This window comes from Microcaecilia unicolor, chromosome 6 (genome assembly GCF_901765095.1).
Source record: "Microcaecilia unicolor chromosome 6, aMicUni1.1, whole genome shotgun sequence".
NCBI lineage: Eukaryota > Metazoa > Chordata > Amphibia > Gymnophiona > Siphonopidae > Microcaecilia > Microcaecilia unicolor.
The window spans coordinates 324,610,544-324,754,722 of record NC_044036.1 but is presented as its reverse complement, the minus strand read 5'-3'; the positions used below and the strand labels follow the sequence as shown (position 1 = coordinate 324,754,722).

Below are 144,179 nucleotides of genomic sequence, written 5' to 3'. Positions count from 1 at the left end.
GGAATCGGGAACGGAGCACTTTTTTTTTGAAAGGGATCAGGAACTGGGGTGTCTGTGGAGGGATACTCATTCTTAAAAGGGACAGGGAGCAGCTCTATTGCTAAACATTCACCCATCTCTTTATACTCACATCTTTTTATTGTTAAATACATTATTTTCTTTTAGTTTCTTTTCTTTTTTTTTTCTACTTAATAGCTTTGTGGTTTATATTTCTGGTTGAGATAGATACTTGTATTTAAGTTTGTGTAATGAATAAAAATAACATAAAATTTTTAAAAAAGACAACAGCTGGCACATAATATTTTTGTTACATAACAACCAATTTTTCCAAATAGAATAGTATGATTTTTTTTTCTCCCCTGAACTCTCTCCTTCAACTCAATCACTCACCCTTAGATTCCATAAGGATACTGCAGATTCAGAGATGCCAAGAGTGAATCATCCCAAAGAGTGAGCTCTATCATCTCAAACACTGAGCGCTATCATCCCAAAGAGTGAGCTCTATCATCCCAAAGAGTGAGATTTTTCAGAAGATGTATCAAGAGAATACATCTAGAATAACTTAAGTGTAGTATTGTTCAGGTTTCTCTTCCTACTGGTGGGCTCACTTCTCTTAGGTTTCCCACTTCTGTCACTGAGGGTCTGATGAGTGACAGAAGAAGCTCATTGAGGGTAAGAGCTAGAGAGCCTTCAGAAGCGTGACACACTCCTACCAAGTAAGAGAAGAGACTCATAGAGAGTGAAAGAGCTACAAACAAGTGTGACACATTCCTAATTTCTTTATTTTTTTTTTATTTCTTTATTAGGATTTATTTACCACCTTTTAGAAGGAATTCACTCAAGGTGGTGCACAGCAAGAATAAGTCAAAGATAAGCAGTAGATAAATATAGCAGTAAAAATATTCAAGTAACAATATAAAGTATGGCATAGAGGGGCATAATCGAACGCAAACACCCATCTCCATGGGCGCCTATCTCCGAGGACGGGTACGCGAAGGGGCGGGACAGACCGTATTTTCAAAAAAGATGGGCGTCCATCTTTTGTTTTGATCATACGGTTTGTGCCGGGCAAATGCATCGCATTTGGGCGGATTTGAGGTGGGCGTTATCGGTTTTCAGCGATAATGGAAACCAAAGGCGCCCAGCTCAAAAACGAACAAATCCAAGGCATTTGGTCGTGGGAGGGGCCAGGATTCGTAGTGCACTGGTCCCCCTCACATGCCAGGACACCAACCGGGCACCCTAAGGGGCACTTGTAAAAAGTAAAAAAAAATAAATTAAAATACCTCCCAAGTCCATAGCTCCCTTCCCTTGGGTGCTGAGCCCCCCAAATCCCCCCACAAAACCCACTGCCCACAACTCTACACCATTACCATAGCACTTATGGCTGAAGGGGGGCACCTAGATGTGGGAACAGTGGGTTTTGGGGGCGGTTTGGAGCGCTCCCATTTAGCAGCACAAGTGTAACAAGTAGGGGGGATGGGCCTGGGTCCACCTGCTTGAAGTCCACTGCACCCACTGCTCCAGGGACCTGCATGCTGCTGTGATGGAGCTGGGTATGACATTATAGGCTGGCATACAGGCTGGGGAAAAAAGTTTTTAAAGTTCTTTATTTTTGGTGGGAGGGGGTTAGTGACCACTTGGGGAGTCAGGGGAAGTCATCCCCGATTCCCTCTGGTGGTCATCTGGGCAGTTGGGGCACTTTTGGGGGACTTGTTCGTGACAAAAAAGGGTCAAAAAAAGTGACCCAAATTTTCGCTTCTGGTGCCCTTTTTTTCCCCATTATCGGCCAAGCACGCCCATCTCTCCTGGGCCGATAAACACGCCCCAGTCCCGCCTTCACCACATCTCCGACACGCCCCCATCAACTTTGTTCATTCCCGCAACAGACTGGAGTTGGAGGCGCCCAAAATCGGCTTTCGATTATACCGATTTGGGCGCCCATGAGAGAAAGGCGCCCATCTCCCGATTTGGGTCGAAATATGGGCGTCTTTCTCTTTCGAAAATAAGCTGGATAGTATACTACATGACTATTGATACACTCAAGCTTACCAATAATTAATTTGAAACTCCAAAACCACAGCTTCACACTCACTGTGTATAACAATGGATTTAGGAACCAGTATCACTCCGAATTGAGTAAGAAACAATCAACATGTAAAGTGGAGAAAAAAGGGAATTCAGTAACGCCACCCAGCCAGCCCAAGATCATCGGACTATAAGGCATGGGACCGACGCAGCATCATATGGCCCAAAAAAACTCCACACTTAGTTGAATGTCCAAAAACATCAAAGTTAAACCAATGCCTATATCCAAAATAATGAGATCACAGAATCAATCGATCTCTCAAAATATATCTCTATTGTGTGTTTTACTATTCACACGTTACAAGTTAGTGCTCTAATGACGCTACCAATCACTTATCTTAATCCCACCACACTGGTGTTGCACTCTCGGTCTGTAGCTTCAGTCATAACCCAACAGGGAGTCCCCGTTTCGATGTTGCTGCCTCAGGGGTTTCACTCGCTTGTAAAATTGTAATTCCAATAGTCTCGTCTGCTGCCGTTACAAGACCTCTACATATTTCTGTGTCTCGTTTGCTGCACTCCAAATACTACATTACAATTCAACACAACACACAATAAAAGATTTTAATAATGATCCACTTGTTGCGTACTGAAAGAACAAGATTGGGAGCTCGAAGGCCGCAGATTATGAAAACATTCTGGCATTGCTGGACTCCTTTCTGGCTGACTTTGACACCCCAAGCCAGAGGGCAGATAATGAACATGTGATGGGGAGGTGGAAGCTAAGCACTCACAGCGTGGGGATGCGGACTATAACTGAGATAGGGAAGAAGGGAAGGGAGGGGAGGGGGGTAAAGGGAGGGAGGGAGGGAAGGAGGGGGAGAAAATTGTAAAAAGTTGTTGGAAAGCGAGTAGTAATGCAGATCAGGGTGAACAATGACCTAGATGCTAGAGTGTATGTGTTAGATATGTAATCTGTTCAAATCCTATTGGAAATGTTGTGCTGAGGTTTTTCAACAATAAAAATCATTGACTCATAAAAGATTTTAATAGACAGCACATAGGCTGTAAGCAAAGATGGAGCATAGAGTAACAGGAGTAAGAAAATAAGGGAACTAATTTAAAGAAAGTTGCACATGAGGTCAGAAAGGTGCTTGAATGTTATCTTAGCAAGGGTAGGAGTGGATCAACATGTCCTGCTGCAGTATGTGCAGCCAGTGTCGCTCCGTGTGTGTGTGTGACTAGCAAGTTAGTTACTTCTTCCATTAAAGGCCTGGTTGAAGAGCCAAGCTTATATCTGTGTCCTGAAGTTGAGATAGTCTTGTGTTAAGCAAAGCATTTTTGGAAGTGCCTTCCAGAGTATGGGGGCTACTCCAGAGAAGGCTCTCAGGTGGGTGATGTCCTTTGGAGAGGGTGTGGTTAGGGAAACTCTTTGGAAGGACCAGAGTGACCTCGGAGGTGTGTAGAGGGAGATCCTGTTCTTCAACTACTCAGGGCCATTTCTTTTAAGGGCTTTGAAGGTCAAACATAAGAGGTTTAAATTTGGCCCTGTACTGTGCTGGTAGCCAGTGAAGTTTTTGCAAACAGTGTGTGTGTGTGGTCACATTGCTTACAACCTTCTATTAATCTTGCTGCTGCATTCTGAGTCAACTGGAGCTGGTGCAGACCCTTTGTAGTCAGACCAGCGTGGAGTGCATTACAATAATCCAGTCTTGATATTATCATGGCATGAACCACTGTGACAAGACTTGTCTTCTCAATGTAAGGAGAGAGGCAGCGTAGTTGTCAGAAATGATAAAAGCAGTTCTTGAAGGTTGCTTGAATTTGGGGGATCAGAGTAAGTGTTGAATCTAGCTGTATTCCCAGGTGGCTGACTGGTGTTTTGAGAATGAGTTTGTATTTCCCAAGAGAGATTTTGATGTCAGATACCTCCCTGCTTGTGTTAGAGGCCCATAGGAGCTGGATTTTACTTGAGTTCAGGCAACATTCCCCCCCCCCCCCCCCGATATTCAAAGTTATTTAACCAGCCAGACATGGCCGCTGACCAGTTAAATAGCATATCAATGCCGAACCACAGATATTCAGTGGGCGATATCCGGTTACCTCCAACTAAAATACCCACAGTTAGTGGCTAGCCAATAATCAGCTATATCGCTTGACACAGCCGGTTAAGCACGGATACTCAGCGCTTAACCGGCTATGCTCAGCGGTTAAAATAGGCTGCATAAATAGCAGACTTTTCTTTAACTGCTAAAAAGTTAGTGCATGTCTTGTTGCGTATTTGTATTTTCTTTGAGTTTGTTTCCATGCATTAAGCGTTTGTGCATCTTTTGCTTTTTTCCATGCTCGCTCGAGTTTCATGGATTGAGTTTTTAGTTTTTTCAGTTCTTCATTGTACCATGGTATCGAGTTGTGTCTATCCAGTTTATGTTCAAAAGAGAAAGACACCCATATTTCGACCCAAATCGGGAGATGGGCGCCTTTCTCTCATGGGTGCCCAAATCGGTATAATCGAAAGCCGATTTTGGGCATCTCCAACTGCAGTCTGTCGCGGGAACGGACAAAGTTGACGGGGGGGGGGCGTGTCGGAGGCATGGTGAAGGCGGGATTGGGGCGTGTTTATCGGCCGAGGAGAGATGGGCAAGTTCAGCCGATAATGGAAAAAAAGAAGGGCGGCTGTAGCGAGAATTTGGGCTGCTTTTTTTGGACCCTTTTTTTTCACGAACAAGTCCCCAAAAAGTGCCCCAACTGCCCAGATAACCACCGGAGGGAATCGGGGATGACCTCCCCTGACTCCCCCGGTGGTCACTAACCCCCTCCCACCAAAAAAAAAGAACTTTAAAAACTTTTTTTTTCCAGCCTCAAATGCCATACCCAGCTCCATCACAGCAGTATGCAGGTCCCTGGAGCAGTTGTTAGTGGGTGCAGTGGACTTCAGGCAGGTGGACCCAGGCCCAACCCCCCCTTACCTGTTACACTTGTGGTGGTAAATGGGAGCCCTCCAAACCACCCCCAAAACCCACTGTACCCACATCTAGGTGCCCCCTTTCACCCATAAGTGCTATGGTAATGGCGTAGAGTTGTGGGGAGTGGCCTCTTGTGCTGTAAGTTGTGCGTTCTTTTGGATGGTGTGAGCCCTTTTTTCTCCATAGTAGGGATAGGTTTAGTTTATAGTGGTCTGACCATGGTGTGTTTGTCCATTTGATCTCTGATATTATTAGATTCTGGTCTGAGGATAGTTTGTGGGAGATAAGGTCTAGTGTGTGCCCTTTGATATGGGTTGCCTGAGTGTGTGGGCATTTGAGGTCCCGTTGATGGAGGAATTCCTTGCATTCACGTGCGTTGGTAGAGGTTGGGTCTTCTAGGTGGAGGTTGATGTCTCCCAGTACTGGGATGGGCAACACAGGTATTTGATATGAAGTCCATGAAGTGTGATTGGCATTCGTTCCAGTTGCCTGGTGGTATGTAAAACAAGACACAGTTTAGGTGGTCCTGCAGGGTAGTGTGGTTGATTCTATTGGAGGCAATTTCAAGTTGTGGTGATATGGACTCGGCAGTGGTTTCGGTAGCGAAGTGTGATTGGTGGATCATTGCTATGCCTCCGCCTCTCTTTTCCTTTCTGGTCCAGTGAGTGATTTTGTAACCCGGGGGGCAAAAGTCTAGAATTATAGGGTCCTTTTGGTCATGGATCCAGGTTTCATTGATGAAAAGCAGGTTGAGATTTTCTGACCCATCTATATGTTACAACTTTGCCTTACCCTTCACTACCAATTATAATGTTCTATTACGTATTGTGTTGACATTGCTAGTATACCATGCCATACTGCAGAGAATACCTTCTCCTGCTTCCACCCACCCTACCCCTCTACCCACCCACCCCTAGAGTGACATGTCTTATATAACCTCCCTATCAACCCACTCATTACTTTACCTCACCCATTTCTATTCTTCTATCACCTTCTCCCACTACTCCAACCAGAGTTACACCTAATCACACTGACCACCCTTCAACATCTTCTGTCCTTCTGTGACTGTTCTCTTGTGCTTGACTGCTTAAATATTTTAAATTTAAATGCTTTACTTTTTGTCTATTAGATTGTAAGCTCTTTGAGCAGGGACTGTCTTTCTTCTGTGTTTGTACAGCGCTGCGTACACTTTGTAGCGCTCTAGAAATGTTAAATAGTAGTAGTAGTAGTAGTACTTTGTATTGTTTTCAAATATTTTTACTGCTGTAATTGCTTATTGCTCATGTTTGATCTATTCTTACTGTACACCGCCTTGAGTGAACTCCTTCAAAAAGGTGGCAAATAAATCCTAATAATAAATGATAATAAATAATAAATATTTAACTATACTATCACCTTGTAATTGTTTACACCGGAGTCTGTAATCACCTCTCTGGAACTATGTGAGCCTACAAATAGGTGGGAAAATGTGGGATACAAATGTAATAAATAAATAAATAAATAAATAAATATGCATGAACAGAGCATGGAGGGGGGGGGGGGGGGTGCTAGCTTCAGCAGCTGGAAGCACACCGCCATCTTCCCCTTTGTTCAGACTGCCCGGGGGCTCTGCAAAGGATGTCTTCAGCTGGCAAGATTTTGGAATCCCCACCAACCTAGGTATGTATTTTAAATGCAGTTGGGGGGGGGGGGGGAATGCATGGGCACACCTACAGGCTTATTTTCGAAAGAGAAGGACGCCCATCTTTTGACACAAATCGGAAGATGGGCGTCCTTCTCACAGGGTCATCCAAATCGGCATAATCGAAAGCCAATTTTGAGCGTCCCCAACTGCTTTCCATTGCGGAGATGACCAAAGTTCCCATGGGCATGTCGGAGGCGTAGCGAAGGCAGGACTTGGGCGTGTCTAACACATGTGCATCCTCGACCCATAATGGAAAAAAAGGGCATCCCTGACGAGCATTTCGACGACTTTACCTGGTCCAGTTTTTGCTCCGACCAAGGCACAAAAAGGTGCCAGAACTGACCAGATGACCACCAGAGGGAATCGGGGATGACCTCCTCTTACTTCCCCAGTGGTCACTAACCCCCCTCCCACCCTCAAAAAACATCTTTAAAAATATTTTGTGCCAGCCTCTATGTCAGCCTCAAATGTCATACTCAGGTCCATCGCAGCAGTATGCAGGTCCCTGGAGCAGTTTTAGTGGGTGCAGTGCACTTCAGGCAGGCGGACCCAGGCCCATCCCCCCCCCTACCTTTTACACTTGTGCTGGTAAATGTGAGCCCTCCAAAACCCACCAGAAACCCACTGTACCCACATGTAGGTGCCCCCCTTCACCCGCAAGGGCTATGGTAGTGGTGTACAGTTGTGGGTAGTGGGTTTTGGGGGGCTCAGCACACAAGGTAAGGGAGCTATGTACCTGGGAGCCTTTTCTGAAGTCCACTGCAGTGCTCCCTAGGGTGCCCGGTTGGTGTCCTGGCATGTCAGGGGGACTAGTGCACTACAAATACTGGCTCCTCCCATGACAAAGGGCTTGCATTTGGTTGTTTCTGAGATGGGCGTCCTTAGTTTCCATTATCGCCAAAAATCAGAAACAACCAAGTCTAAGGACGACCATCTCTAGGGATGACCTAAACTCAGACTAAATATTCTTCGGAGTCTTGTTGGTTTGGGTTTTCGGTAGTTTTACAATTTTCCACCAGGTGGCATAAGAGTAAACCAAGAGGCCCATTTAGACAGGCTTGGAGAGAAAAGTGCTTTAGAAACACTATCAAAATGCATAAATAATGTTTGAACTGAACTTAAGGGTCCGATATTCAAAGTGATTTAGCCAGCTGCTGACCGGTTAGATCTCTTGATCAGGGCTAGCTGCTAATATTCAGCAGCACTTAACCGCCTAAGTGTCGCTAAATATCGCAGTTGGCACCGAATACAAAGTCAGCTATGTTGGGGGTGATTTGGGGGCGGAGTCAGCACAATACTTGGCCACTTTAGTACTGATTTTCAGCCCTTAACCTCCAGATTCTATATAGCGCACCTAGTATTCCATGCCAAAAGATGGCTGAGGGGAGATATAATAGAGGTATATAAAATACTGAGTGGTGTGGAACGGGTAGACGTGAATCGCCTGTTTACTCTTTCCACAAATACTAGAACTAGGGGGCACGCGATGAAGCTCCAAAGTAGTAAATTTAAAACAAATCGGAGAAAATATTTCTTCACTCAATGTGTAATTAAACTCTGGAATTCGTTGCCAGAGAATGTGGTAAAAGCAATTAGCTTAGCGGGGTTTTAAAAAAGGTTTGAATAGCTTCCTAAAAGAAAAGTCCATAAGCCAGTATTAAAATGGACTTGGGAAAATCCACTGCTTATTTCTGGCATAAGCAGCATAAAATGTATTGTACTATTTTGGGATCTTGTCAAGTACTTCAGACCTGGAATGGCGACTTTTGAAAACAGGATACTGTGCTTGATGGACCTTTGGTGTGTCCCAGTATGGCAACACTTATGTACTTATGAACACGCATAATTTTATTTATTTATTTATTTATTTATTTATTGCATTTGTATCCCACATTTTCCCACCTATTTGCAGGCTCAATGTGGCTTACAATGTTCCGCCATAGCAATCGCCACTCCAGAGTAAAAGATACAATTGGTATTATATAAAGAACATGGATAATATAATAGAATTAAGCAATCAGGTATAGAGAGATCATATTCGGAATATCAGGTAAGCGGTGCTGTGTTACAGTTCCTATGATGGTTCATTGTGGTATGCCTTGTTGAAGAGGTAAGTCTTCAGTGATTTCCGAAAGTTGATTAGGCTATACATTGTTTCACGACAAATGGCAAAGCATTCCACAGTTGTGTACTCACGTAGGAAAAGCTGGATGCATGTGTTAATCTGTATTTTAGTCCTTTACAGTTAACAAGCCAATCAGCACTGTTAACAGCACTTAAGCGATAATGAGCACTAATTGACAATAATTAACATTTGCACGTGCAGATTGCTACATGTATTCTGTAACGCACAGCGTCTACATTTTAATGCGTGCAGGCAAAAAGGGGCGTGGTTATAGGCAGGGAAATGGGCATTTTGTGGGCATTCCAAAATTTACAGGCAGTGTTAAGGAATATGGCCCTCTCGCCGAAATCTATGTGCCAGGATTTACACCATATTTTCATGTTTTCATGTTTTAGGTGCTAGGATATCAATTAAGCATCTTCTATATACCATGCCTAAATCTAGGTGCTGCTTATAGAATATGCTTAGGTGAAAATGTTTCCCACGTGGATTTTTTAGGCACCATATATAGAATTCCCCCTAAGTGGCCAGGTTTATTGTATAAACTGGACCATATAAAAGTCTGTCCTGTTTTTATGTAGTATCCCATGGATATCAACTTAATCAATATGTGTTAGTCGACTTGAATTTCCAGGAGTAACACTGTCATAAGAACATAAGAACATAAGCACCGCCATACTGGGAAAAGACCAAGGGTCCATCAAGCCCAGCATCCTGTCTCCGACAGTGGCCAATCCAAGCTTCAAGAACCCAGCAAAACCCATTAAAAAATTTTAATTTTTAATAATGTTTAATGGACTTTTCCCTCAGGAATCTGTCCAAACCCCCTTTAAACTCCGTAAGGGCCAGCTGCTGTCACTACATTGTCCGGCAACGAGTTCCAGAGTCCAACTACACACTGAGTAAAGAAAAACGTTCTCCTCTTTGTTTTAAATCTGCCATATTCTAGCTTCATCTTGTGTCCCCTGGTTCTATTGTTGTTTGAAAGTGTAAACAAACGCTTCACGTCTGTCCGCTCTACTCCGCTCATTATCTTGTAGACTTCTATCATATCACCCCTCAGCCGCCTTTTCTCCAAGCTGAAGAGCCCTAACCTTCTCAGCCTTTCCTCATAGGGAAGTCGTTCCATCCCTTTTTATAATTTTCATCGCCCTTCTCTGCACCTTCTCCAATTCCTTTATATCTTTTTTGAGATGTGGCGACCAGAATTGGACACAATATTCGAGGTGCAGTCGCACCATGGAGCGATACAACAGCATTATAACATCCTTGTGTTTGTTTTCCATCCCTTTCCTAATAATACCCAACATTCTGTGCGCTTTCTTAGCCGCTGCAGCACACTGAGCAGAACTTTTTAATGTCTTATTAACGATGACTCCCAGATCCCTTTCTAGGTGTGTGACTCACCACTGGCGGCTGAATATTGAGCCCTAAATAGCAATGAATTACTCAACCTTGAGCCTCTGGGGTGAAAATGCTGCCCTTCAGTTTCTGAGTGTTTTCAGCAGTGTCCTAACTTTATGCAAATAATTATCTGTAGAGGTTTGAATATCACCACTAATCAGATAACCTATCACCCTAGAGCTATTTCGGTAGATATGTTTCTAACTTCTGTTATTATTTCTATATGGGAATTATTGATTTATTTATATATGGGTTTTAGCTATGTTGTTTATATTATATATGTATTCATTTCTCATTATCATTTGTAGACTCCTGACACAGCCCTCGTCACCGAAACACGGTCCATGTCAAGTCATTTAGGAACTGCTTAGTAAAGACATTCTGCCATTCTCGTCAGCACCACTGTCTGTTTGTTGCTTGTTTTTTGTGTGTGGAGTATGGACTGTTGATTGCGTTATCTAAGGGAGTCTTTTATTTAAACGCATTGGCGTTTTTAGTGCACATTAAAAACAGGCACGTGCTAAACGCTAAAGATGCCCATAGGAATACATTATCTTCAAATTCATCCCAAGCACAAAACCACTTTTAAGGCAACAAGACTGCTTAACACACAGTTTTCTGGCAGCCACTTGCAAATCGTCATTGATCCTGTGATGTATATTTTTTTTGTTGTATTTTTTAAGTTGTCTAATTTTTTGGTGCACTACTCTTCAAACATTTCCTGTTTTAATTCCCAACCCATTTCTTAATTGCAACGATAGCAGATTTGTTTACTTAACTGGCAGCAAAGCAAAAAGCGTCAGGAACTTCTACCGACTTGGCCAGGTTCCGCAACTTCGTCAGAGCGGAGGTTCTCTGCAAATACCAATGGTCGAGTTACTTACAGTTTAAATTGTGCACAACTCAAAAACCATCTTATAAGTCATTTCCTTCACAACGTACTTCTTTCTCTTCCACTTCGATCTTCTTAATAAGAAAAATGGCTGTGGTGTCTTACTGACACGCTAACCTGGCATCTTTAGCGTTTAGCGTGTGCCTATTTTTAACACATGCTAAAAACACCAGTGTGCCTAAGTAAAAGACCCCCTAACTTTAGAAGCCACTATTTTTATAAGTATATAAGTACATAAGTGTTGCCATACTGGGACAGACCAAAGGTCCATCAAGCCCAGCATCCTGTTTCCAACAGTGGCCAATCCAGGTCACAAATACCTGGCAGAAATGCAAATAGTAGCAACATTCCATGTAGAACCCCAAAGAATAGCAAGATTATTAATATTATTATTATTAACATTTGTATAGCGCTACCAGATGCACGCAGCACTGAACACCTGACACAGAGAGACAGTCCCTGCTCGATAGAGCTTACAATCTAAAAATATACAGACAGACAAGACAATTAAGGGCGAGGAAAGTACTGGGTGAGAAGGAACAAGGATAGGGGAATTGAGTAGTGGTTAGGAGCCAAAAGCAGTGGTGAAAAGGTGGGTTTTCAGCATAGATTTGAAAACAGGTAGTGATGGAGCTAGGCGTACAGGCTCAGGAAGTCCATTCCAGGCATAAGGTCGGCACCTTATGGGAAAAGGGAAAAGGAACGAAGCCTGGAATTAGCAGTGGAGGAGAAGGGGGACGACAAGAGAGATTTGTCCAGCGAGCGGAGATTACAGGGAGGAATGTACGGAGAGATGAGAGAGGAGAGGAAATGGGGGGCTGCAGAATAGATGCATTTAGAGGTCAGTAAGAGAAGTTTGAACTGTACGCGGAAGCGGACAGGGAGCCAGTGAAGTGACTTGAGGAGTGGGCTAGTGTGGGTAAAACGATTTTGGCAGAAAATAAGTCGTGCCGCAGAATTATGGACAGACTGGAGATGGCTGAGCGGAAGACCAGTGAGAAGCAAATTGCAATAATCCAAGCGAGAGGTGACAAGGATTTGGATAAGAGTTCTGGTAGCGTATTCAGAGAGGAAGGGGCGAATTTTGCTAATGTTGTAGATAAAGAAGCACTCATACAAATCGGCAAATCTTCTTTTCTAAAGATCTTTTGGATACAAGCTACTAATCCAAATACTTATGTTGTATCCCACTATAAACCTTAATAGACACCTCAATTCATACAGCAAGAAATTTTTTGAATTTTTTTAAATTTCTTAATTTTTATGGCCTCAGCAATGTCCATTGCCATCCAAAATTATCATAATGGCAATGCTACACGACATCCATCATCTTCATAAGCCCACTTAAGTTGCTCTTTATTTATTAATTCAAAAACTATTATTAATATAATGTCAACTTAGCTTCTTTGTCTTAGAAGTTCATCTAACTCAGGGGGGAATGCCCGACATATGTTTCGCCCGAGACCGAGCTGTCTCAAGGACCACCCCTATAAATATAGAACCTCTTATTATTCAAAGAACCCAAGCATCTTCTTGTTAAAACATTTTTATCCATTGCAAACATCCCGACTCCTACTTTAATAGGACATAAACATGGAACATAAACTTTTAAAACTGACTTACCCTAAGAATTTTTAGCGCCAGCTCTGCCCTGAATTAGTTTGAACAAAGATGGCGACAGCGTCTTTTCTCCAAATTTAAATACCCTCCATTGACGTATATAGCCCCTCCCCCTCAGCTCCGATTGGACAGAGCCTAAATCAGCGATGTCCAATCAAGCTCCGCATTTAATCCTGCCGGAAAAACAGGCTTTAGAGAAAAAATATACCACTGTTCTCTAAAATTTAAAACCCTATCGATGGTTCCCCCCTCTTTCCTCTCCTCAATATGCCACCGGGCCCCCTGCATTAAAATCGGCAGCAACTCAGCTGAGCTTCGTTTGGAAAGGCAGATCGCCTCCCTTTGGGCCCTCCCTCACAGTGTCCCGCCCTCGTCTGATGTAACTTCCAGTTTCTGCGAGGGCGGGACACAGGGAGAGCCCGAAGGGAGGCGATCTGCCTTTCCAAACAGAGCTCAACTGAGGCGCTGCCAATTTTAATGCAGGGGCTCGGTGGCGGATGGAGCCGAGGGCAGGCAGGTGAGACCGGGGACTGCAGCAGCAGTGGCGAGGGCGACGGCAGGGGGACAAGGCGGGCGGCCTTGTCCCAGGCCCGGCTTAGTCTCTCAGCGGCCCTGGGGCACACACCCAAATTTCAGTGCGTAGTTTTAGACACTATATATAGAATCCAGGGGATTGGGGTATTTCTCTCTAGGTTGTCTAAAATTAGGTGCTGGAATTCTATCATGGTAATTGCACACAGAATTGCTGTCATGGGTGGCCCAAGACAATCTGCCGCCCAAGGCAAGGATGAGAAATGCCGCCCCCACCCCTGCCCAGCATGGTCTCGCATCTCCCCCCCTTCCCTCATCAGCTCTCCCCGTTTACCTTATTTTTTTTCATTTACAAAAGGCGGCAGTAGCAGCGACAGCGATTCCCATAGGCTGCCCTGCCGCCAGCACCAGCCTCTTTGCTCTACTGCATCCCGCCTCTGAGGAAACAGGAAAATATGGGCACTGAAAAAAATCATCACCCAGTGCTATTCTCCAGGATGAGCGCACTTTATAGAACAGCATTGGGTCCCTAATTGTACGCCCAACTTTGCGTACGAGGACTTAAACCAACTGAAACCAGGTGTCAATCCTGGCATGCAAGTTAGGCACATATCTGCGGTATTGTATAATACTGGGTGCAATTTTCTGGAATTCCCCTGGCCCGCTTATGCCCCTCCCAGATGCATAGCCAGTCCTCAATGTTTGGTAGGTCTGGAGCCCAAAGTGGGGGGCATAGTAGCAACATTCCATGTAGAACCCCAAAGAGTAGCAAGGTTCCATTCAGAATCCCAAATAGTAGCAACATTCCATGCTAGCAATCCCAGGGCAAGCAGTGGCTTTCCCCATGTCTATCTCAATAGCAGACTATGGACTTTTCCTCCAAGAACTTGTACAAACCTTTTTTAAGCCCAGATACACTAACTGCGTTATCACATCCTCCTCATTTTTGGTTTCTGGAGACTTTAGCTACCTTTGTCCAGAGATGGTCACATTTTGCCAACAGCACACACTGAAATGTTTGAGCGCAACAGAAACAATAATTCATTAGTTTGCTTTTTTTTTGCTTCATTTTGAACAAAGTAGCGTGGTAGGTCATGTGAGTCCACTTTAAAGGTAATAAATAGAATTTTTAAAAAGCAAGATAAGATGATAGCTTTCTGTTGGACTAACAATACACTTTTTAACAAGTTTTAAAAGGCAGATCCCTCTTCATTCGGTCGGTTAGGAAGAAGGTTCTGCTTTTAAAAGCTTGTCAAAAAAATGTGCAAAATTAGTCCAATTAAAAAAAAAGAGGTATCACGTTGTTTTCCTTTGTTTTATTTCTGTTTATTGCCTCACTTTGGAAAGGAGACATCACAAAATGAAACTAAAAAATATCTCCCTTGTTTCAAGTTCCTATCAAATGACAGCACGTCCCCTGCACCAGCTGTAGTGGGGTCATGGAAACAATCTGCTTACATAGGATCTGGTAATAGATCTTCCCAGGAAGAGCTTTAGCTAATTTTTCAATGAAAGTTACTAATCCCAGTTTAAGTAGGGCAGAAGGCAGTGGTACTATAAATAGGGTAAACCCAGGTCACATGCTGAATAGCAGACCTCTGACACAGAGTCAGGAAAATGCAAAGAGAAAAGCCGGGCAGCCCTCAGTTTTACAATATTCTTTTCACAATTAAGAGCCAGGCAAAATTAACATACTGGTCCCAATATTCAGAAAACGCTGAGCTCTTAAATTTATGCTCCTAAATTTGGCTGAAAATAGCGTTGTTATAGTATTGTCTCCAGATGTATAGCACAAGCTCCCCCTCTATATTTTGAAAACAGGAAAACATGTTGCTTGTTAAACAGCCAACGGCAACCATGTTATCCGGTTTTCATGGTGAAATACATCTTCTGTATTTTAATAAATCATTCCAGTGTAGCTGCTGCTTTAGCAACTCGGTATAAAATGAAAATGCTTAAGTTATTATCCTGATCAGCTTCAATCATGCAGATCAGAGACATCCACTGGTAAATAGAGGATTAAAGGTATTTTTTTACCAGACAGCTGTTCCCATCAGCTGGCCAGTTCTCAGTGCTTTTCCTAAGAATGCAATAAACTTGGTCTCTACCGTTCAGCTAAATGGGACCAGATGGAGTTGTATTTGGAAATCGATCCTGTGACATTGAACCTGATCATTCTTATTGCCAGTTACGTTATACTGCTCCTGGTTTTCCTCGTTTCTTGTGCATTGTATGACCGCAGAGGGAAAGACCCCAGTAAGGAGGACGTCCCTGAGGTTACTGAGGTCACCAGGGTGGGGCATTTTTGAAAGAAATGTCTGTCGGAATTTGGACGTTTTACAAAGACGTCCAAATTCAGAGGCGGGGAGAAGGTCGTTTTCGAGAAAAGATGGGGCTGTGACAGGGGGCGGGGCAGGCAGGGATGTGCTGGGGCAGGGTGGCGTGTGACGGGTGTGGGCAAGGTGTGACAGGGGGCAGAGCAGGTAATATTTTGTGTCCTCATTTTTCTTATGGCAAATATGGTAACCCTAAGCAAACTACCCACTGATATTCACCCAGAGGAGACAGGGAACATGTCTACAGGTGCAGCCAAGGCACTAAATCTTAGGTACTGAAGGAAACCTTTATTAGATAAGGAACCTTACCATTATGCCAGGGACAGACCTCTCGACACCCATGTGAAAAACACAACCAAAAAGATACATCTTCCGTACCCTGGTACAGTCAATGGTAATAAGTCATCTGGACTACTGCAATGCACTGTACGCCAGGTGCAAAGAACAGACAATCAACAAACTCCAAACTGCCCAGAATATGGCCGCCAGACTCATATTTGGAAAAACTAAATATGAAAGTGCAAAACCACTGAGAGAGAAACTTCACTGGCTTCCACTGAAGGAACGCATCGCGTTCAAGATCTGCACAATTGTACACAAAATCATTCATGCAGACGCCCCAATCTACATGGTAAACCTCGTGGACCTACCGGCCAGAAACGCCACAAGATCATCTCACATATTTCTTAACTTGCACTACCCCAGCTGCAAAGGACTGAAGTACAAACTGATGCATGCCACTACCTTCTCGTACATGAGCACGCTGTTATGGAATGCATTACCCACAGACTTGAAAGCAATCAACGAAACAACTATCTTTCAAAAACTGCTGAAAACATTCCTCTTCAATAGGGCCTACAATGAGCACCCACAACCTCATTAACTCTACTACTACTACTACTACTACTTAACATTTCTAAAGTGCTACTAGGGTTGCGCAACGCTGTACAATTTAACATGGAAGGACAGTCCCTGCTCAAGGAGCTTACAATCTAAAAGACAAATGTAGAGTCAATTTGATAGGTCAGACAGATTGGGGCAGTCACCAACCCTCTCAACTATGAAAGCTTACCTTATACAGCTATCCTATTCACTCGCTCCCTTCTTCCCTCTTCCCTTTCTTGATCGCTATGCACTACTAACTGTATCTGATATCCTGATATGACAATGTCAACAAATCTATGTAAGCCACATTGAGCCTGCAAATAGGTGGGGGGAATGTGAGATACAAATGCAATAAATAAATAAATACCAGAAAAGAACAGAGGAGACCCCAAGTGAGGGAACATAAATGAACAGACTTTAATTTTAGTTTGCATCATGGATGTAACTGGATATTTGCAAGAAAGAAATGAACACAGTGCCAAATTATTCCTGCTGATGAAGTACTTAATTAAAGTTGTGCATGCCAACACCGCTTCTGAGTATTGACTATTTACTGGTATACAATTAGAAGAGACGAATTGTCCAGAAGGTTAATTCTACGCACCAATAGAGAATGTACAAGAGGGAGCAGAGAAAAGAGTCAAGGATTCAGTCCTGGTACTGAGTATAAGAAGCTCCTCACCTTAAGGACAAGCACAGGGACGGGTTTCATATTCATTTATATTGTATATTATATAACCAGTTCATCCATCAACTCATCTAGCAGCCCTTGTCATCTGACTCCTGTTCCATCTTGTCTTGTTTTTACTTTCCCAGTAATAACTCTAAAAACAAGAGCCGAAGAATTCAAGCCAGCACGTAAAGGGAGCTTGAAAAGATGCCAGGCAGTGAATTACATAGGAAATGAAGAAAGCCTCTCTGTGCTAATGCATAACCCTGTAGCAAACGGGCTAAATCTGAAGTGGACTGCCATGTTTGGCATAATGTGAAGGAGACGCTTTTAGCAGCCATCCCAAGGGTTAGGTGAGGTTCCCTTGAGAGAGCTGGCAGCGAGGCTCTCACATGCCTTGTAAAAGTCCAAGAGAGTTTCTGAGGTCACTGAAAGCAAAGACAACAGATTGTTCCCAGGTGGATCTTGATGGGTCTTGGCTCGGTAGCTCTTGCTGAGTGCTTGTCAGAAGTCAGAGCACTATATTGAGCATCAGCCTTTCTGTAAAACTGTTCCAGTCCTTTAATGATGGCACACGGCTAGAGTTTTCTTTTTAAGAGGTGAAAGCAGAAGAACATTCTAGAAACCCTGTTGGGTTTTTTTTTAACACAATACAAGGGCACTTCTATAACCGGCCCACATTTATTCGCCTCTTTCACGTGTAAATGTACGTAGTACTACCACTTCCATGTAGAAATGTTCATTTGCATGTGAAAGTGCTATACTGTAACAGCCTGAATAAAAGGCAGAGGGGGAATGCAATAAATAGCCCCCCAAAGTTAGGCAGTGGAATTCTGCAAAGGGTCCTCAACGGCCCTCGCTGGCAGGTTTGCTGTAGGGGGGAATGGGGGCCTCCCCAGCATTCAAATGCATGCTGGACAGGGCTCACCATTCCTCCCCAGTGATCTGCAAACCCTAACGCCAGCTCAGAGCTGGCATAGGGTTTGTCGTGGCCAGCAACCCAATCTTTGGCACGCTGGTTGCTGATCATTGAGGATGAATGCGTCAAGCACTGATTAGCATGCATTTGCATGCTACTTGCGCTAAGAGCCCTCGAGTGCATTGTTTCACGCGCTTGAGGGCTCTGATCTTGGGGTGGTAGCAAACGCCGGCGCTAATATGGCGCTAACAGCCTCTAGCGCCTGTGTTTGCTTTTGATCATCTGCCTGAGAATGACCTTTACAGAATACTAGCTTAGCATGCATTTCGCACCTAACTTTGGGCTCAAGTATTTACGTCTGCCAAAAGCTGGTACCGGTGTGCAAATACAGCTATTCTATAACATCACACCTAAGTTCTGGGTACACTCCTGACCTGACCATGCCCCTCCCCTCCTTTGCAGCTTCGCACTATGAAATTTAGTGCACACATGTTACATAGAATGGGGCAGATCCTACTGTTCCTCATCATTTCTATAGTGTTACTAGATGTACACAGCACTGTACACTTTATATGCAGGTACTTTCTCTGTCCCTAGAGGGCTCCCAATCTAAGTTTTTGTACATAGGGCAATGGAGGGTTAAGTGATTTGCCCAAGCTCACAAGGAGCTGCAGTGGGAATTGAACCCAAGTCACCAGGATCAAAGTCCACTGCACCTAGCATTAGGCTACTCCTCCAATACTACCAATCAAATGTTTGCTAACATCTACTACTACTACTTATCATTTCTCTAGTGCTACTAGACTTATGCAGCGCTGTACACTTGAACATGAAGAGACAGTCCCTGCTCAACAGAGCTTACAATCTATTTAGGACAGACAAACAGGACAAACAAGAGATAAGGGAATATTAAAGTGAGGATGATAAAATAAGGGTTCCGAACAAGTGAATAAGGGCTAGGAGTTAAAAGTAGCATCAAAAAGGTGGGCTTTTAGCTTAGATTTGAAGACGGCCAGAGATGGAGCTTGACGTACCGGCTCAGGAAGTCTATTCCAGGCATATGGTGCAGCAAGATAAAAGGAACAGAGTCTGGAGTTAGCAGTGGAGGAGAAGGGTGCAAATAAGAGAGATTTACCCAGTGAACAGAGTTCCTGGGGAGGAATGTAGGGAGAGACAAGAGTGGAGAGGTACTGAGGAGCTGCAGAGTGAATGCACTTATAGGTCAATAAGAGGAGTTTGAACTGTATGCGGAAACGGATAGGAAGCCAGTGAAGTGACTTGAGGAGAGGGCTAATATGAGCATAACGTCACTGGCAGAATATTAGTCGTGCAGCAGAATTTTGAACAGATTGAAGAGGAGAGAGATGGCTAAGTGGGGGACCTGTGAGAAGCAAGTTGCAATAGTCTAAGCGAGAGGTGATAAGAGTGTGGTTCAGGGTTCTAGTAGTGCGCTCAGAAAGGAAAGGGCAAATTTTGGTGATATTATAGAGAAAGAAACGACAGGTTTTAGCAGTCTGCTGAATATGTGCAGAGAAGGAGAGGGAGGAGTTGAAGATGACCCCAAGGTTATGAGCTGATGAGACAGGAAGGATGAGAGTGTTATCCAGAGAAATAGAGAATGGGGGAAGAGGAGAGGTTGGCTTAATTCTCACCTAATTAGCTAATTAGTTTACATGTGGATCTGCAATCTATGCCCAACCTTGCATGCCCAGCCTTGGGTGACCTATACAGAATCCAGCAGATATCGTATAAATGCAAGAGTGGCACACACATAGAAGGAGCAAAGGTGTGGGGGGGAGGGGGGAACGGATTCACAGTTACACACGTAATTTACAGATTGTCAGTTGGCTGGTGCCTGTCAGTTACGCCAGGTTTATTCATGTAGGTGCAATACTGGGTTATTCTAATATTCTTTTTTTTTCTTTTAAATTCTTTTTATTGTTTTATCATGAAGTTTAACAGATCAGTACAAAACTTAGTAACATAACAGCTGCAATAACGGGGCTACTGTGGGTATGCATAGCCATAAATTAAGAAACCTTTGAAGATAAAAAAAAAAGAGTCCAAAGTATTCCATTTTTTAAATTCTGGCTGGTAGATCATTTTGATGAAATTAAAGAGCTTGTTCATATTTTTTTTTTTACATAAAAGAGTCCAGTTCCACCAAATATAGATGTTGAGTATTGTCTTTCCAATGGGAAATGATCAGTTTCAGAACTATGGTGATTAAGAAGTCAAAAAGTTATCTGTCTTCATCTGATAGCGTAAAGGGAATGGATATAGATTTCCATGTTACATGCTTGGGTAATAATGGCGACGGAAACTGAAAAATATCCTGTAGTTTAGAGCAGACATCTTGCCAAAAAATGAAAGTATTAGGACATTCATAAAGTAAATGCATCAAAGTTCCTTTCTGTGATTTACATGACCAACATAAGTCTGAGTTTGATGGATCAATTGCTTTACATAAAGCTCTTTAGACTGTAAGCTCCTTTGACATTTCGTCCTTTAGATTGTAAGCTCCTTTGAGCAGGGACTGTCCTTCTTTGTTAAACTGTACAGCGCTGCGTAACCCTAGTAGCGCTCTAGAAATGTCAAGTAGTAGTAGTAGATACAGAAAAAACATAGATTGAGTAATAGCAGCTGATAATGAGGCTCTAGGACCCTTAGACCGTATCTGAGACCATTGAGCATATGACAGTGAGACATCAAGATCTTTCTCCCATATCTGCTGAATACTTTCAGAAATATTTATTAGAAGTTTGAAATGTTTTATAAAAGAAAGAGGCACCATGAGGCAATGTACATGGACCTTCAATAAATGAAGCCACATTGGAAATTGGATTTACAGTGATACCTCGGTTTTCGTCGATAATCTGTCCGAAAACAATTGGCAAAGTCCGAAACCGACGAAAACCGAGGCAATTATTTCCATATGGAATTGTTTGGCTAGACGCGCAGGGTGATGCTCACACAACGAGAAACAACGCCACACTGAGCAGGAGAACGCGTGGGTCACCCTTTGTTTTCGCAAAATTAGCAGCGAGGTCATGTGGGCATGCTGACGAAATCCAAGACAAATCTTTTACGGAAAAAATCGATGAAAACCGAAACCGACGATAACCAAAGTCAACGAAAACCGAGGTATTACTGTATATATGAAAACTCCCAATTGTTTGATTTAATGAGACCTTTGTAACTGGTACCAGTGTAAAAATTGAGAATCAGGAATGACATGATCCAGTTTCAGTTGTGCAAATGATTTCAATTTGCCGTTTGATAGCAATTGACTTAAAAAGCAAATTTTACAATTTTGTCAAATTGGCCAATTAAGTGTTTGATTGTATTGTCTTAGTTTATTCTACAATAGAATCTGGACACCCAAATGTAGGTATATAATAGCCCATCACCTCACACTATTGGGGCATTTCAATGGAGCCGTCCACTTATAGAATCTCCCTTCACATGACCAAGGACATAAAGGGCCATGTTCCGTAAATGAGGCTCAAATTTAGGCACCGGGAAAAAACTCTGCGCTAAGCACTGTTCCATAAAGGATGTTCTGGGCTAAATAGCACTTAGGACAGATTCCTGTGCCCAGCTTTGGGTGCGAGGATTTACGCCTGTTGAAACCTGATGTAAATCCTGGCATGCAAGTTGGGCACATAACCCCGTATTCTGTAACACTGTACCTAAATTCTGGGAACGCTCTTGACCTGCCCATGCCTCTCCAATGACCCAGCCCCTTTTTGGTTGTATTGTATGCCAAACAATTTAGATGTGTGGTGATATAGAAAGTGCCAAATAACATCAGTGGTTGATTGTTGACACTTCGTTAACTCATTAATTTGTGCACCTACCCTTGGGCGACCTATATAGCATCCACTGGAAAATGTCCTAATAAATCAGTGCATCGCTTCAATTATTTGCTCACTGGTGGAATCATGTGTTTTTCCGCTGCAGGAATTTCACTTCCCATAGTAGCTGTATAGCACATATTACAGAGGAGTGAGTATTCAAGGGGAAATTGTCTTTTTCCTCTTTTTTTGCCACTTCGAAGTAAACAGGAAGCAGCAGCCTGCAGTCTGGGGCCTTGTGAGGGCTGGGCTCTGAAGCAGTAAACATGCCTAGAGAAAAAAGAGGAGCATTGATCTGTTTTCTGCCTGTTTTTCCAGAAAGGCTGGGTCTTGGGTTCTTGTCTAGTCCCTGTGATTCTAAGGGGCAGATGCTCAGAACCAACCAAACCCCGGTGCTAGAGGCAATTAGCACAAAACTAGCACCTGCATTAATGAGCACAGAATGTCCAGAGGCTCTAGCAGGGCCAGGGAGACAATGTTTGTGCCATCGATTAACGATTAACGCAAATACCATGCTAACATAGTCAAACGGATGTTAATTAGGTCATTTCCTATTCCCTCTGAATGCTCAGAGACCAGCACACCAAAAAAAGCAGCCTTACCGCTGAAAAAATAACACCAGAGTGTTTGAAGAGAGGATTTCTCATGATTCTTTCTTTCAAATCTGCCAATTTTTATTTAATTAGGAAGCAGAAGAAAGTCCGTGCAAGCCCCTAAGTACCGGTAGTGAGAGACGAATGAGTGCGAGTCAGAGCAAACCCAAAAGTGAAAGCACAGGTTGGCTACTGTTTCCTGCAACACCCCCACCCTGCTAGACTGTCATTGTAATGCTTGAATGTTTTCACTTATATACACTGTCAGCTAGCACATTTGCTTATTTCCGATCTGAGGAAGAAGGGCAACCTTCGAAAGCCAATCAAGAAATGTATTAAGTTATGTCCAATAAAAAAGGTATCATCTTATTTTCTTTTCCATGTTTTATTTTGTTTGATTTCTATAGATTCTACATGGAATGTTGCTATTCCACTAGCAACATTCCATGTAGAAGTCGGCCCTTGTAGATCACCATTGTGGCCGCGCAGGTTTCTGCTTCTGTGAGTCTGACGTCCTGCACGTACGTGCAGGACGTCAGACTCACAGAAACAGAAGCCTGCACAGCCTTCTACATGGAATGTTGCTAGTGGAATAGCAACATTCCATGTAGAATCTCCAATAGTAGCAACATTCCATGTAGAATCTCCAATGGTATCTATTTTACTGTCATAGTAATGCTTGAATGTTTTCACTTATATACACTGTCAGCTAGCACATTTGCTTATTTCCGATCTGACGAAGAAGGGCAACCTTCGAAAGCCAATCAAGAAATGTATTAAGTTATGTCCAATAAAAAAGGTATCATCTTATTTTCTTTTCCATGTTTTATTTTGTTTGATTTCTATTGATAAAAAAATGGAAACACTTATATTTAAAGGCGCAGAAAACAGAAGCCAACGTGTGCGTCACTTTCGTGTTTGCCTGGCGCATGCACACAAGAGCTGAGCTTCTGCACATGCGCCAATCACGTTCCTCCCTTGCTTTCGCTTTACAGCGTGCATATCATTTGAATACCATTTCCTTTGAGCACTGGTGAGCTAGATTTCTGCGCAGTTCCAGCAGTATGGTTTCTGCACTTACCGCGGGAGTTCTGAGCCTCGGCCCGTGGGAGTTCTGAACATCATCGGCCCATAAGAAAGGTATCTGTCTGTTTAATTTTATTATGACATCCATGTGTTTGTATGTAACACCAATTGCTATCCTCTAATCTGGAATGGCGAATGCCATAACGGTACATTGTAAGCCACATTGAGCCTGCAAATAGGTGGGAAAATGTGGGATACAAATGCAACAAATAAATAAGAATGCAGAGCTGCAGGCCTTGAAAGACTGGGCCCTGGAAACTGACCTGGTTGGGGTCAACAAAAAAAAAGAGAGAGAAGAGAACTCCTTCATCTGTGGTGCTGAGGTCTAGAGGGAAGAATCACAGGCATTAGGAAGTCAAAATTAATAGAAAAAAAGGAACATAAGAATTAAAAAAAAAAATAGCCATATTGAATCAAACCAATGGTCCATCTAGCCCAGTATCCTGCTTCCAAAAGTGGCCAATCCAGGTCACAAGTACCTGGCAGATACCCAAATACTAGCAACATTCCAAACAGAACCCCAAAGAGTAGCAAGATTCCCTTCAGAATCTCAAAAAGTAGCAACATTCCATGTAGAACCCCAAAGAGTAGCAAGATTCCATTCAGAATCTCAAATAGTAGCAACATTCCATGTAGAACCCCAAAGAGAAGCAAGACTCCATTCAGAATCTCAAAAAGTAGCAACATTCCATGTAGAACCCCAAAGAGTAGCAAGATTCCATTCAGAATCCCAAATAGCAGCAACATTTTTTAAAACCCAGGTACACTAACCACTGTTACCAGAGCTTATTCGTTGAGTGAAAAAAATATTTCCTCCTATTTGTTTTAAAAATATTCCCATGTAATTTCATTGAGTGTCCCCTAGCCTTTGTAATTTTTAAAAGAGTACAAAATTGATTCACTTCTACTCGTTCTACACCCCTGCTGCACACAAGGAAGTCCCGTATATGCCATGCTGATTTCCTAGCGCTCTTCAGTAGGCATACCTCTAAGTTTGTACCTGAAGCAATGGAGGATTAAGTGACTTGCCCAAGGTCACAAGCAGGATTTGAACCCTGGCTTCCCTAGTTCTTAGCCTACTGCTCTAACTACTAGGATACTCTTCCACTCCATGTACAATGTAAATACGCTCATGTCAACACATATACTTCACTCATGCATTCACCTATGCATTTTTGTAAAAGCCATTTACCTAGGGTAAAACATGCTTGTGAAACATATGTAAAGCGCTGTATAAAAGGAAGCCCATTGTGTATTATGTTTTTTTTTTATATATTTATATTTATTAGTTAAACAATATATACAAGAAACATCTTGTGTTGGAAAAGTGTATTATGTTTTAAGTCCTCATGGACACAAATAGAATTGGTTGTATTTTCCTTAACCCCTGTTCATTTATCAGGATTTCGTGTATCATGCGAAAACTGATGAATAATTAAAAAAATGAAATTGTAAGGTTGCATGCTGTACTCTGGGAGATGATTTAAGAACACTTTGTCCTTTCAGAAAGATCGCCTTGCCAAGATTTGGATCTTTCAAGATGGATGATCCATTAGCACAATTAAAAAATTTCTAAATTAAGTACCAACCACAGCCCTGATTTTCCTCATGAGCTGTTCATTTTGCTGGTGGATGTTTATTTATTTCAACATTTTGTTTTTTGTACCCCAAGTACCCATTAAAAAAATTGCAAACATAATGAATCCCCTCCCTAGAGTACTCAAAAGCCAAGTGAGCATCTAAAGCATTGGAAGATAAATGGCTGCCATATTAAAGGGTTTTTCCAATTGGAGAAGAATTATCAAGCTGCATTATGACTGTAATGCACCATATTTACCCTTTATGTGACTTAAAGGGCACTAATGCAGGTTATGTAGCCATAACAGAGTGAAATTTAAGTCACCGTGGGTACATGTTAATGAGATGCAAGACATGCAAATGCATGTAAAACAGCTCATTAGTATGTAGAAACCAGAACACCACATGCTGTGTTATGCCAGCAAAGAGCTGGGGTTAGTTTTCCATCCCAGAAGCAGAAACGACAGCAAGGGGTTGTCAGTGGCATTTAAACCTGGTGCCAGGAAAGACAGGGATTCACTCCCCTGCCAGGACCCCACTAGACCACCAGAAATGTTAGAGTAGTCCTGAGGAGAGTCCTGGGGGCCTTCCAGGGGGGACCATCACATTTCGGGGTATTTCTGGGTAGTAAGGTGCAAGAAAAGCCCAACTGCAAACGAGGAGTTCATGTGACAGGGACATGGGAAGGTCACCAAGCAATGTGCGCAACTTACAGAATCCTGTCAGTTGTGCATGCAGGATAGCATTTATAGGTGCATCACGTGTGTGCATTTACGATTGCTATTGACATAGTGAAAGTGGTTGTGCCTAAATACTGGTGCATAGCTGCCAACTTACACTAGTAGTGTATAACAAATTTAGCGTGTAAATTTGCCATTATAGAATATTAGCTTTAATGCTCAGATTTTGGCACCTATATTTTAGCGCCCTTTATAGAATTGTACTCTGTTCCCCGAATTCTCTATATGGTGCCCAGATTTGGGCATCCAAGATATGCACACTCGTTAATTGAGTAAAGAGCACTTAACTACCAGTAATTGACTGCTATCAATTTTTGAGGTTAATTGTCCGCAGTTAGGATTTGCACACATCTGGCAGCGTGTTATTCTAGAAGACATGGTGCTTAACTCTACTAGTGTGTAACTCAAGAGGGGGCGTGGCCAAGAGCGTGTCAGGGACATTCTGAAAAGCATGTAGTTAAAGAATACTGCCTCAGTGTGCTTAACTTGGGTGCCAGCACTTACAGCAGGTTTCAGCAGGCATAAGTCTGGCACCTACAGTTAGGCAGTGGCATTCCTAGGTCGACTGCCACCTGGGGTGGATTGTGCACCCCCCCCCCCCCCCCCCCGGGTGCATCATCCTGTCTCCCAGTGATTCAACCCCCTGGCACATCACCCTCCCCGGTGCATCACCTTCCCCCCCCCCTAGCGCATCACCTCCACCCCCACCGGTGCATCATCTCCACCCCTCCCGGAGCATCATCATCCACTCCCCCCCCCCATGCGCATCGGGGTCAGGGGGTGCAGGGAGCAGGAAGTAACATCAGAGGGAGCAGGGAACCGGCGAAATGTCATTACCAGCCTGAAATGTCATACCCAGCTCCTTGACAGCAGTATGCAGGTCCCTGGAGCAGTTTTTAGTGGGTGCAGTGCACTTCAGGCAGGTGGACCCAGGCCCATCCCCCCCTATCTGTTCCACTTGTGGTGGTTAATGTAGAACCCTCCAAAAAAACCCAAACCCTCTGTACCCACATGTAGGTGCCCTCCTTCACCCCATAGCTGTCAAGGAGCTGGGTATGACATTTCAGGCTGGCATACAGGCTGGCAAAAAAAGTTTTATTTTTTATTTTTTGGGTGGGAGGGGGTTGGTGACCACTGGGGGAGTAAGGGGAGGTGATCCCCGCTTCCCTCCGGTGGTCATCTGGTCAGTTGAAGCACTTTTTCCAAACTGGCCTCTTTTTTTCCATTATAAGGTGAAGCCGGCCATCTCGTACCCACACCCCCGTCCCCATCCCGCCTTCTCTGCCCTACCAACACGCCCCCTTGAAGGTTGGCTGGCGTTGCGACGAAACAGCAGTTAAAGCCGGCCAAAATCTGCTTTCGATAATACCGATTTGGCCGGGATCGGGAGATCGCCGGTGATCTCCCGATTTGTGTCGGAAGATCGCTGGCGATCCCTTTCGAAAATAAGCCTGTATGTTACTATATGCAAGCCTATCTCATGCATATTCATTGTGGTAATCTGAAAACCCAACTGGCTAGGGTTGAGAAGCAGTGTTGTAACATACAGTAACTGAACAGGTTCCGATGAGTAACGATATAATATTAACATCTTCCTGGAATACCTCATGAAACCTTTAGAAGCTGGTAGATAAGATAAGGAGCCATTCATGTTTAATCTAGACCTTAACCACAGTCCACAAGTGCACTGTAGGAGAATGTGTACTGTTCCGTTCTACAGAATTGCTTATTTATTTTAAGAACAATCTCACTGATTATTTGACAGGCTGATCTATGACCTGATACACAGCTGACAGTTAGCCATGTGAAACTTTCAGTTGTTAGGGATGTTTCTCATAACAGAGCCAGACAACCTGAATTCAAAGCCATCTTCTCGTACAAGAAAACAGTGCAGGAGGGGCAGAAGACTCTAAGAATCGTTCCTGCTCATGAAAACCTACAGACAGGATCTGGGAAGGGAAGGGGTTGTCATAAGACTGGGTGGCTTTTTTGAAAATTGAGAATACCCTGTTTATTTCTTTTGTTCTTGTTTTTTTCAGTCAGGAGGGGCCCGTACCTAACAGTTTGTTTTTCTTTTATTTTCCATTTTGTTTTTCATTTTAAATAAATGAAACTAACAAGATACAGTATGTAATTCACAAAAAATAAAATGAAAAACAAACAAAACAAAAAAAAAATCGGTTCATTAGTCGGCGGTGTGTTCTACAGTACAATGTTCTGGTACCTGCATTAGTCTTGGAGAAAAGAGACGGGCTGATACTGAGCCCATGGAAGTCAGTATTTACAAAAGCACTGACAGCTGCAGGCAGAAAATGACCCGGATATTCAAACCAGACCTGGGCAAGTTCCTGGAGGAAAACTCCATATTGAGACAGGCATGGGGAAGCCACTGCTTGCCCTGGGGTCATTAGCATGGAATGTTGCTGCTAATTGGGTGTCTGCCAGGCAGAGGCATAGCTAGGTGGGGCCACGGGGGCCTGGGCCCCCACAGATTTAGTCCAGGCCCCTGGTTTTGCTGGCAGGAGTCCCCAACCCTGGCCAGCCGAATCCTTCTTCAGCGCCGGTATCCAGCGCGCTGCGCACCGCACTCGCTGATCTGTGCTTTCTTGAGTCCTGACGTCCTGCACATTCTTTCCTTTAAGTGAAACTGAGCATGCTCAGTTTCACTTAAAGGGACGTGCAGGCCCGCCGCGTTTGCTGATCTGTGCTTTCTTGCTCCTGACGTCCTGACTGAGTTTCACTTAAAGGAACGTGCAGGACGTCAGGAGGAAGAAAGCACAGATCAGCGAACGCGGAGCGCCTGCACGTTCCTTTAAGTATGGCACTACTTATGTACTTATGTACTACACTCTATTCTGTATAAGGCGCACACCCTTAATAGAAATAAACCTGGTTAAAGACTTAACAACTTTAACCAGACTGCACCAATTTCATTATCCAGGGCAACCAGATAAATTCTTGTTGTGCGGGCAAACTTTAACTGGTCTTTGGGGGAGAGAGTATGGAATTTCCAAAATCAAGCACATTGTTTGAAAATTGGCCTCTAAGACATCACATTTCAGCATTGTCTTAGAGACTGATATTTCAACATCGTCTTAGCGATCGTTATCAATGCCACGCTCTGACATAATTACAAAGATTACGATAACAGACAGATGCACTAACCATCAGATGAACGATGATGGTGCAGAAGTTCCCCTTTCTTGCAGAATGAAACCTGCATATGCACCAACTAATAAGGATTTCCTTTTTGGCAAAAGACAGGTTTGAAGTTTACGAGAGCATTAGTGTTTCAGATTTGTGGAGCTAGGCAATCCTATAATCTAATTACAGTAATCTCTCTGCTGCTAAAAAGATGTTGACATTCTCTAGACTTTGAACCCAACATGTGGCACTAGCGGCTTTGAAACTTATTTTTCATTGACCTCATGCAGCACAGGAAACAGAGGACTCGACTGATGCAAAGCACTGAACTGTTTGCTCTGTAAGATAAGAGACAGTGTCAGTGATAGGGATAACATCTCACAAAAAAAATTTTCTGGTATCCAGTCAGTATATTTCTACACTTATTCTCAACAAGTATGCATACGTCTACATTTTCTCAACAATCTCTTCAACGAGTGCATAAATATAAGAGCATTGACCTCCGTGACCTCTTTACTGAGGAAATATTCTGTAGAGCTGGTGCTAATAAGATTATGGGGGGGGGGGGGGGGGGGGGTAGGTCCTTGAGACAGCTCGCTGGGTCAAGCGAAACATGCATGTCGGACAGTAATACCCCCCGAGTCCGACATAATAAGCAAGATAATTAATTAGTCTAAAGATAAAAATTAATTAAAAAATGTTTAAAAGTTTATAAAAGTAACAGTGTACCTAGGAAGAGGTTGATGTTTGTATAGACTGCTACATAAAACCTGCAAGGGTGGTGGGCGGTGAACATCACTGAGGTCACTGTAGAAGAATATATGAATGCTCTTATATTTATGCACTCGTTGAAGAGATTGTTGAGAATAAGTGTAGAAATATACTGACTTGCTATTGATTGAGTGATAGGGATAAAAAAAATACTCATCTGCATATGCCCCTAGTCTTCACTCTCAGTTAGAGAGCTGCACGGAGGCAGTTCATGCGGGGTTCCCGCGGGGATGGAAGCAGTTCTGCGGGGTTCCTGCGGGGACGGAGGCAGTTCATGCAGGGTTCCCACGGGGATGGAAGCAGTTCTGCGGGGTTCCCACGGGGACGGAGGCAGTTCATGTGGGGTTCCCGCGGGGATGGAAGCAGTTCTGCGGGGTTCCCGCGGGGACGGAGGCAGTTCATGCGGGGTTCCCGCGGGGATGGAAGCAGTTCTGCGGGGTTCCTGCGGGGACGGAGGCAGTTCATGCGGGGTTCCCACGGGGATGGAAGCAGTTCTGCGGGGTTCCCACGGGGACGGAGGCAGTTCATGTGGGGTTCCCGCGGGGATGGAAGCAGTTCTGCGGGGTTCCCGCGGGGACGGAGGCAGTTCATACTGACTTGCTATTGATTGAGTGATAGGGATAAAAAAAATACTCATCTGCATATGCCCCTAGTCTTCACTCTCAGTTAGAGAGCTGCACGGAGGCAGTTCATGCGGGGTTCCCACGGGGATGGAAGCAGTTCTGCGGGGTTCCTGCGGGGACGGAGGCAGTTCATGCGGGGTTCCCACGGGGATGGAAGCAGTTCTGCGGGGTTCCCACGGGGACGGAGGCAGTTCATGTGGGGTTCCCGCGGGGATGGAAGCAGTTCTGCGGGGTTCCCGCGGGGACGGAGGCAGTTCATGCGGGGTTCCCGCGGGGATGGAAGCAGTTCTGCGGGGTTCCTGCGGGGACGGAGGCAGTTCATGCGGGGTTCCCACGGGGATGGAAGCAGTTCTGCGGGGTTCCTGCGGGGACGGAGGCAGTTCATGCGGGGTTCCCGCGGGGATGGAAGCAGTTCTGCGGGGTTCCTGCGGGGACGGAGGCAGTTCATGCGGGGGTTCCCACGGGGATGGAAGCAGTTCTGCGGGGTTCCCACGGGGACGGAGGCAGTTCATGTGGGGTTCCCGCGGGGATGGAAGCAGTTCTGCGGGGTTCCCGCGGGGACGGAGGCAGTTCATACTGACTTGCTATTGATTGAGTGATAGGGATAAAAAAAATACTCATCTGCATATGCCCCTAGTCTTCATTCTCAGTTAGAGAGCTGCACGGAGGCAGTTCATGCGGGGTTCCCGCGGGGATGGAAGCAGTTCTGCGGGGTTCCTGCGGGGACGGAGGCAGTTCATGCGGGGTTCCCACGGGGATGGAAGCAGTTCTGCGGGGTTCCCACGGGGACGGAGGCAGTTCATGTGGGGTTCCCGCGGGATGGAAGCAGTTCTGCGGGGTTCCCGCGGGGACGGAGGCAGTTCATACTGACTTGCTATTGATTGAGTGATAGGGATAAAAAAAATACTCATCTGCATATGCCCCTAGTCTTCACTCTCAGTTAGAGAGCTGCACGGAGGCAGTTCATGCGGGGTTCCCGCGGGGATGGAAGCAGTTCTGCGGGGTTCCTGCGGGGACGGAGGCAGTTCATGCGGGGTTCCCACGGGGATGGAAGCAGTTCTGCGGGGTTCCCACGGGGGCGGAGGCAGTTCATGTGGGGTTCCCGCGGGGATGGAAGCAGTTCTGCGGGGTTCCCGCGGGGACGGAGGCAGTTCATGCGGGGTTCCCGCGGGGATGGAAGCAGTTCTGCGGGGTTCCTGCGGGGACGGAGGCAGTTCATGCGGGGTTCCCACGGGGATGGAAGCAGTTCTGCAGGGTTCCCGCGGGGACGGAGGCAGTTCATGTGGGGTTCCTGCGGGGATGGAAGCAGTTCTGCGGGGTTCCCACGGGGATGGAGGCAGTTCATGCGGGGTTCCCGCGGGGACGGAAGCAGTTCTGCGGGGTTCCCACGGGGATGGAAGCAGTTCTGCGGGGTTCCCACGGGGACGGAGGCAGTTCATGCGGGGTTCCCGCGGGGATGGAAGCAGTTCTGCGGGGTTCCCGCGGGGATGGAAGCAGTTCTGCGGGGTTCCCGCGGGGACGGAGGCAGTTCGTGCGGGGTTCCCGCGGGGATGGAAGCAGTTCTGCGGGGTTCCCACGGGGATGGAAGCAGTTCTGCAGGGTTCCCACATGGACGGAGGCAGTTCATGCGGGGTTCCCGCGGGGATGGAAGCAGTTCTGCGGGGTTCCCGCGGGGATGGAAGCAGTTCTGCGGGGTTCCCGCGGGGACGGAGGCAGTTCATGCGGGGTTCCCGCGGGGATGGAAGCAGTTCTGTGGGCTTCCCGTGGAAGTGTAAGCTGCACCTGCACCAGCCTCTCATCTACCGAATACCAATTTATTTGAGTGCTGTCTCCTCCTCCTCTTCTTCCTTGCTTTAACAGCATAAATGTGGAAAGTCTTCCATTAAGGAGGTGGTAGAGTCACAAATGATGACGGAATTCAAAAAGGAGTGGGATGAACACAGAGGATCTCTAATTAGAAAATGGAAGTTATATAAAAGCTAACCTTAAATGGCTGCATGTGTGTGGATGTGTCAAGTGACGCTTAGATGGCGACTCTGGCTGTGATGAACTAGAGCTGATACCTGGCAGACTTGTATGTTCTGTGTCTCATACATGGCAATCTGGTGTAGGATGGGCTGGAAAGGGCTTAGACAGCAACTTCAGTGGCTGGAACATGAGGACAGTGCTGGACAGACTTTTACAGTCTGTGTCCCACAAATGAGAACATGAATAGGCTGGAGTGGGCTTCGATGGCAACTCCAGCAGTTAGAACATAAGGATGGGGCCAGATAGACTCCTGTGGTCTTTGTTCCAGAAACACGAAAGAAAGACCATAATCAAGTATATAATATCACACTCGTTGATTTAATGATGAATTGATCATGAGTGTGACTATTGGGCAGAGTGAATGGACCATTCAGGTCTATTTGCCGTCACTTACTTTGTTACTATTAATCCTCTTTGCTCCCAGGCTGGTGCACAGACCTCAGCTCTGACACAGGCACGAGAATCAGATGTCACCTGACCTACTGGCGCGTGCATGTGGCGGCCTCTCAGCACACAATCCCAGTGAATCAGAGACAAATCTTACATGTGCGCACCAGAGTGTTCCAAGTTCCAACTTCCGGTCCGTCCTTGCCTACAGTGCTGTGGCTCAAATCCAGAAAGGGAGCTGACTGGAACTTTCTTTTATGTACTATTAAATTCTTACGGGGATGGGTGGGGATGGATTAAATTCTTGCGGGGACGGGTGGGGACGGGTTGGGATGGTTTAAATTTTTGCGGGGATGGGTGGGTACGGGTAAGATTCCAGCGGGGATGGGTGGGGACGGGTAAGATTCCAGCAGGGACGGGCGGGGATGGGTAGGATTTCTGTCCCCGTGCAACTCTCTACTCTCAGTCTTTAACAGCCACCAATGAATCGGGTTTTCAGGATAGTCCTCATGAATATGCATGAGAGAGCTCTCTTAAACCTCCGCGGCTGCCATTATGTTGCGGACCACGGTGAAAAGCCAATGATGGTTGTCTAGGGGAGGGGTAACCTGGTCATAACAATGAGTGTGAGTGAGAACGTGTGTAGAAGTATTCTGTACTGTCTGCATTTAATTAAGTGAAGAAGCAGGAAGGCATGAATAAATGATGTTAGAACAGTGGCGTAGCTAGGTGGGGCCACAGGGGCCTGCCCCCCCCCTCCCCAAATTTGCTCTGGGCCCCTGGTTGAGCATGCAATTTCACTAAAAGGAGCATGCCTGACGTGAGGGGGAAAGAGAGCAGGGCAGGCAATGCGGCGGTGCCGGAGAGCAGTGCTGGACGAAGTCTTCAGCTGGCGGGCGTTGGGGACCCCAACCACCCAAGATGTACAGTGGCAGCAGTGGGTGGTGGAGGGGGGACGGCAAGGCGGCAGAGAGGGGCGGCGGCGTGGCAGTGACCAAAATGTGCCCCCCCCCCCACCCACCTCGGGCTCTGGCTCCCTCCCACCTCGAGGTCTGGCTACGTAATGAAGGCACAATGTCACAAGGACACAAGGAAGAGTAGCACAAGCTGTGTCATCGATGGAATGGTGGAAGAGAGAAGAAGCAGGATCATACAATTGAGGATATATGGGAGTGAAATGAAAGCTGTGGATCTAATGACACTCCAAGGCATTTCATGGGTTCTCAAACCTGATCGGCTGGAGTTTGAGGTGGGTAGTTTCCTCAGGAAGGAAGGAGATTGAGGCAGGAAAGTCTGTTGGTCACAGATTTGAATTTTGGAGGGAAAGGTTGTTGGTCTGAATTTTAAATTCTGGCGGGAATGTGGCTGGAAATTCATTGGGACGGTCTGCCTCTGAACCTATAGAAATTCCCCTCTCCACTCACCCCTGCAGAAGCAGACCGTCCCAATGAATTTTCAGCCTCATTCCTGCCAGAATTTAAAATGATGACAAATGCCAGGAGGATTTCCGTGGTCTGTGTCCCAAAATGACAAAGACAAAATCATGATCAAGTATGTGTGTGGTTTGATCATGAATTTATTTATTTATTTAATACATTTATACCCCACATTTTCCCACTAGTTGTAGGCTCAATGTGGCTTACACATAACCGTAGGGTAGGCTACAGTTCAGAAAGTATAAATGAACAATGCAATAGTAGGTTATTGAGCGTTTAGGTATCATATAAAACAACAGAGATAACAAAAGATAGTACAGGGTAATACAAGATAATAAGGTCCATGGATTTTGCTGATAACAGGAAAAATTAAGATTAGGTTGAGTCTGGAAGGTATGCCTTTTTGAACATGGTGATCGTCAATAATTTTCTGAAATTTAAATAATTCTGAGTTGATTTTAAGGTTCTGGGTAGTGCATTCCATAGTTGTGTGCCTATGAAGGAGAAGTTGGATGCGTAGGTAGATTTGTATTTAAGGCCACTGCAATCTGGATAATGTAAATTTAGGTTGGATCAGGAGAAACTGGAACTGTTTCTGGATGGTAGATCCACCAGATCTAACATGTATTCGGGAATTAATAATGAGTGTGACTGTTGGGCAGACTGAATAGGCATTTAGGTCTTTATCTGATATCATCTACTGTTTTACTATGGCACTTATATTTTAAGCATCATTTCTCAAAAGGACGTCCATGTGCTTGAAACATCCAAATCCCGATGCTGTAAAAGCAGAATATGAGCATTCAACAGTGCAGTACGTCCAAGTAGCAAGGGGGGTATGTACAAGTTTTGAATTTTCATGAAGCCAACAGGAGTGGCCTGCTGGTTAGAGCACCGGTCTTGCAATCCAGAGGTGGCCGGGTTTTTTTTTTGTTTTTGTTACATTTGTACCCCGTGCTTTCCCACTCATGGCAGGCTCAATGCGGCTTACATGGGGCAATGGAGGGTTAAGTGACTTGCCCTGAGTCACAAGGAGCTGCCTGTGCCTGAAGTGGGAATCCAACTCAGTTCCTCAGGACCAAAGTCCACACCACCCTAACCACTAGGCCACTCCTCCACTGTTGCTACTATTTGAGATTCTACATGGAATGTTGCTATTCCACTAGCAACATTCCATGTAGAAGTCGGCCCTTGCAGATCACCAATGTGGCCGCGCAGGCTTCTGCTTCTGTGAGTCTGACGTCCTGCACATACGTGCAGGACGTCAGACTCACAGAAACAGAAGCCTGCGCAGCCTTCTACATGGAATGTTGCTAGTGGAATAGCAACATTCCATGTAGAATCTCCAATAGTAGCAACATTCCATGTAGAATCTCCAATAGTATCTATTTTATTTTTGTTACATTTGTACCCTGCGCTTTCCCACTCATGGAAGGCTCAATGCGGCTTACATGGGGCAATGGAGGGTTAAGTGACTTGCCCAGAGTCACAAGGAGCTGCCTGTGCCTGAGGTGGGAATCAAACTCAGTTCCTCAGTTCCCCAGGACCAAAGTCCACCACCCTAACCACTAGGCCACTCCTCCCACTGCTGCTCCTTGTGATCTTGGGCAAGTCACTTAACCCTCCATTGCCTCAGGTACAAACTTAGATTGTGAGCCCTCCCGGGGCAGAGAAATATCCAGAGTACCTGAATGAAACTCACCTTAAGCTACTACTGAAAAAGGTGTGAGCAAAATATAAATAAAGAAGAATGTTGTTATGAAGTTTTAACATAAGTATTATTGCTGGATAGCTCAGAAACATCAATACTGGTGTTTCAGTGATCAAGAGATAAAGGGCTTATTATTTTCAGATGTGGCTGCCAGTCTAGAGAGATACTGCGGTGTTTTGTTTGGATCCCTGCCATTGAGTCCATTAGACAAGTCATTTTAAAAAATATTTTTATTAAGTATAATTTTTATATTTGTTATGTCACAATCTGAAATATAATAATGTCATGCTTTTTATTATTTTACTACTTTTCTTCACACAAATGTTACCGCATGAGCCAATATTAAAGCAACCACAGTAATGGACTTGTTTCTATCAAGTATAACAAATCAATTTTCTGTGCACTGAACGTTCCCACCAAGTATAACAAATCAATTTTGTGTGCACTAAACCCCGGATTCTATAAAGGTCGCCAAATTGGGCAAGATCCTGATTGCGCACAACTAAATTAGTTAATGAGCCGTTGACATGCAGTAACTGGCTGCTAACAATCAATTATTATATACCTCTAAATACTCAGCTTCATAGGTAATACATCAGTAGCGTTTTAACAGGATCGTCAGATCAGCGTGCCTACCTCTATAATGGCTGATGATTGTATGAGCCAAGCATATTTAAGAGACAGTACCGCAATCCTCACTGATCCCAATTTTGATTTTTACTTAGATTCTCATTTTTCTTAAGTTTTCCGTATTTATTATTATATTTAAATTCCAGAGTAATACTTAGCTTTCCAGCCTCAGCAAGCAGTATATAATGGAGACCCAATGTCACCGACATAGATCCATGTTTCGCAATATGCTGTTTCAAGGTAGTCTCCAAACCTATTTTTTTAACGCGGTTTTCTGACAAAATAATAGCAATTGGAGATTTCACACAGGGATTCAGGATTGCGAATCCATAAAATTAAACAATTAATTTATTGTTACCAAGGGTTCCAGAATACCTACCCCAGAATTTGCAGGCACAATGAAAGGCACAAGAAAGGTATTTGAAGAAGGAGAAAAGTAGTCAATTGATTTCATCAGAAAAAAATAATCCAGGGAGGGCTTCCCATGGGGCTCAAGACCAGACAGGAAAACTTTGGTATGCAAACTGCGTGTGGATTAGCAGTCAGGCATCCAGGATTGCTAGCTGTGCAGAGAGAAAGGGAGAAAATGAAAACCCCAGGCAGCTTGAACACCGTACCCTTTTAAGACAGAGCTTCCAAGTTACTTAGTTCTGAGATGAAGGTTCCAGGCCAGTCCTGGATTTTTCACAGCCTCATCAAGTTTATCAAGAAGCAAGGCAAAATGGGAAACACATACAGGGCCTCAAGGCACAACAGAACCGGTGGTGGGAAGCGGGGCTGGTGGTTGGGAGGCGGGGATAGTGCTGGGCAGACTTACACGGTCTGTGCCCTGAAAAGGACAGGTACAAATCAAGGTAAGGTATACACAAAAAGTAGCACATATATCTTGTTGGGCAGACTGGATGGACCATACAGGTCCTTTTCTGCCGTCATCTACTATGTTACTATGTTATGTCAAGGCACAAGACAGCAGGACAGGAACACTGAACCAGTATAGAAGAACCCCCGTGGGACAGGCTGGGGAGGGGGGATAGACTACCAAAGCCTGCCTTGGGTCAATCAGAAAAGAGGAACTGTGATTACTATCACACTTCCATGTTCAGCTAAATCACACATGGTGTTCCTACTTTCATGTAACTGCCCTCATTTTTTGAACCATCTCCGCACTGATATTTGTCTAGAAACTTCCTTCACAACATTTAAAGCTATGCTACAGACATACTATTTTGTCCAGGCTTTTCCTACCCTACTTTTCCTGTAGTGTTCCCTAACCTGTCCTTTGCCCAGTTCCAGTGGAACCTACTAGCGGCACGCGGCTGCCCTCCATCCCAAACTCTTGTCTGTATTCACATCCTCCCTTCCTCCTGTACCTTATTAACATAATTATTGATTGCACTCAATAATCTACCTCTTGTCTCTCTTTTATATTTTCTTACTCCAAATATTTATTATAAACCATTTAGATATTCAGTCAAGATAGGCGGTATACGAAATAAAGTTGAATTATGAACTACGACCAGGAAATTGCACTTTGGGTCTCAACCTTACACAAACTTTTTACAGCAGGAATTTACAGTAAACCCTGAGTAGCTGATCGAAGGTTATGCATAGGATTATGTAGGGCTAATGTTGCTTAAAAATGTGGTGGTGGCCAGTCCATATAAAACTACTACTACTACTACTACTTATCATTTCTATATTTTCTTGAACTCTGCTCTGCAACCAATGGGTGTCCAGAGGTGTGTCAATAAATTAATTAATTAGCAAACAAATTAATTAATATCATTCTTTTAACTTTTATCCTAATCAGTATTTCTTTTGTTCTTATGTTTTAAAAATGCACTGCCGGATGAAAGGACCCAGATTTGATTCCTAAGTCAGGTTGGGTTAGTCAAGGCTGGCTATGCCACAGAGGAAGAATTGAGGCTCTTGAAGGTAGGAATCATAACCAAGACCCAATGGCAACACCTACCAGTTACATTTTGGACCTAAATTTTTAGGGCTCTGGAAGGATATAAAATATGGGGGGGGGGGGGGGGGGAGAAATCCCTTATAGTTAAAAGTTAAGACTCCTAGCACCTGGCCCAAACCTTGGTTCCAACTGCACTGGAGATCCAGAAGAGCAGAAGGAAACTGGTTGATTACAACTGCTTCTTTGTTATCCATCAATGAGCAATGTTAGGTAGACTTTTGTAAGTAAACATGCGTCAGAGTCTGCTAGTTGGGCCTCAGGCACTCTAGGTGAGCTATTTTTTGAATATCCTGAGCCTGAAGGACCAGTCCCCTGTGTGCTATTTTCTATCCTTGTGTATGCATTCACACAGCATCAACACTATAATTGTGGCTGGTAATTAACTTAGAGGGAGTCTTGAGATATGTGCGTGTGTGTGTGTGTGCGTGTGTGTATGAGATCAGTCAGCTGGCATACCTCCGCTCTATTTCATGTATTTATTTATTTTTCTAAACTCTCGTCTACTGGTTCATCAGTGGTGGATCCTGTTGTTGCCTTGTAATCTTACAGATTCAAACTTGAGGTTCAAATGTACACAATAGTTCAATCAGTAGGAAACGGAATGCAATAATTCTACTAGCTCTTCTGATAATTATTCTCCAATTGGCAATAGATAAGAAAATCAAATCAATACCAGTTTGCTATTGTTTCTTGGAGAAGCATTTTCCGATAATGGTTTGTTGCATAACACTGATGGAAGCTGATGTGTTTTTCATCCTATACTGCCTTGTGCTCCTGTGAGCCGAGTGTGCACTGGGAATTCACCTTAGTAAAACTTTTTTTAAAACCGGAGGGGCCCTTTTACAAAGGCATGCTGGAAAATGGCCTGCGGTAGTGTAGACGCGTGTTTTGGGTGTGCACAGAATCGTTTTTCAGCGCACTTGTAAAAAATGCCTTTTTTTCAGTTTTGCCGAAAATGGATGTTTTTATTGCACAATAAATATGTATTTATTTTCCCGCTATGAAAATAAAACTGACACAGAAGAAAATAATAATTTATATAGAAGCTGCTGCAGGAGCAGACTTTCCTTACAGGCTGTGGTACCTTTTATGGTAGAATATGCTCATCTCCGTCATTAATACGATTAGGAAAAACTTGCTGCAATACAGTTATTTCCACAATACCAGACTTTATCAGCGTCACTGGATAAACTGTGGCATTCAGTCTGCACCAATAAGTAAATCATTTTTATCTTGTGTACACACAGATTAATAGGCAAACAAAAACAGCTGAAGTGCAGTGGAAAGACTGGAGCTGAGTCTTTTCCTCCTCATCACGATGTCCAGTACTCTGTATACAGAGCAGTCAGCTGTGACAGAAGCTGATGGATTCCTTGCAATCATGACTCGCTGTAAACAAACAACTTATGTATCACTAACACGCAAGATCAGGTAATTTGATATCCCGAAAGGCAACTCCAGAAGCGAAAAAAAATCAACCTCTTGTTCTGCAAGATTCCTGAGCTGTAGAAACACGTGAATACCTGAAGCTCGGCAATTTTTCCCATGTACTTGTGGAAAAGATATTCGGGCTCGTTAGTGATTGAGGTCAGGGATATGGAGGAAGCAGAAATAATTTGGATTTGCCCTACTGACTTTTAGAGCCTGAAGCACAAAGCTTACTGTGCTAACAAGGTGTGATTTACACTGGTTCTAGGCAGCTTTTAGCATTCATGTTTTTCAGCGAGTAATGCACAAAGGGATCCTGCCTCGATCTTACCATTCGCAGTAGCAGCCAATGATAATCCTATGCAAATTTATTACAAAGAGCTGATTAGTATAAAAATGAGCATTCAGCCATTTCCGAACGATGCACTGAAAGGAGCGCCTACCTTTAAAGTGCAAAATTTTCCGGGAGGTCTGGAACTGTCGTAGCATAATGGCAACGTCTCAACAAAGCAGCCTGCTGTCATATTTTAATAGTATTTGCCCGTGTGTGTTAAATATGCCATGTGCATATGTCCTGCACATAACAGCACTCTGAAAATGTTGTCATAGAACACAAAAAAAAAACAAACTGAAGCACATTGTGGAGGTATGTGCACGGTACCAGCAGCTGGAAAAAAAGCTACATACAGCTTTCATGCATGCATATATAAAAAATACCCCCCCCCCCCCTCCACCCCAGGGGTGTGAAAGTTCTCGTGGAACCCTACAAAAAGAAACTGTAAAAAAGTTGTCATGGAACTAAAAAAGGCTGAAACACGTTGTGGAGGCATATACACGGCACACACACTGTAGTTTTTTTTTCTTGGGTGTGCATATAGCATCAATGCTTAGCGAGTGACTGTTCTACACATTCGCTAGACGCTTTCCCTACCGAGCTGCTTGCTGAAATTGCATACAGCTCATTTGCATGCAATTTCCATTAAGCATTGCTCGCTATTTTGAAATCAATCCCATCTAGGGACAGAAAAGTACCTGCAAATACCCCCAAATTCTATATATAGCACCTTAACTTCTGTGTGGAAATCAAAGCATATCCTATATAATAAAACTCACCCTCAACGTTCTGAGGACACTGACGTCACTGTCAGGTCCTCCGGGCACTTCCTTCCGGTTCGAAGCCTTCGTGGTGGTGAAGCCACCGAAAACACTGTGTTGGGGCCCCACCCTCGCGTCAAACGTGATGACGTCGAGGGCGGAGCAATGGCATCAGTGGCTTCACAACCAACGAATCAGCCGATTGAAGGTGGCGTGCCAAGGTCCGCAACAATGGCGGACAGTGCCTTCAGGACGCCGATGGGGTGAGTAGGGAGGGGGGGAGGTTCGGAAGGAAACCGTGCTAGCACCCGTTTCATTTGCGTAAGAAACGGGCATGTTTTACTAGTTGTATAATAATGCACATAACTTAATTGGTAAACTAGCCAATTGGATGTTAATAAGCAATTATCAGCACTAATTGACATTAATTACAATTTATGCACACAGTTCGCTAAGTGTATTCTGTAATGTGGTGCATATACATTCAAAATCACACAGTTGATAGGGGACATGGAATGGGCATTTCTAAAGTCTATGCATATTTTATGGGGTGTCAGGATTTATAGCCAAGCACAATCCAAAGGGTTGTGTAGGATGATCATAAAGAAATGAAATGAAGAGAGTGGGAAATACCCTCAGAAACCAAGGCTCCCGCCGAGGTCTGATCAACAAGACACTTATATCTACAAGAACTTTTGTGTCCGTGACCTAGTCTCTTTCATGGGGGTAAACTTTCCCTACATTCTTCAATCACAACTGCCCATATTAGAGCACAGATTTCAAGAATAACTGATAGAAATCAAACAAAATAAAACATGGAAAAGAAAATAAGATGATACCTTTTTTATTGGACATAACTTAATACATTTCTTGATTGGCTTTCGAAGGTTGCCCTTCTTCCTCAGATCGGAAATAAGCAAATGTGGTAGCTGACAGTGTATATAAGTGAAAACATTCAAGCATTACTATGACAGTAAAATAGATACCATTGGAGATTCTACATGGAATGTTGCTATTCCACTAGCAACATTCCATGTAGAAGGCTGCGCAGGCTTCTGTTTCTGTGAGTCTGACGTCCTGCACATACGTGCAGGACGTCAGACTCACAGAAGCAGAAGCCTGCGCGGCCACATTGGTGATCTACAAGGGCCGACTTCTACATGGAATGTTGCTAGTGGAATAGCAACATTCCATATAGAATCTATAGAAATCAAACAAAATAAAACATGGAAAAGAAAATAAGATGATACCTTTTTTATTGGACATAACTTAATACATTTCTTGATTGGCTTTCGAAGGTTGCCCTTCTTCCTCAGATTGGAAATAAGCAAATGTGCTAGCTGACAGTGTATATAAGTGAAAACATTCAAGCATTACTATGACAGTAAAATAGATACCATTGGAGATTCTACATTGAATGTTGCTACTATTGGAGATTCTACATGGAATGTTGCTATTCCACTAGCAACATTCCATGTAGAAGGCTGTGCAGGCTTCTGTTTCTGTGAGTCTGACGTCCTGCACGTACATGCAGGACGTCAGACTCACAGAAGCAGAAGCCTGCGCGGCCACATTGGTGATCTACAAGGGCCGACTTCTACATGGAATGTTGCTAGTGGAATAGCAACATTCCATGTAGAATCTATAGAAATCAAACAAAATAAACATGGAAAAGAAAATAAGATGATACCTTTTTTATTGGACATAACTTAATACATTTCTTGATTAGCTTTCGAAGGTTGCCCTTCTTCCTTTCCAATCTGAGGAAGAAGGGCAACCTTCGAAAGCTAATCAAGAAATGTATTAAGTTATGTCCAATAAAAAAGGTATCATCTTATTTTCTTTTCCATGTTTTATTTTGTTTGATTTCTATTGATAACCTTAAGAGTGGACTAACACGGCTACCACACTCCTCTACTTAAGAATAACTGAGTAACAAGAAACTTTTCCAAGCCACAGCGTAGCATATATGAACTTAGCTTAATAAATGCTGGCTTGACAACCCCACATCTCAACTGCAGATTTTCAATGGGGCCCGATACGTTTCACCCACTACAGGGCTTCATCAGGAACCATTCAGTTGTATCATGGCACCAGGGGTATCGGTTACAAAGTAGCTGAACTTCTCTTGAATCCGACGAGCTAAATTCATATATGCTATGCTGTAGCTTGGAAAATTGAATTTTTGAAGCTTGGTCATGAAAAAATGAGACCAAGTACAGCCAGCGAAATGCTCTACAAACCTGGCTTTTTTTTTTTCATTATTGGGCGAAGCCGGCCATTTCGTGGGCACGCCCCTGTCCCGCCTTCACTACCCTACTGACACGCCCCCTTGATGTTTCGCCGGCTCCGTGACGGAAAGCAGTTGAACCCAGCCAAAATTGGCTTTCGATTATACCTATTTGGCCAGGTTCAGGAGATCGCCGGCCATTGATAACTTTCGAAATGAGCTGGATTGAGCCTACAAATAGGTGGAAAAATGTGGGATACAAATGCAGCAAAATAAATAAATATATATATATATATATATATATATATATATATATATATATATATATATATATAAATCTCTATATATAATTTGCTCCTGCAAAGTTCCAATGTGTCTACCTGCCTTCGTAACCATCTACTGACGTCAGCCAGCCTCCAGCATTCCATTCCCCCTCACTGCCCCGCCCTTGCGTCAAAACGTAATGACGTCAGAGGGCGGAACAGTGAGAGGAAAGGGAACGCTGGAGGCTGGCTGACGTGAGGAGATGTTATGAACAGAACATTACAGAAGCCAGCCAGAGGGCGGGACTCTGAGGGAACGAACTCAAAGGGAAGGCTGGAGACGGGTAGGGCTTTCAATGATGCGGCCGCTTCGACGGAGGTAATCAGAGAAGCGAGGAGAATCGCTGGGTGACTGGAGGGGGGGCAGGGGAGCGAGTAGAATCGCTGGGTGGCTGGAGGGGGGGCAGGGGACAGAGGAGAATCACTGGGTGGCTGGAGGGGGGCAGGGGAGACAGGAGAATCGCTGGGTGGCTGGAGGGGGGCAGGGGAGACAGGAGAATCGCTGGGTGGCTGGAGGGGGTACAGGGGAGAGAGGAGAATCACTGGGTGGCTGGAGGGGGGGCAGGGGACAGAGGAGAATCCCTGGGTGGCTTCAGGGGGGACAGGGGAGAGAGGAGAATCTCTGGGTGGCTGGAGGGGGGCAGTGGAGAGAGGAGAATCACTGGGTGGCTACAGGGGTAGCAGGGGAGAGAGGAGAATCACACACACTGTCTCTCTCACAGACACACTCGCACCCAATCTCACTCTCTGTCACACACTCACTCGCACACACACACTCTCAAACATACACACTCCAAGGAAAACCTTGCCAGCGCCCGTTTCATTTGTGTCAGAAACGGGCCTTTTTTACTAGTAAATAAATAAAAGGTGGTCAGAATTAGAACTTATCTGGATGGTAGCAATATTCAGTCTGCTATCCAGATACCTTAAGCTAGGAGTTTATCTTGTTGGGACGACTGAATAGACCGTACAGGTCCTTATCTGCCATCATCTACTATGTTACTATGTCATAAAGCGTATGGGGATAGACTTAAAGATTTCAATATGTATAGTGGTTAGGGTGGTGGACTTTGGTCCTGGGGAACTGAGGAACTGAGTTCGATTCCCGGCACAGGCAGCTCCTTGTGACTCTGGGCAAGTCACTTAACCCTCCATTGCCCGCCGCATTGAGCCTGCCATGAGTGGGAAAGCGCGGGGTACAAATGTAACAAAAATAAATAAATAAATAAAGACAGAAGATGGGAGATATGATAACGACATTTAAATACCTTGTAAAGGGGGTTCGCTTCCTCCTCTGGGGTGGGCCAGCCGGCTAACGGGGCTCTTCGGAGCCCGAGACAGAATACTGTGGATACGGGAACTCAGGGCCAAAATCCTTTTATTATCCCGGCAATTTCCCAGCCAAAATCATAACATCTTCTTCAAAACAAAAGGTACAGCCTGCCTAACATAGTCTTCCAAAGGAATAAAGATACAGTCCTTAAACGATCATCTACACAAGGAAAGAAAAGAAAAAGGTACAATCCAGGTTCCAAAATCCCATTAGCACCCGCTCAGTTCCCCCTCCTTCCGAAGGGTTAGTCAGAATCCAGTATACTTTTACTATAGCCCAATAAAGCAGAAACTCTTCATTTACAGTCTTTGCATAGCCCCCAATATCACCTATCACCTGCCTTTTACAGTCCTGAGGAAACCCTGCGAGGCACAGGGTTGGCAGTTTCTGTGGCCTCCTCCACTGCCTTCTTGGGCTGGGCAGGGCAACCTTTGAATTCTCCCACTCCATGATAGCTGATTCCTCTCCCTTGAGCTGCTCTAGTGGCAGGCTCCTTCCTTCCTCCACATATTCCATGGAATCTCCCTCTATCCTCGTATCCCCTCTCTCCTGGGGACTGAGAGCCTCCAGGAACTCAGCTTCCCCCTTCCCACAGCTGGGGGGAATTATATACTGATGGCGATAAGCCAGGGAAACTGAGCCTCAACCTTGCCTCTCCCCCTAGTGGGGAAGAGAGTAACAGGCTCACTCTGCCTCAAGCCTTGGCTCCCCCCACTGGGGCTGGGAATCCATTCCTTCTTTTGCAAGGACTTATGGGATCCGTAGTTCTGGGCTCAACTGCTTCACGGGGTGATCTCTGGGGCTTGCCTTGTCACAACCTACATGGCATAAATGCAGAGGAAGTGAGTCTCTTTCAACTGAAAGGAAGCTCTGGAATGAGGGGGCATAGCATGAAGCAGTGGCATAGCTACGGGGGCCATGGGGGCCTGGGCCCCCCAAACTGGCTCCATGGCCCCCGGTTTAGCTGGAAGGGGGTCCCCAACCCCCACCAGCTAAGGCGTTTGTCCCGCACTGGTCTTACATTGCCTGACACTCTGTCCTGTTTTTCAGCGCCATGCATGCTCGTTTTAATGAAACTGAGCACGCATGCTCAGTTTCATTAAAACGAGCGTGCTTTGCACTGAAAACAGGACAGGGCACCAGGCAATGTAAGAGCAGCGCGGGAACCCCGCCAACCAAGGTACCTTCCAGCAGCGGCGGTGGTGTGGGGCAGTGGTACTTTCCAGCAACGGCGGGGGAAACAGCGGCGGGGGCGGGGCAGAAGTGGTGACGGGAGGGCGGCAGCGGGGAGGCGGGCAAAAATGTGCCCCTCAACTTGGGTTCTGGCTTCCCCTCCCATCGAGGTCTGGCTACTCTTCTGGGATGAAGGTGCAAGAGGACAGGAGTCACCTGAGGAAATACTTCTTCACGGAAAGGGTGGTGAATTCGTGGAACGGCCTCCTGGTGGATGTGGTGGAGACAAAAACAGTATCTGAATTCAAGAGAGCTTAGGACAAGTGTTAGGATCTCTAAGGGAGTGATAGGAAGAGTAGATGGAACGGACGGCCAGACTGAATAGGCTATATGGTCTTTATCTACCTTCTCTGTTTCTATGTTTTTCTATGTTTAGGATGACAATGGGGTGGCTGTAGTTGCTTGCCATTCATCACTCAATGAGGCTATGAGTACGCATATGCATTTTTATAATGCCCAGTGCCACTGCTGGGGTGGCATCTCTGAGCCATTTAAAGGGACCACCTCTCTGCTCCCTTGGCATAGCTGAAAGATGTCCTTTAACTCTTGTAAGCTCTGTCAAGCAGGGACTGTCTCTTCATGTTCAAGTGTACAGCGCTGCGTACGTCTAGTAGCGCTATAGAAATGATAAGTAGTAGTAGTAGTAGTCTTTGGGATTCCAGAATGTTGCTACACTTTAGGATTCTACACAGAATCATGCTACTCTTTGGGATTCCGGAATCTTGCTACACTTTGTCCTTATCTCTTGTTTGTCCTTTGTGTCTGTCCTAATTAGATTGTAAGCTCTGTCGAGCAGGGACTGTCTGTTCATGTTCAAGTGTACAGCGCTGCGTACGTCTAGTAGCGCTATAGAAATGATAAGTAGAAGTAGTAGTTTTCTGACAATGAGCAGCCATTTTAATGAAAGGAACATAGACAGACAATAGCTACACCCAGCCTTCTGGGTCCAGAATTTTGCTTCAGATTAGCTAAACTCACCCACTTGTATTTTGAATTAACTGTGCCAATGCAAGAAAGGAAAAGCGGGATCCAGACTACATACAGAGACCTATACAGATATAATTAAGATCCATGACCACTTTATTTGGCACGCATTTAAATCGCTGTACTGCAAATGTTTATCCAGTATTACATCATCCTCACACATGATCAGTCATTGGGGTTTTATTGTGTTAGTCTTGGGCTTGATTCAGTTGGATTGACTGAGACAATACGCAGGTGAGTCAGAATTTCTAATCCTTCAACAACAACAACAAAAGATTGTCTTCTAGTGAACTATTAAGTCAACACGCTGTCTTCAAGCAGGTAGTTTCCTCTCCATCATAAACCAGTCCAACCCAGTCTGACTGCCTGCAAAACACACATGTAATGTGGCCTAGTGGTTAGGGTGGTGGACTTTGGTCCCGGGGAACTGAGGAACTGAGTTCGATTCTCCACTTCAGGCACAGGCAGCTCCTTGTGACTTTGGGCAAGTCACTTAACCCTCCATTGCCCCATGTAAGCCGCATTGAGCCTGCCATGAGTGGGAAAGCGCGGGGTACAAATGTAACAAAAATAAAATAGATACTATTGGAGATTCTACATGGAATGTTGCTATTCCACTAATTTACCACGAACACAGATAGATAGTAGAGATATAAATACCTTTGTTATTCAGTTTTTTAAAGGAGGAGATGGAATGAGGAACATTATTAAACACAATTGGTCTATGATGCAATCACATCCAATTTTGCACGACCAACAGATTAGAATTGCTTTCTCTAGGACTCGCAATCTGAAAGAGATTGTGAGCCCAGCCAATCTACCGACTTTAATTCAACATAATGTATCGGGGAGACATAAGAAATGTCAACAATGTAAAACATGCAACATCACACAAGAAGTAACAGAGTTTAGAAATCCAGTAGATGGCAGAGTGTATCAATTACAGTTTCAGACTGATTGTCAATCGACATTTGTTGTATACATTTTGGTTGCCCCTGTCAAAAAATATATGTAGGAAAGACTAAACGTCGACTACATCAATGTATGACTGAACATCGTTCATGTATTAAATTGAACAAGATAGGAGCTCCGATTGTAGCACATTGCCAGGAGCAAGGACATACATTTGATTCTTTTAAATGTTTGGCGATAGACCAAATTCCTAGTAACATTCGAGGAGGTGATAGGGACAAAATGCTAATTCGAAGAGAACAGAAGTGGATCTATACATTACAAACCCTAGAACCCAGAGGGCTAAATTCAGTAATTGAATGGGCTGCCTTTCTTTGAGTTCCCTTGATTGAATTTAATCCAGTTAGAGCTTGATTTAGAGCTGATTACATCTGATTGAGAGTATAAATAAGAATGGTTCCTTCCGGTTAGTGCTTTTCACTACCGGAGTCATAGGAGCAGAGATGCCATGCTATAAGGTCAGTGGTTTAATGGCTCGTGATTTTATTTTTATATATATATATTTATATTAAAGAATGATCATTCACATTAAGGTTTATATGGTATCATTTTGTTTGATTACAGATATCGTGATCAGCCAAAAAGTTGCTTGGCCCCCTGAAGAAGCTTATTATATATAGCGAAACGGAGAGCCCCGTAGGGCAAGATTAAAGCTAAGTAACATAAAGTATTGTTTCTAACATTCGATATAGAAGAAAGAAAGATCATGATTGATCATCATTGATTATAATATTCACTATTTACTATATAGGAGCAGAGTTTTTTAAGACCGAGGATTAAAACGGAGTCCAAAGAACGCTGGCGTTTGAGCACACTAAGCGCAGTAACGCCAAGCTAGGACTGATGAGGTCTTTTTCTCTGCTTTGAGTGTATTATAGATAAAAGGAGAAAAAAGAAAAAAGAAAAATATTTTTAAATATAAAAGATACCGTTCAATACTTTGATTAGAAATTCAAAAACATTCAAAACATTCAGCTCATCTTTGCTATTACGGTGAAAGTTTTTTGCTGAAATTGTGTCCAATTAGATCTTTTTGCTATTCCACTAGCAACATTACATGTAGAAGGCTGCGCAGGCTTCTGTTTCTGTGAGTCTGACGTCCTGCACGTACGTGCAGGATGTCAGACTCACAGAAGCAGAGGCCTGCGCGGCCACATTGGTGATCTGCAAGGGCCGACTTCTACATGGAATGTTGCTAGTGGAATAGCAACATTCCATGTAGAATCTCAAATAGTAGCAACGGTGGAGGAGTGGCCTAGTGGTTAGGGTGGTGGACTTTGGTCCTGAGGAACTGAGTTGGATTCCCACTTCAGGCACAGGCAGCTCCTTGTGACTCTGGGCAAGTCACTTAACCCTCCATTGCCCCATGTTAGCCGCATTGAGCCTGCCATGAGTGGGAAAGTGCTGGGTACAAATGTAACAAAAATAAAATAGATACTATTGGAGATTCTACATGGAATGTTGCTACTATTGGAGATTCTACATGGAAGCCTGCGTGGCTACATTGGTGATCTGCAAGGGCCGACTTCTACATGGAATGTGTTGCTAGTGGAATAGCAACATTCCATGTAGAATCTCAAATAGTAGCAACAGTGGAGGAGTGGCCTAGTGGTTAGGGTGGTGGACTTTGGTCCTGGGGAACTGAGGAACTGAGTTTGATTCCCACTTCAGGCACAGGCAGCTCCTTGTGATTCTGGGCAAGTCACTTAACCCTCCATTGCCCCATGTAAGCCGCATTGAGCCTGCCATGAGTGGGAAAGCACGGGGTACAAATGTAACAAAAATAAACACAGGAGATGATTTTAAAGCAGGTCCCATTTTTACATGTAAATGGACATACACATAAAAGTAGCAATTGTTACCTACATACATATGTCGGCAGCACTAAAATATTCAGAAACAGTGTTGGGGGGGTGGCTGTAAACAGGGCTTAGTTGATATCCCAGCGCCTAAAACTTTGAGCATCCATTTACACCAACGAAAATGTGGCATAAATCCCTGCATGTAGATTTATGCGGACTGGGCCCATATTCTATAACAATGCACGTAAATTTGGGAATGCCCATGAAACGCCTATTTCTCCGTCCATAGCCACGCCCCTTTTGAACTGTGCACTTTACAATTTAGGCGCAGTTCATTACAGCATGCGCTTAGTGAGTTATGCATGTAAATTCTAATTATTGCCAATTAGTGTTCATTATTGCTTATTAAGTGCTGTTATCAATGCTCATTAGATTGTTAAACTTGTTAAGTTATGCGCGTTATTATAGAATTCACTTGGGTTTTGGCACGGATCTCAAGACACACTATATAGAATCTGGAGGAAAGTGCATGGCTATCATACTTTTTTTTTTTTACTTTGTTTTATTCATAGGTAGTACCTGATCCCCCTTTGGCAGCAAATGGGTATTTATATTATATTATATTATGTTGTTATCCACTTACCCACTTCTTAATCAACATAATTTTCGTATGAACCTTAATAGCAATAATTCTGAAATTCTTCTCCGTTAATATGATTGCCATAATATTCTTATGCACCTTATCTGTTATATATACTCTGATTCTCTATTCCATCAATGTGATTGTAGTTGTATTATATTGTAAGCCACATTGAGCCTGCAAATAGGTGGGGAAATGTGGGATACAAATGCAATAAATAAATAAATAAATGCATAAGCATCGCCATGCCGGGACAGACCAAGGGTCCACTGAGCCCAGCACCCTGTCTCCAACAGCGACCAAAAGAACAATTTGTCCCGCCCATCCCAGAAATAGTGGATTATTCCCACGTCCATTCAATAACATTCTATGGCCTTTTCCTCCAAGAAGTCGTCCAAACCTTTTTCAAAGTCTGCTAAGTCAACCGCCTTAACCACTTTTCCCGGCAACGAATTCCAGAGTCTAACTACACGTTGAGTGAAGAAACATTTCCTCAGATTCGTTTTAAATTTACTACACTGCAGCTTCATCGCATGATAGTGCTTACTGCAGATTTGTAAAAGACCCCCAAATGCGCTCATTTTCAAAAGAAAAAAAAATGACTGAAAAGTGGCATGAAGAGCCAGATGGACATTTTTCATAGGTAAATGTCCAAGTTGCAATTTTTAAGTCTCAGATTTGAGATGGTTTATCTAAATCGCATGTGAGTGTGTTTTTTCCTGGACAGTGGAACAAGGTATAAACATCTAGGGCAAAAATTGGGACATTTTTATCTGGACCTGTTTCAATCATAAATAAGTAAAAAAAAAGATACCCTAACTGACCAGCTAACCACTGGAGGGGTTAAGGCATGACCACCCTTAATCCCTCAGTGGTCACTGACCCGCTCCCACCCTCCAAAGATGTGACAGTGCATTCCAGGCTCTGTAACAGCTTCAGATATTATAGCCATTCCTATTAGAGCAGCAAGCTGGTCCCAGAAGTAGGCTAGTGGTCAGTGAAGTGGACTGTAGAGAAAGGACCCAGGCCTATATCCCACTTTAGCTAGTACACTTATGGTGGAAATCATGAGTCTTCTAAAATCCAGAAAATACCAACTGGACCTAGAGATAGGAAACATCTGCAGACCTGAGGGCTTTTGTAGTGGTGTACAGTTAGGTACATCAGACGATGATCAAACCAATGTTCGTTATTATGATATCCAAGACTCAACACGAATCATGTTTCGGTCTAAAAGGCCTTCCTCAGGAGTCTTCTGTTGTTATATCTTGATACTTAGCTTGGCTTAAAATGGAATGCAAATGATGTCTGATATCTGGATCCTCTCGGTAGAAAACTTGTCCGAGCACCTGAACTCTCTAGAGAACAAACAAGGAGAAAAAAAACCCCAAAACAACTCTAGAGAGTTCGAGCGCTCAGAAAAGTTTTCTACCAAGAGGATCCAGATATCAGACATCATTTGCATTCCATTTTAAGCCCAGCTAAGTATCAACATATAACAACAGAATCTCAAAGAGTAGCAACATTCCATGCTACCAATCCAAGCAAGTAATGGCTCCCCCCCCCCCATGACTGTCTCATTAGCAGACTATGGAGTTTTCCTCCAGGAACTTGTCCAATCCTTTTTTTAAACCCAGATACGCTAACCGCTGTTACTACATCCTCTGGCAGCAAGTTCCAGAACTTAACTATTCTTTGAGTGAAAAAACATTTCTTCCTGTTTGTTTTGAAAATATTTTCGGGTCCCCTAGTCTTTTTATTGGACTAAATTAATACATAAAACCTCTACGAACATAAGGACATAAGAAAAACCATACTGGGTCACAAGTGCCTGGCAGATTACTGACTTCTCTCCCCTGCTGACTATGTGCAGTTTGCTGAGTGATGCACTTTCAGATTATGGGTTTGTTTGTTGATAAAGTTTACAATAAAAAAATTGAACTAAAAAAAAGAAGATATTATAGTGCCTGAGCTTTGAGACTAATCAGATGAAAAAGTAAAATGTATTTAGACAAAGGTTAACAGAGTGAGATTGAAACACAATAAACCCCAGAATGGGATATTTTTCTAACTTAATCAAATCTACCACAAAGGTGATGTTACCTAATCCTTCACTTAAATTGCACACATTTCTGTTAAGAATCAAAATCATTTTCATGGTTTCAATTAGAGCTTCTTGCTTTGAGCAGTGCCAGCTGTCACATTTATACAGTGTGATACCAGGAACACAGTAATCTCGCTGAACCATGAAGTGTATATTTAGTCTGTAAGACCAGTCACGTAAGCAGGAAATATTACACTCTGCTTGGGAAGCAGGTCCCTTCCTTTGAAGTTTGGCTGATCTAGATAGAGCTGAGTAGAAACACTATTACTTATATTTTTCTTGTTTATTTCTAGAAATCTTTGCACTGTACAAAAGAATTATAGGTAACTGTACATCCAAAAGCCCTGGACACAGTGGTAAAAATATTACAAGAACTCAAGATTACTTCATATCCTTCCTGGTCAAAACTTTAAGGCGATCTAACATATCTCCACGTATACTGCCCTGATAAGCCAGAACACAGTAACTCAAATTTTTGTCAAAACTAAGCTAACTCACCAGATGTCCTGTAGGTACTGTGTATTTCTTAATATGGAAGCCATTTAAAATGTGGATGCATTTTCAAACCTGTAGCAAAAGTCCAAAACACAGTATTTCTTAATAAATGGGAGATAGGTTAAAAATCAGAACACAGTTCTGTATTTGCTTTGGTCAAGAATTACATCATGGGGATTATTCAAAGAAATCACTTTTTTGGACTTTCCGTGTATTTACATTCTCAACAGTTACTATGCTTTGGCTTTTCAGGGTACAATAAACTAGAGAATGACACAGGGACAAAGTTTGTCCCTATTCCCTCCCCCCTTCCCCGTGGGTTCTGTTTCCATCCCCACCCCATCCCCGCAGGTTCTGTCCCCCTCTCCGCCCTGTCCCCATGGGCTCTGTCCTCATCTGCTGACGCTTCGAACAATTATAATTTTATATTTATATCTTTTTATTAATGTATAAAAAAGGAACAATATGCTGTGCAACTATCTACTATAATAAAACTCACCCTCAACGTTCTGAAGACAACGTTCTGAAGTCACTCAGTCACTCCCTGAAGGGTTCATGGATTCATGGTGGTGAAGCCACAACACTGATCATGTCTCTCTGCCCCGCCCTTGCATGACAGACCAATCAGAAAAAACACCCTCAACATTCTGAAACACAAAGGACCATCACAACACCGTTCCCAGGCAACACTAGGCAACGTAAGACGGACCAAGCAGAGGAAACTACATGACAATAAGGGAGGAGCATTCCCCAGCAGAATGGCTCATTATCTGTGCAGCACGGAGAGCACAGAACCACCGCTGGAACGAGAGAAGAATATTCCTGCTGTGGGTATGTGCAAAAATAGACCGGGGGAGGGGGGGAGAAATTTTTAAATGCCTAATGCCAGTACTGAAGAGTGCCAGAGGGCCTATAGCACAGACTATATTTGGGATTGCTTGACATGGAGTCAGAGGAGCTGGAAAACAACGTGCCCGTCACCATCTGGGACGTGGGCGAACAGGACAAGCTGCGGCCCAGCTGGAAGGATTACCCGCGACCCAGCCAGCCGGCCTGAAATGGACCAAACATACCGGATCACCCCCCGACAGCCCGAGACCGTGCTCTTCTCCCTTCCGCCAACTTAAAACAACCATCCCCGTCCTCAGGCAAGCCGTCACCCACCTCCTGGATGCCCAGAACCCCAGCCCAATGGAAAAAGATGGCGCTGCTTCCAACAGCACATTTCTCTTCCAGCATTCCCCTACAGCAGCCCTGAAACGGCCAAAAAATACCGACAAAGAACGTGCTCCTCTACCTTCCGCCCATCTAAAACAACACTTGTGCCTCAGCACAACACAAAAAAAAAAAAAAAAAACAACAACACTCAACAAAGGCTGACCCCCTACAACCACATTTATATTTCACCAACAGAAAGACCCCCCTTCACAAACCTCCTTGACAGACAAAACCACACACACACAATACAACCCACTTTGCCAGCACAGCACAGCACATCCCCCAACCCCCAAGCAAAAAACAAAACAAAACAAAAAAAGACACACATCAACAACCTGCACACACACCACACCCTCACACCCTCACACACACACACAAAATAACTCTGTGACACACACACACACACACACACACACACACACAAAAACCACATGCTAGTGCCCGTTTCATTGGTTTCGGAAACAGGCCTTTTTTACTAGTTGTGTATAAATTACAAATAGAAAACAATAATAACAATGAGCAGGTATAATAACCCTCCTCGCCACCACCCTTTACCCTTCCAACCCCAACAATAGCTGATTTCTACTACCCCAAGGAATCCTAATCCACCCTGTTAAAATGTTTAGGGGTACAAAATACAACCCGTTCTATAAGCCCTGTGAAGCACTGTTATGGTTTTTTAATCTGTGGATGAATAAGAAGTCATCAACAATCTCAGGATTCAGTCTAGCTCTCCTGTCTTCCACAGTCCTTTCTGCAATAGAAGATGTCTTCTTAGTAGATGTGCTGGTAGCAGGATGTACAGCATCCCCCATGCAAATTTCACTAGTTGTGGCCAGCATGTTTGCTTGTTTTTTCAAAAAAATCTAAATACTGTTGTCTGCATCACTGAAACATAAATAACAGTCCAGTTCATTAACAGGTTTCAAAGTAGAAAACGAGACGGGGACAAAGTTTGTCCCCATCCCCGTGGGCTCTGTTCCCATCCCCGCCCCATCCCCGTGGGATCTGTCCCCATTCCCACCCCGTCCCCATGGGATCTTTCTCCACCCCGTCCCCACAAGCTCTGTCCCCATCCCCATCCCCGTAGTTACTGCGGGTCCCCGTGTCATTCTCTACTACAAAGCTACAAACTCACTTCCCCATCTAACAACAATCTTTCTAACTGTTCTGGCTCCCCCCCAACCCCCCCCCCCCCCCCCACATAGCTAGCATCAGGAATTGTAGGTAAACATTGGGAGGGAAATTTTAGAAAAATAAACGTTACACAAAGGGCCAAAACCCTTGTCTTAAATTGAAGAAACTGCTTCAGTTGCCCCAGAAACATCAGGAATCACTTGAAGTTTCTCTCCACAAAACAGGAAATCTTTCTTCCTAAAATAAGCTTTCAGGATATTATCTTATACTTCTGAAGAGGTGTAGCCAGAAGAGTGGCACATGATAATATACCGTCCTGACCAATTTCTACAAATTCTGTCAAATTTAAAGATTAATTTACTCTACATGTTAGGCCAAATCATCCTGACTTCTTTACACCAGCTGTACAGGTAAATAATAACACCTGGAACTAATTATTCAGATAGAACTTTCTTTGGGAGGCGGGGCTGGTGGTTGGGAGGCAGGGATAGTGCTGAGCAGACTTATACGGTCTGTGCCAGAGCCGGTGGTGGGAGGCGGGGATAGTGCTAGGCAGACTTATACGGTCTGTGCCAGAGCCGGTGGTTGGGAGGTGGGGCTGGTGGTTGGGAGGCGGGGCTGGTGGTTGGGAGGCAGGGATAGTGCTGAGCAGACTTATACGGTCTGTGCCAGAGCCGGTGGTGGGAGGCGGGGATAGTGCTAGGCAGACTTATATGGTCTGTGCCAGAGCCGGTGGTTGGGAGGTGGGGCTGGTGGTTGGGAGGTGGGGCTGGTGGTTGGGAGGCGGGGATAGTGCTGGGCAGACTTATACGGTCTGTGCCGGGGCTGGTGGTTGGGAGGTGGGGATAATGGTGGGCAGACTTATACGATCTGTGCCAGAGCCGGTGGTGGGAGGCAGGGCTGGTGGTTGAGAGGCAGGGATAGTGCTGGGCAGACTTATACAGTCTGTGCCCTAAAGAGCACAGGTACAAATCAAAGTAGGGTATACACAAAAAGTAGCACATATGAGTTATCTTGTTGGGCAGACTGGATGGACCATGCAGGTCTTTTTCTGCCGTCATCTACTATGGTACTATGTTACTATGTTTAAATATTTTCTTAACAGTATTTTTTTCAGATAGTAATGGGTAGACAGGAAAATTCAAAAGTCTCAGATTGGTGGCTCTAATCTGATGTTCTAAAGATTCTAGTTGTCTATGCAGGATAAGGCTGTCCTTAATCCCAGATGTTGGCACTTGTTCTAGGGTCCCAATGTGAGATTCAGTCTTTAATCCAATTGAGTCAATTTACTGTCCATATCATCCACTGTGGAGACTACTTGATGTGAAAAGTCACAAAGTTGTACCAGTCCCTGCCACATTGTATCAGTTTGTGAAAATTTGTGAGGAATCACCCTCAAAAAACTGGCACTTCATTGGGAAAATTAACTGACTTCAAATAAATTTGTGATGATCTCTGTTGCAAACCCTCCATAGGGGAAACACCGACTTGGGATAAACCCTTTTGAAGAAGGGGAAAGGAAGTGGTAGGCGGATTAGGGATATGCCTTTCCCCTGAACTTATGGAGACAACTGAGTCAATTCCAGCAGTTAGAAGGACAGGATCATCCTTATTCAAAGGAACTAGATGTTTCTTTATTGGGTCTGGAGCTAAAAGAGTGCTAATAATTGTACGTTTTACTGTCACTTGGCTTTCCCCCATAATAAATATAAAAAGTAAAAGAGTACCTGACATGAGGAGCATGTTCCAAGATAATTTCTCAGAGTATCTAGGTCTACCATGGCTTCACCAGAGTTTACAAGGGGTCTGATGTGCCCCTTAGGGCATGCCCCTTTGGCTACGTAGGCCTTGTGGCTGCACCACAGGGGCTTACTGGATGTTATTCCTAGTGCCGGCCCACATTGATGATGTAAAAAGGCCGATTTGCCGTTCTGGAGTGCCACCTCTGCTCATTCTTGCAGGTACCTCTACGTTTCACCAGACTCACAAACTCCTCCCCCTCCTAGTCCTTTCTTTTCTGTCTAACTCCTGTTACTCTTTCTCTTTTTCTGTATCTTGCACCTCCACTTACACACTCTCATGCTGTCTATTTTTTTTTTAATGTGTAGTGTGTTGACATTGTCAGCAGCCTACTATTAAAAGAGTGGCCTAGTGGTTAGAACACTGCACTTGACATCCAAAGGTGGCCAGTTCAAATCCCACTACTGCTCCTTGTGCTCTTGGGCAAGTTATCTGATCCTCTGTTGTCTCAGGTACAAACTTAGATCATGGGCCCTCCAGGGACAGAGAAATACCCAGTGTACCTAAATGTAACTCACCTTGAGCTACTACTGAAAAAGGTGTGAGCAAAATCTAAATAAATTCATTACAATTGGCTTATATCTTGTTAAAGTCATTACATTCACAAAGTACTACGATTCAATTTCACCAGACTAGTCTTCTACTGATAGAAGGAAAACACTTCAGAAGCTCACAGAACAAATATTTATTGTTTGAGCAAACCCCAATTAGAGGGATTGGCAGTGTCGCTAAGCTCCCATTGAAGCACTCTGTAGAGCCAGCGTTCATTATTTATTTATTTGTTACATTTGTATCCCACATTTCCCCACCTATTTGCAGGCTCAATGTGGCTTACATAGTACCGTAAAGGCATTCGCCAAGCCTGGTAGGGGACAAGTACAAAATATGTTATGGTGGAATAGGGAAGATAAGATTCAGGCGCATGAGGTTAAAGGTAAGGAGGGTTTGATAATGTCCAATACGACCTTTGGTAGTGAAGTGTTGCAGAGTTGAGGCATTTAAGTTGGGTCAGTTGGGTATGCCTTTCCGAATAGATGAGTCTTTAATGATTTTCTGAATTTTAGGTGATCGTAGATTGTTTTCACAGCTTGTGGCAGTGCATTCCACAGTCGTGTGCTTATGTAAGAGAAGTTAGACGCATGGGTTGTCTTGTACTTAAGTCCTTCGTAATTTGGGTGGTGGAGATTCAGGTAAGTCCGTGATGAACTGGTACTATTTCTGGTTGGGAGCAGGGCCTCCGAGAGGGGGGACAAAATTCCCCAGGCCCGGGCCTCCGGGGGGGGCCCGGCGCCGCTGCCGCAGTCCAGCCCGCTCGCCCTCCGTCGCTCTCTGTCATTGAACTTAAGCGCCTCACCTTCGAAAGCGCAGCAAGCAGCGGCAGACCACTCCTTCCTTCCGTGTCCCGCCCTCGCCTGACGTAACTTCCGCGAGGGCAGGACACAGAACAAAGGAGTGGTCTGCCACTGCTTGCTGCATTTTCGAAGGTGAGGTGCCTAAGGTCAGTGCAGGGGGCCTGGCCCGGTGGCTGGTGGGGGGGCCCCGGGGGCGGCCTTGTCCCAGGCCTGGCCCAGTCTCTCAGCGGCCCTGGTTGGGAGATTAAACAGGTCAATCATGTAACCTGGGACTTCACCGTAGATAATCTTATGGACCAGGGTGCAGGTTTTGAAAGTGATGCGTTCTCTGATTGGAAGCCAGTGCAGTTTTTTACAGAGTGGTGTGGCGCTTTGGAATCGTGTTTTACCAAATATCAACCTGGCTGCTATGTTTTGGGCTGTCTGGAGTTTCTTTGTGAGTTGTTCTTTACATCCCGCATATATTCCAATGCAGTAATCAACGTGACTTAGTACCATTGATTGAATTAAATTACGGAAAATTTCCCTTGGGAAGAAAGGTTTTATGCGCACAAGGTTTCCACATTGAATGAAACATTTTCTTTATGGTGGAGTTGACTTGGGTCTCAAGTGTAAGATTGCGATCAACAGTAACACCTAGTATTTTAGACTATCGGAAATGGGGAGGGAATGATCTGAAGTGGTTAAGGTTGTGGGTTTGTAATTGATGTGCTGGGATGAGAGGATAAGGCAATGTGTTTTATCAGTGTTCAGCTTCAGTTGAAATGAGTTTGCCCATGAGTGCATGGTGTTCAAACCACGCTTGATGTCATTGGAAATTTCAGATAAATCGTGTCTAAAAGGGATGTAGATTGTAACATCATCAGCATAGATGAATGGATGGAGACCTTGATTTGATAGGGACTTGGCCAATGGAATCATTAGTATATTGAAGAGTATTGGTGATAATGGTGAACCTTGAGGAACTCCACAGTCTGATTTCCACATTGGTGATATGTTTGTGTTAGATTTTACTTGGTATGACCTGGTGGTTAGAATCAAGAGTTTTCTAACCACCAGGTCATACCAAGTAAAATCTAACACAAACATATCACCAATGTGGAAATCAGACTGTGGAGTTCCTCAAGGTTCACCATTATCACCAATACTCTTCAATATTTCCACCAATTCTGAAGTGTTCTAGAAGTCGAAGAAGTATATTATGGTTAACCATATCGAATGCACTCGACATGTCGAATTGGAGAAGTATGCTATTACCTAAGGCTATTTCACTCTTGAATTTGGCCAGGAGAGTGACCAGCAGTTTCGGTACTGTGGGATGGGCGGAATCCAGATTGAGATTCATGCAGTAAAGAGAACTTATCCAAATAGTCAGAGAGCTGTTTGGTCACCATGCTCTCCATCAGTTTAACTATATGTGGGATAGATGCGACTGGGCAGTAATTGGTGAGGTCATTTGTTTTTTTCTTTGTGTCCTTCGGTATATTACAAGCTAAGCTGCCTGGTCTAAATGAATTTAAGAGATTAGAACTGAAAGCTACAAATGGGGAGAATGAGAATGTTATGATCTAAAGACAGACCCCCCCCCCCCCCCCTGCCAGAACAGCTGCTGACTGGTTAAATAGCGCTTAACCGGTTATCCTCCATTGAATATCCTCAGTTAGCTGCTAGCAGATAGCTGGTTATATTGCCCGATATAACCGTCTACCTAAGTTTAAACCCAGTTTAGCGGCTATATTTGGCCGTGTGAAAAAGTGGGATATCTCTGACCGGTTTAAAGATAACCAGCAAAGTCTGAATATCGACATAGCCGGCTATCTTTAAACCAGCCAAAAATAAACCGGATATTCAATATCTGGGCTCAGCGCCGACCATGAGAGTTAGCCAGTCTAAGTCCCGTGGTCTAAATATCAGCCCCAGAGAGTGTTATCGACTGGGAATTTAAGGTTTGTTTGTTTTTTTAATGTGGAGGTTTTTGAGACTAATGATGAAGCCGCTCAGAAGGAAAGCAGCTCTAATTGGGGTTTGCCTCATACAACAAATGTCTGTTCTCTGAGCTTCTGAAGTCTTTTCCTCCTATTAATAGATTAGTCTGATGAAATTGAACGAATTGAATATCTTGAACTATGCCACAATGTGTTATTTTAATATTTTCGTTTGCTGTAATTGTCTATGGCCTATGTCAGGATTATTCTTGCTGTACACTCTCTTAGGTGAATTTCTTCAAAAAGGCAGCATCCTGGGGCACCGACTAGCTCTCGGGATTGGACACCCCTGACCTGGGTCACAAAACAAAAATCTCTCAGTCACACTCACTCAGTTCAGACTGACTTATTCAAGCTTGGGTGTAGGCTGGGGCCGGGCTTACTCCAGTAGGCCGTAGGATGTTAAGCTGGGCTTTACACGAGTACTCTTGATTAGTCCGGGACCAAGCACTTCACTCCCACTTCCAAGAATACTCTTCACACCAAGGATTAAAAGTTTATGCAACTGAACTTTACTAACTGCTGCAACAGGCAGTTCAAATCTTCTTTGGAGCAAACAGTCAATTGATAATCCAACTTGACATCAGTTGTAAATTATAAATCCAGAGCCAATTTAGGAACAGGGCAGTGGCATAGCTAGATGGGGCACCAGGGGAGCGGCTGCTCCCCCAAATGGAGTTCTGCTGGCGCCTATTTTTTTCTCATCGTGTTGCACTGAAAATCTGCGCCGGTGCTGGCGGAAATCCGCTCTCGCTCCCCCCGCACTGTCAACCTGACTCCGCTTCTAGAACAGGGGCGTAGCTAGGTGGGGGCATGGGCCCCCACAGATTTAGTCCTGCCCCTTCTACTTTTGACTCCCCCCACAACTTCAGTTTTGGAGGCCGTACCTTGCGAAGGATGTTTAAAAAATGGAAGCGGTACAAAGAAAAGCTACGAGGATGGTATGGGAGTTGCGTTCCAAGACATATGAAGAGAGACTTGCTGACCTGAACATGTATACTCTGGAGGAAAGGAGGAACAGGGGTGATATGATACAGACGTTCAAATATTTGAAAGGTATTAATCCGCAAACGAATCTTTTCCGGAGATGGGAAGGCGGTAGAACGAGAGGACATGAAATGAGATTGAAGGGGGGCAGACTCAGGAAAGATGTCAGGAAGTATTTCTTCACGGAGAGGGTGGTGAATGCTTGGAATGCCCTCCCGCAGGAGGTGGTGGAGATGAAAACGGTAACGGAATTCAAGCATGCGTGGGACAGGCATAAAGGAATCCTGTGCAGAAGGAATGGATCCACAGAAGCTTAGCTGAAATTGGGTGGCAGGGGGAAGAGGGGTTGGTGGTTGAGAGGCTAGGATGGGGGAGGGCAGATTTTTATACGGGGTCTGTGCCGGAGCCGGTGATGGGAGGCGGGACTGGTGGTTGGGAGGCGGGAAATACTGCTGCACAGATTTATACGGTCTGTGCCTGAAAAAGACAGGTACAAATCAAGGTAAGGTATACACATATGAGTTTATCGTGGGCAGACTAGATGGACCGTGCAGGTCTTTTTCTGCCGTCATCTACTATGTTACTATGTAACTCTCCCCCGCCACTTTTGACCCCCCGCCGCCGCCGCTGCAAAGTACCTTTGCTGGCAGGGGCCCCCAACCTCCGCCAGCCTTAGTCTTCTTCAGCGCCGGTCTCCGGCAAGTTCACTGATCTGTGCTGTGAGTCCTGACATCCAGCACATTCCTTTAAGTGAAACTGAGCATGGAAATACTTTTATAACAAATAGGAGGAAATGTTTTTTCACTCAATGAATAGTTACGCTCTGGAACTCTTTGCCGGAGGATGTGGTAACAGCGGTTAGCAAATCGGAGTTTAAAAAAGGTTTGGACAAATTCCTGGAGGAAAATTCCACAGTCTGCTGGCAGACATGGGAAGCAACTGCTTGCCCTGGGAGTTGTAGTATGGAGTGTTGCCACGATTTAGGCTTCTGCTGGGTACTTGTGACCTGGCTTGGCCACTGTTTGGAAAACAGGATACTGGGCTAGATGGACCATTGGTCTGACCCGGTATGGCTACTCTTATGTTCTTATGTATCCTTTGCTACCCACAACTCAGAACCTTCCCCTCAGTACATCTGGAGAATTCTCTCATGATCTTTAGTAATCCCCATTATAATGGGGAATGAGAAAAACAATATAAATGTACTTACAAATCAAAAATGCAAACCACACTCCATATCAATGGGTCAATTGTGCTGAAAATTACTATCATCAGGCCATAAAATTCAGGCCTGGATAAAAACAGGAGTAAACCGTCAGTGCTTTAATATGGCCCTGGAGAGGTCAGGTGCTATACAAGAAATGATAAATGAACCATCTTACTCTCTAATTCTATTTGCAAAACCAGGGTGTGTAGGACCGTTTTATTTGATACCGCTGTGGACACTTTTATAACTTGCCTGGGCTTGACCTGTAATGATCTACCTGAGCTAACTAGGGATCAGAGCTGTTGTTTGTTGAGATTGCCATGGTAGCCATTCTAGTTAAGCTTTTTCACCTCTTCGGTATTGTTGTCTTATTGTAGAACTATAAATTAAAAAAAAAACACTAGCTAGTGCTGTATTCAACAATTGTTTATTGATATGTCGATATATGAGAACATACAAGTCTTAATGGCAGACAAGGTACTACTATTTAGCATTTCTATAGCGCTACAAGGCGTACGCAGCGCTGCACAAACATAGAAGAAAGACAGTCCCTGCTCAAAGAGCTTACAATCTAATAGACAAAAAATAAATAAAGTAAGCAAATCAAATCAATTAATGTGAACGGGAGAAAAAGAGAGGAGGGTAGGTGGAGGCGAGTGGTTACGAGTCAAAAGCAATGTTAAAGAGGTGGGCTTTCAGTCTAGATTTAAAGGTGGCCAAGGATGGGGCAAGACGTAGGGGCTCAGGAAGTTTATTCCAGGCATAGGGTGCAGCGAGACAGAAGGCGCGAAGTCTGGAGTTGGCAGTAGTGGAGAAGGGAACAGATAAGAAGGATTTATCCATGGAGCGGAGTGCACGGGAAGGGGTGTAGGGAAGGACGAGTGTGGAGAGATACTGGGGAGCAGCAGAGTGAGTACATTTATAGGTTAGTAGAAGAAGTTTGAACAGGTACAGTGGGGGAAATAAGTATTTGATCCCTTGCTGATTTTGTAAGTTTGCCCACTGACAAAGACATGAGCAGCCCATAATTGAAGGGTAGGTTATTGGTAACAGTGAGAGATAGCACATCACAAATTAAATCCGGAAAATCACATTGTGGAAAGTATATGAATTTATTTGCATTCTGCAGAGGGAAATAAGTATTTGATCCCTCTGGCAAACAAGACCTAATACTTGGTGGCAAAACCCTTGTTGGCAAGCACAGCGGTCAGACGTCTTCTGTAGTTGATGATGAGGTTTGCACACATGTCAGGAGGAATTTTGGTCCACTCCTCTTTGCAGATCATCTCTAAATCATTAAGAGTTCTGGGCTGTCGCTTGGCAACTCGCAGCTTCAGCTCCCTCCATAAGTTTTCAATGGGATTAAGGTCTGGTGACTGGCTAGGCCACTCCATGACCCTAATGTGCTTCTTCCTGAGCCACTCCTTTGTTGCCTTGGCTGTATGTTTTGGGTCATTGTCGTGCTGGAAGACCCAGCCACGACCCATTTTTAAGGCCCTGGCGGAGGGAAGGAGGTTGTCACTCAGAATTGTACGGTACATGGCCCCATCCATTCTCCCATTGATGCGGTGAAGTAGTCCTGTGCCCTTAGCAGAGAAACACCCCCAAAACATAACATTTCCACCTTCATGCTTGACAGTGGGGACGGTGTTCTTTGGGTCATAGGCAGCATTTCTCTTCCTCCAAACACGGCGAGTTGAGTTCATGCCAAAGAGCTCAATTTTTGTCTCATCTGACCACAGCACCTTCTCCCAATCACTCTTGGCATCATCCAGGTGTTCACTGGCAAACTTCAGACGGGCCGTCACATGTGCCTTCCGGAGCAGGGGGACCTTGCGGGCACTGCAGGATTGCAATCCGTTATGTCGTAATGTGTTACCAATGGTTTTCGTGGTGACAGTGGTCCCAGCTGCCTTGAGATCATTGACAAGTTCCCCCCTTGTAGTTGTAGGCTGATTTCTAACCTTCCTCATGATCAAGGATACCCCACGAGGTGAGATTTTGCGTGGAGCCCCAGATCTTTGTCGATTGACAGTCATTTTGTACTTCTTCCATTTTCTTACTATGGCACCAACAGTTGTCTCCTTCTCGCCCAGCGTCTTACTGATGGTTTTGTAGCCCATTCCAGCCTTGTGCAGGTGTATGATCTTGTCCCTGACATCCTTAGACAGCTCCTTGCTCTTGGCCATTTTGTAGAGGTTAGAGTCTGACTGATTCACTGAGTCTGTGGACAGGTGTCTTTCATACAGGTGACCATTGCCGACAGCTGTCTGTCATGCAGGTAACGAGTTGATTTGGAGCATCTACCTGGTCTGTAGGGGCCAGATCTCTTACTGGTTGGTGGGGGATCAAATACTTATTTCCCTCTGCAGAATGCAAATAAATTCATATACTTTCCACAATGTGATTTTCCGGATTTAATTTGTGATGTGCTATCTCTCACTGTTACCAATAACCTACCCTTCAATTATGGGCTGCTCATGTCTTTGTCAGTGGGCAAACTTACAAAATCAGCAAGGGATCAAATACTTATTTCCCCCACTGTATGTTCTAAATGTTCTAAATTCCTTTATGGGGAACTAGCCGTTAAGCCCGTTAAAACGGGCGAGATTTCCAGCTACCCTTCTCGCCGCCGCTCCCTCCCCCCTCCGTGCCAGGCCCCCCTGCACTGACCTGACAGCGCCTCTCACCGCCCGATATGGAGGGGGCGGGAGCAGCGGCGGGGATGGGGGGGTGGAGGTTGGTGCGCGCGATGTTCGTTTCCAGGCTCTAGGCTGCAGCGGCAGCGTCCAACTCCGTTTCACTCTCTGTTCCACCCTCTGACATCATCACGTCTTGACGCGAGGGCGGAGCAGAGAGGGAAGTCTCTACTGCGCATTTGCAGGTGAGTCGGTCACTTGCCATTTATATGTTTGATTTGGCATCTTGAACACAAAAGGATCAAAAGAATAACTAAAAGAAAGATTCATCATTACAGGAGCATAAGTTAGTTTACTAATGAGTATATACACAGATACTTTATAGCTTCTGTGATAGACTCTTTCACCCCTTGACCATCAGAATATACATTATATATTGGAATCATAAATTGCTCCCTAAGTTAAGATACAAATAATTTACAATGTTTTTCCATTCCTAAATATCTTTTAGTCATCTAACAGCTTACCCTGCTCTTCATAGTTAAACAGTGAAGTGGTCATACTGACAAAACTCCAACCTACTATTAAAATATAATGGCGTAGCTACGGGGGGCCACGGGGGCCTGGGCCCCCCAACTTTGCTCTGGACTCCTGGTTTGGCTGGTGGGGGTCCTCAACCCCCGCCAGCTGAAACCTTTATCCAGCGCTGGTCTCCGACGCTGCCACTTTGCCTGTCCGGCTCTCTCTTTCCCTCACTGTCCGGTGCACGCACATGGTCAATTTCATTAAAAACAAGTGTGCCAGATGTGAGGGGAAGAGAGAGCAGGGCACACAATGCGGCTGTGACGGAGACCAGCGCTAGGCGAAGGCTTCAGCTGGAGGGGGTTGGGGACCCCCGCCAGCCAAGGTATTTGTGGCGGCGATGCTTCAGCTGGCGGGGGTTGGGGACCCCTGCCAGCCAAGATATGTACAGCAGCGGCAGTGGGTGGGGAGCAGCAGGGTGGCAGTGGGGCGGCAGAGGGGCAGTGGACCAGTGTGCCCCCCCCCACCTTGGGCTCTGGCCCCCTCCCACCTCGAGGTCTGGCTATGCCCCTGCCTAGAAGACTAAAAAATTGATGTCTCTTGGCATTTGAGGTCTTTTTTCCTCCTTTGATTATTTGACTCAATAAGATGTTGTGTGTGATTATAATTTTTTATGTGTTCAAGAGTGTTTTCCATGCACCGATTTGAGATATTTTTGAGCGTACAGTCTATCCAATGGTCTCTAATGTTTCTCAGACCTCGCACTAACACTATTTGTTTTTGTCTCACCTAGAATGTAAACCGCACTGAACCCTGGAAAGGGGATATTAGCGGTATACAAGAATTAATTTGAACTGAATATTGTGTGTTATTTTTGCCGACCTCCTTTTATGCTTCTTCATAACTTTCCTTCTACAGTTTTGTTGTTTGCTAAGTTTCTGTTTCCTGACTACAGTTTTCATTTTGGGCAGATAATAGTAGAATTCATCTATTGCTATCATAGCTTCCTAACGCTGAAGAGGCAGAATACCGAGCGACCTCCCTCATGCCTCATCCAAAGCTCCAAATATGGAGGAAAGTCATTACTATACGTGTGTTCCAACAACAACAAAAGCCTCCTCTGTCCATGTGTTTGGTCTCCAGCCAGCGCTGACAAGATCCAAACAAAGCACTCGACTCCTTCAGGCATCTCCTAAACATTGTTCAAAGCTGTTTTTAAACATTACAAGATAGTTTATAAGCAGCAGAAAAACTCCTAAGTAAATGTCCTTATTTTTCATTTTAAAATATTCCTCACTGATTCTCGATATCAAGACGGGGCAGGCATTGTCACTTCCCTTCTCGCTTTGTTGTGGTGTTCTTGTGAATTCCGTGTTCTTTGAATTTATAACGGCACGCATTATGCAACTCTGACAATGCAAAACAGACAGAAGACTTTGTCGAAGCAGTGCAGCTGTTACCAAGCCTGGTACTTATTTGGCTGCAGCTAGGTTCCCCTTCATTTGGGTATTAGAGGCATTTTGCTTCTCTCAAACACAGCTGGGTGTAAAGTCTAAGCTTAACATTTTTCCAGCATTAACACATTTTTCATTAGCACAAGCGAGCTATATATCTCGTTATCTTTGTACACAGGCAGTTAACATTTTTTTTTAATGCATGTGCCAAAACGTTAGGCGCTGAGTTTTTAACAGGGATCCAGAAGAAAACTCCAAGAGCCAACAAGGAAAAAAGTAGGGATGGACTAGTGGGCTCCAACCAAGGATCAAATGTAGCCTTGAGTTAAAAGTGTGGATTAAAACTCTGTTTATTAAATTCATAGGTTCAATACAATAAAACAGACTCAACACGGAGCCGTGTTTCGGCAATTAAATGGCTGCTTCAGGAGTCGTTATTTCTGTTTTCAGTTTTCAGTTCTCTATCTCCACCTGCTGCTTGATGGACACAACTACCCCACAGATTCTGGAACAGTGGGAAGCTACATAATGGAAGACTGAATTTCGGCTTTTTTCTATTAATGGCCATGTGCTAATTTTCCCATTAGTATGTGGTCATTAGTGCATGAGCCCCTACCGCCAACCATTATGTTGGCAGTACTGGCTCATATGCTAACCACACGCTAATCTGTTAGTGCGCAGCAAAGTAGTTACATTAACCGATTAGCACAGAACACGCCTATTCTCCACCCCCAATCCGCCCCCAGCACTAAAAAATAGAATCTATTTTTAGCATGTGGAAAGTGCAGGCTGATGCCACACACAGGACACTTGAGCACTATACTGATATGGATTTACAGCCTGTCTCACTGACACAGACTACTCAATAATTACTGTGGATTCTTTTGGATTCATATTAGGTAAATGAGACCTTTATTAGAGGTTCTAAAATCTACAATGATTAAGATATATACAATGATTAAATCATCTAACTAAAAGAAAGCTATATGACAGATATATACATATTATACATACAACATCACTGGTCAGGAATTTCAGGCCCTTATCTCATCAACCGGGAGGCCCGTTGCAGCGAAAGCCCGAAGTCTCTTTATGACCAGGAACAGTTTTTTCTGCACGATGCGTCCACCCACAGATGAGCCTCAGAGCTCTGCTGCAACAAGCCCCGCTTTTTACTTAGCTAAAGCTTATTTTCAGAGCCAAGGAAAATTGCAGAATGCTTGAGAATAGGTAAACAAGCCATATCATGGGAATGTGGTCACATATTTCCAAGTCCAGGTGGCCTGAACTCAAAAACAAGCGCCATCCTCCTCTTCACATACCAAATTAATTAGAGCTGTGTCTTATCTTCTGCATTCCAACTTGTTTTCACACAATCAAAGTTAAACAATCATTTTTAAACAGAATTACTTCTAATCACAAATACAGACCCCCAAGTGCACTTGTTGGTCAAGGCAAATAGATTTGAAAAGCAATCTCTAAAATCCTTTTTATTACAAGCACGCCCATGGTAAGACATTTTAAGTGTCACAAACCTGGAGAGTCAAGAGCGGAGCCAGACGCATGCGCCCACAACGCTGTTGATCCCGTTCCTCCAGAATGCCTACAGTCTGGGCGCGTCTACAGTGATATCAAACGCCTTCAGCTTAAAACCAGGAATCTCACACTACTTCTTTGCCTCGGCTAGTACCTTGTTGGTTGTACTGGTGCGTTCTCTCCTGTTGTTTACTGCCTGCCCTGTCTTCTGCCTGGACCTGACCAATGCTGGAATGCCGCCTGCCCTGACCTCTGCCTAGGTCTGAACTTGCTTCCTCCTCCTGTCTGAGCCCAGGGCCGCTGAGAGACCCCCAGGGCCTCCGCTGCCCCCCCCCCCCCAATTGCTACCACTGTTGCCTCCCTCTCGTGCTCCCAGGCCGCTGGTGCTGACACTGCCCAGTCTCCACCCGCCCACCCCCAGCCCCTTCGACAGCTCCTCTCCATCTGCCACCAGGCCCCCTGCATTCAAATCGGCGGCACAGCACCAGCGAGCAGCGCCTCACCTCCATGTGAAAGCGGCAGATTGCCTCCCTTTGGGCCCTCCCTCACTGTGCCCCACCCTCGCAGAAACAGGAAGTTACATCAGATGAGGGCGGGACACAGTGAGGAAAGGTCTGAGGCAATCCGCCGCTCTCAAACAGATGCGAGGTGCTGCGCTGCCAACTAGAGACTCTCCCTTTTCCAAATGCAGGGGGCCCGGTGGCAGACAGAAGGGGGCCACTGACGGAGCTGAGGGCAGGCAGGTGAAGACCGGGGACTGCAGTGCCGGCGGCCTGAGAGTAGGACTTCTCCTACTCCTACTCCCCCTTGGAGGCCTGGACCCAAGGAATGTTGTCCCCCCTGCCCCCCCTCTTGGCAGCCTTGTCTGAGCCTGAGCCCCTTTCTCTCTTGCCCGACTCATTAAGTCCTGTTGGCCGCCAAACCCAGGGGCTCAACCGCTGGGGAATAGTGGCCGCTGCAGGTGAAGTGTTGGGTTTGCTGACCGCTAGTTTTTGGACCACATCAAGGGCTCACTTACTTTTCCTAATATCTATGACATTAAGCTGCAGTAAGTATACGTTAGTGTTTACCGTTAGCTTAGTAAAAGGACCCCTAAGTTTTTAAACCTAATGTGGTAATTTCCAAAATTAATATCTATTAGGTGTAAAACCAGGGCTTTTGTTGAGGGGGTACTTGGGGGTACTGAGTACCGGCACCTTTTCCATTGTCTGCTAAAATTGACCCATGGACCCCAAGTTTTAATGAAAGAGCTCAGGCTCTACACACCAATTCTGCCTTGTCATAGATTCTGTGACTGGTTGCAGGGGGCCTGGCTATTGTGGGGTGGGGTGGGTCCCTCAGTGATCACCCCACCCCTTAAGGGTGGCCTGGCATTTGAGTACCGGCACCTTTTTTGTTAAAAAAAACACACTGTGTAAAAACGTTTGCATTAGCAGCTGGGTGCATAATCAGCGTGTTGCCATTCAGTTAACACAAAGAACAATTTTCAACATTCATGAACTGAATGGCGGATAACGCAGCGCAGCTATAGAACTTGAGGCAGCAATAACTATGCCATGTTATCTGCCACCTTAATAGCTAACACACAGGAACTACCTCTGCTTTAATTGTAAGGTGTAATCTCCATCCTTTCCCCATGCCCTTCTGATTCAGATGGTTAATGCAAGAATTACCACACAGTAACTGCTATTGTGCCATGCTGCTTAGGGGTCCTTTTACTAAGCCATGGTAAAAAGTGGCCTGCTGTAGTGTAGGCATGTGTATTGGGCATGTGCTGGGCCAGTTTTTACCGCATCTACAAACAATGGGGGGGGGAGGGGCGTTAATGGGACGGGAAAAAGGCCTGCGGTAAAAATGAAACCAGCCTCAGCCCTTAACGCCACCCATTGATCTAGCAGTAAAGGCTCATGCACTGCACACGGGGTGACCGGTCGGCGCATGACAAGTGCCGATTCCCGCTGGAACTGGCGCACATAGGAGGAAATAAATAAATAATTTATCCAGGTGTTATGGGTGCGCGCCGAATCTGAAATTACTGCCAGGAGGGTGCGCTGGCCTGGCGGTAGTCTCATTTTGGCGCACACTGCACGCGCAGAGTCTACCATGGCCCTTTTCACAGTTAGCCTGGATTAATGGTCAAACGAACAGCTAATGCAGTTTTGCAAATAGGGGCCATCATGCAATTGTGTTAAAAATATTGAGCACTAGGAAGGTTTTGGAAAACTGCTGCTCTTAAAATACAAAAAAAAACAAACTTACCAGGACTTTAGCAGACTTAAGTTCAGTTCTCCTGTATGATAATGCCAGCATGAGTTGGGAACCTGGGAGGATTCCAATGGAGCTAAAAGAGAAAGGAGGGATGGTGAGGGTGGGAAGATCACTGAGGCTCTTCTACGCACTTTCACCTCTGATATTTATAAGCCACATTATTATTATTATTACCTGTGGCTGAATGGCACAGGTAGCCTCAGTGGCTTTGAAGAGTGGAATGAACATTTTCCAGAGATTATTCCATACAATTATAATTATTATTATTTGTTACATTTGTAAGCCACATTGAGCCTGCAAATAGGTGGGAAAATGTGGGATACAAATGTAACAAATAATAATAATAATATGAAATAATCTCTGGAAAATGTTCATTCCACTCTTCAAAGCCACTGAGGCTACCTGTGCCATTCAGCCAATCGGGCATGCCATTGTGTGTGGGGGGGGGGGGGGCGGAGGGGTAGCTTAAATCATAAGGCAAAATTGGAAGAATTTGTAAATTCAAAAGTGAATACAATTAACTCTCATTTTTACATAGAAACATATGAAGAAAGAAGTGTTCTAGGAATGAGCGATGCTTACTTGTAGAAACAACCCTGAAAATACTGCTCAGGAGAAAATCAATACTGATTACTTCCCTAAGAAAAATGATATACTCACCAAATTTCACTGAAAAAAAAAGCATGCAATATCATAAACTGTCTTGAGCTAAAATTGAAAAGGCAGTCCAGGAACACAAGGGGTTGGGGGTGGGGAGAAGCAGTGGAAATCCAACCTCTCTCAGTAGAATGTGTCATTTTCATTAACAAGAAAATAGTGTCATGTAATCTATTTATTTATTTATTGGGATTTATTAACTGCCTTTATGAAGAGATTCACCCAAGGTGGTGTATAGCAGGTACAATTTAATATAAAGCTTACAGTTTTGTTAAGAGCGTAACAATGATAACATAACCAAGTATAAACATTAATACAATAAAATGAGGTAAACTTGAAAACAGTAAATTGAAATGGTAATGGTAAATCAGTTTTCTATCCCACTCTTACCTCACAGTTCTAAGTAGGTTACAGTTTTTAAGAAGCCAGTTTCATTTAACTGGGAAGCAGGGCCGTAATAATAAATTCAACAATTAAAAAGATACACATTAGATCAGGCTGACATCACCGTAGCCATTATGATGTCAACTTCAGAACCTGGGAGTGGGGAAAAAAACATGCCTCACAGCTGATCCATGTCCAGAGGAGGGTCGCTGGACATGGGTGGCTGGAGGGGGGCAGGGGAGAGAGGAGGGTCACTGGACATGGGTGGCTGCAGGGGGGCAGGGGAGAGAAGAGGGTCACTGGACATGGGTGGCTGGAGGGGGGCAGGGGAGAGAGGAGGGTCGCTGGACATGGGTGGCTGCAGGGGGGGCAGTAGAGAAGAGGGTCGCTGGACATGGGTGGCAGGAGGGGGGGCAGGGGAGAGAGGAGGTTCGCTGGACAGGGGTGGCTGCAGTGGGCACAGGGGGAGAGGAGGGTCGCTGGACATGGGTGGCTGCAGGGGAGCCGAGGAAAACCTTGCTAGCGCCCATTTCATTTGTGTCAGAAACGGGCCTTTTTTCACTAGTAGTCCATAATCTTGCCGCTTGAAATGCCAAACCTAATTCAAAGAGATGTAACCACTTTTTTTCCTTTTGGTGATGGGAAAGAATAACCTACAGTACCAGTATGTCTTGTTCTCAAAGCATAAGTAAATATAAAATGTGGATATAAGTAAATCTGATGTCAAGCCATGTAGAAGTTTAAACAGAAAACAAGCCAGCTTGAAATATATTCTGGCTTCTTTAGGCAGCCAGTGTAATGTTAAATAGCTAGAAGTAAATATATCAAATTTGGACAATCCAAAAATCAGTTGAACTGCCATATTCTGTATCGTCTGCAGTCTCCTTACCAAATTTTATTGCATCCTAAGTACACCAGATTACAGTTGAGAAATTAGAAGAGACTGAACCAGGATTCTAAACCGATCTTGTTCAAAATAGCTACGCACGTATCTCAGTTTTTCCATCAGGAAAAAACATTTCTTCACTAATGGAGAAACCTGTTTTTCCATGGTTAGATCACTATCAATAAACACCCGTGGAGGGGCATAATCGAAAAGGGCGCCCAAGTTTTCCTGAGGACGTCCTCGCCGGACGTCCCGGCGAAGGGGCGGGGAAACCCATTTTATCGAAAGAAGATGGGCGTCAATCTTTTGTTTTGATAATATAGTCAGGGATGCCCAAATCATGAAATTTAGGTCGACCTTAGAGATGGTCGTCCCCGATTTTTGGCAACAATGGAAACCGAGGACGCTCTTCTCAGAAATGACCAAATCCAAGCCATTTGGTCATGGGAGGAGCCAGCATTCGTAGTGCACTGGTCCCCCTCACATGCCAAGACACAAACCGGGCACCCTAGGGGGCACTGCAGTGGACTTCAGAAATTGCTCCCAGGTGCATAGCTCCCTTACTTTGGGTGCTGAGCCCCCAAAACCCACTCCCCACAACTGTACACCACTACCATAGCCCTTAGGGGTGAAGGGGGGCACCTACATGTGGGTACAGTGGGTTTCTGGTGGGTTTTGAAGGGCTCACATTTACCAGCACGTGTAACAGGTGGGGGGGGGGGGGGGGGCCTGGGTCCGCCTGCCTGAAATGCACTGCACCCACTAAAACTGCTCCAGGAACCTGCATACTGCTGTCATGGAGCTGGGTATGATATTTGAGGCTGGCATAGAGGCTGGAAAAAATATTTTAAAAAAATTTTTTTAAGGTGGGAGGGGATTAGTGACCACTGGGGGAGTAAGTGGAGGTAATCCCCGATTCCCTCCGGTGGTAATCTGGTCATTTAGGGCACATTTTTATTGTTTGGGTGTAAGAAAAAAAGTACAGGTAAAGTCGTCCAAGTGTTCGCCAGCGGCACCCTTCTTTTTTTTTTTAATCATTTATTTATCATTTTTCATTTTACAAGGGTCACTTGCAAACAGTAATACAGAGATGACTGTACAATAATACAATATTAGAAGAAAACAATCTCAACTAGATAAATGGATTATATACAGTCTTTCTCTTTCTTAGACCACAAAATAAATAGGGAGAGTGAAACAAGACAAGGAGATCAATTAAACAACAGTAAACAAAGAAAACGTGGTATTAACCTGATTATCCCCAGTTATTATTTATCTGAATCATTATTCCACATTGATCATCTGGTTGGCTTCTTCAAACCCAAGACGCTATATTATTATTATTATTTGTAGCATTTGTATCCCACATTTTCCCACCAATTTGCAGGCTCAATGTGGCTTACATTTGCCGTAGTGGAGGTTGCCATTACCGGGCAGAGTTACAGATGTTATTGCGTTAAGGTGTATACATACATGGTAACATACATCGAACATAGCATATATGTGCATACATACATGGTAAAGAAGAATAAATTATAGTATTGTAGGAAGGTTCCCGAGTAATAAATTGGATTGTAACATACATTAGGTCATCAACTATAGAGAGACCCTATTCAACATTGGGTTTAAATTGGTATTGCTTGATCATTAATATCAAAGAGGTTAATCAGACATGTGATAAGAGTTCGGTTTTGTATAAATCGAGTATAGTGTTATTATTTATTGTTTATGGTATGTCTTCTTGAAAAGATCTGTTTTCAGTAACCTTCACAAGATGGTTGTTTTTATGGCCTTCGGTAATGCGTTCCATAGCTGCGTGCTGATGTATGAGAAACTGGTCGCGTATGTGGATTTATATTTGAGCCCTTTACAGTTAGGATAGTGGAGATTGATGAATGTGCATGATGACCTTTTTGCATTCCTAATAGGCAAGTCTATAAAGTCTGACATATAGGTCGGAGCTTCTCCGTGAACGATTTTGTGGACCAGGGTGCAAACTTTGAACACAATTCGTTCTTTTAGTGGGAGCCAGTGTAGTTTTTCTCTTAGGGGTTTGGCGCTTTCGTATTTCGCTTTCCCAAATATGAGTCTGGCTGCTGTGTTTTGAGCAGTTTGAAGCTTCTTAATGATTTGTTCTTTGCATCCGGCATAAATGGCATTGCAGTAGTCTAGATGACTTAGCACCATTGATTGTATTAGGCTACGGAATGCTTCCCTTGGGAAGAAAGGTTTGATTCTTTTAAGTTTCCACATTGAGTAGAACATTTTCTTTGCTGTGTTTTTCGCATGGTCTTCGAATGTGAGATTTCGGTCGATTGTGACTCCCAGAATTTTCAGGCTGTCTGAAACCGGAAGGGTGTAGTCTGTGGTGTTTATGGTATTGGGTTTGTTTGTGTTGTATTGTGAGGACAGGATGAGACACTGTGTTTTTTCTGCGTTTAGCTTTAGTTGGAATGCGTCCACCCATGAGTTCATTATTTGGAGGCTGTGTGTGATTTCATTTGTAATTTTGGTTATGTTTTGTTTGAACGGGATGTATATCGTGACATCATCTGCATAGATGTATGGGTTGAGTCCTTGGTTGGATAGCGATTTGGCTAAAGGTGTCATCATTAATTTAAAAAGGATTGGTGATAACAGTGATCCTTGTGGTACTCCGCAATCAGGTTTCCATGGTGTTGACATTTTTGAGTTTGAAATCACTTGATAAGTTCTTGCTGTTAAGAAGCCTTTAAACCATCTTAGTATGTTTCCTCCAATCCCGAAGTAGTCTAGGATGTTCGAGAGTATTTGGTGGCTGACCATGTCGAACGCGCTGGACATATCGAATTGTAGGAGTACCACATTGTTTCCAGTTGCAATTAGTTGTTTAAATTTGGTTATGAGAGTGGTTAGCACTGTTTCAGTGCTATGGCTGGATCGGAAGCCTGACTGTGATTCATGTAGTATTGTGAATCTGTTTAGGTAATTGGTGAGTTGTTTGGTTACCATGCTTTCCATTACTTTTACTATCAGGGGGATGGATGCTACTGGTCGATAGTTGGTTGTGTCATTTAATTTTTTCTTTAAGTCTTTGGGTATGGGTGTAAGTAATACATTTCCTTTGTCCTTGGGGAAAAGTCCGTGTTGTAGCATGAAGTTCAGGTGTGACATAAGGTCCGTTATGAAGCGTTTGGAGGCATGCCTTATTAGGCTACTGGGGCAAATATCCAGTTTGGAGTGGGTTTTGGAGAATTTGTTGAGTGCTTGAGTTATGGTTTCTTCGGTTAGCGGATCGAAGTTACTCCAGGTTCGATCTGCTGGGTATTCACCGGGAGTAGGGTCCAGGCAATCCATACATTTTTTGTGATCAGTGGTGTTCAGTGGTAGTGTGGATTTGAGTTTTATAATTTTCTCATTGAAGTATTTGGCAAGTGGATCTGTCGATGGGGTATCTGTGCTGGCTGTGGTAACCGGTGTGGTGTCTATTAATTTATTCACGAGTTGGTAGAGTTTATGTGCATCTTTGTAGTCTGGTCCTATTTTGGTTTTGTAGTATGCTCTTTTGGTTTGTCTTATTGTATATTTGTATTTTCTTTGCATTTGTTTCCAAGCTTTAAGTGTATGTTCATTTTTCATTTTTTGCCATGCGCGTTCGAGTCTCCTGACTTGTGTTTTTAGTTTTTTCAGTTCTTCGTTGAACCAAGGTATTGAGCAGTGTCTACGTGTGGTTCTTGTTTGTAGTGGTGCAATTTCGTCTAGTATGCTCCTGCATCTGTCATCCCAATTTTGGAGATAGTGTTTGGAGTCTGTCTGTGCTACCCATTCATTTTTGTAGATCTGTTGCCAGAAAGTAACAGGATCGATCTGTCCTCCAGTAGTGTAGGTTGTGCTTTCTTGCTTGGGTTGTGTGTCTTTTATTTTTTTTTGTTACATTTGTACCCCGTGCTTTCCCACTCATGACAGGCTCAATGCGGCTTACATGGGGCAATGGAGGGTTAAGTGACTTGCCTAGAGTCACAAGGAGCTGCCTGTGCCTGAAGAGGGAATCAAACTCAGTTCTTCAGTTCCCCAGGACCAAAGTTCACCACCCTAACCACTAGGCCACTCCTCCACTCCAGGGGGATATGCATAGCCCCCTGTCTCACCCATCCACCTCCATCCCCACCCTGTTAGATTGTCACTGAAATGCTTTGATGTTTCACTTATATATACTGCCATCTACCAAGATTTGCTTATTTCCGATCTGACGAAGAAGGGCAACCTTCAAAAGCTAATCAAGAAATGTACTAAGTTATGTCCAATAAAAAAGGTATCATCTTATTTTCTTTTTCATGTTTTATTTTATTTCTATTGATTACCTTTAAAAGTGGACTAACACGGCTACCACACCTCTCTACTCTCAGTTAAGGCAACTGTAAATGCAAAGAGGAAACTTTAACTTCAGAGGACAGCTGGGCCGTTGAGCGTACGAGCCTCAGGTCACCATCTTTCCCTAGTTTGGGACACTCTTTGTCTGGTTTCTCCTCAGAGGCCTGTCTGATATGGGTAACCCTTCAGCATAGCCCCCTGAGTCATTGAAACACGGAAACCCCTCCACCACTACAAGGTGGTGTCCCTTCAGAGGGGAGGGACGCCCTTCTTTTTTCCATTATCGGTCGAGGACGCCCATGTGTTAGACATGCCCCAGTCCCGCCTTTGCTACGCCTCCAACACGCCCCCATGAACTTTGGTCATCCCCATGATGGAAAGCAGTTGAGGACGCCCAAAATCGGCTTTCAATTATGTCGATTTGCGCGACCCTGTCAGAAGGACGCCCATCTTGCGATTTGTGTCGAAAGACGGGCGTCCTCCTCTTTCGAAAATAAGCCTGCTAGTATTTTATTTAATTGTAGAAAATTCAAAGGTAACTTGGTTAATAACAATTGATTTTGGAATATTCTCTAGATGCATATCAAAACATATAAATTTTGTTTTATCAATTTTGTTTTATCGGTATTAAATTTTAACGTATGATCAAGCATCCAATTATTTATTAACGCCATGCATTGTTTAATTAATGAGGGATCAGATACTGTTTACTATTTTAAATAGCTGCTTTGTTTATTGTTTGTTTGGCTGTTGTTAAAGCCTGGCAGTACATTGCCAAGTGTTTTTTTTTTATAGTTGAACCTGTATTCATCGAGGAGATAGCAATTGTAAAAAGAATGTTTACTACACTCAGCAAACCACAGCAAAGTACCCAGTGGTTTTCAATATCTGTACATCAATGGGCTGTAAATATTGGCTTGTATAAAGCGAATAAATACCCACATTTATATTTTATAAAAACAGATCACCTCTCTGTTGCAAGAATTAATGTTGATGTGTTCAGTATGATAAGATTTTTATAGATGACACTGATTAAACGAAGTGTAACATTACCAATGGTCTGTCAACAAACTGTACATTATTCATACAATATTTGCTTAGTGAGTCGAGCCAGTAAAACAAAATGTCTCTTTGTGGTCTCTATAAAAGTTTTGAATACTTTGTTCAGGAGATTCTCTAAGTCAGGGTGTCTGATTTTATTTTCCCTGTAGGCTTGCAATCGTCCAACTGAGGTTTCTCACCCTGTAGGTTTCACTCAGGGCTATAGATCACCTGTGTTCAGCTTCTTGAGGTCAGAAGCCCTAGCTGCTGTCAGAAACATAAATAAATAAATAAATTGGATAAAAATGCACCTTGTTCAGCTGATTAATCTCAGAGGGACCAATCAGGGTAATCCATTTTAGATAAATAACTTCAGTGTTCAAAACAAGTAGTTTAAAACAAGGTCTGCATCTTGAAGAGTATATTGGTATAGAGTTACTCTAGTGCAGTGATGGCGAACCTTTCAGAGACCGAGTGCCCAAACAGCAACCCAAAATCTAATTATTTATCACAAAGTGCCAACAGGTCAATTTAACAGGTGGTCCATTCCCCCCTCCCCCTCATCCCTCTCCTGTCCCCCCTCCCTCGTCCCCCCTCCACCTGCCTCTGAGTTCCAGGCCCCCCTCTCTCCCTCCCTTCTAGTTCCAGGGTCCCCCCTCCCTCCAAATTTTAAAAGTCATCTATCTTACCTTGTCGGGGGTTAGGGCGGCAGCAGCGGTAAAAAGCATACAGGTTCGGTACTTAGTTCCGTTTTCCCTTCTCTCTCTCTCAGGTCTGGCCCCGCCCTTGCGGAAACAGGAAATGCGGGCGGGACCGGAGCTGAGAGAGAGAGAAGGGAAAACGGAACTAAGTACCGAGTCGAGCCTGTATGCTTTTTACCGCTGCTGCCACCTTAACCCCGACGAGGTAAGTTAGATGACTTTTAAAATTCGGAGGGAGGGGGCCTAGAACTCAAAGGGAGGAGGGAACAAACTTACGGTGGGTGAGGCAACAGTGTGTGTGCCAACAGAAAGGGCTCTGTGTGCCCTCTCTGGCACGCGTGCCATAGGTTCGCCATCACTGCTCTAGTGTTTCTCACTCACAGGGCCTTTAGTTTGGGGGCAAGAAAAGAAAAAGCACTCAATAAATAAAACAAATAACTAGAGGGTAGGATGAATGCTACTGCAAGTAACCAGGTCTGTACTGTGTTATCATAGTCCAGTTTCTACTGTATTATTTAATTAAGCACATAGGACTAGATTCTATAGATCATGCCTAAAAATCCACGTGGAAGAAAAATGCGTCTAGAATACGCATACATTTCGGTGCAGTTTATAGCACATGCTGAGCGGCCGTCCACGCAACTAAATTAGGCACGGTCCGGGTGTATTTGATAACAATCCATTCTCTCATTACCTCTCGCCTTGACTACTGCAACCTACTCCTCACTGGCCTCCCACTTTGCCATCTATCCCCCCTTCAGTCCGTTCAAAACTCTGCTGCACGTCTTATCTTCCGCCTGAACCGGTACACTCATATCACCCCTCTCCTCAAGTCACTTCACTGGCTTCCGATCAGGTACCGCATACAGTTTAAGCTTCTCCTTTTAACCTACAAATGTACTCGATCTACAGCCCCTCCCTACCTCTCTACCCTCATCTCTCCTTACATTCCTACCCGTAACCTCCGTTCTCAAGATAAATCCCTCCTGTCGGTACCCTTCTCCACCACCGCCAACTCCAGGCTCCGCCCTTTCTGCCTCGCCTCACCCCATGCCTGGAACAAACTCCCTGAGCCCATATGCCAGCCCCCCCCCCCGCCCATCTTCAAAGCCTTGCTAAAAGCCCACCTCTTCAATGTCGCCTTCGGCACCTAACCACCATACCTCTATTCAGGAAATCTGGACTGCCCCTACTTTACATTTCGCCCATTAGATTGTAAGCTCCTTGGAGCAGGGACTGTCCTTTTTTCTTAATCTGTACAGCGCTGCGTAACCCTGGTAGCGCTCTAGAAATGTTAAGTAGTAGTAGTAGTAATGCACATAGATTTTAGAAACACCCAAGAGCCGCGCATTCCACGTGCATGGCCATGCCCCCTTTCTGCTATGCACATTAGAATTTGCCTGCATCTTTTTACAGAATATGCATAGACAGTTGTGCGTGTAAATTCTAATTGATGCCAATTAATGTCAATAATTGCTTGTTAATTGCTTGCAATTATCAGCACTGATTGGCTTGTTAACTAATTAAGCTGAGTGCGCAAATCCAAAATACGACTGGATTTGTGTACACAACTTAAGTCACGCTATATAGAATCTGGGGATTACGCCTGAATCTGAAAGAGGCATTGTTTGGTTTTTAGGGTTCCAAAAACGTTCATTCTATCTTGTTCAAACTACTTATACCAAATGGTCAATTAAACATTCGGTACTGTTAGTGCATCGGGACACGTCCACATTACTATAGTAGTTTGCTCACTTACATTCCGTTTTCGTTAGCTGCTACCGTCGTCTGAAAATGGCTCGGAGAAGTCTTTAGTGCATGCCAGGGTTTACTAATTGCTCGTTAAGTTTAGTGCATCTGGCCCTCAGAGCAGATGGGCGTCTAATCCCGTTTAAGAGCTAGGCAAAATGGCTGAGCATGTTCCCCCATCGTATCATGCATTACAGCGGCACAACAGATTTGAAATACTGCATTCTTTGTAGCTTTCTCATTTGTTCATAGAATAGAAATCTCCACATAATCTTAAACAGCGGTTGGTGCATTATGAGCTGTACATTCCTGCTCTAGTCATTTCCCCGCACATTGGTTTTTCAGAACAGTCATTGGATTTTGTGCTTAGTCAGACTTTTATAATCATCATTGCTTTCATTTGCCAATTTACCAGCAATGCTGCACCTCCCCATGCACACAATACGTCAGACACAAGTACAGGGACATTTCAACAGGGAAAGCTGAGAATTTCCAATGGTGCATCCAACTGAGGCTCGATATCAGTAAAAATCATTTAAGCTCTAACCTGAAAGATATGCTTTCCTTCTTTGCTTAAATCAATATAATCAAAAAACTGTTTTACAGGTATATTTGGCACTTTGCATTGTGCGGTATGATCTTTATTCTGTCCAAGGGAATTTATTGGTGGTACCAAGTTGAACGCACCTTTCTGGGACATGGGCTTTTTCTGTAACAGGACCAGATTTGTAGAATAAGCTTCTTGTATTGTTGCACCAGGAAAGAAAATGATCTTGTAATGCAGTGAATGCTTGTTTATGGAGAGGGGTTTGTGAGTCAATGAGTGAAGACGGGAGGAGGTTTGCTTAGGTACAGATAAATAATATATAGTGTGAAGGGCAGGAAGAGGTTTTCTGATGTACATATATATAATATCTAAAAAGAGACTCACTGAGGTACATATATATAATATATAACATGGAAGGCAGGAGGAGGTTTACTGAGGTACATATGGGTAATATCTAGCATGAAAGGCAGGGGGTTTGCTAATGTACATATATGTAATATGTAGCGTGACAGGTGGGAGGTTTGCTGATATACATATATGAAATATGTAGCACCAAAGGCAGGAAGATTCCTAACATATATAATATCTAGCGTAAAAGGCAGGAGGTTTGCTGACATACATATATATATACAGTAATACCTCGGTTTTCGTCAGTTTCGGTTTTCATTGATTTTTTTCTGCGAAAAATTTGACTTGGATTTCGTCGGCGTGCCCACGTGACCTCACTGCTAATTTTGCAAAAACGTGTTCTCCTGCTCAGTGTGGCGTTGTTTCTCGCGTCTAGCCAAACAATTCCATTGCTTTCCAGTGTTTTGTGCTTTTTTATATTCTTATGGAAATAATTGCCTCGGTTTTCGTCGGTTTTGGATTTCGCCAATTGTTTTCGGACGGATTAGCGACGAAAACCGAGGTATCACTGTATATAGTTTGAAAGGAAGGAGGTTTGCTGATGTACATATGTGTAATGTCTAGGATTAGGCTCATTAAGGTACATGGATACATATTATATATATCATAGTACACTCAGAAACAAATGGACCCACCAGTTCCAAACGCAAATCCACTATGCTAAAACCCACATCAGTCTAACCAGAGCCAGAACTAGCTCCATTTTTATTCCGATCTGAAGGTAGATCAGCCAAGTTATCTAGGACAGGACTGGAACCTATGAAACACAGTGTCAGAGAGATGGCATTAGACGGTTGCTATGTGAAAAAAAAAACCATTAGCTTTCAGAGATATGTTTCATCCAAGGAAAAGGTCTGAAGATGAGATTCAAGCTATACTAAAAGCTGCTGGCACTGGAACAGAGGTCTTTTTGTTTGGGCTTAGTAACAGGAGGAGCAATTGAAATCAAGAGGGTTTTGAAACATTAGTTCTGCTGTGGAAAGTCCTGTGCAAAGGACACGGTACAGAAGGTCTTGGGGTTTAAAGTTACCTGTCAACAAATAAAACGAAAACCACTTTTTATAGATCTTTAGTAGACAGCTGTCGTTACCAGAAACATCTGCCTCATTCCTGACTTTGTTTAAAGGCATGAGAGGTTCTTAACAAAAAAGAACCAGGCCAGAAATTTAAAAACTTAAAATACCACTCAGGCAAGTGGGTGCTCTCTCCAATTCAGCTGGCTACAGGTCGCCGTTGTAAATTACACCAGCTACAGCAAACTGAAGCTAACTACAAAAGCTTCCTACAAGCTAGCAATGCTCCACGATGCTGTAGCTAGAGAGCCATGGAGGCGTATTTTCAAAGCACTTAGGCCCAGATGCACTAAACTTAACGAGCATTTAACGAGCCATTAACAAGCAAGTAGTAAACCCTAGCATGCACCAAATGCCATTTCCCGATCACAGTAGCAGCTAACGAAAACGGAATGCAAATCATTATAATGAGCTGCAGTACCATTGCAAGGCTATTATAATGATATGCACTAACATTTACCGATTCCCCTTACGGTGGAAACCCTAATGTGAGGTCTGCACCTCTCGTTAGGCAGGGGCTGCTGTGGGAAAGGAAAAAAACAAAGCTGCGCGTCTGTGCCTAACATTGACGTCCTTCAAGGACGCCCCTGACGAGCACTGCTTTCTTTTTTCCCTTCTGACGCCCCCCCCCCCCCCCGCCTGAGGTCGCTGCTCCCCCATCCCCCCTGTACTGAGCTTTCCGCAGCCCCCCCACCGCCGCCGCTCCTCCTCTCTTGAAATGACAGCTTCCCCGTCATCCTCTGCACACGTGCCAAATGAACCTGTATTTAACACAACTAAGGCTGAACATCCTTTAAACTTCTGTCAATCCATTGTCCAATTTCCACACAAATGTATAGTCAAGCACCATTATGTAAAATATATTTTTGCCAAACCTCCACACTTACCATTATTAATAGTAATAGGGGAAATTGAAGGTTTGTGTCTTTTGTAAATCTAAATGTTCCATGAACATAGTGCTTTTTCACTACTTTTTGTTAGTTATTTGTTGACTTCAGTGCCGGTCTTAGGCAGAGGTGACAGGGGCGGTTGCACAGAGCCTTGCGCTTCCAGGGGCCTCGCAGCAGCGGCCTCAGCATGTCCCTCATTTTTGGTATCCTCATTTATTCTCCTCACTTTTTTGCCTCATTTTTCTCCCCATGTTGAATCCAGCGTCTCTCCCTCTCGATTCCTCAAGATACTTCACCCCCCCCCCCCCCCCCCATGCTGGCTGTGATTAAGGCATACTACTGGGGCTGGTGTCGGGACCTTCCCGTGCAGAAGCAGTAAGTTGCTACACTGAAGGTGGGACCAGCAGAGGGAAGGCCCCAACGCCAGCCACAGCAGTGCAGGACTGCCACCCTAAACTTCCTTCCTTGTCTCCCACGTATAGCATCTCTTTCTCCCTCTTTGCCCCCCTCCCCACCTGCCACCTCCTCCCTTGTACCTTTCTCCCTTCTCTTCTGCTGCCCTGGAGGCCTTCCCTTGACCACGTCTCACCCTCTTTGAATCCCCTTGAGAGCAAGAAACGGCTAGGGAAGGGCCTCCAGGGCTGCCAAAGCAGCCAGCTTGCATTGCTGCCCCTGCCTTTGCCACGACACAGAGGAGGCTTTGACTGCTGGCAGGAGAGAAGAGAGGGGAGAGACAGAGAAAGGTTTGAGGGGGCAGGGAGAGGGGCAGGTGATAGCATTGGTGGGGCAAGGAGAGAGGAGTAAGTGCTAGCATTAAGGGGGACGAGGACAGAGAGCTAAGTGTTGGCACTGAAGGGGCCGGGGGGCAAGGAGAGGGATAGGTGCTGGCATTGAGGGGGAAGATGCTACACGGGTGGAGGGTGGGCACCAATTTATAGGTTTCAGGGGATACCGGAAACCCTAGCACCAGCATGCCTTAATTGCAGCTGGGCAAGCTGGTGCCAGGGGTGAAGTAACTTCAGAGGATCCAGGAGGGAGGGATGTTTCATTTGAGGTGTGAAGAGAGAAATATGTTGGACTGATAGAGGGGGAGAGGAAGGGAAATGGATATAAGCTGCATTATTGGTGGGGGCTATACCCAGGGAAGAACTAGCGAGAGATGGACATGTGCTGGGCCTGGGGGGGAAGAGGAGGCTGGAGAGACATGGACATGTGCTGGGCCGAGGAGGGAGATGGGCATGAACTGGGCCTGGGGGGGACGGGACGTTGGAGATATGCTGGACCGTGAGGGGGAGGGGTGGAAGGAGGAGATGGATATGTTCTGGACCTGTCAGGATGGGGAGCACAAGAAGGGAGAGATAGAGACTAGACTGGGGGAGAGAAGAGACAGTTAGGGGGGTGAGGAGTAGAACAGAGGAGGAGAGGGATAGAGAGGGAGAAATACTGGACGTGGGGTATGGGAGGAAGGGAAGAGAGATGGGACTGATAGGGCACAAATAAGAGATGCTGGCCATGAAGAGAGGGACACAGGGTAATGCTGGAAAAAGGGTGGATAGGGATGCTGAGAGAGCAGATGCTGGACAGGACAGATAGGGATGCAGAGAGAAGATGGATGACAATGGAGAGGAGAAATGTCAAGTGGGCAGGAGATCCTGGAAAAGCAGAAGAGACACGGACCAAATCGAATTGAAAAATAAAATGTTCAGACTACAAAGGTAGAAAAAAAATTATTTTGAAATTATCAGTTGGAACATGTCAGCTTTGAGAAATATGCATCTCTGATATCTTGCATTTCCATTGCTGTTTCTCCAGTATTTCTGTATATGCAGATTCTGACTCCTGGAGTTTTCCAGTTCAGATTTTTGCCTTTGCATCTCTTACTAGTATGCGATTCCTTGTTTCATATTTGTTGATTGTCTGTTTGTGTTTTGAACGTGAGCAATGTGTGTTATTCTGCTAGCATGTAGTTTTGGCGTAGAGATCTGTAGCAGTCTCATTTGTTCTGCTTTCTTACTAGTGTATTGGGTTTTAGGGTCAGGTGCAATATTTACAGTGCTGCCTTTTCATAGATGAGGTTGTTTCTCTTCGCATTCCTACCTGCTAAGGTCTCCGTAGATACTCTTTGGCTTGCTATAGCTGATTTAGGGAAAATTTTGCTAACTGTAAATATGTCTTTTTGGGAACCTGTGAACGTGACAATTTTTTTGTCTACTAGGGGATCTCTGGTGTTGCCTTTCTGTATCGGTGAGTTACAGTATTGGGGAAATTTTAAAGTACTTTGCCCACATGCCTGGATCTTTTCTTAATTAATTTTTCCTTAATTCTCTTCTATGTTATGAGTATTAGAACTCCTAATTGCAGTGGACAACCAGAAATTATTCAATTCAATTCCATTGCTTAATACTAGGTTTCCTATGATTGCAAACCCTCCATTTTCCCAGGGACAAATAACTACCTGTATATATTATGTAAACCGCTTTGAACATAGTTGCAAAAAAACCACAGAAAAGCAGTATATCAAGTCCCATTCCCCCCCCCCCCCCCCCCTTATTTGAATTAGTTTTTCTCAGAGGCGTAGCCAGGCAACAGATTTTGGGCGGGCCTAGGCAAGAATTGGGCGGGCACCAAGTGTTCTCCCCCACCCCACCCCACCCCAAAAATTATCTCAGCTGCTGCTACTACTACTACTATTTAGCATTTCTATAGCGCTACAAGGCGTACGCAGCGCTGCACAAACATAGAAGAAAGATAGTCCCTGCTCAAACAGCTTACAATCTAATAGGTGGGAAAACGCTCCTTTCCACCTTGGCAGCAGGCATGCACTGAAAACTGAGCATGCGCAGTTGCCGGTGTCGTGGAGCATAGCGTTTTCGTTACCATCAGGGGAAAATCTTCAGCTGGCGGAGCTTGGGATTCCCACCAATTACCACTAAACATGTGCTACTGTTGGGTGGGCCTGAGCCATAAATGGGTGGGCCCTGGCCCACCCAAGCCCACCTGTGGCTACGCCACTGGTTTTTCTAACATACGTTTTGCTTGATTTGTCTTTATTTGAAATTTCATAAAATTTGAAAACATATCTTGTCAACAAAAGGCGGGGTTGGGTGGGGGCAGGGCTGGGAAGGGGGCAAGGGACCCCACCTAACTGGTCTGCACAAAAGCCCAGCAATAGCTAAGATCGGCCCTGGTTGGCTTACTTAGTTCGTCTCAATTTTCAGTCCTTGTACCAGCTTCCTATATGCTCTTGAGGTATTTCTTTAAGATGTGTAATTTCAGGTATGATAGTTTGTATCTTTAGCATTTTTCTACACCGCCACGCGTTCAAAGCGTGGGAACTTGGGTACAGCCAGTGCACGTGCAAGTCCACCCGCGCGCGGGTGCTGTAAACTTGGTGCAATCGCAGGAATCCAGGAGACGCTTGGCACAGGCTCGCGCCGCCCTGTACTGGACACGCGCGAGGCCTCTGGCAAATGCGGCTCTGGAGTCTGGACTCCACGGGACGGGAGCCCCGTCCTTTAGGGATTTCTCCCCCACAACCTCCACAGGGGGACGCGGCCGGCACGATGTACCAACGTCTCCGAGTGCGGTGAGAGAGACAAAGCGGGGAAGAGGCAGACGCTCAAGCCGACCCGACTCTCTCTCCCCCCCCTCCCAATCTCTCGGTCTCCGTGCGCGCGCACCATTTTCAAACTTCCCATTGAGGTTAGCGCTCTTGGCTGGGATTGCCTGGCCCCAGGAGGAGGAGGACTCTCCTTACCCGGCGCCCCGCCCCCTCTGACGCAACGTCTTTCCCTCGGCTCCGCCCCGCCCCCTCCGCCGCGACTTACTGTTTCCGGCAGGGCGGGAGGCGGCGATGGGGAAGACGTTGCGTCAGAGGGGGCGGGGCGCCGCGGTAGGCGAGCTCCGGGGCCGGTCCGAGGCAACTTGTATGAAGTGCCCCCCGTTGCCGCTGCCTCAATGACACGTTTGAAGGTAAGAGCCGGGAGCTTAATGAGGGAGAGCTGCCGGAGCGAGGACGGGGAGGAGAGAGGGATCCCGGATCTGGGATGCTCGGCGAGTCAGGGCAGTCAAATCATGTGTTGGACGCCTAATACTGTCACTTGGTAGGTCTGCAAGTGATAGGAGGGGGGATAAAAAAGAGGAAGGGGCAGTGTTAGTGGAAGCAAAGGTTGTACTGGGGGGGGGATGGGGAAGGGTTAGAGGAAGAAAAGGTTGTACTGGGGGGGGAAGGGACAGTGTTAGAGGAAGCAAAGATTGTACTGGGAGGGATGAAGAAGAGAAAGGGACAGTGTTAGTGGAAGCAAAGGTTGTACTGGGGGGGGGGCGGATGGGGAAGGGTTAGAGGAAGCAAAGGTTGTACTGGGGGGGGGATCGGGAAGGGTTAGAGGAAGCAAAGGTTGTACTGGGGGGATGGGGAAGGGTTAGAGGAAGCAAAGATTGTACTGGGAGGGATGAAGAAGAGAAAGGGACAGTGTTAGTGGAAGCAAAGGTTGTACTGGGGGGGATGGGGAAGGGTTACTGGAAGCAAAGGTTGTACTAGGGGGGATGGGGAAGGGTTAGAGGAAGCAAAGGTTGTACTGGGGGGGATGGGGAAGGGTTAGAGGAAGCAAAGGTTGTACTGGGGGGATGGGGAAGGGTTAGAGGAAGCAAAGGTTGTACTGGGGGGGATGGGGAAGGGTTAGAGGAAGCAAAGGTTGTACTGGGGGGGGATCGGGAAGGGTTAGAGGAAGCAAAGGTTGTACTGGGGGGATGGGGAAGGGTTAGAGGAAGCAAAGATTGTACTGGGAGGGATGAAGAAGAGAAAGGGACAGTGTTAGTGGAAGCAAAGGTTGTACTGGGGGGGATGGGGAAGGGTTAGTGGAAGCAAAGGTTGTACTAGGGGGGGATGGGGAAGGGTTAGAGGAAGCAAAGGTTGTACTGGGGGGGATGGGGAAGGGTTAGAGGAAGCAAAGGTTGTACTGGGGGGGATCGGGAAGGGTTAGAGGAAGCAAAGGTTGTACTGGGGGGGATGGGGAAGGGTTAGAGGAAGCAAAGGTTGTACTGGGGGGGATGGGGAAGGGTTAGAGGAAGTAAAGATTGTACTGGGGGGGATGGGGAAGGGTTAGGGGAAGCAAAGGTTGTACTGGGGGGGATAAAGAAGAGGAAGGGACAGTGCTGGAGGAAGCAGTGGAAGCATTGTATTGGAGGAAGTGACAGGAGGGGAAATGCTGGAGGAAGCAATGGGAGGGGTTCATACCTGGGAAGGAAGAGGATGATAAGGGACAAGGGGTAGTAGAAGCTGTGGAGGGAAAACAATGAATGAGGAATAATGAAAGGGGGTTCTACGGGGGGAAATGATGGAGGGGGGGGCTAGTTTTGGAAGAGGTAGTCATGGGGAAAGGGTTGTACTGGGGGGAAGGAAGTTTTGAAGGGGTAGGGGCATTTCCGGGAGAGAAAGGGTAGTACTGACAGGAGGGAGGAAAATCGGTGGGTGGAAGGGATGAGGCAGTGAAATGGGGTGAGGTAACATTGTAAGAGCTGAGATCAATGAAGGGAATAAATTGCTACCAGCCAATGTTGCTGTGCTATGTGAAACCCCAGCTTTGTTTTTATGGAGCAATAGCTCCTGGGAGCCTCCAGCATATGGGCCATAAGGGAGAGCAGGAGAGAAAGAGGCTAGACTGCTTCTGTCAACCCCTCTGACTGTGTCTGTTGAACCAAATTGGAGTGAGTGTCTCCGTCCTGTGGTGTCCTCAGAGCAGTGTCCCTCTGATACTCGCTGTTTCTATGCAGTGGCTTCTTTTTTTTTTTTTGCTCTCCTGGTATGTGTCGTCTTCCTCCCTTTGGTTGCCAGGACAACCGAGGATTTAGTGAGGAGAGGAAGGTTTCTGATTAATTTGTCACCCCTTTTGTACTGCACCCTCCCCCCCTCCAAGCAGGGGTGGACTGACAAGTGTTCTGGCACCTCGGACAATAAGGGCCATGGGCCCTGAAACCACCTATCAAAATTGATTCAATTAGATGGAAGCAATGGGAGACTAATGGTCAGTCCACTCTTGCCTCCAAGCTTTAGGTTGGTTGTCAAATGTGCACAATTGAGAGAGAAACGTTAAAGCTGACAAAACAGTCCATTATAATAAAAATGTTAAGACTGCTCTTGCTCCATAGGGATCTTTGCCTTCTTTTCCCTGGCTCTGCTTTGCCTTTTTCATCTGATAACTTGAATGTGCATTCTGCACGAGAGAATTTAGCTGGAGGAATGTTTCTCGTTTGGGACAACAAACGTTCTTATAGTAGAGGTATAGGGGAAAGGGATAATGGAACAGAGATTTGATGGGATTTCAAAGGCTACCTGTGTTTCATGTATCATTATTGAGCACCGAAGTGTTTCCTATTGCAACAACACATGAGGGATTTGTAAGGCCGTCCTTTTACTAGGGGATTTGTCATCACGAGCAGCTTGTTACACCTTGCTTCTGAAATGAGATGTTGAATAGTTCAGTAACTAGAGTTTCATTTCAAGTTCCTTGTTGGGTAAGACCATTTCAGCCCTTTCTACGAGTTAGGAAATGTGACTCTTTCAACTGTATCTTTTTTTTTTTCCATTTTGTACATACTTCTTGTCATCCCTGTAATCTCCCTCCAAAAAAAAAAACAAAAAACCCACAGTAGATCAAGTCTTTCATTTTGTCTCTTATTTTCTTTCGAAGAGAGCCTTATATTTATTTCATCCTCCTATTTTGAGGGAAGTTTAGAGATTGGGATTATAGAAAGGTTAGTAACTCTTTTTTTTTTTTTCTATGAGTAGCATTAAAATGGAATAATTTTAATTGAATCTAGATTCACGACAAATTTCTCAGCCAATTTATCACATTGGTGTGTCAATAGAAATCAAACAAAATAAAACATGGAAAAGAAAATAAGATGATACCTTTTTTATTGGACATAACTTAATACATTTCTTGATTAGCTTTCGAAGGTTGCCCTTCTTCCTCAGATCGGAAATAAGCAAATGTGCTAGCTGACAGTGTATATAAGTGAAAACATTCAAGCATTACTATGACAGTAAAATAGATACCATTGGAGAGTCTACATGGAATGTTGCTACTATTGGAGATTCTACATGGAATGTTGCTATTCCACTAGCAACATTCCATGTAGAAGCCTGCGCGGCCACATTGGTGATCTACAAGGGCCGACTTCTACATGGAATGTTGCTAGTGGAATAGCAACATTCCATGTAGAATCTATAGAAATCAAACAAAATAAAACATGGAAAAGAAAATAAGATGATACCTTTTTTATTGGACATAACTTAATACATTTCTTGATTAGCTTTCGAAGGTTGCCCTTCGTCAGATCGGAAAACATTGGTGTGGAAACTAAATTCAGAACTTGCTGTGTCTAATATATTTCCCTGCCTAATACATTTATTCAAGTGTCAGAAAATTGAATAACTAGGTTAACTTTGAACTTAAAACATTGTCCTACCTTGTCTTTGTAAATAGTAGATACCTAATTTGTCAATTATTAAAATGTCATTGTATATACTTTTGGTTATGCTTAAAAATACTGAAAAAAATGCTATACATTACCTTTTTTATTCTTCATTCACTAACTGCTTCCATAGTGTAAACATTACAAGGAAAGTATGAATGCTGGTTGATAGGTGTTTATCTAATTTTTATATTCTGGTAATGTTTCGTGATGTCAGGCTTCCTGTTTTTGTAGTTCATATATAGAGGTAGCTATTATGAACATTTCAGGAAGTGCAAACAGTATTACACCTCTCATAGAAATGCCATTACAATGTCATAATGGTAGATGAGTTAGAACCAGGGCTGGTGTTAGGCATGCAGGGGCCTAGGTCAGAAACCTGGGAGGGAGACCTAAAGCCTGCCTGTAGGCTATGCCTCTTTCGGCTTGAGGCAAGCTTAAGGGGCCGCAAACAGGGCACTTGCCCTGGGCCCCTAACATCAGCCCTAGTTAGAACCTGTTAAATTTGTCTGTAAAAATGCAGCTACATTTTAAGACAAAATGAAGGCAGATAAAGACTATATGGCCTATCCAGATTGCCCATCTGTAGCATATACTATCTTTTCCTCTCTCTTAGAGATCCTGTGTACTTGTCCTAAGCTTTCTTGAGTTCAGATACAGGTTTTGTCTCCACCAGGAGGCCATTCCACGAATTCGCCACCTTCTCCATGAAGAAGTATTTCCTAAGGGGTCCTTTTACCAAGGCGCGCTGAAAAATGGCTTGCGGTAGTGTAGGCGCGGGTCAATCCATTTTTTAGCGCACCCGTGAAAAAGACCTCTTTTGTTTTTGCCGAAAACGGATGTGCAGCAAAATCAAAATTGCCGCGCGTCCATTTTGTGTCTCAGACCTTACCACCAGCCGTTGACCTAGCAGTAAAGAATCCGGGTGGTCATGACCTACGCGTGTCAAATGCCACTTGGCGCGCGCCCAAAAATAAAAAAATATTTTTTAGACGCGCGCCAAAAATGAAATAACCGCAAGAGCTACGCGGTAGTTGTGTGGTAACTCCATTTTGGCGCACGTTGGGCGCTCGTAGACGCTAACGCAGCTTAGTAAAAGGGCACCTTAGGATACTACTGAGTTTGTCGACTTTCACCTTCATCCTATGCCCCCTCGTTCCAGAGCTTCCTTTCAATTGAAAGAAACTCACGTCCTGTGCGTTTATGTTATGGAGGTATTTAAACATTTCTATCATATCTCCCCTTCTCCCACCTTTCTTCTAAAGTATGCCTACTGAGATATCTATCCTCATACACTTTATAACGAAGACCACTGACCATTTTGGTAGCTGCCCTGTGGATCGACTCCATCCCGTTCGTATCTTTTTGAAAGTGCTGTCTCCAGAATTGTACAGAGTATTCTAAATGAGGTCTCACCCAAGTCTTATACAGGGGCATCATCACTAGAGAATGACACAGGGACAAGAACAGACTTTGTCCCTGTGTCATTCTCTACTTTGACGCCTATGAACTGGATTGATATTTATGTCTGAGTGATGCAGACGACAATATTTTGATTTTTTGGGGGAAAAACAAGCAAACATGCTGGCCACAACTAGCAAAATTTGCCAGGGTGATCCTGTACATTCTTGCTACCAGCACATCTTTTAAGAAAACATCTTCTATTGCAGGAAGGACTATGGAAGAGCTAGACTGAATCCTGAGATTGTTGATGACTTATTCATCCGTAGATTGAAAAATCATAACAGTGCTTCATAGGGCATATTTCTCCCCTCTAGGGCATACAGAATGTGTTGTATTTTGTACCTCTGGACATTTTAACAGGGTGGATTAGGATTCCTTGGTGTAGTAAAAGTCAGCTATTTGGGGGGTTTTAAGAGTAGAAGGTGGGGGTGGGGGGTTATTAGAGTTGCTCGTTGTTATTGTTGTTTTCTATTTGTGATTTATAAACAGTTGCACAGTGTATTCTTTCTGTACTTTAATAAAAAGATTTAAATATAAAATCATAAGTGTTTGAGGCTTCTGCAGCTGAAGACAGAGCCTGCGGGGACAGGGACAGAGACAACCCATGGGGATGGGGTAGGGCAGGGGCATATCTGAGGTTCGGCGGTAGGGGGGGCAGGGGCTAGAGTGAGGGGGCACATTATAGCCCCCCCCTGCCACCGCCCCCTACTGCCGTCAGCCCTCCCCCGCCTACCACCGTCAACCCTCCCCCGCCTACCACCGTCAACCCTCCCCGCCTACCGCCATCAACCCTTTCCCCGCCTACCGCCATCACCTACCTCCGAGGTCCGCTTCCTCCTGCCGGTTTTTTAAAATATTGCTTCAGCCGGCGGGGGACCCCAACCCCCGCCAGCCCAGCCAAGGTCTTGTTTGTTCTTCATCCTCGTGCTGTGAAAGCTGCATCCTTCCAATTGGACGGAGTCTGACGTCGCAGCAGGTTGTACGTGCAGGACGTCAACGTGCTGCGACGTCAGACTCCATCCAACTGGAAGGATGCAGCTTTCACAGCACAAGGATGAAGAACTTAAACAAGACCTCGGCTGGGCAGGGCTGGTGGGGGTTGGGGTCCCCCGCCAGCTGAAGTAATATTTTAAAAAACCGGCAGGAGGAAGCGGACCTCGGGGGTAGGTGATGGCGGTAGGCGGGGAAAGGGTTGACGGCGGTAGGTGGGGGAGGGTTAACGGCGGTAGGGGGGTCCAGGGTGAAATCTGCCGGGGCCCAGGCCCCTGTGGCCCCAGGCCCCTGTGGCCCCACGCAGATACGCCCCTGGGGTAGGAAAGGGGACAAACGTCCCCGTGTCATTCTCTAATCAACGCCTCCTTTTTCCTATTGGCCATTCCTCTCCCTATGCACTCAAGCATCCTTCTAGCTTTCAACATTGCCTTTTCTACCTGTTTGGCCACCTTAAGATCATCACATATGATCACACCCACCTCCGCGCCTCATTCGTGCACAAAAATTCTTTACCCCCTAATATAAGGGTGTCAGAGCTTTTTTTGACTTCCTCACTATCTTTAAAATTCTCAGTGCAAGGACACTTATTAGATTTAGGGTTATGTTTACTCTTACATTACTTAGACACTAATTACACAGATGACACCTAGATTTCCACAGTAGACATATCGAAGTATTCACATGTGACTTTTCCCATGTCACATTAGCCAAAACCAGTGTATCCAAAGGAGATACCTATTGCTTTATGGCAATTGGTTTTAGCTGTATTAATCAAACGAATCACTTTGCACTTTTCCCAGGGCTTTTTTTGAGGGGGTACTTGGGGGGGGGGGGGGTACCTTTTCTATTGTCTGCTAAAATTGACCCGTGGTCCCCTAATGAAAGTGCCCAGGCTCTATATACCAGTTCTGCCTTGTCACTATGACTGGTTGCAGGGGGCCTGGCTATTGTGGGGTGGGGGTTCCTCAGTGATCACCCCAGCCCTGGCCAGGCATTTGAGTACCGGCACCTTTTTTGCTAGAAAAAGCACACTGACTTTTTTCCACATTGAGTTTCATCTGCCGTTCGGATGCCCAGTCTCCCAGGATCCTCCTGCAATTTCTCACAATCTGCATGTGATTTAACAACTTTGAATAATTTGGCATCATCTGCAAAGTTAATGATCTTGCTCGCCGTTTCAATTTATTTATTTATTTACCGTCCTTTTTGAAGGAATTCACTGAAGGCGGTGTACAGTAAGAATAAATCAAACACGAGCAATAGACAATTACAGCAGTCAAATATTCAAATGACAGTACAAAGTATGGCATAGTAGACTACTTACAATGTTAACAATATATGTAATAGAACATTTTAATTGGCAGTATAGGGTGTAAGCAAAGGTGGAACATAGAGATAGGTAAGAAGAGTTAGAGAATAAGGTGACTGATTTAAAGAAAATTTGCACATGAGGTCAGAAAGATGTTAATGAAAATGGTTGTAAAGATTTTAACAATTTCATTCTGCTTCAAAACGTATTTCATACAGAACTGAATATAATGTAAATATCTGAGAAAGATAAATGCATATAGTGTAAGTTCCTGACTTGCCAGACTTGACCTGTGCAAACATTGTATCTCAACTCTGCCTTCAGTTTCAGGATCAGTAAAATGGAAAATGATAGTTTGAAATAGCAGCTTGGGGCGTTGCTTACCTCATGGCTAGGAGGAACATGGTCTTTCAGAGACTCTAGCATTAACCTATACTTGTAGTCCTTGTTTAACGTGGTGTCAGCCGCTCCTCTCGGCCGCGTAATTGTCTCTCTCCCTTATCTGTGCAGTCTGCTTCCGACTCCACCCTCGTCCGTGCAGTTCGCTCTCACTGCCACACAGTTCCGCTAGCAAGACGGGACAACACAGTTCAGCTTGCCAGCCTTCTAAACAAAGTTCAGCTAGTCAGGCTTTAAACACAGTTCTGCTAGCCGGGCTTCAAACACAGTTTGACTAGCCAGGCTTTCCAACAAAGTTCAGCTAGTCAGGCTTTAAACACAGTTCTGCTAGCCAGGCTTCCAACCCAGTTCGGCTAGCCAGGCCTTCCCCCACCGCCTTCTTCAGCAAGGCCTCAAAACAGTTCAACTTAGCTAGGCCTTAAACACAGCCCAGCTTAGCCAGGCTTTCTCTCCAAAGTTCAGCTAGCCCAGCTTTCAAATACCGCCCTCTTCAGCAAGGCCTCAAACAGTTCAGCTTAGCTAGGCTTTTTACACAGCACGGCTTAGCCAGGCTTTAAAGATCCACCACCCTCATTTGTCAACACTTTACCTCTTGACATCCACCCACCGGATCTCTCCTGACTATTATTCTTTTCTTGATACTTTGGGCTCCTCTAGAAGTCACTCTTCTTCTCCAGCCACTTCCTCTCCCACCTCCATTTCCTCTTCCACACCTTCTCCTCCTACCTGCTCCCATTCCATCCCCTCATTCTCCACCCCCTCCCTCAGGTGTTCCACCCTCTCCTCAGCTGATTCCATCTCCCAATCAGCCCCCTCTCCTTTCCTCTACTGCAGCTCAGGTACTCGTTTGTCCTCCTCTCTCCTATTCTTCCAGGCAGTCTGAAATCTGTGTTCCCTACGCTCCTGCCTCCTCCCCTCCCGCAATGCATTCTGGGATCTGTAGTTTTTCCACTCTGGCTTTTCTCTCTTCCCCCCTGCATTCTGGGCTCTGTGGCTTCTCTGATTCTCACAGTGGCTTATTGTAGCCTCCCCCCCCACCCCCAAAATATGTCACTCTCCTCCTGCTCCTTTACATTTCCAGCTCAGTTTGAACCAGGTGGGAATCTGGCACCTCGAGTATTCATTTGTGCTCCCTGGGATTTTGTTGTTGTTGTTGTTACTTTTCCTCAGTGCCTTCCCTGTCCAAAACACTCCTGCACTAGAAATCACATAGCCTCGTCCCTTTGGTCCCTTACAACTATGGGCTGACTTTGTGCATATCGTTCTAGTCTTTCTGCCTATATGCAGTGTCTGTGTCTATGTATATACACAAAATAGGAAGCATAGTAACACAGAGGTCCTTTTACTAAGGTGCGCTGAAAAATGGCTTGCAGTAGTGTAGGCGCGGGTTTTGGGCATGCGCCAATCCATTTTTCAACGTGCCCTGTTAAAAAAGGCCTTTTTAAAATTTTTGCTGAAAATGGGCATGCTGGCAAAATCAAAATTGCTGCACGTCCATTTTGTGCCAGCCGTTGACCTAGCGGTAAAGTGTCGCGCGGTAACCTTGCGGTAATGACCTACACGTGTCAAATGCCACTTGGCGCGCATCCAAAAATAATTACTTTTCGGCCGCACGTATTGGACGCACGCCAAAAATGAAATTACCACAAGAGCTGGGTGGTAACTCCAGATGCTTACATGACTTAATAAAAGGGCCCCATAGTAAATGATAGCAGATAATGACCTGATGGTCCATCCAGTCTGCCCAACAGTCACACTCGTTATCAGCTGATGATTAAACCAACAAAGAATGTGATATAAAATACTTGATCATGGGTTTACTTTGACACAGACTGTGAAAGTCCGCCCATCACAGTCCTTGCGTCCTATCTACTGGAGTTGCCGTTAAAGCCCACTCCAGCCTGTCTGAATCCGTCTTGGGAATGGGACTTGGTGTATCACCTATTTGTGTGTGTGTGTGTGGGGGGGTTTGCAACTACATTCAAAGTGGTTTACATAGTATATAAAGGTACTTATTTGTACCTGGGGCAATGGAGGGTTAAGTGACTTTCCCAGAGTCGCAAGGAGCTGCAGTGTGAATCATAAGCATAAGAACATAAGCACCGCTATACTGGGAAACGACCAAGGGTCCATCAAGCCCAGCATCCTGTCTCCGACAGTGGCCAATCCAGTCCTCAAGAACCCGGCAAAAACCCAAAAACAAAACAAAAATTTAAATTAATAATGTTCAATGGACTTATCCTTGAGGAACCCAGTTTCCCAGGATCAAAGTCCGCTGCGCTAACCGCTAGGCTGCTCCTGTCTTGTCATTTGTAGGACCCGGACCGTAAGTCCACTCGGCACAGTCCAGCTACCGAAGTTGCCGTTGAAGCCTCTCCAGCCCGGATTGCCGTATATGGGGCACAGTCCGTACAAGTCTGCCCTGCTCCGACCTTAGTTCTTCACAACCGGAATTGCCATCTGAGCGTCATTCAACATATCCACACACATGCAACCTTTTAAAGGGCTTTTCTTTTTATACAATCCCGTTTTCTAATTAGAAATCCTGTGTTTTCAACCCACGCCTTTTTGAATTCCTTCACCGTTTTTGTCGTTCTTTAAAATTTAACTTAATACAGCAGTTCGAGCTTGCTGAACAAGATTAACAGGCTGGTAGCTTTCAAATAAACTTTTCCCTATTTGGCTTTATATCAGGGGCGTAGCCAGACAGCAGATTTTGGGCAAGAAGTGGGTGGGCACCAAACGTTCTCTCCCCCACCCCCACATCAAAAACATATCTCAGCTGGTGGGAAAATGCTTCTCTCCAGTCCCCACCTTGGTAGTCTGCAGCAGGCATGCGCTGAAAACTGAGCATGCGAAGGTGCCAGTATTGTGGAGAGCGGCATTTTCATTACCATGTTCTACTGTTGGATGGGCTCTGGCCCACCCAGGTGCACCTGTGGCTACTCCACTGCTTTATATGAAAATATTCTATATAAGTAAGCAAAAAGTAGCATTTTATTGAATTTTTATAAGAAAAATACAACTGAGAACTATATAAAATATAAATAAAACATAATTATATCACTGTTATTGGCAGAAGGGAAGGAATGCTACATTCATAATCAGTTTATCATTTAAAATCATTCTGCTGCAAGTTTGTTACTTTGTGTACAGAGCTGGGTGATCTCTAGTTTGTGTCAGCGTCAGAAAATATTCCAGACGTCTGACCCCTTAATACAAAAATAGGGTCACATTGACCCTTGTTGTTGCTGCACTGTTGGAAAGCAAACCCTGGAGATAGCGACGGTGTGAAATCCACTGAACTGTATTATATGCTACTCTTTAGCAGTGGAAAATAAAACTGTGAAAGCATTTGAAGCATGAGTTTTCCAGGAAGAGTCTTTAATTTTGTGTTGAAGTTGCAGGCTAGGAAGAGTTCGCAGTTGGACCCTGCTTGCTTAAGTACATGGTACTGTTATGCAGCAGTGACGACTTCTCCCTAATGCTTCTTTGGATTAAAACATTCTTAAAAGCAGATTTCTTTGAGAATAAGAGCGACACAAGTGAGCAATAATGGACTAGACTGGAAGCTGTCTGGGTAGCACAGAGGAGCAGCAGTGTCTATAGCAACCTGCGTTTATTAGTGTTGTAAATGAGTTTTCCTTAAACAAATTTTTAAAGGTTTTTGAAATAGCAGTATTTCTTCTGGAGTTGACTGCCCAGGATACCTGCTACCCCCATTAGCATTGTTATGTTAGTTTTGTTTTGTTGTTGTCCTAGATGTGTGGAACTTGTCTGATTATGTATTTTTAAGGCTTAGAAGGGCAGGAGACTTTTGTAATTCTACAAAGGAAATGAGCATTGTAAGGCTCTATTTATTCAAAATCGGGCTTTTGAAGTTTTCATGTATGTAGATAAAAACAAACTTTAAAATTTTTTTTTTGTTGGGTTAAGTAAAATGGGCCTTTAAATCAAGTTAAAATGTCAGGAAGTATTTTTTCATGGAGAGAGTGGTGGATGCTTGGAATGCCCTCCCACGGGAGGTGGTGGAAATGAAAACGGTAACAGAATTCAAGCACGCGCGGGATAAACATAAAGGAATCCTGTTCAGAAGGAATGGGTCCTAAGGAGCTTAGCCGAGAATGGGTGGCAGAGCCGGAGGCGGGGATAGTGCTGGGCAGACTTATACGGTCTGTGCCCTGAAAAGGACAGGTACAAATCAAGGTAAGGTATACATAAAAAGTAGCACATATAAGTTTATCTTGTTGGGCAGACTGGATGGATCATGCAGGTCTTTTTCTGCTGTCATCTACTATGTTACTATGAGGCTTATTTTCAAAGCACTTAGCCTCCCAAAGTTCCATAGAAACATATGGAACTTAGCCTCCCAAAGTGCTTTGAAAATATGCCTCAAAGTTTTAATTTTGTGTTGAAGTTCAGTTTTGAGACAGAAGGATGTGTGTGTGAAAGTGTGTGAGAGAGAGAGAGAGCGTGCGCGCTCTGGTATATAGAAAGAGAACACATTGGTGTAATCACTAGTCTGTAAGTGGCAAATAAGACAATGAAGAAATAACATTTGATCAAGTAATTTGTGAGGCAGGTATCCTAGACCTGGGTGGGCAGCCTCTGTCCTCAAGGGCTGCAACCCAGTCGGATTTTCAGGATTTCCCCAATGAACAAGCATGAGATCTATTTGCGTGCACTTTCTCCATTGTATGCAAATAGATCTCGTGCATATTCATTGGGGAAAATCCTGAAAACCCAACTGGATTGCAGCGCTCAAGGACCTAGATTGCCCACCCTTGTCCTAGACTGTACCAAATTATGCACTGTTTTGCTCTTTGAGATGTATGTGCAAAACAGTACGGTCTGTGCCAGAACCGGTGGTGGGAGGCGGGGATAGTGCTGGGCAGACTTATATGGTCTGCCAGAGCCGGTGGTTGGGAGGCGGGGCTGGTGGTTGGGAGGCAAGGATAGTGCTGGGCAGACTTATACGGTCTGTGCTCTGAAGAGCACAGGTACAAATCAAAGTAGGGTATACACAAAGTAGCACACATGAGTTGCCTTGTTGGGCAGACTGGATGGACCGTGCAGGTCTTTTTCTGCCGTCATCTACTATGTTACTATCCACCTTATAATTGAAAGAGAAAAACGCCTAGATTTCGACCTAAATCGGGAGATAGACGTTTATCTCATAAAAACGAATAAATCAATATAATGGAAAGCCGATTTTGGACGTTTTCAACTGCACTCCATCGCGGAAGAGTACAAAGTTGACGGGGGCGTGTTGGAGGCGTGGCGAAGGTGGAACTGGGGCGTGGTTATCGGCCGAGGAGAGATGGGCACCTTTCGCCGATAATGGACAAAAAGTATGCGTTTGTAGCTAGAATTTAGGGCACTTTTCCTGGACCCTGTTTTTTCACGAATAAAGCCCCAAAAAGTGCCCTAAATGACCAGATTACCACCAGAGAGAATCGGGGATGACCTCCCCTGACTCCCCAGTGGTAACTAACCCCCTCCCACCACAAAAAATGATATTTCAAAACTTTTTATTTTCACCCTCAAATGTCATACCCACCTCCCTGGCAGCAGTATGCAGGTCCCTGGAGCAATTGTTAGGGGGTGCAGTGGACTTCAGGCAGGTGGACCCAGGCCCATCCCCCCCACCTGTTACAATTGTGCTGCTTAATGCTTAGTCGTCCAACCCCCCCCGAACCCACTGTACCCACATGTAGGTGCCCCCCTTCACCCCTTAGGGCTATAGTAATGGTGTAGACTTGTGGGCAGTGAGATTTGAGGGGGATTTGGGGGGCTCAACACACAAGGGAAGGGTACTATGCACCTGGGAGCTCTTTGACTTTTTTTTTTTGTTTTTGTAAAAGTGCCCCCTAGGGTGCCCGGTTGGTGTCCTGGCATGTGAGGGGGACCAGTGCACTACGAATCCTGGCCCCTCCCACGAACAAATGCCTTGGATTTATTCATTTTTGAGCTGGGCGCTTTCATTTTCCATTATCACTGAAAAACAAAAACGCCCAGCTCACAAATTGTCGAATAAAACATGGACGTCTATTTTTTTTTTTTTTCGAAAATACGGTTCGGTCCGCCCCTTCACGGACCCGTTCTCGGAGATAAACGCCCATGGAGATAGACGTTTTCGTTCAATTATGCCCCTCTATGTATATGTTATTATGTATGTGCAAAACAGCCTGGTAGCAAAATAGCACATGATTTTCTGTGCCAGAGATCTTCACTGTTTTTCTAGAGGGCAATGTTGGCAAAAAAAGCTTCAGTATGAGAGCCAAGATCGTTGCTAGACAAATAAGACAGCACACCGGGCAGAGGGATGGGGTGAGGAAGAGTCATCCAGTGATACAGCTGTCCCCTTTGACATTGTTGGCCTAGCTGTCCAGTTGTGATCAGAGTAATGTGTAACTGAAGTTTATTCTACCCTCCAACACATTTTCTCTTTCCCTAAGCCCAGCTCCTCCCCCCCCCCCCCCCAATATACTCCATCCCAGTCCATACGCTGCCACAGCCAGCCCACTCCTGTGCTAGGCAGCTATTGCGACCTGTTAATTGCAAGAGACCCTGTTTTTGCACAATGGACGGTAATGTGCGCCAGTCCTACTGTCCACCGCGCTGATTACACCGTATTAGCTGTTTAATTCAGCTTGGTGAAAATGCAAATAGTGCCCTGTTCTCCCATTCAACCCGTTGTAAATTCTTTAAGGGGGCCCTCTTTACAAAGGCGTGTAATGGCCAATGCACATCCAGCAGGCGCCAAATCGGTATTACCGTCCGCCTACCGCGTGCCCCAGGAGGCAATTCTGAATTTTGAAAAACGCCGAAAAGACGCGGTAGAAAATAATTTTCTACCGCGTGGCGCTTAACCCGGCGGTAGACAGCAGTGTGCTCACTCGCTGCATGCCTACCGCACATGTAGCGCATGACATCTTACCGCTAAGTCAGCAGGCTGGCGGTATGGTCTCAGGCCGAAAATGGACGCGCACTGGTTTTTATTTTGCCACACGTTCATCTTCCGTCCCCTTAAAAAAAAAAAGGTACTTTTTCCAGGACGCAGTAAAAACTGGCCCGGCGCGCGCACAAAAGACTCGCTTCCACTGCCGCAGGCCACTTTTTGCCGCGGCTTAGTAAAAGGGCCCCTTAGTGATTCAGGTTTTAAGATGTAATCTTTCCCCTTACAAGGGTCAGTTCACAGTTAGTAATTTCTATAGTTTAGATACAATTAAACTAGTCTAATTGTGGTTGGGCATCGCTAATTAGAGAGAGAGAGAACATTTCCCCGTTGCTGCTTAGTTTATTTCTTCTTTTTAATTTCAAGTTACATAGATTATCTTTTCAGGGCGTTCTTGAAACTAAAACTCAAATAGCAAATCAAATATACTAACCACAGCTATGATTGATCTGCAGACACATTCCCTAGTATAGATCTCGGACCTCTTCCACCACCCACAGAAAGTACTTCACATACCTTTAACAACCTTATTTGGCTGTAAACCGAGTGCAAGTAAAATCATGCTTAGTCAAATGAGTTGAAAATTAATATCTTGGCTCTGGAATAAAATCTGACAAAACTTCCGTGTCAAGTCTTTTCCCTTAAATGGAACATATTTCAATTCTTCCATGTTTCTGGGTTGTTTCTAACATTCACACTACATATGGAAAATGTGTGGGTTCTGTTTCTCTTACAGAGTATCATGGTTTTTACTTATAGGAATACTTTGCTTTTAAAATATATATTATCAGACTTAAGCGAACAGCTTTCTTCTGGACCAAAATAGTATTTGAACAAGGCAGTGAGATATAATTTCTCATAAATATCTCCCAGAATTTACCATGCTTTGTACTGGCTTATCTAAATAAATATTAATTTGTTTTAAGATTTGCAGAACTTCTAGAGAGTAGTACAGTAGTGATTAAAATATTGGGCTAGAGGCTGACCAAATATTGGTTTCGGATTTGATGCCAAAACCAGCCAGAAATCCAGATTTGGCAGTCCTCTGGTTTCAGCTGAAAATGCAAGTGTATTTTCAGCTGAAATGAAAAATCGCCACCCTCTCCCTACCCAAAGGCCTTCCTAGGCCGACCTTTGAAATCCTGGTGATCTTTTGCCCTCTTCGAGCTAGGAGCGATCCCCTGTTGCCCCTGCTCTTGCCGTTTCCAATCTTAAAATGGCTGCCTTGACCTCCTGCATCAGTCAATTTGACTGTGGAGACAGCAGGGGCAGAAACAGCTCAGGATACTCCTGCCCCAAAGAGGCTACTTGGCCAACAAGGCTTCAAGGTTAGTCCCAGGGCTATGGATGAGAGGAGGATGGAGTTTGTGGGGAGCCCGGGGAGATGGGCTTTCTTTGGGGGGGGGGGGGGCAGTAGTTTGTTGCGCCGTCTACATTGGGCTTCGTATGATTAATGAGAAATCCCTAGACACAGGTCTTTTTCAGCTGTGAACTGTGTTTGTAGCTTTGAACTAGACCTCTTGTCTGGTTATGCTTTTTGGGAACCAATTGGATACAAGAAATGTTGTTTTAATATGGCTTAAAAAGTTTATTACAACAAGTTGACTCAACACGACTACGCTCTCTATACGTAACACTGCTATTGTCTTTGAAGAGAAGGAATTGTGTATTCCTCTGTACATTGTCTTTTGGTGTGTTAACTATCCAAGCACCTGATAAACCTTTGGAAGACTCCTGAAGAAGGCGCTACGGCGCCGAAACACGGCTGTGTTGCGTCAACTTGTTGTAATAAACATTATTTTTTACTTAAAATCATACGTCTTCTCCATTGTTTGGAAAGAGCCTATCTTCCCAACCCCCCCTTTGTTTTCCCTCTACTTGTTTTGTGGGGATTAAGTGCACCTCCACACTCTGTGTGGTACCTTCACACTTTGTGTGGCACTTTTTGGGGTTTTAATATGGCTTTCCTGGTCATGGGAAAAACAAATCTTAAATGCATCCATTTGCTCAAAGTTAGTCTGTAAGAATTTTAGTAATGTACAAACAACATTTTTTTTACATGTTATTGTAGTACAGGTTTTGCGATGCCACGTAAATGACTATAAACAATTCAGAAAACATGTTTTTTTAAAAACCCTCCTTATTTAAAACAAATGTCTCAATCTAGTGACAATGTCTATCTGATCTACCATTCTATTAAGAACTTCTATAAATCCCGAGGTATTGTCTCAGGGCCCCCCACCCAGGAGCGGAGGAGGAGCCCAGTGGTTAGTGCAGCAAACTCTGATCCTGGAGAACTGGGTTCAATTCCCACTGCAGCTCCTTGTGACTCTGGGCAAGTCACTTAACCCTCCATTGCCCCTGGTACAAAATAAGTACCTGAATATATGTAAACTGCTTTGAATGTAGTTGCAAAAACCTCAGAAAGGCGGTATGTCAAGTCCCATTTCCCTTTCCCTATTTGAGATTCTACATGGAACGTTGCTACTATTGGAGATTCGAGATGGAATGTTGCTACTATTGAGATTCTGTTGCTACTATTTGAGATTCTACGTGGAATGTTGCTTCTATTTGAGATTCTGTTGCTACTATTTGAGATTCTAAATGGAACGTTGCTACTATTGGAGATTCTAAATGGAATGTTGCTACTATTGAGATTCTGTTGCTACTATTGGAGATTCTGCATGGAATGTTACTACTATTTAGATTCTGTTGCTACTATTTGAGACTATTCCACTAGCAGCATTCCATGTAGAAGCCTGCCCTTGCAGATCAGCAACGCGGCCACGCAGGCTTCTGTTTCTGTGAGTCTGACGTCCTGCACGTACGTTGCTGATCTGCAAGGGCAGGCTTCTACATGGAACGTTGCTAGTGGAGGAGTAGCCTAGTGGTTAGTGCAGCAGACTCTGATTCTGGGGAACTGGGTTTGATTCCCACTGCAGCTCCTTGTGACTCTGGGCAAGTCACTTAACCCTCCATTGTCCCAGGTACAAATAAGTACCTGTATATACTATGTAAACCGCTTTGAATGTAGTTGGAAAAACCAGAGAAAGGCGGTATAGAAGTCCGATTCCTTTTCCCTTTCCCTAATACCCAACCTGTAAACCGCTTAGAACTAGGATAGGTACAAAAGCATTCTAGAAATCACAGATGAAGTAAAGTAAATGGGCCTTGGTTTAGCAAAATTCCTGGTATGTTTAGGTAGCCAAGGACAGTTAGCCTGTGATAGTCTCTCCTGCTGCAAAAAGAGGTTTCTCATCTAGGGTTGGGGGGGGGGGGATATTCTGCTCTGTTTCATGTATAATGTTTTGCTCACATCCCAAATTTTGTGGAATAGAAAAAGTGAATGAAAAGGACTTTCGCATACAAAAAAAAAGTTTTCACATATTGTACTGTTTATAAATATAAATTTTCTTTCTTCTTCTTTCAGAAAAGAAATGACCTTTCCCAAGAGGAGTTCTTCTTTTGACAAATTCATGAACCATCGGGCACCAGCAAACTGCCGTTATAAACCTACTTGGTATGAACATGCTGCTAACTGTTATACCCATGCAGTAAGTACATGCATTTATTTATCTGACCATCATCAGTTTTTTTGTTTTTTTTTGTTACATTTGTACCCCGCACTTTCCCACTCATGGCAGGCTCAATGCGGCTTACATGGGGCAATGGAGGGTTAAGTGACTTGCCCAGAGTCACAACGGACTGCCTGTGCCTGAAGTGGGAATCAAACTCAGTTCCTCAGGACCAAAGTCCACCACCCTAACCACTAGGCCACTCCTCCACTGTTGCTACTATTGGAGATTCTACATGGAATGTTGCTATTCCACTAGCAACATTCCATGTAGAAGTCGGCCCTTGCAGATCACCAATGTGGCCGCGCAGGCTTCTGCTTCTGTGAGTCTGACGTCCTGCACATACGTGCAGGACGTCAGATTCACAGAAACAGAAGCCTGCGCAGCCTTCTACATGGAATGTTGCTAGTGGAATAGCAACATTCCATGTAGAATCTCCAATAGTAGCAACATTCCATGTAGAATCTCCAATAGTATCTATTTTATTTTTGTTACATTTGTACCCCGTGCTTTCCCACTCATGGCAGGCTCAATGCGGCTTACATGGGGCAATGGAGGGTTAAGTGACTTGCCCAGAGTCACAACGGACTGCCTGTGCCTGAAGTGGGAATCAAACTCAGTTCCTCAGGACCAAAGTCCACCACCCTAACCACTAGGCCACTCCTCCACTGTTGCTACTATTGGAGATTCTACATGGAATGTTGCTATTCCACTAGCAACATTCCATGTAGAAGTCGGCCCTTGCAGATCACCAATGTGGCCGCGCAGGCTTCTGCTTCTGTGAGTCTGACGTCCTGCACGTACGTGCAGGACGTCAGACTCACAGAAACAGAAGCCTGCGCAGCCTTCTACATGGAATGTTGCTAGTGGAATAGCAACATTCCATGTAGAATCTCCAATAGTAACAACATTCCATGTAGAATCTCCAATAGTATCTATTTTATTTTTGTTACATTTGTACCCTGCGCTTTCCCACTCATGGCAGGCTCAATGCGGCTTACATGGGGCAATGGAGGGTTAAGTGACTTGCCCAGAGTCACAAGGAGCTGTGCCTGAAGTGGGAATCGAACTCAGTTCCTCAGTTCCCCAGGACCAAAGTCCACCACCCCAACCACTAGGCCACTCCTAGTTTGAGAATGAAAACTCAAAATATGACTTTGTCTTTGTGACAGGCTTTTGCAATGATCTACGTTATTTTTCAAGCAAGGGCCACTTTGGCCAAAGATCTCCATGAGATTCAGGACCATCGCCAGACAAACCGGCACTCTGGGCAAGGGAGGAGGGATCCCCTCCATTGATACATCTATCCGAGTTGCTCAGGCAAATTTGGAGCGACTAATTTAACTTAAATTAAAAGTCTATCCTCTACACATTTCCTCACACTAGCTCTTCCCCTTAACCCATCTGCCCAACATTCTTTCCTTAATGCCTTTCCCCCCCATACGCTGTCTTCGTACAGTATACCTTTTCCTCATCCCACCAACTTTTAACTGTTTGCTGACCTCTCTCACCAGTTGACCCCCACATCCATCCTCTCCAAGGCATCTTCTACTCCCCCCCCCCCCCCCCCCCCCACAGTCCTTCTCTGGAGGCTTGTGGTCCATATTGTCTCCAGAAGCAGTTTGTTTTTGTTTGAGCCACAGAGGACCTCATTTTTAAAAGAGAAAAAAAAACATCTCAAAACAGCATGAAGTGGCATTTAGACATTTTCTCCAAAAAACGTCCAAATCGCATTTTCAAAACTCGGATTTGAGACTTTTTTTTTTCCCTACAGTGCGTCTAAATCACACGAGGACTTGGGGGCGGGATTTGGACATTCTCAAAACTAAGGTGTTTTTCTGCCATAATGGAACAAAGCAAAAACATCCAGGGGTAAAAATTAGACATTTTGGTCTAGACCTGTTTCAATCACGCCTAAGTCACAAAAAGGTGCCCTAAATCATGACTACTGGAGGGATTAAGGCATGACCCCCTCCCACCACAGTACATACCAGTAAAAGTTGTAATCAACGCTTTTGCTGCTTATTCACATTTAAGTAGAATGAGTTACAGTAGTCAAGTAAAGGCATCAGAATTGTCTGTGTAATAATCTGGAATCCAAACAGGCTCAACAATGATGTCATAACTCAGAGTTTATATACGCGCCTTCCTTTTCTCCAAGTGAATTCCATTTACCACCACCATCTGTCGCCTGTCAGTCAACTAGTTTCCAATCCAGTTAACCACTCTGAGTCCTAAGTTCAGCCCTACTACTACTACTTATCATTTCTATAGCGCTACTAGATGTACGCAGCGCTGTACACTTGAACATGAAGAGACAGTCCCTGCTCAACAGAGCTTACAATCTAATCAGGACAAATAAGGGATAAGGACAAAGAGTAGCAAGATTCCGGAATCCCAAAGAGTAGCAAAGATTCCGGAATCCCAAAGACTACTACTACTACTTATCATTTCTATAGCACTACTAGACGTACGCAGCGCTGTACACTTGAACATGAAGAGACAGTCCCTGCTCGACAGAGCTTACAATCTAATTAGGTCAGACAAACAGGACAAACAAGAGATAAGGGAATATTAAAGTGTCTCAGCTTATTCATGAGTCTTCTGTGAGGAACCGTATCAAAGGCTTTTCTGAAATCCAAGTAGATTACATCTAGTACAAGTCGTTTATTTGGTAGGATTTTCCTTTGGTAAAGCCATGTTGCCTCAAGTCCTGCAACCCAATCTAGAAGGTTAACCATCTTTTCCTTCAGCAGTGACTCCATTATTTTTCATGCCGCCGACTTGAGGCTTACGGGCCTGTAGTTTCCCACTTCTTCCCTGTCCCCGCTTTTTGTGAAGAGGGACCACATCCACTAGTCTCTAATCCCGCAGAACTTCTCCCTTCTCTAAAGATCTATTAAATAAATCCTTAGATGTCCCTCAATATTCTGGGATTATCCCATGCGGCCCCATAGCTTTGTCCACTTTTTCGATTTTCGAGTTGTTTCTTCCATGAAAGGTGTAATATCCACTCCATTCCCATGGCTAAATATAGGCACTTAACGGGCCAAGTGCCAACTCCACCCCCAGAATGCCCCCAAAATAGCCAAAAGTACATAAGTAATGCCACACTGGGAAAAGACCAAGGGTCCATCGAGCCCAGCATCCTGTCCACGACAGCGGCCAATCCAGGCCAAGGGCACCTGGCGAGCTTCCCAAACGTACAAACATTCTATACATGTTATTCCTGGAATTGTGGATTTTTCCCAAGTCCATTTAGTAGCGGTTTATGGACTTGTCCTTTAGGAAACCGTCTAGCCCCTTTTAAAACTCTGCTAAGCTAACCGCCTTCACCACGTTCTCCGGCAACGAATTCCAGAGTTTAACTATGCGTTGGGTGAAGAAGCATTTTCTCCAATTTGTTTTAAATTTACTACACTGTAGTTTCATCGCAAGCCCCCTAGTCCTAGTATTTTTGGAAAGCGTGAACAGACGCTTCCTATCCACCTGTTCCACTCCACTCATTATTTTATATACCTCTATCATGTCTCCCCTCAGCCGTCTCTTCTCCAAGCTGAAAAGCCCTAGCCTCCTTAGTCTTTCTTCATAGGAAAGTCGTCCCATCCCCACTATCATTTTAGTCACCCTTCGCTACACCTTTTCCAATTCCACTATATCTTTCTTGAGATGCGGCGACCAGAATTGGACACAATACTCAAGGTGCGGTCGCACCATGGAGCGATATAACAGCATTATAACATCTTCACACTTGTTTTCCATACTTTTCCTAATAATACTCAACATTCTATTTGCTTTCCGAGCCGCAGCAGCACACTGAGCAGCAGGTTTCAGTTTGGCATTAATCGATTAAGTGCCACTGAAAATTAGCTGTTTAGCCCCGAACAGACGATTTATTAATCGACCAGGAACCGTTTCTGACCGGTTAAATTGCTTTGAATATCGACCCCTTAGAATTCTAATGTTTGAGTAGTTTAGTCAAATCGTAGATGGTAATTTTGTAGCTGTTCCTTTGTCTTTTCTTGTGAGCAACTGTAGTAGAGAAAAGCTGCAGCATCGGATAACACTTTACTACACTGGGGAATTTTGTGTTGTGTTCTAATTATTCAACCTCTGATTATCCAGGGAGTGGAGGAGTAGCTAATGGTTAGAGCTGCAGGCGGAGAATCAGGGAAGCCCGATTCAAATTCCATTGTGGCTCTTTGTGATCTTGGGCAAGTCACTTAATGCTCCATTGCCTCAGGTACAAAATTAGATTGTGAGCCCCCAAGGGACAGGGAAATTCCTACTGTATCTGAATGTAACTGACCTTGAGTTACAACTGAAAAATGGAATGGACTAAATCCCAAATCTTCCCCCCTTCCATGCATTGTTGATTTTAAGGTTTTTAAGTCTAGTGCTCCAACACGAAGAATCGCCATGTAGTTAAACTGGCTACTCTGTGGGGCCCTTTTACTAAGCCGCGGTAGGCTGTACACACGTGCAGCGTGCATCCAAATGAGACTACCACCAAGCCAAGGCCCCCCCCCCCCCCCCCCCCGGTGGTAATTTCAGATTTGGTGTGCGCCCAAAACGCCTGGATGACTTCTTTATTTATTTCCTCCCACGTGCGCTGTTTCCGGCGGTAATCGGCAGTTGGTGCGTGCCGACCAGTCACAACGCGCATGTAGTGCGTGAGCCCTTACCACTAGATCAGTAGGTGGCGTTAAGGACGCAGGCCAGTTTTAGACACACGCTGTTTTCAGCATGCCCTTTTCCCGTCGCGTTTACAAAAAAAACCAACATTTTTGCAGGTAAGGTAAAAACTGGCCCGGCGCGCACCTACACTGCCGCAGGCCACTTTGCACCACAACTTAGTAAAAGGGCCCCATGTTTCTTTCTTGTCATTCAGTGCAAATTTTATCCACAGTCCATGTTCTCTTTCATTCCCTATGTTTGCCATATTATGGCATTAGTTGTAATGAATCTTTATTGTACAACTTGTTACTGTTACGTTTCAGTTGAAAACCTAATAAAAAGACTAAAAAGAAATGGCTGCCTTGTTTAACAGATGTGCCAAAAACCACTTTTATTTTACTCTTTTGAGTTATCCTTTAGTGGGTTTGCATCTTTTTAGCTATTTAGAGTGCACTGTACAAGAAAATGTTTTATTTCAGCTTTGCACTGAAGCAGGCAGTTTTTGTGGGGTAGGGACCGGCACTGTGCAGTGATGGAACCTTTGTTTTTAAACAATGAAAGGCATTGCTTGAAAGACTTGAATGAAAAGATTGGTAGTCAGACTGAAGTATTAGATTGTGAAAAGACCTACAATAGAATAAGGCACATACATTTATTTATTTAGATTTTGCTCACACCTTTTTCAGTAGTAGCTCAGGGTGAGTTACATTCAGGTACTCTGGATATTTCTCTGTCCCAGGAGGGCTCACAATCTAAGTTTGTACCTGAGGCAATGGAGGGTTAAATGACTTGCCCAAGATCACAAGGAGCAGCAGTGGGATTTGAACCAGCCACCTCTGGATTACAAGATGTTCTAACCACTAAGCCACTCCTCCACTATAGCAACATTCCATGTAGAATCTCAAATAGTAGCAACATTCCAGAATCTCAAAAAGTGGCAACATTCCATGTAGACTCTTCAATAGTAGCAACATTCCATATATTTATTTAGATTTTGCTCACACCTTTTTCAGTAGTAGCTCAAGGTGAGTTACATTCAGGTACACTGGATATTTCTCTGTCCCAGGAGGGCTCACAATCTAAGTTTGTACCTGAGGCAATGGAGGGTTAAGTGACTTGCCCAAGATCACAAAGAGCAGCAGTGGGATTTGAACTGGCTATCTCTGGATTGCAAGACCAGTGCTCTAACCACTAGGCCACTCCTCCACTCCAGAATCTAGCTATTCTTTGGGGTTCTACATGGAATGTCGCTACTCTTTGAGATTCTGCATGAAATCTTGTCACTCTTTAGGATTCCAGAATCTTATTTAGATTTTGCTTACACCTTTTTCAGTAGTAGCTCAAGGTGAGTTACATTCAGGTACTCTGGATATTTCTCTGTCCCAGAAAGGCTCACAATCTAAGTTTGTACCTGAGGCAATGGAGGGTTAAGTGACTTGCCCAAGATCACAAGGAGCAGCAGTGGGATTTGAACCAGCCACCTCTGGATTGCAAGACCGGTGCTGTAACCACTAGGCCACTCCCGCACTCCACTGTTACATTGTTAGGAATAGTAAAAAATTACCACCCACCCCAGGTTAGTTGGCAATCAGAACCAGGAAGTGTGGAAACTACGATACAGTGTTTCTAAATTCTCCAGGATACAATGATGCTTTATAATCTCAGAAATATATTTGTACTGCTTTAAAGAGGAGTTCCGAGCAGTCTGATTTTTACTGGATTTTTACGACACAAGTAATTTATTTATTTATTTATTTTATTGCATTTGTATCCCACATTTTCCCACCTATTTGCGGGCTCAGTGTGGCTTACAATACATTGTGAATGATGGAAATACAATGTGTTACAGTACGATTATGGGTTACATTGTGAGGAGTTATGGGAAGACAAAGTCAAGTCAAAACATCGTTAGGGGCGTAGAAACAATGGAATGTTACAATGGGGAAAAGATAGGGCGATAGAACAATAGCAAGAGAACATTAGGGTATATCAATTTTATATGTGGGTGGAGTTTTAAGTGTGGTGAAAATACAGGGTAAGAGAATTCAGAAGAGAGTGTATTGATGTATTTCTATTAGTGTGTTTGGACTTCATGTGTTGTGATCCTTGCAATAAATTTTCTCAAGGAGATAAGTCTTCAATCGTTTGCGGAAGTCGGTTAATTCGTAGATCGTTTTCAGGTTGCTTGGTAGTGTATTCCAGAGTTACGTGCTCGTATACGAGAAGGTTGATGCGTGTAGTACTTCGTATTTTATGCCTTTGCAGTTAGGGAAGTGGAGATTGAGGAAAGTTCGGGATGATCTTTTAGCGTTTCTGGGTGGCAGGTCTATTAAATCAGACATGTATGCAGGGGCTTCACCGTGAATGATTTTGTGAACTAAGGTGCATACTTTAAAGGTGATACTTTCCTTGAATAGGAGCCAGTGTAGTTTCTCACGTAAGGGTTTTGCACTTTCGTATTTTGGTTTTCCGAAGATGAGTCTGGCTGCTGTATTCTGGGCTGTCTGAAGTTTCCTCAGTATTTGCTGTTTGCAGCCTGCGTATAGTGAGTTGCAGTAGTCCAGATGACTGAGTACGAGTGATTGCACTAGGCTGCGGAAGACAGATCTTGGAAAGAATGGTCTTATTCTTTTCAGTTTCCACATGGAGTAGAACATCTTTTTGGTTGTGTTGTTCGCGTGAGTCTCAAGTGTTAGGTGGCGGTCGATAGTGACTCCAAGGATTTTTAAAGATTCTGAGATTGGCAGATTTAGTTTAGGTGTATTAATAGCGGTGAATTTATTCGTGTTGTATTGGGATATAACATTGTGTGTGTAGATTTCTCTACGCACTAACTTTGAGATCTTTTCAGAAACTAAATGAAAACCATCTGGCCAATATTAAAAGCGATTTAAGCAGGCAGGAGAGGCTCCTGTCAGCTTAAATTGCCTGTCAGCGTCTCCCCCCCCCCCCCCCAAAAAAAAAAAAAAACCAGATTTGGCAGCACTAAAGCAGGCAATGCCACTGAATATTGCTTCTGACCGCCGCCAAAAAAAAAGTGGGCAGGTCAGGGGGTGTTACAGGGGGCAGCATTAGAGAGGATCCTGGGGGTTATGCGGGTGCCAACAATTATTTGGTGCTGGCACTCGCATAGCTAAGCTGCCTAATTTAGAACAGCTCAGAAGCTGTCCTAAATCAGGCCGCTTAGCTTTGCGGGGGTCGGCATTGAATATCGGACGGCACCCGCATAAACTTGTATCTTCAAGCAGTGGCGTAGCAACGGGGGGGGGGGGGGGCACGGAAGCCTGGGCCTCCCCAAACTGGATCTGTACCCCTGGCTTGGCTGGTGGGGGTCCACAACACCCGCCAGCTGAAGCGTTTTTTTCCAGCGCTGGTCTCGGCGCCACCACATTTAATTGCCCTGCTCTCTCTTCCCCCTCGTATCCGGCACGCTGCATGCTGGACGTGACATGAGGGGAGGAGAGAGATCAGGGCAGGAAATTCGGTGGCACCAGAGACCAGCACTGGAAAACGTGCTTCAGCTAGTGGGGGTTGGGGACCCCTGCCAGCCAAGGTATGTGCAGTGGGGGGGGGGAGGCAGACCAAAATGTGCCCCCCTCCCTTTGGGCTCTGGCCCCCTTCCACATTGAGTTCCCTGATTTCCCCCCCCCCCCCCCCCCCCCCACACACACACACTCCAACCTACACCATGAAGAAGACCCCCAACCCTCCAGGCCTACTTTTGTTCCCTAGTGGTCCAGTGGGGCGTTGGGGCTAGGAGCGAATCCCCCTTGCAGCTGATGTACCAAATTGGTTCTGTTACCTCTCGCTTATTATCAGCTGGAACCTGCATAAGTTCTGGAAGCCAGCCAGTCTGGCCAAAATTATTACTACTACTGCTTTCATTTCTATAGCGCTACTACAGCCCAGCACTGAATATTAAGGGGGCTGGCGACAATCGGCATTTTAAACGCTGATCACCACCAGCTGAATATTGACTGACGTATTTGCCAAATCTTTCCTTTCCCTTCCACTGTCTCCCTGTTTTGCATTTCAGTATTTCTTGTTTTGTGTAATGGCTGACTTGCACTAGAAGTCAGGGGATTAAACCAGTAGTTCCCAAACCTGGTCCTGGAGGGGCCCCAGCCAGTTTTTCAGGATATACACAATGAATATTCAATATAGATCTGCATGCACTGCCTCCAGTACATGCAAAATCTCTTTCATGAAGATTCATTTCGGAAATCCTAAAAAACCTAACTGGCATGAGAGGAGAGAAAATCAAGGCAACGGCTCAAGTATCTTGGAGAGGAAGGGTAGGAGGGAAACAGGGCGGTAGTTGGAGGGACAGGTGCATGTAAGGAACCCTTCAAAGACGTGCTCGTTAATTTTTCAGGATTTTCCCCCCTTCTACCCTTCCACTAACCATGAATAGATAGTCCTAAACTCTCTCCTTTGTGCTGCAGGATCAGGTTTGGGAACCACTGGATTAAACTGAAATTATAAACTTGTTAGGAAATTCCAAGGGTCTTGTTCGGCAGTTAATCCTTATTTTCTCAGGCAACCATAACCACTACCTTCCCCCCTTCACCCCCCCCCCCCCAGCACAACCACCAATTAGAACACACCCACAGCATGTTTTATTTATAGATTTAACAGAGTTTAATTCTTATATGTAAATTTAAACATGTGACATCTAAGCCTGAACCATCCCAATCCTTCCATTTGTTCACCTCCCCATCACTCTTCGCTGTCGTCGGTCTACTGTAAGCCAAACCACCCAGATCTGCACCCATCTCTGTTACTCTCCAGCCAATGTGCTAGTCAGTTTCCTAAGTGCTCCTTGCTAACACCACCTTTCAGGTGTATAAAGCTTGGTTACCCACCATCCACAGTGCCAAAACGTAACACTCCTCCCTCCTACACACACATACGCTTGCAAAAACCACTCTGGTCACCGCCCAGCTGTGACAACCCTCACACCAACCCCAAACTGGCCTAATGCTAGTCTACAAATGTCCTTAGCCCCACACCGTTCACTAACTAGGGAGGGAGGGGGAACACTTTGCTGGTCTGGTTTTTACCCCCTCCAATCTTATCCCTGTGAGCTCTACCCTAGAGAGCTGCACGGGAGTGGGGATGGCAGGATTACTGCAGGTGCCCCTCCAGGTCTGTGGGGATCCCTCAGGGGGAACAAGCAAAGAGCCCTGTTTACTAAGCCGCGTTATAGCCGCGTTAGCATCTTTAACACATGTTAACCATGTACACGTGTTAACCGTGAACGCGCCTACAATATCTCTAATTGTAGGCGCATTAAAAATGTTAATGCGTGGCTTATAAATTATTCCGGTTCAGGGCCGGGATCCAAGATGGCACAGTAGCGAGTTCCTGCACCGGACGCCCAGATTCGCGCTCTGAGTTAAAGATTCCTGGACCCCTTGTGAGATGGGGAAACGGAGAGGAAAAGTAAGGGAGTGTCCCTGCTGGTACTCACCTTTCCCAGCAATCGACCTTGGAGCGCTTCGGGGTAACGACAGGACCCAGACAAGTTTCTTCACCCGCTACCGGTGCCGACCTGTCTGAGTTGGCCGGCAGTGTAGATGGGGTTTCTTTGAGCCCCGTCGAGCGTGCGACTCCCCCACAGCCGGGAGGAGGAGGAGGCAAGGAAGCAGTGCCTGTAGTTCGGCTTCCAGAAGGGGAGCCGAATATATACAGGGAGGGAACCTGGCCATGCTAGATGAAGTGGTGGAGAGTGATCTGGTAGGAAAACAAGCTTTAAATCCTTAAACCCCCTCCCTCCTGTTCTTTCATTGGGGTCTGTAAGTAAACCAGCCGTAGTGACATTGGAGTCACTCTGGGACTTGACTTTCAATTTGCATTCTTCCCCCCAAGCTTTAACTAAAAAATACTACAGGTATCAAGGTTTTGTCCGAGGCAGTCCTAATTCAAGAGCAAATAAATGCCCAACAGTTTTCTGGAGTGAAACAACGTGAAGGAAATTTGTATAAGCTGGAGAAATTGAATCAAGTCTCAATTAAGGAAAGGAATTTTACCTTATGTAGAACAGAATATTTGGAAAATCAATCCAAGAAACTTAATTTGAGGCTAACCATTGATATCACCAGTAGAAATGGTTAAAAAATACTTGGATGAAGTTCTGGGGATGCCGAGGGAATCACTACCTCCCATAGTACATGTGCAATATATTCAGAATAAAGTGGAGGAGTGGCCTAGTGGTTAGGGTGGTGGACTTTGGTCCTGGGGAACTGAGGAACTGAGTTCGATTCCTGGCACAGGCAGCTCCTTGTGACTCTGGGCAAGTCACTTAACCCTCCATTGCCCCATGTAAGCCGCATTGAGCCTGCCATGAGTGGGAAAGCGCAGGGTACAAATGTAACAAAAATAAAATAGATACTATTGGAGATTCTACATGGAATGTTGGTACTATTGGACATTCTACATGGAATGTTGCTATTCCACTAGCAACATTCCATGTAGAAGGCTGCGCAGGCTTCTGTTTCTGTGAGTCTGATGTCCTGCAGGTGATCTGCAAGGGCCGACTTCTACATGGGCAAATGTAACAAAAAAAAAATCACACATGGGAGATGGTATGAACTTAACATCCTTTTTGGAATCGTCATTAGAAGTTATTACCCAAAGAACTACTGCGGTGGTGTCGTTTGCTTTTGAAATGGATCGAGTTGCCGTTTTGAAACTTTTCTTCAGACACTTGGATTCTTCGTTCTTAGGATCTAAAATAAGAATTTACCCAGATTTGTCTAGCGAGACACAGAAGAGGCGCAAGGCCTTTTTGGCTATGCGTCAGAGAACTTTGGCTCTTGGGGCCAACTTCGTTCTCAAGTTTCCTTGTATATGCCGAATATTATTCCAGTCAAAAAATTTCCAATTTTTTGATCCTAAGCAATTAGAAGAATTTTTAGTTTCTAAGGAAGTAATGAATGTGAAAGTTAACTAACAGATGCACACTGAGTGATAGCTAGGGGGAATGAATGGGGTCTGCAGAAACTCCCGTGTTAATTATCTTAAATATGTATTATTAATAACATTATTTTATTTCCTTTTTCTTGGATCTATAATTCTTGAATTTCCTACTTATTAAGGTTGAAGGTGTTAAGTAAATTTCAACACAATGTTGTTAGAGATTTCTGTGGAAGATATTATTACAAACTAGTAGAAAAGGCCCGTTTCAGACACAAACGAAATGGGCGCTAGCAAGGTTTTCCTCGGAGTGTGTATGTTTTGAGAGAGTGTGTGTGTGCCTGGGGCCCCTCCCTCCCAACCACTTCCACTGCCCCCCCTCCCAACCAGTTCCAGTGTCCCCCCTTCGTCCATGTTCCAGGGTTGTCATCGTCCCCCCTCCCTCCGTTCCTCCGAGTTCCAGGGTTGTCCCCCCGTTTTTGTTGTTGTTTTTTTTTTTTTAGTTTTAGTACTTCCCTCTCGTCCCCCCTCCATCTGAATTCCAGACCCCCCCTCCGAGTTCCAGAGCCCTCCCTTCCGCTCTCTGAGTTCCAGACCCCACCTCCCAGCCTCCCTCCCTCTGATTTGCAGACCCCCCCCCTCTCTCCGAGTTCCAGATCCCACTTCGCTGCCTTCCTCCCTCCGATTTCTAGACCCCCCCCCCCCCGGGAGTTCCTGACCCCTGGACCCCCCTGCCATGACCCTCTCGAGCCCCCCTTCCCACCACCGTTGTGTACCTGTGCTGGCGGGGGGACCCCAACCCCCGCCAGCCGAAGTCCTGTTCTCAGCCGTGGAGCCGTGGACGAATGATGTGATTAAGTTTGAATCAGTTTGTGTTCATGCGTCCGACGTCAGACGCACACAAACAGATCCAACTTGATCACGTCATTCGTCCATGCCTCGAATTACGGCATAATGGGTCCAGTGACGTCAGCTGGGGCTTCGGAGCCCAGCGAAGAAAGTTACCGACACAGGCAGGCAGGTTCGTAGAACGTTGGTGGTGAGAATTATATATATAGATTGCTATATCATCTCTGTTTGAGTTGTATTATAAAATAAATAAACAATTAAAATAAAAAATAATAAAAAAGAAGTGCTAATGCGCCTTAGTAAACAGGGCCCAAAATTAGGGAATGATATACCAATATACTTAAACTAGTATAAAAGGCCCGTTTCTGGAACGAATGAAACGGGCGCTAGCAAGGTTTTCCTGGGAGTGTGTATGTTTGAGAGAGAGAGCCAGAGTGAATGTGCGGGTGTGTGGCAGAGTGTGACTGTCTGTTTGACAGTGTGTGTGTGAGAATGAGAGTGTGTGACAGGGCCCCCTCCCCTGTTCCTAATGCCCCTCACCCTCCCCTCCTTTTCCTCCTCCTTCCCACACTTTGGGTTCCTTAAGGCTTTCAAAAGTCTATGTACCCCCGTGGCCCTAACGCCCAGTATCCGGATACCCCACCACTTTCATCCTCACCCCTCCCCCAAGATGTAATACTTTCACGTCCTTCATTTTTTTAAAAAAGTGACCTATGTACCCTGTGTACAAATGCCCGGCATTCAGATTGTGTTCCTGTCGTAAATTTTAATTTCTTTCATTCATTCAGAACTTGCCCCCCTCCCTGAACACTTTTGGTTCCTTCAGTCTTTTAAAACTCTCCTATGTACCCTGTGTGCTAATGGCCAGCATTGAGATTGTTTTCCTGTCCCAAATTTGCATGTCTTTCAGTCATTCACAACTCCCCCCCCCCCCCCCCCTTCTCCAGTTTAACACTTTCGTTTCCTTCAGTCTTTTAAAACTCTCCTATCTACCCTTTGTCCTAATGGCCAGCACTCAGATTGTTTTGCTTTGCCAAATTGTCTGTCACTGATGTCAGTGCGTGCCTGCCTAGCAGACCACTTCCAGCAGGCATGGTCCCAGGCACATCCTGTTGGAGGTGAGAATTATTATATAAGATAAGAAAATATAAAAAAGAAAAGGAAGGGGGAGGAGAATGCAGAATAATCCTGTTAACAGGAGAATTTAAACGCAGTCATCAAGGAAAGCCTCTGTACTGAAGTTTGAGCTACGGATGTTCTGTCCTTTCACCAGTACCTCTAACATTTCTTTTTTGTTTGAGAATATCTTTGGGCTGCAAAATTCAAAATAATGCTTTAATCCGGTAGCTTCTGAATGAATTCTTTTGAAAGCAGGTCTATCGTGATCCAGCTGCTACTAACATATGTCCTAATTCCTTTGCTTCTAGTTCCTCATTGTCCCAGCTATTGTGGGTAGCGCACTCCTCCATCGACTGTCGGATGATCGATGGGAAAAGATAACGGCTTGCATTTATGGAATGGGTCTCTGTGCCCTTTTCATTGTTTCTACTGTATTCCATATTGTTTCGTGGAAAAAGAGTCACCTAAGGTAAACCATCCTATCCTAGCAGGGTGTGTATGTAGTAGGACCTAGGGATCCTTTTACTAAGGTGTGCTGAAAAACGGCTTGCGGGTTTTGGGCGCACGCTGATCCGTTTTTCAGCGTGCCTATAAAACATGCCTTTTTTTTTAAATGTTTGCCGAAAATGGACGTGCGGCAAAATCAAAATTGCTGCGCATCCATTTTGGGTCTGCGACCTTACCGCCAGCCATTGAACTAGCGGTAGTGTCTCGCACGGTATCCGGGCGGTAATGACCTACACGCACCAAATGCCACTTGGCGTGCGTCGATACACACGTCCGAAAATAGAAATTATTTTTCGGACGCACGCCAAAAATTAAATTACCACAAGAGCCACACGGTAACTCCATTTTGGCGCACATTGGTCGCGTGTAAACGCTTACACAGCTTAGTAAAAGGACCCCTTACTATCCTTGCAGATAGGTCAAATATAAAGTGATAGGTCTTGGGTGTTTTAAATGCATTTTCATAACAATTTATTTATGTTTTAGTTTGTAGAGAAAAATAATTTCTGAAATTTTTTTTCTTTAATCTTTCTCATTAGGACAATGGAGCATTGTTTTCACATGTGTGACAGAATGGTGATCTATGTCTTTATTGCTGCATCCTACGCACCCTGGTAAGAAATAAATTCTGCTCGTCAGGCAACAGATATATAGGAGTAAATATTCAGCGGTCCAGCAATAGGGGTGGGAAGTTGTTTGCAACAATATGGGAAATGTCAAGGACGTATCCCATGTCATTATCAAAAGGAAAACAATCAGAAAAAAAAAACCCACAAAAATTTGCATTTTATCATTTGCCGATAATAACGCCCAGTCTTTGCAAATAGTGCAAGAGGGCATCCACTGTGCGTGTGTGAACCAGAACGATTGCACCCTCTGTGTATTTAGGCCTGGATTCTATATATGGTGCATGAAAAATCAATGCAGAAAATATTTACGCCGAGGCGTATTCTGTAAACCACACCTAGATTTAGGCACGGTTTACAGAATACACCTAGCCGGTTTATAGAATTTATTTGTAGCATTTGTATCCCACATTTTCCCACCTATTTGCAGGCTCAATGTGGCTTACATTTGCCGTAATGGCGGTTGCCATTTCCGGGTAACAGAATTGCAAAAGGTATTGCGTTGAGGTGTTTACATACATACATGGTAACATAGAATATACCTAGTGGCCATGCCTGCGCCTATCTCTAAGCACGTCCATTTACACCAAGTAAAACTTGGTATAAATACTGGTATCTAAGTTAGGCGCAGAGCAGGAGTAGCCTATAACCCTGCGTGTAGTATTTTGGAATGCCCACAGTCTGCTCATTCCACACCCATGGCCATGCCCCCTTTTTGGCAGCATGCATTAGAATTTATATGCACCACTTTACAGAATATGCCCAGCAAGTTGTGTGTGTAAATTTTAATTAATACCAATTAGTAATGATAATTGCTTAAGTGCCAATTAGCACTGCTTGGCTTGTTAAGTAATTTTTTTTTAATTGTTGAGGTTAGTCTTTACTACTACTATTTATCATTTCTATAGCGCTACTAGATGTACGCATCACTGTACACTTGAACATGAAGAGACAGTCCCTGCTCGAAAAAGCTTACAATCTAATCAGGACAGACAAACATGACAAATAAGGGATAATCCCAAAGAGTAGCAAGATTCCAGAATCCCAAAAAGTAGCAAGATTCTCTGCCGAATCCTAAAGAGTAGCAAGATTCCAGAATCCCAGAGAGTAGCAAGATTCTGTGTAGAATCCTATAGCGTAGCAAGATTCCAGAATCCCAAAGAGTAGCAACATTCTGTGCAGAATCCTAAAGAGCAGCAAGATTCTGTGCAGAATCCTAAAGACTAGCAAGATTCCAGAATCCCAAAGAGTAGCAAGATTCTGTGCAGTATCCTAAAGACTAGCAAGATTCTGTGCAGAATCCCAAAGAGTAGCAAGATTCTGTGCAGTATCCTAAAGACTAGCAAGATTCTGTGCAGAATCCCAAAGAGTAGCAAGATTCTGTGCAGAATCCTAAAGACTAGCAAGATTCCGGAATCCCAAAGAGTAGTATTACTACTCTTAGTACTTATCGTTTCTATAGTGCTACTGGACATACACCTCGCTGCACACTTGAACATGAAGAGACAGTCTAATCAGGACAAACAAAACAGAACAAATAAGGGATAAGGGAATTAATAAGGTGGGAAAGATGAAACATACAAGGGTACTGTACAAGTGAATAGGGGTTAGGAGTTAAGTCTTCATATGACTGTTGTTTAAGCTGATTTTATCTTTTAGTCAGCGTGAAAATTCTGTCTGTTTTCTATCCTATTTTAGGTGGAGTTCTAAAAAGTTTTAATTTGTTTATTTTATTGCGTTACATATTACGTGAACCTTTCTGATTTGCCAAGCAATAAGTGACGGTATAGTAAAATAAATGATAAATTGAATGTGAAAATCCAGAATATGACCGGATTTCAATTTCAGTCACACTGTATAGAATTTGTGGGATAGTGCGCACTCAGGGACCCTTTTACAAAGTCATGGGAGGGCTAACACGCAGGTAGCGCGCACCAAATCAGCAGTACTGCCGGGGTAGCACGTGCACCTGGCGGTAATTCCGAGTTTGGTGCTCGCCAAATCCAGCAGTAGAAAATATGTTTCTATTTTCTACCGTGGGGGGGGGGGGGGGCGTTTCTGGTGGTAATCAGCAGCGGGGGAAAAGGGCCCTGTAGTAGTGGCGGGGCCCATTTTTACCGCAGCAGGTAAAAAGCTCCTTAAAAAAAAATGGCCATGCGGGAGGAGCACTTACCGCCACCCATTGAGGTGGCGGTAAGGGTTCCTTTTAGTAACCCAGTGGTAATCGAGCAGTGCGTGGTGATGCCCGATTATCGCCGGGTCAGCGCTACACTATTACATTTTTTAAAATATATTTTCCAGCACGCCAGTAGTGGCGAACGCTCGAGCCGGAACTGCTGCCGGCAGCCGCATTAGGTCAGCAGTAGTTCCGGGATAAGAGTGCGGTAAGCCTATGATGGGCTTTACCGATGCTTTGTAAAAGGGCCCCTCAGAATGATATGCGGTCGTTCACCTGCTATGGGACAACGCATAAAGATAGGACTAACTTGTATATGGTCCTATTTATGCGGTGACCATGTCCAGTTAAGTGCTGAATATCAGCACTTAACTAGCCAAGGGGCAACTCCGTCCCCAGAATGCCCCCATAATAACCGATTTTGCTTTCAGAGCTAACCAGTACTTTTCAGCGGCACCAACCTGCCAGGAGCTGTTTCTGGCTAGTTAAGTCGCTTTGAATATTGACCCCTATGTGCATAAACGTGTGCCACACCCTGTCCCAGCCCACCTTTTATAGATATTTGACTGTGTAACTACTTATCCAGGTACAATTATTCTGTTCTCCAGAGTGTCAAAAATAAATTAAATAAACAATCTGTCAGCATTACGTTACATTAGAACATTTAGCAAGAGCTTGGTGCAGTTTACATTCAAGAGCTAGACACAGCTTAGGAGCTAAACAGTTTCTTAACACAGATCACTGTATCTACAACGCAAACGTCTGAAATTAAGTTTGGGTTTTTTTGTTTTTTTTTAAACCTGCAAAACAACTTTATAATATGAAACCTTTAGCTCAATTGGAAATGAGTTCCACCAGGGGCAGACTGACGGTGATCTGGACATAGGGCTGCTGAGAGGGGGGAGGGGGTGAGGGGCAAGATTTCCCGAGCCCGGCCTCCAAGGGGGCCGGACTCCAGGGTCTCTCTCTCTTCTACTCCTGTGTGCCGGGACCCGGGTGTTTGCATTAACACAGTAACCTGGGTCCCAGCATACGGGAGCAGGAGAATGACAGACCAAGGGAGGAGCAGACGCAGGAAGGTAAGGGAGTGGGGGGGAGGGGGGCGGGATGTGGGTGGTGGCAGCTGCTGCGGTGGACTTGCCCTAGGCCTGTCTCTCGGCAGCCCGGTCTGGCCCTCAGGCAATGGTCGTTGGCCCCTAACCATCTTTCAAAATTGATTAAATTAGATAAGGCTGGGACAGAGTGAGTCCCTCAACTAGTGTGGGCCCTTGGGGCATTGATCAGTCAGCTCCTGAGTTCCACCATTTTGCTTCCTGATAGCCAGAAAATGATGTAAGCTTAGATTTATAAGCTACTTTACTCGAATTTGGGGAAAAAGAAGGTAAAAATAATGTTTAGCTAAACGTTCTCTCTATCTGGTAGCACTATTTAAATTGCACATGTGTTCTGAGGTTTGAGCATATAGAATAAAGACCACCAGAGTGCATATTTTATTTAGGCTGTCCTCCTATCACAGCCCAGAACAGGTTACGAAGAAACATACATAATCAAATAGGAACACAAAAACAAACAACACCTACATAAAACATAAAAACCTAGAAATGAAAGATAAGAATACAATTTGATAAAATGAAAGAATTTCACAAAAATCGCTCATCATTAAAATACAGCATCATCTATTTTCCTAAAAACTCATAACCCTTAATTAAAAAGTACAGTTTTAACATCTTTCCTAAACCCCAATAAGTCATCAGTAAATGTATAGAAGGGAGGAAGCTTATTCCAAGAAAAAGCAACCGAATAAGAAAATTCAGAAGAGCGAGCGCCTTCGAGATGAAAAGCCCTGGCCGAAGAAAGAACAAAGAATCTTTCCCCTTGGAAATGCAACATGCGATTTGGAACATATTTAGGGGTCCTTTTACCAAGCTGCGGGGAAAAAGGGCCCCGCGCTAGCGGCAGGGGCCGTATTTCTCGCACACCAGGGCCCTTTTTATCGCAGCAGGTGAGATGGTGGTAAGGGTATCACCGCTGCACAAGACATTTCTGGGGGTTTTGTTTTTCCCCCGGAAATGGCACATGCTCGGGGCAGAACTACCACCAGTAGTGGGCTGGTAGAAGACTCCCCCCCCCCCCCCCCCCCCCCCCCCCCCCCCCCCCCCCCCATAGAGATCTTATTCAAAAAATACTCAAGAGCTCCCGGGGGAGGGGGTCATGGATGGTGGAAAGATGTCGGATTGCAGTGAGGACAGGGGTTGGGAGTGAAAGAGAGCAGAAGAAATTTTTGGAGGAGACAGATTCTGCAATGTGATTTTTTTTTTTATTATTTTTTAAAAATTGTGATTAATTGTTTAATGCACTAGTCTCAGAGTTAACTGCAATGTGCAACCCTAGCTAGAACCCATTCCTACACATATAAACTAAATTTATTTTCCATTATTCCCCCTCCCCCCCCCCCCCCCCAAAAAAAAAAAAAATCAATTATGAAATCTTGTTTTCATATTGGGTGATGAATATAATAGCTACTACCTTTTTCTAGGTTAAACTTACGAGAGCTTGGACCTTTGGCATCTCATATGCGTTGGATTATATGGCTTATGGCCGCTGGAGGAACGGTCTATGTATTTCTTTACCATGAAAAGTAAGAAATAACTAGTTTGTCTTTAACCATGAAACTTTACAGAGATTGTTGTTCAGTAAATTGGCAAAAGAAAATCCTGTCCAAGGGTAAAAAATCTTTGTGTTTGTCTGTTTGATGCATTATTTAAACAATTATGAAGCAGTGTTACATTTGAACACATTCCAGATAACGGTGGATTGTTTTTCTCATGACTGGAAAAAAAGCTTCCACCCTCAAGAAGGTGTTAAGATTAAAAGTTCCATATATCTTCAAAATGTATCAGAACAGTCTTAATTACATATATCCCAAAATAGAGGTCTTGTGTTTTAATCATTTTATGATCCATAATTAGCTAACCCATTCAATACAGAATGATTTCAGTTATCAGTGTAATGGTATCTGGATCCAGGAATGGTTTGTCGCCTCCCAAAATAAATCTCTCAATTGATCTTCTGGACCACAGAAACCATGTGGTTCTCTCAGCTTGCAGAACCACCCAAAATAGCTCCCAAATCCCTTACCAGAATAGCAGGGAGGATTTCTACATTGTCCACCCCTGGAAGGAGAAGCAAATTTAGTGGGAACTCTGTTGTCAATTATAAAAACTTCAGTTTCCTGTTGTTCAAAGCCAACTTATCCATCATAAGCCATAGAGCGCAGTCGAAACCAAATCTGCAGCCAAAAATCACTGCTTGATTTAGGCCAAAACTGCCCCGCCCCTGAAGTGTAGCAACCTCTGCTCCCTACTCCCTCCTCCTTGAACAATAACGACTATCCGCCTCCTCCTCCCTCCTCCTCCAATCTTAGTCTCTGGTGGTCTAGTGGCTAGTCGGGGCAGAAACGATCCCCAGTTGCTCCTGTCCATGCTTTCTCCGCTGTCAAAGTGGCTGCCAGAAGCACATCATTTTGAGATTGGAGCTGGCATGGGCAAGAGGAACTGGAGATCGCTCCTACCTGTACTGCTATGGATTTACAGCCTGTCTCACTGACACAGACTACTCAATAATTACTGTGGATTCTTTTGGATTCATATTAGGTAAATGAGACCTTTATTAGAGGTTCTAAAATCTACAATAATTAAGATATAAATCGTCTAACTAAAAGAAAGCTATAAGATAGATATATACATATTATACATACAACATCACTGGTCAGGAATTTCAGGCCCTTATCTCATCAGCTGCAAGGCCCGTTGCAGCGAAAGCCCGAAGTCTCCTTATGACAGGAACAAGTCTTTTCTGCACGATGCGTCCACCCACAGATGAGCCTCAAAGCTCTGCTGCAACAAGTCCCCCTTTTTATTAAGCTAAAGCTTATTTTCAGAGCCAAAGAAAATTACAGAATGCTTGAGAATAGGTGAACCAGCCATACTGTAGGAATGTGGTCACATGTTTCCAAGTCCAGGTGGCCAGTCTGAACTTCGAAAACAAGCTCCATCCTCCTCTTCACATACCAAATTAATTAGAGCTGTGTCTTATCTTCTGCATTGCAACTTATTTTCACACAATCAAAGTTAAACAAGGCCGACAGTCGCTCAAAAGAGCATGGTTCGGGATAAGGTATCTTTCAAAGATATCACCATAACAGGGAAGATAGAGTATCCTGATAGTGAGGTTGCAAAAGAGATTGTAGTAGATCGGGTATCTTTAAATAACAATAAAAGTCAGACAAAAGATTGCCAATTAATACTGTCAAGTACTAAGCATGATGTACTTAGGAACAACAAACATAGTTTGAAATGTCTATATGCGAATGCCAGGAGCCTAAGAAATAAGATGGGGGAGTTGGAATATATTGCACTAAATGAAAAATTAGATATAATAGGCATCTCTGAGACCTGGTGGAAGGAGGATAACCAGTGGGACACTGTCATACCGGGGTACAAATTATATCGTAGTGATAGGGTGAATCGGATTGGTGGAGGGGTAGCATTGTATATTAACGAGAGCCTTGAATCAAATAGATTGAAAATTCTGCAGGAAACAAACACTCCTTGGAATCACTGTGGATTGAAATTCCATGTGCAAAGGGGAAAGGATAGTGATAGGAGTGTACTACCGTCCGCCTGGCCAGGACGAACAGACGGATGCGGAAATGTTAAAGGAAATCAGGGACGCAAACAAACTGGGCAACACAATAATAATGGGGGATTTCAATTACCCGCATATAGACTGGGTTAATGTAACATCTGTACACGCAAGGGACATAAGATTTCTTGATGAAATCAAGGACAGCTTCATGGAACAGCTAGTTCAGGAGCCGACAAGAGAAGGAAAAATACTAGACTTAGTCCTTAGTGGTGCTCATGATCTAGTGCAGGGGGTAACGATACGAGGGCCGCTTGATAACAGTGATCATAATATGATCGGTTTGATATTGGCATTGAAGGAAGTGAAACTAGGAAATCAAGTACGCTAGCGTTTAACTATAGAAAAGGTGATTACGACAAAATGAGAAAAATGGTGAAAAAAAGACTGAAAGGAGCAGCTCGCAGAGTAAAAAAAACTTGCATCAGGCGTGGATGCTGTTTAAAAACACCATCCTGGAGGTTCAGGACAATATATTCCACGTATTAGAAAAAAGGGAAAAAAGACTAAACGTCAGCCGGCGTGGCTAAACAGTAAGATAAAGGAAATCATTAGAGCCAAAAACAATCCTTCAGAAAGTGGAGAAGAGAACCAACTGAAAGTAACAGGATAGATCATAAGGAATGCCAAGCCAAATGCAAAGCGGAGATAAGGAGGGCAAAAAAGGACTTTGAGAAGAAATTAGCGTTGGAAGCAAAAATACATAGTAAAAATTTTTTTAGATACATTAAAAGCAGGAAACCGGCCAAAGAGTCGGTTGGGCCGCTGGACGAAAATGGTGTTAAAGGGGCGATCAAGGAGGACAAAGCCGTAGCGGAGAAATTAAATGATTCTTTGCTTCGGTCTTCACCGAGGAGGATTTGGGGGGGACACCGGTGCCGGAAAGAATATTTGAAGCGGGGGAGTCGGAGAAACTAAACAAATTCTCTGTAACCTTGGAGGATGTAATGGGTCAGTTCAGCAAGCTGAAGAGTAGTAAATCACCGGGACCTGATGGTATTCATCCCAGAGTATTAATAGAACTAAAAAATGAACTTGCGGAGCTACTGTTAGAAATATGCAATCTGTCCCTAAAATCGAGTGTAGTACCGGAAGACTGGAGGGTAGCCAATGTTACTCCGATTTTTAAGAAGGGTTCCAGAGGAGATCCGGGAAATTATAGACCGGTGAGTCTGACGTCGGTGCCGGGCAAGATGGTGGAGGCTATTATTAAGAATAAAATTGCAGAGCATATACAAAAACATGGACTGATGAGACAAAGTCAGCACGGATTTAGTGAAGGGAAGTCTTGCCTCACCAATCTAATGCATTATTTTGAGGGGGTAAGCAAAACATGTGGACAATGGGGAGCCGGTTGATATTGTATATCTGGATTTTCAGAAGGCGTTTGACAAAGTGCCGCACGAAAGACTCCTGAAGAAATTGCAGAGTCATGGAATCGGAGGTAGGGTATTATTATGGATTAAGAACTGGTTGAAAGATAGGAAGCAGAGAGTAGGATTGCGTGGCCAGTATTCTCAGTGGAGGAGGGTAGTTAGTGGGGTCCCGCAGGGTCTGTGCTGGGTCCGTTGCTTTTTAATGTATTTATAAATGACCTAGAGATGGGAATAACTAGTGAGGTAATTAAATTCGCCGATGACACAAAATTATTCAGGGTCGTCAAGTCGCAGGAGGAATGTGAACGATTACAGGAGGACCTTGCGAGACTGGGAGAATGGGCGTGCAAGTGGCAGATGAAGTTCAATGTTGACAAGTGCAAAGTGATGCATGTGGGTAAGAGGAACCCGAATTATAGCTACGTCTTGCAAGGTTCCGCGTTAGGAGTTACGGATCAAGAAAGGGATCTGGGTGTCGTCGTCGATGATACGCTGAACCTTCTGCTCAGTGTGCTGCTGCGGCTAGGAAAGCGAATAGAATGTTGGGTGTTATTAGGAAGGGTATAGAGTCCAGGTGTGCGGATGTTATAATGCCGTTGTATCGCTCCATGGTGCGACCGCACCTGGAGTATTGTGTTCAGTACTGGTCTCCGTATCTCAAAAAAGATATAGTAGAATTGGAAAAGGTACAGCGAAGGGTGACGAAAATGATAGTGGGGATGGGACGACTTTCCTATGAAGAGAGGCTGAGAAGGCTAGGGCTTTTCAGCTTGGAGAAGAGACGGCTGAGGGGAGATATGATAGAAGTGTATAAAATAATGAGTGGAATGGATCGGGTGGATGTGAAGCGACTGTTCACGCTATCCAAAAATACTAGGACTAGAGGGCATGAGTTGAAGCTACAGTGTGGTAAATTTAAAACGAATCGGAGAAAATTTTTCTTCACCCAACGTGTAATTAGACTCTGGAATTCGTTGCCGGAGAACGTGGTACGGGCGGTTAGCTTGACGGAGTTTAAAAAGGGGTTAGATAGATTCCTAAAGGACAAGTCCATAGACCGCTATTAAATGGACTTGGAAAAATTCCGCATTTTTAGGTATAACTTGTCTGGAATGTTTTTACGTTTGGGGAGCGTGCCAGGTGCCCTTGACCTGGATTGGCCACTGTCGGTGACAGGATGCTGGGCTAGATGGACCTTTGGTCTTTCCCAGTATGGCACTACTTATGTACTTATGTACTTATTTTTAAACAGAATTACTTCTAATCACAAATACAGACCCCCAAGTGCACTCGTTAGTCAAGGCAGATAGAGTTGAAAAGCAATCTCTAAAATCCTTTTTATTACACTACCCCAACTAGCCACTAGATCACCAGAGACTAAGATGGGCACAGGGGGGTGGGTTGTGAGGAAAGGGTTGGGCCCGTGCCTGCTCGGGGGACAGGGAATGCAGAGTTTGTTTCAGCTGAAAATGTAGTGGCATTTTCAGGCCGAAACCAAAATAAGGCTGAATTTGGGTTTCAGGTCAGTTTTGGTGCCATGACGGAAACCAAAATTTGGTTGGCCTCTAATAAGCTAGTTTGCAATCTTATAGATAATTCAGCCTGGTTACTGCCCATGTGAAACTCCCCTTCTTCAATGTAACAAAGAGCTGAATATCATCATCTGAGTGGTGGGCTATATAGCTAAGTTTTCAGTCGTACCTACTGGACTCGGGGGGGGGGGGGGGGGGAAGTATTAAACAGTGACAAAAGTTCCATCTCCATAAATAACCTCCGTTACTAAGATCTCTCGTTATTCTGTTATGTATTTTGTATAATTATAGATAGACTATGCCCTGTAAAAGAGAATGTACCTGTTATTAGAAGTCTATCAGCTAACCTCTTCAACACAGTTGAATCACTTGAAATAATTTACTTAATTTTCAAACAACTGTTTGTTTGTGTTTTTAGGTATAAGATCATTGAACTCCTCTTCTATTTAGCTATGGGATTTTCTCCTGCCTTGGTAGTAACGTCAATGGTAAGGAATTTATCAAACATAATCAAACTTTATGGATTTTTAGTTTGAAGAATTCCTTATGTTTGTTTTCTGTCTCTGCTTTGTAGAAGATAAGATACTTTAACTGCTTTATTAACAAATAATGTAAACCTTAGACATGCTTAAGTCATAGAAATATAGTAAATGAAGGCAGATGAAGACCATATGACATGTCTCACAGGTAGGCAACCTCGGTCCGTGAGGGCTGCAACCCAGTTGGATTTTCAGGATTTCCTCAATGAAAACCCAATGAAGACAGTGCAATCAATTATATCTCATACATATTCATTGCACCAATTACTTGAGTATCTTAATTCCAATTTAGTCACAATATAACCATTCAATTACAGTATATATGTAATGATGGAAATGCAGAGGGAGATATATAGAAATATGAAATAAAACAGACAGGGTTTCGCGTGGTTGAGATGTATGAGTGGTATGTATTTATGGTGAAGATAAAAGTTGGATTAAAATGATGATGTAAAATTGTTATAGACCTGTTGATATAGTAGTCACTGTGCCTTTGAATGAATGCATAGTCATTGGGAAAATACTGAAAAACCTCAAGGACCAAGATTGCCCTTCCATGCCATCTACCATCCCTTCCTGTCCCCTAGTGATCCTATGTACTTGTCCCAAGCTTTCTTGAATTCAGGTACACTTTTTGTCTCCAGTACCTCCACCAGGAGGCTGTTCCAAGAATTCACTGCCCTTTCCATGAAGAAGCATTTTCTCAGGTTACTTCTGAATCTGTCCCCTTTCATCTTCATCCTATGCCCGCTCATTCCAGCGTTTCCTTTCAATTGAGAGAGACTCACCTCCTACGGATTTATGCCACAGAGGTATTTAAACATCTCCTATTATACCTCCCCTCTCCTGCCTTTCTTCCAAAGTATACATCTTGCGTTCTTTAAGTCTGTCCCCATACGTTCCATGACAAAGACCATTGATCATTTTAGTTGAATCAACTCAAACCTGTTTATCTTTTAGAAGGTGCCGGGTCTTCAGAACTGTTCATATTCCTCGCTCTATGCACCCAAACACCGTTCTAGTTTTCCCTGTCACGTTCCCTCTTTTGTTCACAAAAGTTCTTCGCTGCCTAAACTGTACCATTCCTGTGGGTTTTTGCAGCCCAAATTCACGACCCTGCATCTTCCTTAACACTCGGCAATGATAAAGATTTTAGACCAGTCCTAGATTCAGCCAACCCTAACTTGAGGTATTTTGGGGACCTGTAGCATTCAAGTCAAGTTGACACTGTAACACCACTGTGGCAGTCCCATAGTTGATAGGACAGTCCCGCATGTGCTATGAAGACCTACCTCTTCAACAGAGCGTACCACAACGATCCGTTATTTGAACTTTAGTGCCTTATGCTTCAACTGTTACTCCGTATATGATCTTTTTATACCTAATGCTTTTTTCCCACTATGTTACTCATGTTCTTAACTAATTAGTATTGTATCTTTACTCTGTTATGGCGATTGCCATGCAGAATATTGTAAGCCAGATTGAGCCTGCAAATAGGTGGGTTAATGTGGGATACAAATGCAACAAATAAATAAATGACGACCATAACATGGGCATTTGTAGTGAGTCTCTTCCAATGCAGTCGATCCAGAGCAGCTGCAGTAAATTCATCCATGCAGAGGTAGAGCCTTTCTTCTTCAGCCTCAATTTACTTGTGCCAGGTCTTTCTTGGAGAACGTTTTACAACCTTCCAGCGAGGATGCATTTGGAGTAACCATCTTGGTAGTCGTGATGCCTCCATTCTCCAGACATGGCCAAACCAGTGGAGAAGTGATCTCTTCTTCCATTATTGTTGCAAATTTCTAGAATACTTTCATTGTATCAGTGATTGAGCAGTGAGATGCTGAGAATCATGCTCAATCATTTCATCTGGAACACTTCCAGCTTGTAGAAGTCGTCAACCAGCATTGTCCATGTTTCTGATGCATAGACTGCGATATTAAAAACTCTCATCTTGGTCTTCAGTGTAACACTGTGCTTCTTCCACAGGCACCATTTTAGACCAGTAAAGGCCGCTTGGGCTTTACCAATTCTGACTGCAATATTGAATTTGCAGCAACTTTTGATACTGAAATCACTGCTCTAGATATTTATGTTTAAATCTTTTTTTATTAGCAGAAATATAACAACAATTCAATTAGGTATACAAGTGCAATAATTCCTACCAGTGGACTAAGAATCATTTAACAGTTTTAATTTTTCTCCCCCTCCCTCCCCCCTGCTACCCAGCTTACATCCCGTATCAATTCTATATTGCCAAACATTTTGAGTGATAACAAAACAAATATACTGCAGAGCAAATAGGGATGCAACTTCCTCATCGTAATCACATTCTAGAAAAATTACTCTACTGAGATTAATCATCCCACCCTGCTACCCCTTGCCTTCCCCTTCCTCCCTTCATATTCCTTCTCTCACTCCCCCCCCCTCCCTCCCTCCCTAGCTCTGCTCTAGATATTTAAATTCCTTCTCCTGATCTATTGGTTCACCATAGACTAGCAAGCCCACGTTGAAATCGTCTGATATTATGGCACTTGGTTTTCTTTGCATTGATCTGTATCCCTAGTTTCCCTGCTCTTTCTATGATTATATCTAGCAGCTCTTGGACGTTGTATTCTGATTCTTCCACGAAAACAATATCATCGGCATATCCTGCATTGGTAAATGTCATGCCATGTGCACCACCTTCCATGCTCACAGCCAAACTTTGCTTCATGCAACAGTCAATGATCATACTGAATAGCGATGGTGACCACACATATCCTTGTCGTAACACCCATTTTGACAATGAATCCGTTGGATTTTTTTTGCCATGCACTTTTACTCTGTTGGGTGTAAAGCAGAAATAATTCAGACTAATTTATGTGGGATTCTAAAGTGCTTTCTTCATAGATTTCCTATAGACACACTGAAAGGCACTTATGAAGTCAGTGAATATTGCGATGGTTCTTTTTGCACATCTTTATCTTCTCTTCTAATGTTTGCCTAAGAGATTTGATCTATGCATCCTTGGCCTGGTCTAAAGCTACATTGACCTCTCTCTAGTGTTGATGTCACTATATTGGCTGTAGGCACTTTTCCAACAACTCCTAGCAGGCTTGATTTCCCTGTCATTCTCACATTGGTCTTACTGCCTTTTTGAAAGCATGGTACTAAGTCCGCTTGTTTCCAGTCCACGGGAACACATTTCTTTAGGCCGTACAGCAGAGAATAGTCTTGTGTAAGTGTCGACAACAATACTACGTCCTTTAAGACCTCTAAACAGGACTGGTCTGATCCAGCTGTTTGCCATTCTTGAGTCATTTGATGGCTTAAGAGATTTTAGTTGCTTCCTCATCATTCACGTTACCATCGGTTGCGTCTTCGTTTTGTAGATAACGGTTGAGTGTAGTTGGTAGGTCACGATTTAGCAGTGATTTTGAAGTGTCTGTCTTGACGTGCCTCAGCAGTGTTTTTGGTAACTTTTTGATAGGGCTTCATTTTGATTAACATTTTAATTACGATTAATCATGCGACTTAAAGGTATGTTTATTTATGTTCCCACTGGAAAATAAATAACATACAATTAATTGTAATTACAAATTTTAATCAAAATGTAGCCCTAAAAAAACTAAAGAATAAAAAGTAATGAAAATATAAGAAATACAAATTGAAAAATTAAAAAATTAAGGGGTCCTTTTACTAGGTTGCGGTAGGTACTGGGCTGTGGGAGCGTGGGCACGTGCAATTGCTGCGCACCAAGGCCACCGCGGCAGTAAAAACCCTATTTTTTTTAAATGGAGGTTGTAAATAGTCGTGCACTAATAAAAATAAATAATAATAAATTTAAAAAATTTGGTCCGTGGTCATTTACTGCCTGAGTCCTTACTGCCTCCTATTTAGTAGACGATAAAGGCTCACGCAATAACTGGGTGCTAATCGGGCAGCGCCAGGCATGCCTACTCCCTGCCCCCATACTAGAAAATACAAAATTATTTTGTAGCGTGGGAATGGTGTGTGGCAAAAACAAAACTAATGCCACACACCTGGCAGAGGTGCTGTTTTGCTACGTACTACTTGCACAGTAGCCCTACCCCCTTTTGGTAAAAGGGCCCCTAGCAATGCAAAATAGCTTCAGACAGCCTACTCAGAAAAGCAAGATTACTTTCCGATGAATTTTGGAGATTTGCAGATGGCTGGCTGCGCTTGCGTGTGAATGCTTCTAGCACTGATTTCAGTGGAAATGATCAAACACTACAAATGCCATACCAAAAGGTCTGCCTTCTTGGTGCTGGTTAACTTGGCAGTTTTGGGTCTCCGGTGTATGTAAATATATCACGCACATTCATTAGGGTGGTCCTAAAAACCCAACTGGCTCCGTGTCCCTGAGGGACAAGGTTGAGGGAGCTGCTGTAGAATAATGCCTCTTATTAAAAATATTAATGCGATATGGGCCCCTTTTACCAAGCTGCGGCAAAAGGGGGCCGGTTCTGGTGTCGCCGTGTGTTTTACACGTGCGCTGAGTCCCCCCTTTACCACAGCTGGTAAAAGGGAAGCCTACTTTCCTTTAGGAAATGGCCATTTGGCAAGTAAAGCACTCGCCGTGCAGCCATTTCAAGGGGGGGGAGGAGGGGGAGCCGCCCTTACTGCCACCCATTGAGGTGGCGGTAAGGGCTCCCGCGTTAACCCAGCAGTAACCGAGCAGCGCGTGGCACTGCCCGATTACCGCTGGGTATACTCCGGCTCTACAAAAATTAATAAACTTTTGTAGCCCCGGAAATGACAGCACGCTAGGGGTGGGAAGTACCGCCGGGCTGCTGCGGTAGCCCAGCGGTACTTCCTGTATAGCGATTGGTAAGCCCGCGTCAGGCCTTACCGCTGCTTAGTAAAAGGAACCCTATGTGACCAGGTAGATGAACATAATCTTCCCTTTTGCTTTTCAACAGAACAACACCGATGGAATTCATGAACTGGCCTGGGGAGGATTCATTTACTGTTTGGGAGTGGTCTTTTTCAAGAGCGATGGGATTATTCCTTTTGCCCATGCTATCTGGCCACCTGTTCGTAGCCCTAGCCGCTGCAGTGCACTATTACGCTATTTGGAAATACCTTTACAAAAGCCCTTCCACAGACCTTGTTCTGGCATTTATGAAAAACAAATCTGCAGGAGAGAACCCCGGTGACAGTATTATGTGACTTAAGTAAATTTGGGGGTAAATGGAGGGAAAAATCGCAAAGGAAAATGAGACCTGCACAAACCTCTCTTGTTTTCTGAACATAATTACTGTGAAGTGAGGGTGTGTGTTTGTTCTTTGTTGGAGAGGGGGCATGTTTTTCTTTTCCAAATAATTTGTGTCCCTGGCTTGCCCTTCACACAACAGGTAACCATGCTAAGACACTGTCCTATCAGGAAGAAAAAAAATCAATTCAGATTAACCCCGTGATGCTACCAGGGTCTCCTTTGGCATGCATCCTATTTCTTGCCATGAGATAATTCTGCAGTTGCTAATCCCTGAAAGGTTTATAAGAAACTCATGTTCAAAATTGGCTACCAGATGTTTACAAAGCAGAATGTTTTGTATTTGTAATTTAGTTTTACACTTTTCTATGAAATTCATTGTTACAAAATGAAGCTGAAATTCCTAATTGTGTTCATGGATGCAACAGCAGGTACCTGTTCTGTACTGCCATCCGGGAGCCATTTCAAAAAAAAAAAAAAAAATGCTTTCTTAACTAAAACGATAGGATCTGGTTTTACAGAAACTTTCCATTTTGTAGGTTTTTAAAAAAAAAAACAACTTAGTAAATTAATAGTATGGGTAACTGATACAGCTTATGTGCAGTCTTATTTTAGCAAAGAACAAGTACATTCCAAGTCACTTTTTTTACCTCGTGCAAAGTATCGAAATTGCCAATTTTTTTTAGAACCAAGTACCAAAGTCAAAACTAACCCTTTTTTTTTTTTTTTTTTTTGCCACACATTAATAGTCACATGGAACACTGTAGAGAGCTCTTCCAGTATTTACCAGAAGTGGTTCTCCAAACATTAGAAAACCTGATAGTATTGTATAAATGAGAGGTTTTTAGTGAACTCCAGTATTTTTTTTGATGCATAGTCAATTTTCTGTACCTTAACAGTATTAATGCAAAAGCCTAATTTTGGGTAAGTATCTGTATGAGAAAAATATTTCTTTCAGTGTAAAGGTAAGTTTTGGCAATTTCCTGAGCTGTATGTATTCACTGATGTACTGTATTTGGTGCTGAAATATGTAAACAGATATGTTTTTCACCAGTGTCTTGAGTATTTAAAACATAATGGTTTGTGACTTTTTTAAGAAATACTTCATAGCACCACCTACCTCCCTCCCCCCCCCCCCCCCCCCCCCCCCAACGTCCCATGATTTTAATAATTAGAAAGATAACGGACTACATGCTTAATATAAGTTTAGCCACTTTTTAATATTTTGCTGTTGATAGAAGGTTCTAGTTCTCTGAGTAGGAGTGAAGATTTGGAACAGAGATTATCAAAGTAGAAATGGAATTGTGACGGATTAGCCCATCCCATTTACAGATGAAATGTCTTATATTAAGATTAATTTTTTTTACATTCTTCTTATTTTTGTGTGTGTTTTTTGTTGCCTTTTTAAAATATTGTGATCCATTCATTGCCTCTACTTCAGACAGCAGTTTTTTTAAAACTTTGTTAAGGTTTATTTGTGGGTTTGTTTGTTTGTTTGTTTTGTTTTCCTTTTTCAATGCTGTAATTTCATGTAAATACCAGTGGGTAAACCAGACCTTAAATTATGGATGGGCCTATGAGCAGAATGGGTGGGCACAATTCCCTGGATTCTAAATGGGTCGCCCAAATTTGGGTGCGCAGGCAGATGCGCACGTAAACTAATTAGTTAACAAGCCATTAATCAGTTACTGACATTAACTGGCACTAATTGTACTTACATGCATCTGTCTTCACACTATTGTATAATGCCGTGCCCCCAAAGTGCCGCGTGGCCATGGGTGGGTCAAGGGCGTTCCAGAAACGTAAGCGCAGTGTTATAGAATGCCTGGGTTTAAAGGCCAGGTTTCAGCAGGCTTAAGTCCTCCCCATCCAAAGCTGGACACGGGAATTTGCGCTGAGCACTATTGTATGAAAGACGCTCAGCCAGGAAGTGCTTATCTAGAATACCACCTGGCACGGATCTTTCATAGCACCATTTACTGAATCTGGCCCAATGTCTACTCCTCAGCTCACCCTCTCTTCTTTGGCCCCACACCCCACCCCCACTCAATTTAAAATATTAAATACCTGAGCGGACAGGGATCGCCAAGCCCTGCAAAGCACCCAAAACTTCCTTCAGCAAGCTTGGCAATCATTGGCAGCTTTCCTGAGCCTCTTGATGCCAGCACCCATCACCTTCACTGAAACTAAGTATGTACTAAGTGCCAGTGTCGGGCAGCACAGAAAAGCTGCCGCTGACTGCTGAGCTGCACTGGAGGGAGTTCTGGGCAACTTCAGCTGGCAGGGCTTGGACATCCTCCACTGGCTTCTGCAAGGGTGTGCTGCTGCTGTTTGGGCCTGAGCCCAAAGTCAGGGCCGCCGATGGGGGAGGGGACAGGGAGGGCAAAAGGGCCCGGGGCCGTCTCTCTCTCTCCTGCTCCTGATGGGACCCAGGTGATCGTGTCCCAACAGGAGCAGGAGAGAGAGAACTCAGCAGGACCCCCTTGGAGGCTGGGGGGACCCAGAGGAGCAGACACTGCAGGTCTCCCTCCAGCACTGCTTTCACCCTGCCCATTGCTTGCCAAGTGACCGCTTTTCTTCTCAGGCCGCTCATGCTTGGTGTTGAAACCGAGCATGCGCTGAGAGAAAAAGCAGCTGCAGGGCCCAGGCAGTGTGAAGAGCAGCACTGGAGGACCTCGGGATCCCCACCAGCCAAGATATTTATTGCATTGCAGTTGCGGCAGCGGCGATCCTGAGGGGGGGCCGCAGCCCTGCCCCGGCGGTGCCTGCCCGGGCCCGGCTCAGTCTCTCGGCGGCCCTTCCCTCAAGTGTGAGGGCTTCTGCCCACCTATGGCTATGCCATGGGTAAATACTGCTCACGGGTGGGGGTGGGGTAGAGCAGAATCTTTGAAAACTAACAAGGATATCAAGTCAAATGCAGTATAATATTAGCAGGTGGAAGCAAAAAAAAAATGAAATTAAACTATGCAGAGCGTGGAAATAATTATCCATGTGTGTGAATCTCTTAAACATGTGGAGAGTAGTTTTTATAAAGAAGTATCCTTGTTGGATTCTCTTGCCATTCTAGAACAGCAGCGTAACAAATAAATGCACGCACCTGGATTGTGAAAGTGTAAGTGTATACCACAAAGTGTTTTATCATCTGTACACAACTGCGCTCCCCTGGCCATGTGAAACCCCCACCTACAAAGTATTGTCATATACTTACCAGAAACTGCTCATGTACATGCACATGTATTCACATGCATGTGTACACATGTTCTCGCTCTGTATAGAAATTACCCCCAGGGTGCCTGTAATTACCCACCTTTTCTTTTTCTCTATATGTTCAAATAACTCTGGAAACCACTAATCTCTGTTTGAACATATATGTATTGGTAACTTGAATTGTGTTTATCAGTGTCCTTCTGAGGTATGTTTCAAAGTACAGATGGAAAAATAAAAGGTTCATATGTGCTGAATTTTTATCATATGAGCTTGAATGTAACCAAACTGGAACGGATTAAACATTGCCGATGGGGGCAGCACTGCACCAAATGTGATTGGTTTGTTTGTTTTATATATATACTAGTAAAAAACCCCCGTTTCTGATGCAAATGAAACGGGGGCTAGCAATGTTTTCTTCTGTGTGCATGTGGGAGTGTGTGTGTCCCTGCCCTCTGGCCTCTCTCCCCTCCCCCCTCTGAGTCCTTCACTGTTACAGAGCCAGCGATTTGATTTCGTGCTCTGCTGTTTTCCTTCACTGACTGTGTTACAGAGAGGGCGGGGCAGACACTCATAGGGAAACCGGATATCTCGCCCCCTTCACACTTCCGGCTGGAGGCTTCATAGAACGTTGGTTTTGCCTTTTATATAGAGAGAGATTTTATTTTTGAAAGCATTTCACCCTTTTGGCTATAATTTTATACACTACAACTAAAAATTCAGGGGTAAATCAAAATATAGTTTATAGTTCTGGTATCTATATCTCAAAAAAAAAACTTTTTTGTTATGAATATGCAAAAACTTATTCTTACTGCTATAAACATTTGCATTTAAAATCCATGATCCAAACTAAGGAGTTGAAATGAGGGAATGTGATGCACTAAAGATAATCTCATAAATCAATCACTGAGACAGACTTTAACCTGAGGAATTTATTGCTGATAACAGAAGATTTGGTGAAACGTTTAATCTTTGGAGTTTGTAACAGGGGGAGTGGTGTCCGTCATGGGTTTTTTTTTCCTATAGCCCTGATCAAGGTTTGCTTTTGGATACCCCTGAATAAATGATAACATTTTGGCTTGTTTCAAGCAAGACACAAAAGGGGTTGCCCTGCTGCAAGCTGGAACTACACCGCCGGCCCAACGCGGTCGCTGGCAGTGGTTCCGCCTCCAGCACGCACCATTTCCAGTGCTGCTGGATTTTCTTTTTTAACTAGTAAAAAAGGCCCGTTTCTGACACAAATGAGATGGGCGCTTTTTCCTCGGAGTGTGTAGTTTGAGAAGAGTGTATGTGAGAGTGACTGTGTGTGAGAGAGACGTGAATGTGCAAGTGTGTGTGTGTGAGTGAGTGAGTCTGGGTGCGAGTGTGTCTGAGAGAGAGAGTCTGGGTGCGAGTGTGTCTGAGAGAGAGTGTGTGTGTGAGTGAGTGTGTGTGCAAGTGCGTATGTGAGACACAGTGTGAGAGAGAGAGAGAGTGTGTTTCACACAGATACAGTGTGTGCAAGAGAGAGAGTGTGTGTGAGAGACACAGACTCTGTGAGACTGAGTGTATGAGACCAAGAGTGTGTGAGTGACTGTGTGACACATAGAGAGTGAGTGTGATACAGTGTGTGAGAGACAGTGTGTGAGAGTGAGAGAGAGAAAGACATTGACTGTGAGAGAGACAGAGTGTGTGTGTGACAGAGATACCTCCCCCCCTCTCTCTCTGTCTGAGCGTTACTGTGCAGGACGCTGAGCTCTGGCTGTGCTTCAAGGAACTGACCAATCCTATTTAACAGAATGCACCTCCAACATTCTGAAGCTGAGAAACCTCGTGTGGTTGGTCACTTCTTCTTGTGAGGAACCCGGAAGTACGTGATGTCAATTCAGGAGATGGATACAGAGAGCAGGAATGCCTCAGCCATGTGCAGTCAGCTTCAGAATGTTGGAGGTGCGTTTTATTATATAGGATATATACTGTAGCGGGTTACCCGACGGTAATTGGCACTGCATGGTTACCGCCACCTCAGTGGGTGGTGATTAGCACCCCCCTCCCCAACATGGCCATGCTGTGATTGCCATGTGTTTTTTTTTTTTTTAATTTCAGACTTTTTACCCACTGTGGTAAAAAGGACCCTGGCACGCAGCAAAAACAGCTGCCGCCGCTACCGCGAGGCTCTTTTTACCACAGCTTCGTAAAGGGGCTCACAACTTTGGAAGCACAGTTTGATCTTTACCGATTTGAGAACATTTTTGAGGACTGCGATATTGCTGTTATAGACGGTGGTTAGGTCTCAGTGGTTGATTTATGAGATTATCTTTAGTGCATCACATTCCCTCATTTCACCTCCTCAGTTTGATAATGAATTTTAAATGCATATGTTTATCGCAGTATGAATAATTGCATATTCTATGAATGTAACAAACTTTTTATAGTTTTATACAGCCAGTATTTAAGCTAGGTGTTACTAGCGGAACAGAAGAAACAAATGCTTCTACTTTTTTTTTGTTACATTTGTACCCTGCGCTTTCCCACTCATGGCAGGCTCAATGCGGCTTACATGGGGCAATGGAGAGTTAAGTGACTTGCCCAGAGTCACAAGGAGCTGCCTGTGCCTGAAGTGGAAATCGAACTCAGTTCCCCAGGACCAAAGTCCACCACCCTAACTTTCTTTTTTTGATTAGAATTTTTACAAGATATTTTACATGAGAAATGTGAAATGTAGAAAGATTAAATCCAGAAACACTATAAAAGCAGCATCACTGAATATAATTATAGTAAAGCCTATGTTTACATCTCGAACAAAGGTTGAGAACAATCAAAATCTACACAAAAAAAGCAATACTTTCATAAATCTTAATAGGTAATTAAATCTATACCTCATTAGAGCCTTAACAATCTACAAACCCAATGATCGTCAATTATTCTCTTGACCGTGATCCAACAAATATCCCTTTCCAGATTAGAGGGGATCAAAAAATATAAATCTTTCCTTGATGATGTAACGGACCTCTATGGCGAAAACAAAAAATTCTTCTACCTTTCACCTGGAATGTTTTGTGACAGTGTTGCGATTATGAGAAAACTGGCATTGAGAAAAGTAATTTTATGTTAATGCGTTGTTTTTGGGGGGAGAATTTTGCTCATACATAAAGAGCGAGGCATTTTCAAAAAGTCTTTTTTTTTTTTGTTATACTATTAACCTTTCTGGTTGAGTGAACTAATCACAAAGGAAATGGCATTTTATAGAACGTCAAGTTAGCGATAACGCTTTAGCATAATTTTGGTTTCATAGAATCTGACAGGGAGCCACATTAGGACAAGGCAAAAAAACAGAATACTAGCAACCCTGCAGTCACACTAACAAGTCAAACACAGCAAGGGTGACAAATGATGGGAACAGCAGACGATTTCAATATATTGAAGCTTTATTGCAACATCTGAGACTTGACACGAGTCGTGTTTTCAGCCAAAAAAAGATCTTCCTCAGGAGTCTAAAATATATATGTGTAAAAAAATAAATGACAAAAAAATATTTAAAAACTGATCGAGAAAACATAATTATATCTTGACACAGTATAAATAAGTAAATAAAAGAAGATAGCTTAACACCATAATGGGATAAACAAAGAAATGAAATTGACAGATATACTACATAAGTATGTATAATATTATACAGAAATGGTGAATAATGTAACAGAATAAATTGTACAAGTGAAATTAAATAATTAAAGTAAAATATAGCCATATGATACACACAATATAGATTAATAATATTGCACAGAAATGGTGGATAATGTTACCATCTCAAGAAAGATATAGTAGAATTGGAAAAGGTGCAGCGAAAGGCGACTAAAATGATAGCGGGGATGGGACACCTTCCCTATGAAGAAAGACTAAGGAGGATAGGGCTATTCAGCTTGGAGAAGAGACGGCTGAGGGAGACCTGATAGAGATATATAAAAATAATGAGTGGAGTGGAACAGGTGGATGTGAAGCGTCTTTCACGCTTTCCAAAAGATACTAGGACTAGGGGGCATGCGATGAAACTACAGTGTAGTAAATTTAAAACAAATCGGAGAAATTTTCTTCACCCACGCGTAATTAAACTCTGGAATTCGTTGCCGGAGAACGTGGTGAGAGGCGGTTAGCTTAGCAGAGTTAAAAAAAAGGGTTGGACGGTTTCCTAAAGGGACAAAGTCCATAAACCACTACTAAAATGGACTTGGGGAAAAATCCACAATTCCAGGCATAACATGTATAGAATGTTTGTACGTTTGGGAACTTGCCAGTGCCCTTGGCCTGGATTGGCCGCTGTTGTGGACAGGATGCTGGGCTCGATGGACCCTTAGGTCTTTTCCCAGTGTGGCATTACTTATGTACGTATGTAGATGACCTCTATAAAATATATGTGATGTCTTGTACCTGAAAAAGGAGAGAATGGAGAGCATTTTAAAGCTTGGAAGTGTATCTGTATGTATTGTGTAAAAGGTGATTTAAAAAACGTATAAAAACTATATGTATAAGTGAAAGGG

General features: G+C 44.3%; 1 protein-coding gene across 1 annotated transcript; it reads left to right on the top strand.

Annotated features, from left to right (window-relative positions):
- Positions 1 to 39,934: 39,934 nt before the first annotated feature.
- LOC115472568 (monocyte to macrophage differentiation factor-like) lies at positions 39,935 to 136,475 on the top strand. Its single transcript, XM_030206864.1, is given in 8 exon segments — positions 39,935 to 40,047; positions 106,076 to 106,199; positions 120,092 to 120,252; positions 120,830 to 120,904; positions 125,629 to 125,730; positions 131,123 to 131,192; positions 136,169 to 136,276; positions 136,278 to 136,475. Coding segments are annotated over 8 exon segments (894 nt in total). The 3' UTR covers positions 136,419 to 136,475.
- The last annotated feature ends 7,704 nt before the right edge of the window (positions 136,476 to 144,179 follow it).